Raw genomic sequence first — 113,786 nt, forward strand, 5'->3', positions numbered from 1 at the left:
GGGTTCTCCTCTCTTGGGGATTGGTAGTTTAGTCGGTAGGGCGTTTACTTTATATTCATATGGGCTCAATCCCACGTAACAGTTGTTGCTTATTGAACAGAAAGTTAAAACGTTTCTGTAGCTCAAATGGAAGCTTTTTAACACTCTATAACCGTCTATGTTGTCCCTCCTGGAAAAAATTGACAGGGTAAATTTATTGGAATTAATGACTAACCACATAAAATATAGATCACTACTTTTTGTGGCCAAGACAACAGAATTGAAAGCACTGTTTTTCATTTGGAAAGTACAAATTGTATTTAAAAATTTGCCCAAGCTTGCCATCATACTTATGGATTTTTTAGCCATTTGACACGCATACTAATCTACCATACTGAACACAAAAGTTACGAAAAACAAGAAATTTGATTAAGGTCTATTATGTGGTTTCTTAAAGGGTCATTCAAGAGTAGTTTCATAACTTAACATTACCACATTATTGTAAGCTCATGAAACACAATGGGTTGTAAAGAAAATGATGAAGCCCTAAATATTTTTTATCCTTTTTAAATATTTTTATATGTCCAAACTTAATCTCCCAGAAACAATAATTACATTAACGGTCGCCACCATTGAAGTCCACTTGCTCATTTGTGACTTCACACGTCGTACATAGCTCACTTCTTGAAAAAATTATTGCAAGGTTCGAGTGTTGAAGGATTTAACAACATGCGAGAGTAGGTAAACAAAGTAGAACGTCCAGGTAAAGGCACCGTTTGATAAAATAGTTCAGATTTAGAACATATATCAGTAAAAAGATGTTAGTAGCAACAACAGTACAAAAGTTTTTAACCACAAATGAGCAAGTACCTTTAAGAATGAAGAGGTATATTTTCCCCTGTTAGTTTTGGATTGGTGACTTTTTATTTCCTCGATGCAACAATAAAAGAAGCAACTTGAGCTTTAGGGAATATTTAAAGATCGTATAATAAAAGAAAGAGTTTTGTTAATACTTTATGGATTGAACTTTCTTCTTCTGACTGTAGCTAGAGGTAGCTAGCTAATGATTCCATTGAAGGATGACAACAAAAAATATTTTTCATGGTGGCCACAGGCACCAAAAAGTAATTTAGTTACCTAGCTACATCAAACCAAGGAAAAAACGTAAAAATAACTTTCACATCATCCATACCTTTGCAACTCACTTTTCTTCTGCTGTATGAAAAGGATACCACAAACATGCCAATTCATGCTGATAATTTGGTACTTTAAAATCTTCTTTTTATTGAAGCCATAAATATAACACGTTTTTGCGCATTATAAACGGAAGATGCTTTATCCAAAATGCGATTCCGTGGTTTTAAATTTAAATTATTATTAGAATTACGTCATTCCAATAAGACGTATTGTTGCGGAATTCGCGGAAAAAGCCTGGAGGCACACGCACGTGTTTTTGAGATTTTGTATACCGTTGAAGCTTTCAACTAAAATAAACCTTTCGAACTGTAATCATCGTTCAATAATCGAAATAAATAAAACGAATAATGAAAATCTAGATGGTAAGTTGTCTAAGTTTTTTTTTTATTATTCTTGGATATTATAAAGAAAAAATAAAAGCTAGAAATAAATCAAAATCGAAAATTTTTTTCCACTGGATAGTTTGTAGATTGTAAAGAAAAACAGAAATATATATTCGAATCCATGGAAGATGTCGATGTAGCAGTTAGAAATCTCGAGATAAAATCATTACCATTTCTCTCTGTTTATCAAAAAGATAAATCATTCGGAGTTGCTGGTGAGTTTTAAGATATAACAAGAAGCCCTGGGGGCTCTAAGAATTTCCGCGCGCTACCAAAATATTTGATGAAAACCTGCTAATTCGTTGTGTTATTGTGCCAAACATTCGAAGGGGTTTGGTGCATGAACCTCTGAAGATAAAGCCCATCAGTGACATTATATCTTACAACAAACGCAAACAAAACGAAACGTGTCATATTAAACTCACATTTTAAAAGAAATTGCTAACAAAAAATACAGGGGTGACAAAAAATCAAACTTTTGTACCATCATCATTTTCAGCATACTTTATTTGTTAACCGTGCCAGATTTAGCCGAAAATGAAGTGGTTTTAATTTTTGGACCAATTTTGGTCTAAAATGGCATTTAGGTGACAAAAATCAAAATTTTGATGTCACCATTATGTTCAGCATACTTTTTTTGTTAACTTTGCCAATTTTTGTTGAAAATGAAGTAGTTTTAATTTTTGGACCAATTTTGGCCTAAAATGGCATTTAGGTGACAAAAATCAAAATTTTGATGTCACCATTATGTCAGCATACTTTTTTTGTTAACTTTGCCAATTTTTGTTAAAAATGAAGTAGTTTTAATTTTTGGACCAATTTTGGCCTAAAATGACATTTAAGGTGGCAAAAAACCGAAATTTTGATGTCACCATCATGTTCACCATACTTTTTTTGTTAATTGTGCCAAAATTTGTCAAAAATTAAGTAGTTTTAATTTTTGGACCAATTTTGGCCTAAAATGACATTTAGGTGACAAAAATCAAAATTTTAATGTCACCATTATGTTCAGCGTACTTTTTTTGTTAACTTTGCCAATTTTTGTTAAAAATGAAGTAGTTTTAATTTTTGGACCAATTTTGGCCTAAAATGGCATTTAGGTGACAAAAATCAAAATTTCGATGTCACCATTATGTCAGCATACTTTTTTTGTTAACTTTGCCAATTTTTGTTAAAAATGAAGTAGTTTTAATTTTTGGACCAATTTTGGCCTAAAATGACATTTAAGGTGGCAAAAAACCGAAATTTTGATGTCACCATCATGTTCACCATACTTTTTTTGTTAATTGTGCCAAAATTTGTCAAAAATTAAGTAGTTTTAATTTTTGGACCAATTTTGGCCTAAAATGACATTTAGGTAACAAGAAATCAAAATTTTGATGTCACCATCATGTTCAGCATACTTTATTTGTTAACTGTTCCAAATTTTGTTGAAAATAAAGTAGTTCTAATTTTTGGACTAATTTTGGCCTAAAATGACATTTAGGTGACAAAACTCAAAATTAATATGTCACCATTATGTTCAGCATACTTTTTTTGTTAACTGTGCCAAATTTTGTCGAAAACAAATATCAATTTTGGCCTGAAGCGTCAATACTAGACTTCCCAGTAGTTAAGGAGCTTGGGTACGAAGTTTACATCTGTGACGGTCCAACGTGAAATCCCAGGGTCGATTTTTTCTCAAAAAATGCTCCGAAAGAAAAAAACGACGGTTTTAAAGAATTTCCTACGCCTTCGGGCGCGGAAATTCAATAAAAAAATTGATCTTTTGACCAAGAGAAACAAAAAGCAGTAGTTTTCTTTAAAAAAGAAAATCTTTGTGTGTGTTACAAACTTAATTTTTTGGATATTAATTTGAAAAATCACAAGATTCTCTTCGAAGATATCAAGAACAAGGAGTCACCAAATCCTTTGGTCCGGAACTCCTTTTTTGTGATTGTTGGAAAAAAACCTTTTTGGTACAAAGTTCTGTCCCGACTAATAACTACAAGGCTTGTTTGGGTGACGAAAACAACTATCCGTCATGTACTTGCTTGGATTGGCGTAAAACCTTGTTGCCCTGTAACCACATCCTATCCGTCATTAGTGGCAATGTCGCAGATGTATCCTGGAAATCTTTATCGTCGCGATACACTTTATCTCCTTTTTTTTATTTTGGATCATGAAGTTGTTAGCAACGATTTTATTGACATTAATGATGTCGAAACCGAGTCCGTTTTAATGGACTCGGTGGATGGAGGAAGACAATTTGGTCGTGGAAAGACCAAAAGTTATAGGATCAACATATTTAAGTAAGAAATTCCAACCTCTCCCAAAACCAAAACCAAAAAAATCGGCGTTTTCGGGAAGAGTCGGTTTGGCTGCTGAAAAAAAGTTTTCATCCATAATCAACATTTGTCTCTCAAAAAGAAGAAAATCATGCGACGTCTGTGGTTGAAGAGTTCCCTGAATACGATCCATCTGTCATTACCAATGGAGCAGGAGCAGTTTAATGACGCTGCTGCTCAACTACCAATAAAATCTGGGTAAATGGCGGATCTGGGTAATAAGTGCGTCTAAAGGAAGCCATATTTAATGCCGAAGTATTTTAAATAAGAGTTAATTTTAAAATTTTAAACCACGGAATGGCATTTTGGATAAAGCATTTTCCATTATAAACGTTCAAATTTCTTATAGTGTGCTTTCAAAAAAAAGGTACAACCTTTCCAACTCGAAATATTAAGTGAAAAAGCATACCAACTAAGCCAATTATTATCAGGACTTGGTATGAGCTATGTATTTGTGTTAGGTCTGTAAAATACACGGTAATTCAAATTAGCTGATAGCCGTTTTCTGATTGCTTGAGTGTACTTCCCAGTATTTCGCTTCCGGCAAACGGTAAATCGGTAAATAACGGGGGAGGAGGGGGGGGCGGGGTAGCGGAAAGCACTTTATGGAAGGATCCATATAGTCTGTGAACATGTCGTATACTTGAACCTCCAACACAACCTCACCTTTACCCGACATTGTCGTATTCCTTCCCTCACGACAGCTCAACTGAATCCGACACGCGACGTTAAACAAATTATCAACGTTGTGATGTTGTTAATACATACTACTGCATAACGTAACATCTTTGTAATATACAGTAATACACTGTAGTACTTAGTTATATGCCGCATTGTATACTGTAGTACTTAGTAATGTGCCGTATTACTTTGTAGTATCCAGTAATGCACTGTAATACCTTGTAGTAGTATACAGTAACATACTGTAATAATCTTGTAGTATTCGGTAATATACTGTAATACCTTGTAATATTCGGTAATATACTGTAATACCCTGTAGTATTCGGTAATACACTTTAATACTTTGTAGTATTCAATAATGCACTGTAATACCTTGTAGTATCCAGTAATACACTGTAATACCTTGTAGTATTCGGTAATACACTGTAATACTCTGTAGTATTCAGTAATACACTGTAATACCTTGAAGTATTCGGTAATATACTGTAGTGCCTTGTAGTATTCGGTAATACACTGCAATGCCTTGTAGTATTCAGTAATACACTGTAATACCTTGTAGTATTCGGTAATATACTGTAATACCTTGTAGTATTCGGTAATACGCTGTAGTACTTTGTAGTATTCAGTAATACACTGTAATACCTTGTAGTATTTAGTAATATACTGTAATAAGTAGTATACTGTAATACCTTGTAGTATTCAGTAATACACTGTAATACCTTGTAGTATTCAGTAATACACTGTAATACCTTGTAGTATTCGGTAATACACTGTAGTACTTAGTAACATCTAACTGTAATATTTTGTAGTATTCAGTAATACACTGTAATACCTTGTAGTATTCGGTAATACACTGTAGTACTTAGTAACATCTAACTGTAATATTTTGTAGTATTTGGACACTGTAATACTTAGTAACATACTGTAATACACGTAATAGATCTTTCACGGTTGCGCAAAGCATTCTGGGTATTTTTCTTTCCCGGCGTGGGTTGGATCACATATCACATGAAACGTTGGCTGCAGATACAGATATGGATACAGATACAGATAATCTTTTCTGAGAAGGAAAGTTTACAAAAATTGAACTGAATAAATACAAGGAAGTATTAACAAACTATCACAACCGCCAGGGGACCTCTCAAAATAGCCCGAAGGCCAGTTAAAAGAGGCGAGTAGGACCTTGTAAAATCTCTGAACTAGTTCTGGTTGCATGCAAAAAAAAATGTACAAACTTCAATACTGCAAGAGCTCTGATTGCTCATGAGCAAAAAGCAGAAGTAAAAGCCACTGCTGAATCTACGATTTGCTTCTGCGTAACATGCGAAAAGACATTTGAATCAGACGATGCGCTAATGCAAATGTTTGGAAGGGTAAGTCGGTTTAAAAAAAAATGAAACAAATACCCTTATTTGGTTGGTTCGTTTCTTATGTAATTTTGAACGTTTTTTTCTTCCTTTGAAATTCGAACTGTACATTCTAATTTAAGTAGTTGTGTAGGAAAATTTGTCATTGGTATTCCATCTATCATGTGTAAAATTTGATTATTGCTTTAAGACGAGAATAGAATCCATGTAATAAAATGGATACTGACTGGTTTTGATCCTGCCCTATAAAATACAAAGCCATTTGTCAGGGCACAGACCTTGGAGCATGTGCAGTAACTTTGACCTTCAGGAGGAGAAAATCCCTCTGACAACTACAACAAAAAAGCTTTAAAAACGTTCCTTTAAAACAAAACTTTGGCTACAAGAAAGAGTAAAGCTAAATCTGTAACCTTAAATTTTGATGAAGTTGGATTTAAAAGCAATCCAGTGCAAATCCCTAGAGACAAAATTAGGGGCCTTCCAAAAATTTTGGTCCCCATTAGTGGGATATCTCCGCTAAGATTTGGACCCCCCCTCTTTTAGCGGATTTCCGTCCGTGAAATACATACATTCGGATAAATCTTAGAAGGCTCAGGGGCGTGTTTTGTAGATAAAATTTATCGGAATTGATGACATGAGGAATTATGCTCGCGAACGACGAAGAATTTTCAGGCCGCAAACAAATTTTTGAAATTTCTCAATCGTTCGCGAAATCTTTTTTCAAACTTCAGACCCTCCTTTTAGCGCCGATATCCCACTAACGGGGCCCCAAAAAATTTTCAAAGGCCCCTTAGGGCTCAATTAGGAAACTCTGATTGTATTTCGGCCACAAGAACACAAATATTGCTCTCAACTGTTACTTACACAACTTCAGCTGCCATTTTCCTTTGTTGTCTTGCTATAATGGCAATGTTGATGCTTTGCGCACTTTTTTCTCTTTAATCCGCCTACCCATCCTGTGCCCAAAAGGGACGTGGAAATAATTAAGAAGTGCGAGTATGTTAACTTTGACCTGCTTCTTCTCCTATGTCGAAGTGAGCGCAACGAAGGTAATTAAATACACAACAGTCGAACACCCTACTTTCCACTGGCTATTTTGTGTCCCTCGTACATGAACTAACGATCCTCGTACAGGTGAATTTTAAAAATTACTCTCAAAGTGTTATAAACTTCATTCTACGTAAAAAAAATAATCACAATACAAAAAGTCGATCTTTTGTTATTCATTTCATAAAAATTTCCGATTTGAATTAGCAAGTAAAGTGTTGTTTTGTTGGGGTAACATATGTATTTTAGACGCTCGTTAAAAAAGATGGTCGTCGCATTACCGAGTAAACACTCCACACTCTTCCAAATTCTATGTTCTAGCTATTATCGTTAGTTATTATCATGGTAATCATTAGCATTCCTGATTGAAATTATTGAAAAGATTGAAATGTTGGTTTGTTATTTATTGCATTGAAGAGTAAATTCCAAGGAAACAGAATGAGTCTTGATTTTTTAATCCCAGAACGATATAATTGGATAATATTTCACTAAATATAGTGTATACTGTATTCTCAAAATTCCCGGAAATAAGGCGCGGGATAGTAAATTCTACCGAAATTTTGCAGTTTTTATATTTTAAAGAATGGAGTGTTGTGCATTTACAGCGATCGCTATTCTGATGATTCCGTCAACTATTGTTTTTTCTCATCAACATTTTCTGGTGGTTCTCAACCAAGACTACTCGTTCTGTCATAGTACTGCCGGTTTGCTGCTGGTTCTCTGGTTGTTCTACGGAGACTGGTGATTCGCTGCTTGTTCTGTGGTGGTTCTGCAGAGACTGGTGGTTACCTGTTTTAGTTATTGCGGAAGTGGGAACATTGTCCATATTTTTACAACATTTATATCTGAGGAATAAGAAAAGGGCATGACATGATTCACATAACTTAGGCATAACCAAGGATCATTGGGCCTTGTTTAATGAAATAGGTATTCAGAAGTATAGATTTCATTGCAATTACAGTGGGACCACTCATCACAAGAATTGCTTAAAATTGCATGTCTGTTGTTTTTAACTGGTTTTCCACACACACTACAGGGAAACTGTGTCATTTACACTTTAAACAGAAAAAGTAACAAATAAGAAATCGACAAAAAATCGAAAGTAAAAGCGATCACAGAAAATGAGGAAAAAAGAGAAGATAAAAAACATCTACTTGCAAGAATTACTCCTGGCACCATTTTAAACTGAAGTTATTACGATAGCAGAGAATCGGTGATGGGGCCGTCAAGATTGGGATCTATTAAAGATCAAAACTAAGGAGGCGTCCAGGGCCTCAATCTTGGCAACATATGCATATTGTACCAGGAATTCCATGAAAAAAACAACACGCATGAAGCTATATTTGTGAATTTGCGCATGCATTTTTTTATTTTTTATTATTCACTTATGGAGTGGTTCAAAAGTGTTAAATATATTAACGAAACACATTGCTTTGTCGTTAGAAGTAAGCTATAGTAAATATATGACAAAGAGAGGGCTTTGTTGTACCATGTTGTATTCACTGCGATCATCTACTCTTTTTTTTGCTATGTCAATCCGCCCCTCAACATGGCTGCAGACTATATTTTCACGGCAGGTTATATTTTCTCCATAACGATTCTATTTTTTACTAAAAGACATTTTTTTAAACTCCAGTTCCATTTCGATCTTTTGCTGCATACAATTCTTTTTTTGTACGCAAGATGCGTGTCCATTGATGTTTGAAAAAAGATTATCATTCCAATTTCTTTTAATTTTTTTTATAATTTGTTAGAATTTGTGCATATAATGTTTACAAAATCAAGATTTTTAATTTTAAAAATGTTACCACAAGATTTTTAGTTGTGTAAATTCTCGGTGATCTGCTGTTATAAGACCAAAAAATAACTTTTTGAGGAAAATTATGAATATTGGTAAAATTTTCATATAAAAATTGATTCTTCCAGGATACAATTTCTGGCAACAATAAATTTTTTAACTGTTATACGTCATAATACGTAATAAAGCCATGCTATTAAAAAGTTTAAATTGATATGTTTTTTTTAGTTATCTGTTGAATAATAATTTTATAAAAAAATTAAAAAAATATTTTTTTGAGAAAAACGTTAGTTTTTAAAATCTGATGTGGTGAAAAGTAAGCCAGAGTTGATTTTTTATATAAAGAGAACACTTTTTTAAAATATATTTTCTATCAACATGAAAGGTAGCTAATTCCATACTGAATACATGTTCCAAAAGAGCTAGTGCATTTGCATTTATTGTTGAAAAAAAGAGACAGTGTATGGCATCTTTTCAAACATACCTGAGTTAAGCATATAATTAACTTTTTGTAGCCTTAGCTAGATTGGATTTTGTTAACTAATTATTTTAGTTAATCTTATTTTTTAAAGCAAGAAGATTAGTGTTGTGTGCTCACTTAGTAGTAAGAATGCTTTGTCTTAAAAAGTTATTTTTTACATTTATGATACATTTATCTTTGATGTTAACATGCTTTATTAAATAAAATACCGGTCATGCCACTTGAAATACAATTGCTCGGAAGATATTTTTTGTCTTGTATGAAAGAAATTTGTGAATACTTTAAGGCAAAAAATTCTATTGTTCTTTGCTCACGTGATCATTATTGAGAAATCTTTAATGTTAGATGTGGTCTTGCTGGCTTTATGTTTATTGGTTGATTTTAATTCGGGTTTGCACTGGAAAATAAATATATAAGAAGCTCAATTTTAATATCTCCAAGAAAACTTAGTTAACTAGGCTAGAAATGTCTGAAATCTGGACAATCCTTGTTAAGTTTAGACAGTGTAGAGATACTGTTAACTTGATACCATAATTATTCAAATAAATAGTCAAATTTTTATTTAGTATATTGACTTTCAGGAGGGACATATTATATGTACAGGAAATATTGTCAGTTGAAATACCCTTAAGTTGAAGTGTATATCCCTCTCTTCAGTGAGCTAATTTCCTACCTTTTTTATTGTTGACTTGTGCTGAAAAATTAAACAAGCAACACTAAATTTCGGAAAATTTTATGACCCATTTCAATTTATTACCACTTCTCATATTAAACAAAATCGTGGAGTGGTGGAATTAGTTTTACAGTGTAATGATTTTAAAAACTAGGTAAATTTCTGTTGTTTTAATTTAATGATGATGCACAATGTTTTTTTTGTTCACAACTCTTTTTGGGATTCTTCTGTTCTAATTTATACTTTGCTTTTTATGTTAATCAATTTGGTGGTAATGGCAGTTTGGTTTGATTTTTGCTTCTTTACCTTTTTTTTGTATTTCTAATGCAGGTAATACCCAACATAACTTTGGTGATAATAATTCTTGGAAGAGTGGGATAAGGAATTTTTCATCATCAACATCATCATTCTCGGCTTAACGCCTGTTGGACGGTGTATATTGTATTATTGTTCTGGTAACAAAATTAGTTTTGTATAAATGCTGATATGTGTGACCTTTTGTATTTCTATGTTATGTTATTTAAAAAATATTTCTATAGTTGTAAAACCATGAAAATTATTGGTTCGAATCCAATCCATCTTTAAAAGGTGGTAGTTCAAATGGAAGAACAACATGGTGTGTAATTAGTTTCATACAGCAACAAACAATAATGCAAATCAATTCAAAATTTATTACAAACAAAAGTTTAAAGAAAAGAGGTAAAAAAGAAAGCAAGGAATTTATTTGGGATATACGTTCAGTTATTCAGGTTTTGCTGAGCTATAGTAACTAGTTGTTGCCATGTGAAAATCAAATCTAATAAGTAAAATTTAGTTGAAAAATAATTTTTGAGGAAACTAATTTATCACACCGCCGTTTGTAACATGTAATTGGTAATAATGTAATAATGTAATTGAGCCTTCAAAGATGGATATGTTTTGGATAAAGTAGCAGATTGGATTAATGAATAAAAGATGCTGAGTAAAATTGCTAAAACAGAGTCGCAAGGGGCATATAGTAGCTGGCTACAAGCATAAATTAACGTACTGTATGCGAACATACCACACATTAATTATCGGAAGAAGTACTCGTAGTTATTGAATTCGAATTAATACCAGCACTGACGGGATGTATTAAAGTAAAAAAAAAGAGAGCCAACTGCTGTCACTCCCAATTAAACTTGGTGGTCTTACCAATATTCTAAAACTTGTCACCAATAACTGAATATCTTGGTAAACAAATAAAACAACAGACTCGACAATATGAAGAAGATCCAGAATTAAAACAAAAGAAAACCAATCAAACAAAATAAATTGCTAAGATTAGTGTCATTCTCGATCATTTCATGTTACTCAAATGAGTACGCAGGAAGTCAGAATAAACGACATCAACCAGGAAGCAGTGTATCTAGTCGACTGACTACCTTTAAGGAACGAAGGATACACAATTACCAAGCTATGCTTCTGGGCTCCGATTCAAATTTCAAGTTCACAATTAATTATGCTTTGTCGTGCAAAAAATGTGGCTTCGTTTCGCTTAGACATAATGAAATCCGTAATGTCACGGGGATGTAACTAAAAGAAGTTTGTCAGATGTACGCATTGAACCGTGTCTACAACAGTTACCTGGTGAACCATTCAACGAGTGGACAGCGAATGTTTCTCAGGAATCGAGAGTTATGTATGCACAAGAGGTTTTTGGAACACTGGTCAAATAGCATTTTTAGATATTACCAATAGCATATGATGTAAAAAAAAAAGGAAGAAAAAGAAAAATTACAATCAGTGGATCCTAAAGTTAGCGAAACTACTTCCCGCATTTTTTACAACGTGTAGTTAGGAAAATCATAAATTTTAGTCAAAAAGTTGCCCAAACTCTCTCTTATGCGGGCATTTGGGGCTTATCAGCACCCTCGTAATCATTATGAAAGTTTTTCGTCACCGGCTCCTAAAGTGAAAGTTTATTCAAAGCAAAGGAGGTTATACATGAGGAGAGTATAATTATGATTGGGAACTTGGCTAAAAACATATTTTTTAATAGTGTGCAGTATAAAAAATTGATGTTGGCTGACATTATAAATAAAAAATACCTTTTTTTTCCTAGCGATCTATGTTAAATATAATATATATACATTATTAACAATGCCATTTGCAAAAACCAAACGTAAGGGTGCTAGAATAGTTAGCAGTCGGTTGCATAATGGCAGAGTTAAAAAAGTTTATAAGAGTGCACCACATCAGCCATCTACCAACAATGATATCACAATAAGTCAACCTTCATCATCTAGCAACAATATTTTTGATGCAGAACTTCACAATGCTTGTGAGTTTCTAATAAGTGGCGAAGCTGTTGTTAAAACTGGACTGTACAAAAAGACCAAAGAAAAGGAAATTGAAGAATGGAAATTAAAAACTGAAGATACTATATTGGCATATGGAAATAAGTATCATCTTATGCTTTCATCCAATTGTGTAAAATGTGGTGTAGATTTTTCAAATACAGCTTGTGTATGGTGTCAATCATGTGGTCCAGATGTTACTTATTGCAGCAGTTGTTGCAAAGAATTTCATAGCAGTATTCCATTTCATTGCATGAAATAAATTACTGTGAGTTATTTCTATGATTTATTACACAGTGTTTACTCTCAGCCTTTTACATGCAAAACTAAAACTTTATTTTAGGGCTGATATAATAGGTTTATATTTTTGGTATGGATGCAACTTTGTGGCTTTGTGTGTAACAAAAAATATCTACTGATTCTTTTCATTGGGTTTTAGAATCATTTTGAAGTAAAAGAGTACAAATACTCCCGAACGTTGTGCAGCAAACATGTACAAATGTGTTCGTCAAGATATACTCGTAATATGACAATTATTGGTGAAAGTGGTTAGTATATATATACATATATTTGCAACAATTTGTATATATATATACAAGACTAAGCAACCATATTTGTAGTATATATATATATGTTATTAAAATTAAAACATAAATTTTCTCGTTTAGGGTATTTGCATGAATGTTGTGTGTATTTTTGTTCATGCGATGAAGAACTGAATTCTCTTGTGCAGTACAATGTGTGGCCTGCAACTCCTACAAAACCACTAACAGGTGTATCTATGGAACTACTTTTCACCTTCATAGCTTTGCAATTAGAAGGGAAAATATCACTATTATCTTTTTGTGATGCACTTTCTTGGAAAAGTGGAATTCTTGATCACCAGTTGGTTAGTCGGTTGCAATATTGTGTGTGTGAGTTAAATGTGAGTCAGAGGAACATTTATAATAATTAGAGCTTGTGTAATTTTAATCATTTTTCTAGAGAAAATGTCTTTATCGCTTTTTGAAAACAGATGCAATTGACCAATTTAGACAATTTCGCTATGGCTTACTTAATTTGAAGACAGTAAGTCCGAATTATTCTAAATTTAGGAAATGTGCAGCTTGCCCAAAGGTAGGAATAAGCTTATGTAGCAATTATAAACTTTACTACCAACTTTAGGATCTTGTTAGAATAGTTTATATATATCTAATTGTGAATAAATCTAGAAAAATGGAAGCTTGTTTTATTGTATGGATGCCAATTTTGGGTTGGTCTTGAAAAAATCTTCTTCTAAATCAAAAAAGATGCCAATACGGTCAGAGCAGTTGTTTGTTGCAGATACTGAAGTTGTTAATTTTATGGAGAAATACGACGATTCATCAGGGGAAACAAAGAAAGTGAGTATATAATATATATATTTATAATATTTGTACAAAAACACTTAACTTTAATCAACAAAAATGTTATTTATGTATGTGACATTATGTGCATATATATATGTATATATATATGTGATATATTTTTTAGGATTGCAGTAATTTTCAAGCTGGCAACAACATCCGTTCTAAGCGGAAGACAAATAAGCTCAGTGTTACTAGTGTGTTTGGCATGTCGTGTCGACATGAATATCCAAAATTATTTTCAAATATGTGCCATGGGGAAAGGTGGGTTAAGCATATACTTATTTTTGGTTAAATTGTGTAGATATGTTCATGATTTTTATATGATGGGAAATTTTGTTTTTGACATTTTTCAGGTTGGGTTATGCTGTTATGCTGTTAGATAAGATTTTGCAAGAATCTAATGGAAAAGAATTAGATGTGCATATAGTATACGATATAGCATGTGTTTTAAAGCGACACTTAGAGGTTAGTTACAAAAACTTTCAAATATCAAGTGTATGAGAAAGCGGTTCTTTAACAGAAGAGTGATAAAACAATGTTTTATAATACAATTTTTATACAGAAAAAACAAACCATGACGAAGTACAAACATTTCAATTTTAGTATACCTTTGTTTCATTCGTATGGTTACAACGGTAATTGCCAGGTAGGTAATTATTATCACTTGTTTAAGTGCTTAAGATCATAATATTGTTCCTTCAATGTAATGCATACCTAGATAAAGAACTCCATTCGAAGACTAGAGTCATTTGGTCTCATGGACGGAGAATTAATGGAAAGACTTTGGTTATGCTTGCGCTCGTTTTCCAAAATTACTAAAGAGATGACCCCCGCTCATCGCATGGATTTACTGGGTGACGCTTTAATGCATTTTGGATCAATCAAAATGGGCAATATAGGTATACATAGGTAGAATAAGCAAAAGAGGTAAACATGATTAAGTAATGTAGTATTTATAAAAGGTTTATTAATTTAGGAAATAAATTGGTAAATCTTTATGAAAAAGCCAATAAAACGATGAAGTCGTGCTGTGATGAACTTGATGCAATATGCTCAAAACTTCAAGGTATGTTACTTAGTGAAGATGTTCTATAACCTTAAGACAGGGAATGCTAAGAAAACTATTCTTTTCTCCGAGTTTTTTTTTTTTTACGCATGCGCATATTTTAAATCGTTATCTTTAAGAATACTTCTGCGTCAAACTTGCGAACGCAGAAAGATATTTAAAAACCTTTTTTTGTTAAAACATCGAGGGCAGAGAATTTTTATTAGAAAAAGTACTTTTTAAAGCCTATATATAATTTGTTTGTCAATTATATTCTTAGTAAGTATCACAGAAGGCGTGTTGAATGCGTGGAAAAGCAAGGAGGATGAAGCGGTAACAAAACAGCCTTCAAATGCGAAAGGTAATTTTTAGTAATTTAAACGGGCGCGTGTAGGCGAGAATAAGCGAGAGAATGGACTCAGTGCTACTATCGAAAGCTCAAAGAATTTTGGAAAGAAAAGCGCCTGTCACTGATGAGTGAAAAGCTATCAGATCGAGCTTGTCATATTTCTAAAGCAGCAAGGTTTAAAGTTTGCCCTGTTATATTATATAAGAAGTAATATAACATATATATAAGAAATAAAAAATAACCACATCTGCGATTTTTAGGATTGATATCACTCTCAAAAGTCTTGAAAAGAAGCATAACATTCTTGCACGTTGGACCGTTAGCACTCCTGAATATCGATTCGAACATAAAAACGCCTTGCAATTCTCACAAGATGAAGCCATATGCCAACTATACCACGGCGTATCAGAACGAATGATGTTGTTGGTATTAAAAAGCGCTATGGAGGTACTAATGAACTATTCAATTGTCCTTAGTTCACATTACCATGATTTGATGACTTGTTACTGATTTAACCTTCCATCGTTAATCGTTCAAATTTGATACGTGGTTCTTTTTAAAAAACTTAACCTTCTTAATCTAAGTTTATTACGGCGTAATAGCTCTTACTATAATCAAACTATTTGGGTTTCTCTCTTAAATGGATTTGCAATTGCTAATCGTCTCAGCGCCCAAATAAATAAAGTGTGTAGAGAAATAAAGAATCAGCTGGACGGATTAAATGACATACGGAAGGAGTTAAACGAGAGCTATTCTAACCTCAAATACAGTGAAATATTGGATGTGAACTCAGCTGTCTACCAAAGTATTTCAATCCATGCAAGTGTTTAACTCGTGTGCCGTATTTCGTGACTTTTTAAGTAATTCTTGTTTCCATGTTTTTATAATTTAGTATAATTAGTAAGTTTTACGCAAATGTCACGTGCATATTGCAATACTTGTTATTTTAGAAAACGTCAATAGTTCCAGAAAATGTGAAGAGAAATTGCGTCCAATTATATTTGAGACAGCAACGAGCGTCTGAAGAGATTGGTCTTGTAAAACATGAAATGTCATGCGTTATAGATTATTGGCAAGAGCAATTTCAAATACTAAAAAATACTTGGAAACATGCGACAAGCCTGCCGAAAAGTTTCTCATCAGTGAAGTTATGGGCCGCGTGAGCGATACTTTAGTCGAAATAAAGCTCTGTTCAATAGTTTCGTTCATATTGAAAATCCAGTTGCGAATGATGTGCGAAGTACGAAGACGACGAAACGATAGATTTCGCGTATTACTCTGAGGACAGTGAAATATACTCAGATTCAAGTGAAAGTGCAGATGGTGAATAAAAGTTATATTGTAAATATATTTATGAAGCTGTGGTTCGATTATATAAAAATACAACGGCAGGGAATAAGGAGTATATAACCAAAAGTGTTGCGCATGACTTGTACCTGAAACAACCATCTTCCTTAGACTTTTCTAAACAAAACAAATGTATTTAATACCTAAGATATTTGTTTACATATAGTTATAATTTATTTTTGTTTTAAATTTCATGACTAGATATTAAAATTCGTGTACCTTACTTAACTATATAATATAATTGTTGGCGTAACTTCCTTCCCACTTTGTTTCTTCACGAACCTGTTGCCTGTGTAGCGCAAAACGATAATTGTCACAGTAAGAAAGACGTAGAAATGAATCAGCGTCAAGCCAATGTTTTACTCTGGTTAGCCTATTGCCAATACCGAGTAACTCGGAGGCTCTGATACGGTCATTTCGAATACTGACAGAACGAACTTTATAAACAATGCCTATGGCCTATACCCATATTCAGAACAGATTTTCATTTTTCATAAAGAACATACAATATTGATAAACTTCTATGATTTCACAAAAGCAAAAGAATTTTTGAATAGCCCGCAGAGGAATTTATCTTAAATTAAATTTTACAAAAATGCCCAGACGTTTAGTTGTCCACGTCTATTCAAAACAAAAGCTGTCTATAGGAGAAGCAACGATGGATATAGTGTATCATATACTAGAGTGAAACATTAGTAATCTGTTGTTTGCAATGCCTACCGCTATGTTACGTTCAAGACCTTAGTCATGAATCCGAACGCTGTTTTCACGCCAAAACCTATTCCTATTTTAGTTGAGTATAACAATATGGCCTCCAGCACAGTAACGAAAAGAACACAAAAATCGCAGGAGCAACTTGAAATACTAGAAGCTATGTACGACAAGGGAATGACGTGTTACGGAAGAGACAACATTGGTTCTTTGACTTTACTGAGGGAAGCGGTAGAACAAACAGGGCTAACAGAGATCCAAGTCAAGGTTCAGTTTCCGCTCTATCGCCATTTACCAAAAGACGATGAGTCACGAAAATAATTTTACACTTTATCTTTATTTAGAACTGGATTGATCAAAAAAGAAGAAAAAAGCAGGAAAAAACAGAAAAACTCCGTGCACGACCGATGCGAGGATTTGATATATTTCGATCCGAGTATATTTCCTCTCTGACAGGCAATATGAGCTAGTTTTTGTAAAAAATAATAACATTCATTTCACATGTTAAGATATAAGTTTAATTTTGAATTGATATATTTTAGGTACTAACCATGATAGCGCTTTAGCATTAAAAAACGCCAATCGAGCATGGGGTGGAATGTCAGAAATTGAAAAGTCATCGTACTGTGATAAAGCTACAACTTTCAAACTTCCGGAATTCAAAGACATGAGCGCAGAGCAACAACGGCTAAAAATTCAACAGACTCGCCGAAAGATTGAATCCCTGGTAAACATTATTGACTATCAGGAGAGAAATTTCTCTAAATTTATTTTAGCAAAGGTTCTTTAACAATTATTAACGTAATATAACCCAATGTTGAAAACATTCTTCTTAATTACCTTGTTATTCTAGTGCAAAGAAATGTTGTCATTTGGCATAGAAACATTGGTTATTGATGTTGATTGCGAGAGGAATAGAGGTCACACTTCTGTGTACGGCAGCCAACGAGGTGTAGACTTTGTAGAACAGCATCATGATATCGAGTGGGAGTTTTCATGTTTCGCTGCAGGTTTGAAGTTTCCGACAAAAATATGCTTTCCTCCAAACAACGTGAATAAAATAATAGCTTTAGCAATTATTCCGCTATTTATAATTTTAGGTGTTTCTGAGAACAGTGCCAAAGCTTCAAAAAGTGATAGAGACAAAGTTACTGAAGCGCTTAACAAAAAGATATGTAAGTATTTTTGCACTTTCATGCATCAGAGCTAATAGCGTTTTTTGATATGAGGATTATCCAAATATTTGATATAAGATATCAAAAAAACGCTACAGGCCCTAAATTCGACGCTGGTATACGAGGCTTTCTGCGATATTTATGATGTTCATACAAATATTTAAATAGATTTAGCATCATGTGGGAAATGGACGCGTGTACCGTACCGAAAGATAACTGAAGGCGAAGTAGAAGTTCTCGGAATACCACCGGGTTTCATTTTTAAGAAACCGTCAAACTGTACGAAATTGGAACTATCCATATTATTGGATAACATGGAACATATAAAATTTTTAGGTATAAACATCTTTTCTTATCCATTACAGAAAAACAGTTCTTTTTTTTTACATCATATCATACCTTAAGGGAATTATTTTTGCGGGAAAATGTTTCGAAAATAAAAATGCAAGTCCTTATATTTTTGCGAGAATGAATTCCCTAAAAATTAATTCCCTTATGGTCAGGTCAAGTGCCAAAAATAATTTACCGCAGTCTAAGTCGTTTGTTTATATTTGTTATTTAAAAAGATTTATGAAAATAATATTTCTTCAAGAAAATAAACTTTGCGGTTTCGCGGTTTTTGGCATTTTTACTGGGAAAGTTTAGCAAATTTTTGCCAACATTTTTACAGATTGGCAAAAATTTGCTAAACTTTCCCAGTAAAAATGCCAAAAATCGCGAAACTGCAAAGTTTCTTTCCTTGAAGAAATAAAACCTTATTTTGCCATAGTTATACAGCGAAAAAACCAATCCCACCAGGGTCACCAGGTTAGTCTCCAACCTCCTACCGACGCAGTCGTAGGAAATAGTGAGGTTGTCAATGAAAATATGGAAGCTGCAGTGACTGAAATTTTGACAGATCCTGTTCCCTCAAATGTTAAGAAAAGAAAAAAAGGGAGTCATAAAAAAATGAGTCAGCTTGACGACAATTGTCAAATGCTTGAGCTGACCGATAAAGTCCCGAACTCAAGAGGCCTCGACATAACCCTTCAAGAAGTAATGTCCCAAGCCAGTGTTGATGAAGGCTTTGTCGATTACATCCTGAAGGATAGAGAAAGAGAAAGTGGAGATCAAAATATTACTGAATACCTGATAAAGTGGATTGGTTATGAGGTACCAACGTGGGAGCCGGAGGAGAATGTAAATTCGGCTGATGTAAAAAGATATTTTTTGAACAAAAAGTAAAGCGTGTATTTTTATTTTAAAACAACAAATTTATTTGCGCCTTCGCTAGTTTCTTATATTGCTTTCTGCTCAAGTAGTGAACGATAAAAATAAAACTAATCGGGCCGCAGGATCGTAGTGGCCTAGGAGGCCGGGGGCCACAGCCCTCTTAAAATATTTGTCAATCATGGTTAATATGAAGGAAAACGCAGAGGATGCGTTTTTACCAATTTAAAGGGTAAAATCTTAAGATTTACATCCGTTTCTCCCTGTCAACAACAACATCAAAAAAATTAGTGTCAGTTACGGCCCTGAGTCAATGTAATCGCCTGGGTAATATAATTGTACAGGGGACTTGAGATGGTAAGGGAAATTATAATTTAATGCTAAATTGCACATGCAAAATTACACACATAATTTTTTTCTGTTTTACTTTACAATACTTTTACATAAAATATAACTAATTTGGTTTATCTATTGAAATCGAAACCTTTCGCAAGATGCTGACCGTGCAATGAACTCCCCTGAAAATCCATTCACGTGACTTATTGAAAAAATAGTCAAAACACTGTACTCCAAGGCAATTGAGATGCTATAAACTATTCTTAACTCGAGCAAATTATAATACATGTATGCATGCCTAACAATACAAAACCCTCTCAACCTTTCTAGAAAATTATGTGGGGGGACGCAAACCACAATGATTATCCATACATTTAAAAACGAAACGTTCAATGCGAGCTTCAAGTAGCGCATCTTTGAAATTCAGAGGTTTTAATTCCATAATTGTCGCAATAGTAAACCCAAACGCGTAAATATCGGTCATGTATGACACGCCGCTTCCCCTATACAATTCTGGTGCCACGTGATGATGGTCGGTTAATTTTTTTAAAACGTCTTTAACGTTAGATTTCGCACAAGACGCTCGACATGCGAATGAAAACCCGATAATGACCGGAGTGAAGTCACTACCTTTCACCATGACATTTTCAGGAATTATGTTGTTGTGTAACACTCCTTTATCAAATAAAAAAGAGAGTGCTTTAGCTAGCCCAATAATCATTTGTTTCATTATGTCTTCTGTGGGAAATATTACCTTCCGCTTCAGCAAAATTTTTATGCTGCTATCCCCTTCATAGCTAAGCACAGAATGAAATTTTCCTTTGGCGTGTACAATACCAAAGACCTGTACAATATTGGGATGATTCCCAACAAACTGTAGCAGTCGTGCTTCGTGGCTAACATAAGCTAGGTTGCGCAGAGATGTTTCCTCTTTACCAAGTGCTAAGTAACTTTTTAAAATTACAGAATCTCCTTCGTCAAACACAGCACGGGTCACTTCTGCGAAATGACCAGAAAATATGACATTGGAAGCCAGTCCGGAGATTACCTCACTTGTCAAAATTGTGGGCGTTTGTTCTTGTAACAACGGATCGCCATTATGGAAGAACGATGAAAACAACGATGCATCAACCATTAGTGACGATCGAGAATGTCCAAGCTGTTCAAACATCTTTAGCTTTGTGAAATCCGCACATTGCAGCATCATCGAAGCATTTTTCTCTCTCAGAATGTGTATAGTCTTCTTTTGACTCGCTACGATCTGCTTGTATCTTTCAACAGCTTCTTTTGCTTTCTTCAATTCCATTTTTAACTTTTCGTTCTCTATGGGCACAGGAAAGGTAAAGGTAAGCCGTTGTTATTTTGAGTCACGAGAACAATCCTAAGTAAAATAAGCGAAAAAGAAAATTTAATGTTTATTAAAGAAATTTTTGAGCAAGAAAAAACAACATCTATTCTGCAGACTTTTTCAACTCATTAGTTTGTACTCCAGAGTGTAAATCATTATTTACTTCGGCTATGTCGTTTTCACTTTGTAAATAATTACATTCAGTTGAGGAATCGGCCTCTTGTGAAGGTGCCTATGTATGTTAAAATTGGAAACAAAGTGATGAGCATATTATAATTGCCATAGAAGTGGAAATATGGAAATGAAATATCTCCTACCAGAGTACTTTTCAATGCTGCCATACCAAGTGTTAAATGAAAGTCAACCTGAAGGTAAACAATAGTAACAGCCAAGTTATACACAAAAGAATTTTCTCCTTAAAAAGTTGAACTAATATTCTCTATAGTATTTGCTTTTCAAAACTGTGTAAAACTCGATAAATTTTGTCTTTAAGCCATGTCATTTTTAAATTCAACAAAATCGTTAACACATAATTGTTGCTTTAAAGATTTACCAAGTCAAAGCGTTTGGTCAAATCCTCTTCGATATGACGAAAGAAATCTTCTACCAAGCATGTCTTTAACATACATTTAGCTTTTCGCTGAAAAGAACAAATTATATATTGTAATGCAAAAATAGTTGTTTTAAATGCACAAGAACAGAGCTCTTTTATTGTTGACAAGAACTTTCCCAGAGATGTACAGCAAGCATTCTTTCTAAAAATATATAAACAAATAACTAGTGCTACAATACCTCCAGATTTTGTTTGGAATTGCCTTTAAGTACGGGAGCTACAGCCATTCTGACTTGATTCCACGTGTCTAAAAAAAAGATCCTTGAGCAGGATTAAAACCACCCAAGATAGATAAATGAAGCCTTGTCGACTAACTCTTAATTTGATAATTTAATTTTTATAACACCTATCTTATCAGGTAATGCCAGGTCAATTCAATTATGCTTCTTATTTTACCCTACCTTACCTTAATAATTAATACATGGTTAAATATGGTTAGACTTAATTATTAATTATTTAAATAATATATAATTAATATATATATAATTAAATATTGTTAACTCCATACATGATTGTGCTTATTCGCATCAATATCAAAGAAAAAATTTTAACGACAGAAATATATAGTAAAACACATTATTCAAATTTAACAGAAGGTATTCTAACTAAGGGGTTGTTAATCTCATGTTGGGATTTTCCATCAAGAATAATTCAGCTGCAACAAATTTCTTCCAAAATATGCCCAATCGGGATTTGAACCCGAACCTCCTGTGATCTTACATGTATAAAACGGGCCTTGAAATTAAGGATATTTTATGTGAGAGCACGAATTAAGTTTAAAATTGTGTATTTTTTAGACATGCACCCACACACATAAGATTCAACAGGTGTTCTACCATTACACTATTGGGCAGCATTTCTTAAAGTCTTTTTTCAAACATTTAAATTTGAAAAAATTCTGTATATATGTATGTATAAAGATTTTTTAGTTGGCATCATGTGTGAGAGGAAATCGTGTCCTCTGCACGTTTCGTTTATAGCATTGCAAGCACACAATACTCAATCGTTATCAAAATACAAACAATTATAAGGTCAATTTTTGTATAGGCTGTTAAATATCAGTAATTCTTGATTAGGACACCTAAATATACTTTAAAGTTCTTTAATCAAGAAGCACCAAATTTAAAATTTATTTAGTGAAAAAAAACTGTGTAAATCCGGTGGGAATATGTACAAGTTATAGACATAAAAGAGTAATACAATTGATAAAAACAGTTAAAAGAAAGACGTATAAAACTATTTGTCCAGAGGAACAGATTTAAAATTGTTCAAATAAAACTTGTTACTATGACGACACTTCGATATTAATTCTGTTCTTTTGTTTAGCAATTTCAGTTTGGATGTTATAATATGGTATTAAAACCTTTGTTCCATGACAAAAGACTTAAATCGACTCAATATTTGCTTTGGTTAACAATAAATTTCTTTTTGCACTTACTTGAGATATTATATAAGACAAAGTTTTTTATTCACTTACTCACCAAATTTAAATATATACACTAACATTTATAAGGTGACATACTGGAGAATGCAAATAAAAAGAAAACCTAAAATATTGCAACTTAATGAATTAAATAAGATAAACTTCTTTTGTTACTGGAGCTTTGAACAGATGGATGAAAGATGCTTTTAGTTGTTTTTAACATGATATATATAAATAGTTGGCTTTGTAGGGACGCTAAGCTACAGCCCCGCACCCCCTCCCCCCTTCTCCCCCCTCCCTCTTAAAAAAGGCTCACCCGAAAACAAATTGGCTTCCTACCGCACCGCCTTCATGCTGAAAATGCTGTGATTTATATTTTATTTGATTGGCATCCATAATATAGTTTAGCTAGCTACCTAAAGCTCAGTCGATACAGTGCTTGTTTTGCTTTGCAGAAATTTGTGGCTTTTGATAGCCACTCTACTGCATATACTGGCAGAGCTCCTTTCATTGCCTAGTGTTGCCTAGTGGGAAAAAATTCCAGATTACTGTAGCTAGCTTAAATGGGAGCTTTAAACACATACTCTTTAAGGTCTCTCTTGGAAGCATTTGAGAGAAGGTAGATTGGTAGTTAGGTAGTTAGGTAGCTAGCTAGCCTATCCCTTGAATGCGAAGGGGAGAACCGAAAGAAGCCAGCTAGCTATAGCTAGCTAGCTATATATACATCACACCACCACTACCTAGGCCATTTGCCAACAATTTGATGCTTAGGTCGTAGAATAAGGAACTCGCAAATTAAGTTAATCTTCGATCATAAATATAAAGATCCATATTAACCTGAAAAATTACTTTCCAAGAAGCGTGTTGGATCACTTGCATCTACAGCCGCCATTTTGTTTTTAGCCTAACAGGCTGAGACCGATAGCCAGCGTTATCTACGGTGGCCCATAACTGCCACGCCAAAAGAATTAACTTCACGCCAAAAGAATTAACTTCACGCCAAAAGAATATAACTTCACGCCAAAAGAAGTAACTTCACGCCGAAAGAATTAACCTCGCGCCAAAAGAAAAAAACATTCCTTTTATTGTTGCAGAGAAGTAAAAATAAAAGGAATGTTTTTTTCTTTTCTCCAGTGTACCAGTCATTTTATCTTGCTACCAGGTCATTCAATGGACAATAACGATCAATATGGCTGCTGATTCAGAAGATGATATATTAGGGCAACAAGACGTTGATATGTTCGACGAAGAGGAGTTGCTGAGGTATTACTTTAATAGAGGCTTTGGTTACAATAATATCCTGACTTTTTTGAGAAAATATCATAGCTATACAATCAGTTATCGAACTCTTTTGAGACGACTTAAGAAATATGGACTGAAACGTAGGAATTCCCCATTCCCGATAACGCATGACGCTGTAAGACAGAGAATACAAGGAATGATAAATGGACCAGGTTCTGCAAGCGGATACCGAACAGTTTGGCATTCTTTGGAATTAGAAGGTATCAGAGTTCCTCGATCAGTAGTCCAATCACTTTTGAAGGAATTAGATCCAGAAGGTTCGGAGAATCGAAAACGTCACCGCTTGCGTAGAAGAAGATATGTTAATCCAGGACCCAATTTTGCATGGCACATTGATGGCTATGACAAAATAAAGCCTTGGGGATTCCCAATACATGGTGCCATAGATGGGTATAGCCGTCGTATCCTCTGGTTACAAGTAACACGATCAAATAACGCACCGGACAATATTGCATGCTTATACTTAACTGCCGTTAACACTGCAGAAGGTTGTCCTGTAGAATTGATCACTGATCTTGGTACCGAAAACAGCATTGTGGCAGCTATACAGTCTTATTTTAGAGGTAACTCAGACGCACATCGTTATGTATCGTCACCAAGAAACCAGCGAATCGAATGCTGGTGGTCTCAATTTTGTAAACAGCGGGCGTGCTGGTGGAGGAACTTTTTTAAAGACTTGGATTCAACAGGGGAAATTGACACTGCGTCAAAAATTAAAATGGAAGCACTATGGTACTCATTCTCTGGAGTTCTTCAGAACGATTTAGATCTAGTCAAAGAGCATTGGAACACTCATCGTATAAGAAAGTCCAAATTCCAGACAGTTGCAGGGCGGCCGGACGCGCTATACTTTTTACCAGAACAAACCGACGCTCGTGATTATAAAAACGAAGTAACGATTGAAGCTTTTCAAGACGTTTCAGAACATGTGGTTGTGAGGGACTATTCCAATGAGTATACGAAGTACTTTGATTATCTCACTGAAGAAAATGACATACAAAATCCAGCAGAATGGACGGATGCCTTGGAGTTGTACCGATTTATATTATCTGTTTGTGATTAAACATACATTTATTTGTTTCACGACGAACATAATTTTAGAATAAGCTAAGAACATAAAACTTAAAAAAGTTAAGAGCGTTTGTTGCAATTAAGTGTTCTTATAATAAAGAAAAACATGTAAAGCTAATGATAAACAATTGTTAATAACAGTCATGTGCAATATATAAGTTGTAGAAAATATAATGTCCGAAATTCCAAACAAAAACAAACAAAACGTATCCAACATAAATTTTATGCATACTCAATAAAATATATCACAAAAGTGTTTTTAACTGAGGCCAAAAGCCTGGCCTTTTGAAATAGCCAATAGGAAGTTCTCTTTAAATTCATCATAAGATTTGCAGTGTTGTGTTGGTAGTGTTAACTCCCTGCTGCACGCACTGACAACTGGGAAACAAATTCTATGGTTAGGATATGCCACAAAGCAGTCATGGTTAAACAAAACTGTGATCATGAAATCTTTTTCAAAAAGGGGATGGTGCTTTTGGCCGGTTAACCATCCAAGCAAACCACCAGTAGACAAATCAGCATCAACTTTGTGACCGTATGGTATTGTTTCGTCCATATTTTCGTTGTCATACCAAGCAAGGACTTCACTAGAAATTCCAACGATTTTTGAATCTTCAAGATCGTTTATAAAGTCTTGTAGGTAATCAAGAAATTTTTCTTCCAAAATTTTCCTGCTACTTCCATCAGAAGAAAACACAGGTTGCAGCAGTGAAAGAAGATAGTTTGAATCTACAACTGAATTCTTTTTACAAACAAATAAAGGTTCCATTAAAGCTTTATTTTGCATGATCTTTGCATGCAGACTAAAGAGCTCCAACCCTTTTGAAACTTCTTCCAGGTAAGTTCGTCTTCTTGAGATTATACTGATCATAACAGTTTCCAAAATTTCATCAATGTGTTGCTTGTTGATTAATCCACTGTAACCATGATCTATGATAATGGAGGAAAGTCCTTCTGGGTCCTGCTTAATTTGGTCAAACATAATTTGATCAGCTTGCACAAAGTTTTTATCTACATTCAATTCCTTCATATCTAGTGGATCATTACATAACAAATCATACACACTTTTGTGAAAGAAATTAGGAGGTGGACCACCCTGAACAACACTAACTGCCATGATTTGACCACAAGAGAAAAAATTACTATTCTGAATATCAAGCATACTGTCCTTTGGTGCACCTCCTGGAAACATATTTTCACCAATCTTAATAATAACATCAGTAAGAAATTCTTTACTAAGAGCACCTGAATCAATCCCACTCTCTCCTATGAACCTAACCATAAGCCTTTTTTAGGTGACTGGCTTTTCTGTCTTGCCCACAGAGTAAGGATTCTCTGCACATCTGAATTTCTCCGAATATTCAAGAAGAATTGTCCTTCTTCGATATTTCTTCCCAGATCCTCCAAAATCTTGGGCAAATTCACTATATCAGGTAAATCTGGTATATCTGTAAATTCAGGAACATCAGGTAATTCATAAAAATCAGATTCATACAAAGCTTGAACTTGAGAAGCAAATATTTCATCATCCATTTCCTGTTGTTCTTTACACTCAATTTTAAATTTTTTGGGGGCTGTTTCAAAGTCCTGGTCAAAATCATGATCATTGAATGCGCTGTTTTTAAGTTTATCCAAAACTATCTTGTCATCCTCTGATATCAAATAAAGTGTGATGTTTTTGTACTCCTTCCCTAATTCATTCTTGTATTTTTCCAAAATGAATTCTTGAGTAGTGCCTGGGATAAAATACGCTATTTCACCACTTTCAAATGCCAACAGATAGTTCGTATTTTCTACTATAATATCCCTATGGAAATCTGTCATTCTTTGAAGACCCTGGGAATAAATCCTTTCATAACTTGCATCTGAATTTATACGCAAGCAAACACGCTTCCCACGAATTGGTTTAACAGAACCAGCCCGTTCATTCCATAATAATATACCAATATTAATGGCAACTTCATTTGACTTTTGTTTTTTTCTTTGCACTTTGTTAAACCAACTTTTGGATTTGGTTTTGGTGAATTCCAAAAATGTAAGTGATTTATCTAAATGAAAAAAATAAGAATATTACACTGATTTTATATACTGTATATAAATTTCTACCAGTAATAAACTGCAAAGCTTGTCATGCTTTGTTCTTTTTATGCTGTAATATATTTTTTCAAAGAACTGTTTTACTGCTATCTGAATATATATGTATATATAAGAAGCTTGATTTGTATACGGTTGTGTACTGATTGTCAAATTAAAATAATTGCAACATAGCTATAGCTAGGTATAATTATACAAAATCATCCCTTGACCTCAAATGTGCTTACCTCCTCTTGAAATAGTTTTTGAAATTGTTGATGGTCCTGCAACGTTTGATGATGTTTTTGATGAGGATTCAGGAGATGTGGTGTCTTCAGCAGCAGGAATTTCAGGCATGGCTAAATACAGCAAATAGCACTACACAGTGTTTGTACAAAACAGGCCAGGCTGATACTTCTTTGTATATAATAATGGGGGTGAGGGGAAAATTATCAAGTGTTTCATTACTTTTCTCTTATTCTCTCTCAGGTGTCAGCTTATTATGGATAAAAAATAACAAAAGAGTATATATAGCTAGCTAGCTAGCTATTAGCTAGCTAGTATGAAAAACAGAAGCTAGCTTAGCTAACACATCCATCTTAAAAAATCAAAACATACCTTTACCACAGTTTGTGCAGAAGAGTGCAGTGATTTTTCGTTCCTTACCACAAAATTGACAATACATGTTTCAATAAACATATAAGAAAACGAGTGCCATCACAGTATATAACCCTTTCTTGTTTTCCCAAATATATAATTAAGGCTGTGATAACCCGACACTGAATAAACGAGACAAATGCATTCTGGCGCGAATAGTTTCTTTTTTACTGTTTAGTTAATTCTTTTGGCGTGATCAATTTTCTTTTAATGTGATCAATTTTCTTTTGGCGTGACCAACTTCTCTTGGCGTGGCAGTTAAGGGCCACCGTAGTTATCAGCTATCTCCAGAGATACAGACATACGGCTGTATCCGATAAACAACGCGTCACAGTGCACAACTGTTGCCGATCTATATCGCATACAGTTAACAGAAACGGGTGGTTCTTTTATTCGTGTCAATTTCCTTCCTGTTTCTCCTATGTAATATTTTCCACAATCTCCACACGTTACTTTATATGCAACACCTGATTCATTGTCTTGGTTTCCGTTTTTTAATATTTTGTTGCTTTTTACAACATTTTTTAGCGCTTTGTTTTTCGTATGTGTTAATTTTACATTAAATTTCTTGCATACTCTGGCGATTTGTTTGAGAAAATAGAAATTCTCTATAGGGAAAACAATTTTATTAAAAGAAAATTTAAAGAGGCATTAGCGATTAAACAACACAAATCGGATTTATTGAACAAAAAAGATGAAATAAGACGATTATCTGAAATTTGGGAAAACATATTATAATTTTAACGACTTTTATTGTTAATAAACGATTTTTATACATTTTATTTTTATCAAGAGAATTTTTAACATTTTGTACATGCATGTTGAAAGACGTTTTTAGTTGTGATCTGAAGATGCTCTGACAAAGATCAGGGAGAAAATTTATCAAATTTAATTTGTTATTTATTGCCTTAAACCCAAGAAATATTTACTAATTAAGGAAATATAACACTAAGATTTATTTATTTACGCCATCATCGGTATCTACAAACTTGAGAAGCCGCCACTTACACTAGACAGCAGAGGCTGTAGCCAGGATACCCAGCTCAACCTTCCACAACATTTCATATTATAATTTATGGCTGGCCTAGTTATTTAAGCTTTCTTTGATAGAGAAAGAAAAAATGATTATAAGGGTGGTTTGAATGGACAACGCTGTGTCTCCTGGCCAAATTTATGGCTAGAAAGACTGAAAACCTTTGGAGATGGACAGTCAGTTAGGCGCGTACAAGAGTTATCTCACCTTCTTTTTTGCCTCCAGCGGTAAGTTAAGGGGCCACCAATACATACTGTATATTTTACTGTGGTCACTCACAAACAGAGTTGTTTGCCATGGTATAGTCAACTGCACAAAACTAAATTGCTTAAAAAGGATAGCTATCATAACACAGGAACTCACAGTAGAGTACTAAACACAAAGTATAAGGCTAAGAGTATAAAATATCAATTGTTAATAACAGTCTATGAAGTTTTCTATAACGGAAGATCATTTGAGACTTGAGTAATCAGCATGAGATAGTTTGTTGTGAAAGGTTGCAGAACATTGTTCCATGATTTAAAAAATGAACGTCGAGCGAATGTAGATTGAAGGTGGTTGTATATCTAGGTAGCTTGTGAGTGAAGTGCAGAAAAATTATATTTCGAGCTAAAAATGGTTCCTTCCTGACCAATATAGTAAATTTCAAAAGGAATAATTGAAACAAGAACGTGTTGAAATTTCAATAAACACATTGAAAATGTGTATGTACTTTTCATGAAACAATCACACAATGGTGCCATGGCGAAAATTTATCTCATGAAATTTGATTTCATTTTTCGAAATTCTTCTTCAATTCAATTCAATCTTGCAAAGTTTCTATGATCAAAGTAGGTAAGATATATTCTATCCTCTGGATATATCTTCTCTAGAGTGGATCTCAACGAAGAATTATCCTACTAGCAAAATGGGAAAGTTCCTCCGTGAAAAATTTAAATATAACAACAGCTAGCGAAAAGGACAACGACAGCAGATAATGAAACGAGAATTGAATTACATATTTCTGTGAAGACTCTGATAAAAATTTTAAATGTTGAAAATTATATTGTATGGTAGTAAAGCTTGCGAGCCAATACTGTTTATGTATAAAATTGAAGTAGAGGGTTTAAATTTTACAATTTTTAAAGTTTTTAAACATTACAAGGAATGCTTGATGCTGAAATATTTTGCTCAATGTGTTTTTATTTCTAAATGTATACAGTATTAGGATATGGTTATTAGAATTAGGTAACATACTATATATTATTATCTTAAAATATACGTCAAATCATTTGCAGATTTTCTTGGCTTGATATTCAAAAACATTTTGTTTGTTGTTTTGAATTTTGGATAGTGAAACAAACTCCAATACGTTTTTTGTTGATACATGTTGTGTCATCATGCTTTTTTTTCTACTTTTTCAGATTTGAAGGAACACATCAATTAGCATTGGATTTATTGGCTACAATGCCGCCATCACAAAACAGTTCTCAACTATGGGTAGACTTCATGAAGTGTCATCCCATGGATGGAAAATACCGGAATTGATGGTAAGTAGAATTGTTGTTAAATTTCTTGACACTTCGTATATCACGATTTTACACTTATTGTGAAAACATTCGGATAGAGGTACTGTAGGGCTTAAAAAATAGTGGCAACAACGAAAATGTTGTTACACAAAATTTTCTGCCAATATATACTACATCGTATTTTTTAAAGGATTGTCGATGAAATTTAAAAGAGTTGTTCTGATTGAATTAGAGCATACTCAAAAAGATATGTCTAGCTACTTGCTAGAAATTTCTTTATATTATGGAATAATTGAAAAATGGTCAATAGCTCCAGCTTTTATGCAAATGAGGTATGGTGAATACTAACGACAGAAATATATAGTAAAACACATTATTCAAATTTAACAGAAGGTATTCTAACTAAGTGGTTGTTAATCTCATGTTGGGATTTTCCATCAAGAATAATTCAGCTGCAACAAATTTCTTCCAAAATATGCCCAATCGGGATTTGAACCCGAACCTCCTGTGATCTTACATGTATAAAACGGGCCTTGAAATTAAGGATATTTTATGTGAGAGCACGAATTAAGTTTAAAATTGTGTATTTTTTAGACATGCACCCACACACATAAGATTCAACAGGTGTTCTACCATTACACTATTGGGCAGCATTTCTTAAAGTCTTTTTTCAAACATTTAAATTTGAAAAAATTCTGTATATATGTATATATAAAGATTTTTTAGTTGGCATCATGTGTGAGAGGAAATCGTGTCCTCTGCACGTTTCGTTTATAGCATTGCAAGCACACAATACTCAATCGTTATCAAAATACAAACAATTATAAGGTCAATTTTTGTATAGGCTGTAACATACTATATATTATTATCTTAAAATATACGTCAAATCATTTGCAGATTTTTTTGGCTTGATATTCAAAGCATTTTGTTTGTTGTTTTGAATTTTGGATAGTGAAACAAACTCCAATACGTTTTTTGTTGATACATGTTGTGTCATCATGCTTTTTTTTTCTACTTTTTCAGATTTGAAGGAACACATCAATTAGCATTAGATTTATTGGCTACAATGCCGCCATCACAAAACAGTTCTCAACTATGGGTAGACTTCATGAAGTGTCATCCCATGGATGGAAAATACCGAAATTGATGGTAAGTAGAATTGTTGTTAAATTTCTTGACACTTCGTATATCACGATTTTACACTTATTGTGAAAACATTCGGATAGAGGTACTGTAGGGCTTAAAAAATAGTGGCAACAACGAAAATGTTGTTACACAAAATTTTCTGCCAATATATACTACATCGTATTTTTTAAAGGATTGTCGATGAAATTTAAAAGAGTTGTTCTGATTGAATCAGAGCATACTCAAAAAGATATGTCTAGCTACTTGCTAGAAATTTCTTTATATTATGGAATAATTGAAAAATGGTCAATAGCTCCAACTTTTATGCAAATGAGGTATGGTGAATACTTCTTTTTGTGTTAGTTTATATTTATTATTTTAGTTTTGTCAAATGTACATCCTGTACATTTTTTTTTCTTCTTTATTGTGTGCTTCTGATTGGATATCTTGACAACAGCTGTTGCACTTTTAAAACTTAGGATTAGATATGGTTTCTCAAATGCTTCGCTATGACATTTTTTTTTATATTTCAGTTCTTACCAATGGCGAAAAGGTTAGTCCTGAAGAGAAGCATAGACTTCGCGGAAAGGGAACTGTTGGGAGGGTGTCAGGAATTTATTGCCAGGGTTTTATTTCCATCGATCAAAACATATCTACCATAGACAATGAAGATTATTTGAGCGACAAAAAAGTGACAGTGCAAGCGATTTTTCCTTGCTCGGCTCAGACAGTATTCCGGCATAATGTAGCTTTTATCGTCCGTATTTATTATTTGAACCACCATAACTTTTTTCCGGGATTACATATTTTTAAGATTTCGTATTGTATCCGAAAGTTTGTTTAAACGGGATTTTTCCTCTTTCGTTTTCTCCTTCTCCTTCCCACTCACTCCACGCAACATGTTCTATTGTTTGTAATCAATTTATGTTATTAACTTGCGTCAAGTCATTAAAGTATGTTTCTGAACTACAAAGGGAATAAAGAAATTGAGTTTGTTCCAAAGTCTTTTAGCCCGCATTCATTTCATTCTACTTCAATCAAGAAGAGAAAAACTATTAGCTGTATACTATTTCAACTATTTGTAGAATATATATTTTTTAACAAGTACTTATTTGCTTCTTATAATAATACAAGGCGTATAGTATACGTATAACTAGCTCACCTGATACGTGACACTGTATTATATATATTCATTTGTGGAAATAAATTGAAATCAATCACAATGGGATATCAAACGGAAAGTGAATGTTTCAAAATATAATTCCGGGCATGCTATGTAATATATTAAAAAAGACGGCCACAAGCTTAATCATATTTGTTTTGAAATAATCACATAAAAAACTTTCTATATTAACAAAAAGCAATACATAAAGAAGTAGTAATCTTCTTGTGAAACATTCTGTGATGCCACGGATGCTAATGGTTTTGACTTTAGTAGTGCATGAGCATATTTTTTGAAAAAAATAATTATTTGAGGAAACTACAAAGAAAATTTGAGTTACTGTCAGTACATTCATATACATTATGAGAACCATCATAAAACCATTCCATAAACCTGAAAGTATATTTCATAACTTTCAGTCTGTGAAATACACAAACACCACTAGATTTCATCAAGAAACTACAACTACAAACTACGATCGTTCAATATATATTAACAATTGTTTCACAAAAAACGGATTCTTCTATATTCGAAAGCATAACAGATTAATCCTTAACGAAGACGACGTGATAAATGTTTGCCTAAACTTTATTTCAGTATATGTTAACAAGTTTTAATGTTGTGAAACAAAAAAAGGTTTCGTTCAACCAAGAGATAATCGCTATATACAAAAGTATTCAGGGCTTATTTCATCGAAACAAAACAAGTAGAGTTCGTATATGTGATGATACCTTAGACACAATTCATTTCCGGCCAAAATTAATCGAAACGAGAGAATGCATGTTATGAAAGGCCCAATTCATCAAAACAACTAAACCTGCTATGTATGGATTGCTTCTAGAAACAGGACCATTTTCCTAAACTTTTATCAACGACCTAGCTCACCGAAACAATCAAATCTATTATGTACGGATACCTTTTAGAAGCAGGATCCTTTTCCTGAATGTTTACCAATGGCTCAATTTACCGAAATAACCGAATCTGTGATGTATGAATTGCTTTAGGAACAGAAGCTTTTTCGTGAATGCTTAACAATGGGCCAATCCACCGAATCAACTGAATCTGTGATGTAAAAACATTTATATATGTACAAATAGTAATGAATGGAAACATTTAAGAAGTTTCCTCAAATAATTATTTTTTAATCTTGCAAAAATAAGAAATATAAAAACATTAGTAATGAATGGAAACATTTAAGAAGTTTCCTCAAATAATTATTTTTTAATGCTGGAAATATATAAATAAAAAAACCCATCTATTTATGCATGCAGATAGTAATGAATGGAAACTCGTTGTTCTTAATTGATCAAAATTTTTTATATGCATTTTTGCTGTTTTTTAGGCTGAATTAAAAAGAAAAAAATTTATGTGGAGTATTTGTTCCACTAGTACTAGTGCCTTTATACCATTGGTTATAACTGTGTGCCGTTTTCATAAATACAAATAGGTCCAGAATTTTTAAAAGCCAATTGCTCTTTCCAAGTACAAGTTTCAGAAATTTCATAAAGTTTCTTAATTGACAGTATTTTTTGAGCTTGGTGATTTGTTGATTATATTTTCAGCCTGAACACATATGTATTGGTTTTGACGCACAATTAAACACTTGCAACACTGACACTGGTCCATTGTGTCCAAAAAGTAGCGATGTATGTCACTCACTAACTGCACATGCTTGTTGATTCTTTTTTCCTTATTGGTTTATAAAAATCCAAGCAATGTTTTCAATTCTGTTGACATAGTCACAAAAAGACAAATAGAAATAAACAGACTTCGTAGACTACACATTCATTGACAAAATTGTATTACATCCAGACTATTAGAGAACTCCATTCCAATTAAATTTTAACAAAGTTTTGTGATATATAGTATGATTTTTATTAAGTATATGCGGGAATATTGGAATACCATGCTTGACTCTGTACAGTTAATCAGCTAAAGCTAAGATGGATAACAATATAGAACCACTGAATTATGTTTCACATGAATTAAATTCCATGTGGCCTATTTTTTTGTGGATGTCACATCGTCTGTCATTAGTTTGCAGATATATTTTGAGCTGATTAATTAATGTGAATAACTGTTTTTTGTAGACAGACTTACTTCAAATATCTCAAGTGGACTTAATTTGACAATTTTTTTTTAAACAACAATACCATGAATTTTACCCATGCTTAACATAATTCACGTAATATAAACACTGTGATCAGTAGGAAACGCATGTTTGGCCAATGTAGCTTTGATACACAAAGAAATATTGACATAAATTCTGTATTTTTTTCTTAAAAAAAACAAAAAAATGTTTCCTGATTTTTAAAATGTATGTTGGGTTTATAATTAACGGACTAGTTTTTATGTGTCTTGAGCCATCGTGTTTTTGCAAAATAGAAAATGTTAGGTGGCTAATCCTGCTGGAAAAGGTTTTAATATGGTGTAGTTATTTCGTGCTTTTTTCACCGCTACTTGCGAGATTTTAAAATATATAATCAGGTAGAGGGTACAGTACATTTGAATAAAGCGCTCCGCCATGATGTGTGACATGGTTTAAGTGATCCAACTGGCATTCAATGTCTTATAAATAACTCAATTTTATTTGAATTGCACTTGAAGAAAACTTCTTTCTATAACAACTCAACAGAGTTTAGCATAACGTATATCTGCACTAATCACTGCACTTCAACATAGACATTGAGGTCAACATACCCATACTCATCGAAAAGGATTGGAATGAGTACTAGTACAGGAAGCTGTTACAATTCAGGCATGAGCCATCTAACGAGGTGGACGGAAATGCAATAGCAATAATAAGAACTGATTCTTTACAAAACGAAAGCATTGTGGGACACATGCCACAAAACAAATAAAAAATATGTTTCATGTTCTTGAAAGTCCGGAACAGTTCGATTACAGCTTAAGTTTGTGGAAAGAGAGTTAATCGTGGAGGTGGATATGGTCTGGAAATACCAGTTGTGTGTAAGTTTTATGGACAGCAAAAATTGATTGACTGGTTTGCGAAGAAAATTGAGACTGTAAAAGCAGACTTTTCCTGCAAAGTTTCAAAGTGTTTAAAATAGATATTTAAAATTAAATGCTGATCCCTAATTTTTTGGATTGTATGCTAATTGGAGAAAAAAAAAGCCTATAGTTGCCATTTCGTGCAGGGGTAGGGGTAGGGGTAGTTTCGAGTAATGGTTAATATCAAAGCTTCTGAAAGGAATGGGACCTACAAATTTAGCGTGCAGGTCTCTAATAGATAAATGTTGAAACTCAGCAAGTATCATAGCCATATAAGAAAGAAATCAGGAGTTATTAAAAAAACCGTCAGGGGGGGGCGGATTCCGCCCCCCCCCCCCCCCCCCCCCCGGACCGAATAGGGTTAAGCTCTACTCAATAAAGGCGACGGGGAAACAAATTCCAAAAAAAATTTTTTTTGTGTATTCACTAAGTATATTTTTCTACGGGTCTTATCGGCTAGTGTAGGTGCTTAACCCTAACTGAGTTAACTATTTTTACTCGATAAACAATAAAATTACAAGACAAAATTTAAGCAACAAATTACACATGTAAGATGACATAAAATATAATAAGAAATAAACACTTACTAGAAATATAGTGGCGTAAGCCAAGCCAACTACATGTGAGAGAAAACAAATAAAACAGATGCTGAGATACAGGACATCTCCTGTGATGTATGAAAGAAAAATTTCACTCAACAGCGAATTTATTACAAAAAATGTTTGTTCGACTCTGTCATTACATGTTGAAGACTGAATGCACAGAAACAAGATGTGCAAGATGTGCAGAAAATTTACTAAAAATAGTACCAAATTTACAATTATTCTCTTTACATAATTAATACTGGACATTACATCACAACACAAAACTAACAAAATGCATCTTGTTCTCCACCGCAGAGCGTCTCTACAGCAGAGCACATACGCGACGCCACAAGGACAATACAAATGACGTATCAAAATAAATGTCAATACGGCCGGAAATTCATGTAGACTGTTGTTTTGCGAGCTACTTTACGTACCGGCACCCTAAGCAACGTTCATTTACACATATGCGCGAAGAAAGACTGAACTTTCATTAGAAAAAAAACTACTTTCTTCAGGGATATTAACGTAACGAACTTTAAAAACATAAAGATATAATTATTACATTGATATGTTATCTTATAATAACTCTAGTTATCTTACACTTAGGACATTAATGTGAATATCCACGCATTCCATAATTACATTGATAGAGTTATCTTAAGATAGCACTTGTTATCTTAAAATAACTGTATTATGGTGACTTTTGAATGCCGTAGAGCTAAGCCGAAACCATCGCGCTATCGCAATTAAAAAAGTATTAAAATTAGAAACTTAAATTTAGAGTTAAAAACGCTAATTTAGTATTTTTAGAAAAAATAACTTTTCTTTTTTATTCCCAGATCTCCTTCCTGGTTATTCTGGAAGTTGGATATGTCAGGTTAACAATAACAAATTTTGAAGAGGTTTTTCTGATTGTGTAAAATTTTTCTGACGCTAACGTTAATTATTTACTAAGGGTAATCCACCATACCTTAGTTTAAAGGGGCGATTGTGGAAGTCCCATGAAATGCCACATAGTGATGGTGTCACTTTAAAAAACACCCAGTCCGGTCTGTGAACGGTTGGCGCTAGGAAGGGCATCCAGCTGTAAAACAATGCCAAAACTCTTTATTAATGGCCGTAAGAATAGTTAATCAGACAAACTGCGTAAACGGGGCTGGAACTCTAAGGAGTGAAGGTGTCGCGCACGGTAGGACAGATGTCAGATGTGAGCATCGTCAGACCGTTACCCAGCTATCACATCACAAGGTAGATAACACTAGGTTGAGGATGGCTAGTGTAAATGTTGGTACTCTGAGAGGTAGAGCAGGTGAAGTAGTTGAAATGTTAGAACGTAGATCTGTTGATATGTGTTGTGTTCAGGACGTTAGGTGGAGAGGAGCTTCAGTGAGATTTGTGGAAGGTAGGAGGGCAAGGTATAAGCTTTTTTGGATTGGTAATAGTGATGGATATGGAGGAGTTGGCATATTCGTTGCAGAGAAGTGGGTAGAAAAAGTAATAGATGTTATGCGTGTTAATAGTCGTATTATAGTGATAAAGTTTTTGATAGGTAATAGGATTGTCACTTTTCTGTCAGTTTATGCTCCACAGTGTGGACTCAGTGAGGAAGATAAAGATAAGTTTTATAATGAGTTAATAGCAGTCACATCAAAGTTTGGAGACACTGAACTTGTTATGGTGGGCGGCGACTTTAATGGTCATGTTGGGAAGTCATCTGAAGGTTATAGAGGTGTGCATGGAGGCTATGGATTTGGGAGCAGAAATAAGGAAGGGGAGAGATTGCTTGAGTTTGGAATGGCAACGGACATGGTGGTTTGCAACACATCATTCAGTAAGAGACAGAGTAGGCTGATAACATATGAGTCAGGTGGTTGTAAGACACAGATAGATTACTTTTTGGTTAGAAAGTCAGACAAGAAAGTGGTGAAGGACGTGAAAGTTATATCGGGGGAAGAGTGTGTTTCCCAGCATAGGTTGCTGGTTTGTGATATTATCTTGAAGAGTGTCAGGGAAGCCAAGAGAAAGTACAGGCCCCGTCGAAAAGTCTGGAAGCTGAAGGAAGAGATTGTAGCAAGACAATTTAGTGCAAAAGTTCAGCAGTTAGCCTACAATAGTCAATGTGATAGTGACAATGTTGAAAGTACTTGGACTACCTTGAAGAATTGTCTTCTAGAAGCTTCTGATGATACCTGTGGGTGGACGAAAGGACCAGCTAGACATAGACAGACCTGGTGGTGGAATAATGAGGTTGACCAGTGTATAAAGGAAAAGAGGAAACTTTGGAAAGAGTGGAAGTCAGATGGTAGTAAAAATATTTACTTAGAAGCTAATCGTCGGGCTCGTACAGCAGTGTATAAGGCAAAATAAGAAGCAGAGAGAAACAGATTTGCAGATGTGTTAAGAAGGGAAGACCAGCGCAATGAGGTATTCAAGATAGCAAAGCAAATGAAGAAGACTAATCAAGATATTGTAGGTGAGAAGTGTATACGTAATGATGAAGGTGTTTTGGCTAGCACAGAGGAGGAGAAAAGGGTAGCTTGGAAGAATCACAGAGGTTGCTTAACACTGAGTTTGATTGGGACGAGGATAATTTGTCTGATGATGATGTCGTAGAAGGGCCAGCCATGCAGATCAAGAGAGAATGGGTAGTGGAGGCTATTAGGAAAATGAAGATTGGCAAGGCTGCAGGAGTATCAGGTATTGTTGCAGAGATGGTAAAAGCATCTGGATATATTGGAGTTGAGCTTATTACAAGTCTTGCTAACCAGATTATAAAGGATGGTGCTATTCCGAGTGAGTGGCAGTCGAGTGTAATAGTGAATTGTTTCAAGGGCAAGGGTGATGCATTAGAAAGGGGTAACTATAGAGGTTTGAAGTTGGTTGATCAAGTAATGAAAGTTATTGAAAGAGTGATTGATAAGTTACTTAGAGAAAGAATTGATATAGATAAGAGGCAATTTGGTTTTGTTCCAGGGCGTGGCACTACAGATGCAATATTCTTACTCAGACAGCTTCAGGAAAAGTATTTAGGAAAGAGAAAGAATCTCTATTATGCCTTTGTAGATTTAGAGAAAGCTTTTGATAGAGTGCCACGTAAAGTTATTTGGTGGGCTATGAGAAAATTAGGTGTGGATGAGTGGCTAGTTACGATGGTTCCGTCTATGTACAGCAATGCTAGAAGTCGTGTCAGGATTAACGATTCACTTAGTGATGAATTTAGTGTAAATGTTGGTGTACATCAGGGTTCTGTACTTAGTCCTTTGTTGTTTATTCTAGTCTTAGAAGCGCTGTCGATGGAGTTCAGAACAGGTTGTCCATGGGAGTTATTGTATGCAGATGATTTGGTTCTCATAGCAGAGTTGATGGAAGAATTAGTTGAAAAGTTTGAGAAGTGGAAGAAAGGACTAGAAGAGAAAGGGCTGAAGGTAAACACAGCAAAGTCTAAAGTCATGGTAAGTAGCATTGCAGCCAAGTGTGACCTTGTAGTTGGAAAGTGGCCTTGTGGAGTTTGCAGGAAAGGGGTTGGTAGTAACTCAATTTTTTGTCAGACTTGCAAGCATTGGGTACATAAGAAGTGCAGTAGTATTAGTGGAAGGTTAAGAGCTGGCATACAGTTTGTATGCAAGCGTTGCAAAGGTGAGATTATAGAGAATGAAGTATTTCCAGCTTTAATGATGTACAACAGTGGCTCGTTAGAGATAGTCAAGAACTTCTGTTACTTAGGTGATATGTTGGGCAGTGAAGGGGGTGTTGGAAGAAGTGTTACTTGCAGGATAGGTTCTGCTTGAAAAAAGTTTAGAGAGTTACTTCCTTTATTGACTAGCAGAGTCCTGTCAATTGAGGTAAAAGGTAGGTTGTATGAGGCCTGTGTAAGAAGTGTTATGTTGTACGGTAGTGAGACATGGGCAGTGAAGCAGGAAGATCTTGACCGTTTAGAAAGGAATGATATGGGAATGGTTAGGTGGATGTGTAATGCCAGTCTGAGAGACAGAAAGAGTTCAGATGAGCTAAGAAGCAGGCTAAGTCTCCGTAGAATTAAAAATGTTATCCAGATAAGAAGATTAAATTGGCTGGGGCACTTGGAAAGAATGGAGGAGGATAATTGGGTAAGAAAGTGTAGAGACTTGATAGTTCCTGGGGCAAAGCCCAGAGGCAGACCGAGAAAGACTTGGTAGGAGGTTATAAGGACAGACTTGATAGAGAGGAAGTTGAGTTTAGATCTAACACAGTCTAGATCAGATTGGAAGAGGGTCATTAATATACCCCGTCCAACCCATGCTAGCATGGAAAACGGACGTTAAGCCGAGAATGATGATGATGATGATGATGAATCAATTTCATTGTAGCGCGCTCTCAAAATGAGCCCTAAAAGAAAGTCAGCCTTTAGCAAAATAATGGCTATAAATATTTCATAAGTTATTAAATGTTTCAATCTAAATATTTAATCATTACGGTTCATGACATTTCTTTACATTTCGGGGATCGTGTGCGCGGGGTTGATGATGGATTACAGGGCTACGTTACGGTAATCCCCTAAAAATGAGTTACTAAAATGGGAGAACAAAAGCGCGAATGGTCTTAAAAAGATCCTGAATCTAAACGTAGATCTTGATAAACGTAGGTCTCTTTTGATGTGTTTCTTTGTGAACTAAAGAATCTCAGTATAGTAGTCTCACAGGCTCTTTATAGGAGAACAGAGGTTTCTATTTTCACATGTATGTTATCAATTTATTATGTATAAATATGCCTCAGGGTAACATATCAAAGTTTCCAATAATCTGTTAGGTTTACTGAATTTTGTTTAATCTGACCTACATACTAACTATGAGTATAGCCTAACGCAACTATGACATCATAACCATTGAAATTTTAAATTGCTTCTAGTCAACATTAGAGTAAAAATAAATAATAATAACATGTCTGTCATGTCACATCATACTTCATTTTAAGTGAAGAAAATAAAAAAAAAAAGTTTGACCTTTGTTTCTCATTACTGCGAACATTTATGTCTGTTTTATAAAATAATGTTTTATTTGAGTAAAAAATTTTGGAATGAATTTCTCTACAAATTGTCATTTTGCTCGTTATTCAGCAAATTATAAAGTGTAACCTTTTTGGAGTATGGCATTGAAAAATAGGTGCAAATTACACTCGTTTTTCCGTAGTATATTTCGTGCATATTAGCCAATCACAGAAAAACTTAACCACGTAAGAATATAAAAACCATTTCCGTTAAGGTGGATTTCCACTTAAAAGCAAACAAATCGAAAAGGAGCAATAAAAATACTGAAATTTGATTAGATATCTGCTAATTATTTTGTTTCAAAATTTTTTGTTCCTGAAAGTTGACTGGCTTTAAACCTTTCTGCTTTCTTAGCATTGAAATAAGCCACTCGGCCGCTATTCCTTTGCAGGCTTAATTTTGTTTTAAAAAGATTTAATCTTTGACGTCAGTTAACTAGAGAATTGATATTAAAACTGGCTGAACTGACTTGAACAACGCTCAATCAATAGTCATGTCTATGCCAAACCTACAATCTTGGGCGGCGTTTCTGGTTATAAAACATGGTGGAGGTAGGACCAGCTCATACATGTTGTCAACATTTCTGAAAGTACGGAGAGAAAAAGATATTTTTATATTCCCATTTTTTGCTAAAATTGACCCAGTTCCAAGTCATTCAAATACAAAACGCCTCAGATTATTCTGGAGCCTGTTAACAATCCTGTTGATAACTCCAGCATTCATTATATCAAATCACTTTCTCCAGTCTCTTGAACTTTCGTTAATACTTCATAGAGAAAGACATAAACAGAAAAATAACTGATACAAATATAATCTGATTTCTAACATATATACATTGTGCTTTTAAGCAATGTTAGCAGAGCTACATATCAGTCCAGAACCTTTAGGACTATGAAATATTTCTGCCAAGTAATTGTAAAAAATGTTTAGTAGAATAAAAAAGTAATAAACCTATGTAAATAAGCAAAATAGAAAGAAAACAAAGCACTCAACACTACCAAAACAAAAGTAAGTACAAATAATAAAGATATCGTTCTAAATTTTAAACACTTTCTGGACAAAGTAGTGATTTTATATATGTTTTTTTTACTTTTCGACCAATAACAGCCTTGAAAAATTGTGCACTTAATAAAGTTCAGCATAATTAACGTAATATATATACACAAAAAGTTATTAAACAAAACAAAGATGCACGACATTTCATATTTTGTTACCACTTGCTATTTTAATATTACGCAGTAAAAGAAAGGAGGTAATTCAGCACGTCTTTTAACTCATTTTCTTTTCCGCTTCCCTTCCACCCTCTCATTAGCGCTCAGGCTGTCAAATAGTATAACGCTTTCTAAACGTAAGTGTAATACAGCTAGTTATTTATATACTAGTTTATACTTCATGCATCTTTAGCACAAAGTGTAGATTATGAACGATTAGTTAGTGCAACACCCCAGTTCTATAAAACATCGCCTAAAAATTTTCTAACTATTTCGTCGGAATTTTTTTTATACGCCGGTTTTTACAACGTGAAATGTAATTGTTTTGTTATAAATTGGTGTATTGGTATTTTTTTGTTTCATTTAAAATGTTTTATCTGCAACATTTTTTAAAAAATTAGGGTGATAAGAATGCACGAAAAAAACGTCGATATTTCGACTAACAAGAACACTGTCAAGGAATATTAGAGCCAGTATTAAACACTGCAGGACCTCTGAGGCAAGTTATATATATCCTAACATGGGGAGCAATGATTGGTGCATATTATAGTATCAGGATACGAAATTGAAGGAATCCCGCAACCCCCCTTGCCTCTGCATTCCACCACGCCACACGCAGATCGATGTTAAAAATTCCCAATTAGAAATACTGTCGTCCCAAAGTTTACAAAATTAAAGATAATCTTAAAAGCTCAAAAATAAACAACTTAGCTTTGGTCTAATTTAGGTAACACAGTAGTGTTCATCTTATTGGCGTATAGATATTTGAAAATATAAAAAATCAAACAAAAACAATAGGGATAATACTAATAATTTGTCAAATTACAGAGTACCACTGTTTATTCAACATGCTGTCGTCGAGTGTTTAAAGTAGCCTCTTTGCAACGGTTGTTGGTTTTCGACTAGTGACTTACACGAAAGTCAAGCTAATGGCGGGGGAAAGTGTATGATCACTGAGGACAAAAAAAACAAACACACTGGACATCCAAATATAACTACTAATGACAGGAAAGTTCCATATATAGCTTTATTGCCCAGGTAAAAGGGCGGCATGTCATTGGTTACAACTTACGTCATAGCGGGCAATAGCAACCGTGTTTAAAGTTTTAATAATCCATATAACAACGTCATTAACCCTATAATAACTGTTTATGAGGGCAATACCGGAGAATATCGACCGACGAAGTATTGCCCAAGCTTGCTAAGGCAGTACGCGACAATAGCAACCATTCAATATTCGAAGGTATTGCCCGAAATAAACAGTTATTATATGGATTATTATCCGGCTACTGCATTTTGCGACAAAAATATAACATTATAAGCAAGATGTAGAAATCATGTCTTTATAGAAACTATTCCCATATGGAACGTACATTCGAAGTAAAAATATATTTTTTTTAAATCGAATATCGTGTAAACATTACAGGTTTCATTGTGTAGCTACAACATAGAATTCTTTAAAAGATAAAAGTAAGTTTTACTTCTGTTTCGCTTTTTTGTTTACCGTTTTTCGTGTTTATTTACATTTAATGCTACCATATTTAAATTTTAAACATGGTTGCTATGGTAGCGGGCAATACCATGGAATATTGTCCGCTATGACGTAAGTTCTAACCAATGACATTGGGCGATTTTTGGAAATATTGATGCCGCCCTTTTACCGGGTAATAATTTCAAATATCCCAGTTAACACGGACTATTATTACAACTTCATGGTTTTCTCTACGACTGCGAGATATACTAGGGACCTTACACAACTGAAGTATTTTAGTCAATATATATTTTCTTTCAAAATTATCACATTCTCATAATTTTTTAAGAAAAAGGAATTTCAGCAGAGGTAAATTACTCACTTCTTTTTCCGCTATCGCCGCCTAAAACAAAATTAACTTTAGTAGCTAGTAGCATACTAAAAAAAAAGACGGATGTGGCCTCCTTTTACAACCATATATACGCCAATTCTGGAGGCATTTTAGAGGATTACTTAAAGTTTTAATTTGCTAGTAAATATACACATTACACACTCAGAAAGAAATAATAAATCGTGAATTTAAACCCTAGAAAAACAAAACAAAACAAGGAAGAGCCAACAAGGCACTCGCTAACTACCTATCAATTTTCTTTAATTTTGGAACCTTAATTAGCAGAAAAAAGTATTTATGTTAAAGTATTCATGTAAAGTATAGGTTAGAGTACGTTTGTTAAGAACTGCACGCAAAAAGATTTTTTAATAGAGAACCTAATGGGTTCTTGTTGACGAGGTAATTGGGAAACCGAGTAAAGGGTGTTTGAAGAAGGTTTGTATAAATCTGTTGCTTGGAGCCAGCTGAATCACAACTATTGGATGTATGTTAGCTAGGTTAATTCAAAATCAAACAAATATCCCTTTTGGTTCCTATAGCTAGGTAGCCGAAATATTATTATTATTACAGTTGAAATTTGTATATTAGCGAAAAAGCATTCTCTTCCCCAGAGCTCTTTGAGATAAACCTCAAAAGTAGACTTGCGTGATGGATTCTGATTGGCCTATTATAGGAGTTTTATGTATTTTCGTGAAAGATTGTATTTAGCATTTAAAAATGTAAACAAAAATGGCGGTGGGAGGGACGAAAGATTGAAATATGCTCCCTTTGATTATGTCTTGACTGAATTTAGAGCAGATATCAAGGGCTAGCTATAATAATACGGAGACTGTGTGTGTGTGTGTGTGTCCTTACAAACCATATACAACGAGGACATGTGTTTGACAAGACCCGGTGTTGTGAGGTCAATTCTCATTGTGAGGACCTAAATACACGTCCTCATTTTTACATGAGGTTTTTTGAGCTGATTTGCATATTTTGAGGTTAGATCATGCATATGGCAAAAAAATGTTTTTTATAGATTCGTCCTCATTTTCACTTTTTCATCACACAGAGTGTGAAGCATCTATTTCTCAATCTTTTGTTTTTTCGGGAGCAGAACAGTTGCAAATACTAAAGCGATTCATGATTTTAAGTGTTGGTCGAAAATTTTCGAGTTATCAACTCACACTTTTTTCTGCACGCCATAAACGTATAAACGAGCCTGTCCTCGCATATTCGCGATTCATAACATACATATCAAAACAGATCGAAGATATTTAAATATGTCACATTAAAGTTGCATTTTGACGTTAGGGGCTGTTCATATGAGGCGAGCTGTCCCGTTAGGTGGAGTGAAGATGGTCAAGAAAGTTTGTTCATATATTTTGTATCGCGCTCTAAGGTAAATTTAAATTGCAAAGATTCTTCAAAATATGTAATCCATGAAAAAGCTACAAATAATGCTTAATTTGTCAAAACAACGATAAATAATTGATGATAATGTTTTTTTTTAAATTTATTTCCTTATTTAAAGTCAGTTTATAAAACAAACCAAAAACCAAAAAAAAAAAACTAATTTAAATCGATTAAAAAACAACAACAAAAAAAATCGCATAATCATGCTCAACAAAATCTTAGCACTGGGTTACCTATTTTACATGAGCAATCAGTACCCTTCCAAGACCGTATGGAACGACGAAAACTGCAAAGCGAAGGAGAGTTTTTGACGGAAGATGGGACAGATAACCATAAAATTCCTGTGCGATTAGCTAGACTATTTAAACTATACGATAGTGTGCGGTATGTCGAGTGCTTTACCAAATTAAAATTACGCAAGTTATAATTATTTTCCATAATGCAAAAAATTTCAGATTTATAACTAGGCGACATTCTGTTTAAAAATTTATATAATTCTTTCATAAGACTTCTTAAGTTAATAACGTGGATGGAACTACTATTTGATAAACTAAGAAGACCCTCAAAACTAGATATGTTATCATTATTAAATATGCGTAGACAACGTTCGTGTCTACGATTGATACAATTATAGGCTCCACAAAACATCCATACCAAAGGACAATAGGAGAACTGAGAAAGAATAAAGGCATTAAAAAGAAGTTATTCTCTGAAGAACATTACGCTTCCTACTAGCTTTAAAATAAATGTTTCTAATGTGTGCGGCAAATTTTAGTTTTGTATCAATCGTAATACCGACACCGAGCAATTTAATTGTCGAACTCCACTTAATAGTCTGAACTTCAAAAGAAATAAAATTGTCGATACTTCCCATCGTAATATACTGATATTTATTTAAATTTACGACAAGAAAGTTCTCATTAAACCAATTATTATGTAATATAGATAAATCTGTGAGTAAAATTGTTTTAACTAAGGTATTGCCGCAAGCATATAATCGTCAGCAAAATTACAAATTTGTGAAAGTGAGACGAACCAAAATAAATCATTGATAGAGATATTAAAAATTGGAGGACTTTGAATAGATCCTTGAGGAACTCCAACAAGAAGAGGACGCCAAGTACTATCAACAGAATTTATCCTGGTTCGGTAAAAAGGGTTGCTAAGATAAAAATAAATGAAATGCAAAGCACTTTTAGCAAAACCATAGGCATGAAGCTTCGCAATAATTAGGCTATGATTAATCGTATCAAACGCCTTTGAAATGTCCATTAGAACTTCCCCAACAACACCCTTATTGTCTACTGTACACTTCCATTTCTCAATGATTCTTACAAGTGCATACTGGGTGTCGTAACCTTTTCTGAATCCTGATAGACATGAACTCAGTTTATTAGCCATAAAGTTATTTACTTGTTTGAGAACAAGCCTTTCAAAAACCTTTGACAGAATATAGAGTAAGCTTACAGGTCGATAGCTTTGCTTGTCATTGCGATAATGTTATTGATAATGCGATAATGTTATTCAGCGTTTTTATATATTTATTGTTCCCATGAAAGGTAAAAACATTGTAGCGTAATGATTTATTCGGGAAATTTTAATGACGAACAACGCTATTTTATTGAATATTATATTTCGAGTTTTTGTAACTCCAAATCATGCAACATCGCACTCACAATGGATGACGTTATCATACTTGTTTCATCAAGCAGATCGTCTCATCATTTAATGGTGTTGGAAGAGTTATATATTCGCCAAATTAAACCTACTTTGAGCACAAAGGACAAATATAAAAGTCATACATTAGTTATTAAAATATAATAATGAACGAAGTCTTCAGGGATGTTGGCAATAGTTCATTATAACTATTGTTTAATCTGATTTAGATGTGTTATAACATTCGTTAGCATATGTTTTTAAGCTGTGCATAATTTTTTTTTTATTAAAACTGTTTTTAAACTGTTATTTATTTGTTTTATAGAGAATGAATCTGATGATGAGTTACAAAAACTCGAAATATATTATACGATAAAATTGCGTTGTTGGTAATTAAAATTTTACGAATAATAGTTGTATAAACTGCGAAAAAGGTAACCTTCAATATTTTTGGCAATTCCGAAGTAAAATACATTCTCTTTACAAATAAAATAATCTTGATCATGCTCAAAAAAGAAATGATTCAGCCCGCCTGACGGGCTGGCCTGTTCATATGGAAAATTCCCGCCTAGCCGAGATCTCTGGTGGCTCGGTTGTCATATGATAGTAGCGAGATCCCGCCCAGCCGAGCCAGCCTGCTTCCATATAAACAGTCCCAAAATAATCATATGCCAGAGGTTTGCTGGGGTCGTACCCGTATTAAAAAAAAGTGAGGACCGGCGTTAGAAATCTTGCACCATAGTGAGGACGTCAATTTGAAGCACACATGTGAAAAAGAGAAAAGCACATTTTCCAAGTTATCAAGGTACCCCTTGATTATTGTATTACAATTTAACCAATCAACAACATTCCCACCAGAAAACTGGCGAATAGAAGCAAAGCGCGGGAAACGAAGTCCTCATTTTTACTCAATTTTGAACGGACGTAAGTCCCCAAAATGCATAGCAGGGCCAGAAATGTACCCGGACGTTGCATTTGGGTTCAAAGCGAGCTCCTGGGAGCGCAACGAAGATGGCTGAAAGAAGAACGACAAGGCTTCGCCAGGTAAGTTGTAGTTACTATTTAATTTAATGTAAGTTCGTGTGTTGCTTTTATTATAATGCGGTTGGAAAAGTTTTGAAAAGTTTTTTAGAGCTCAGCTCTACGAGAACGAAAGATATGGCTGTATTTGTTTACCACAAGGACTGCTCTTGAGATTAATTACGCACTAACCATGCATGCCAATTAATTCAATCAAAACAATTTAGCTGTAAGTGCATGTGGTAGTTGCGTAAAGGTCGTAGTAGTCGAGTCAGCACTGTGGTTATCAATTAACTTTTGTTGGTGTATATAACACAGTCAGGTATCATATAGTAACCCATTACCCAGTAACCCACCCTAAACTCATTCCGTACAACAATCTATTCTTTATTTTAGAAACTTCCAAAGCCACAGCCTTGGGATGTTGCGAAGGCTTTTATTTATAAAAATGTGGACCCACCTTATCTGGAAAAAAAATTTTTTGGTGATAAAAAAGGTATGTTTAAACATGTTTAGGGTTGCTAAAACAGACTTGATGTAATAGCTACCTATTTTTAAGTGGATAACATTTACAACCTGGATATTTAACCCGTACCGCCGTAGATTAGTGGTTATAGCTCTCGTACTCTGTGCGGGAGACCGGGGTTCGATTCCTCTTGACGGCGATTCAACATGGGCGAGTGAATGTTTACCATAGCCCCGGGTTAACCCAAGCCATGTGAGGGAAATTGGGGAGATGGCACACTGTGTGTGCCGGTGGATGTTGCCGGGAGTTGTCTAGTAGAGCGCGGGCCCTAATTGGGTCTGCGTAGCTCACAATGAGCATTAAATACTCTAGGCCTCTCCATCTAAGCCATGGCCCCTCCTGGAAATAATAGACAGGGTATATCCCTCGATATTTGTGAGGCTAGCCATGTAAAATATGCACATCTATCTATCTATCTAATAAGCGGGCGTCATTATTCAGCCGGTATAAATTTTTGGAGCCAAAAATATGTTGGTCCTTTCGTGATACTAATCATTTCTGACTAATCGTTTCTGTTGATCATTCCGATCTGACCTTCATACTGTTCAGACGTCTTTTTGCCGCGCAAAAAAAGGGCGTCGCCTGTGTCAAAAAACTCATTTTAACTTTAAAGAACTAAAGACTTGAATATGTCCACCAACACAAGCCCCATCAGTATCAACCTAAGGAGTAATGTAAGAGCCAAGACCACCAACACAACCAACAACAACACGAAAAGTGAAATGCTCCCGGAAAAATCCTCATCCAACTTGGCAATCACACAAGACTTCCTTATTGAGCAGATCTCTAACCTCAAAGAATATTTCAAAAACGGACTATTGCAACAAAAAAATGATATCGTTGAACAACTAAGAACTGAAAATAAAGTTTTAAGAGATGAAATTGATGCAATGAAAGAGAAAAATCAAGAAAAAGATAAATTCATGCTGGAATTGGAAAAAGACGTGATTAATCTCCAACAGTACGTCCGACGGAACAATGTTGAGGTTTGTGGCATACCTAATTCTATTGACCAAGATGAGCTTCAAGATAAAGTCATTGAGATTGCTAAGGCTATAGGTGTTGAATTTTCTGAAAGCGATGTTGAAGCATGCCACCGCCTTTACGCTAGAGAAAACGAAACTAAGAAGACGATTGTACGCTTCGTTAACAAAAAAAACTGCGACCTTTTACATGCAAATAAATTCAAGTTAAAAGATTCGAACTCGAAAACTAAAAAGAAATTGCGAGAAATTGGTCTGAAAGGAAATATTTTTATTAATTTTAACCTATCCCCGTACATGAAGTTCCTGTGGGGCAAATGTAAGAGACTTCATTCAAAGAAGATGATCAATCGTTTTTGGGTTTTTAATGGAAATCTCTTCATCGTTGTTGAAGAAAATGATCAGAAAATTAAGATAGATCACTTTGATAAACTTTCTGGCCTATTTCCAACTTTCAACTTTAACGCTGATGCCGAATAAAATTTTTCGATTCTCCACGCTTACTAATATTTTTAGTATAATTACCAACTAGGAAAATTTTATGTTAGTACGATCTATAATTGATTTCTAATATGGCGGCGAAGATGTGCTAAAATTAGTCTGATGCTCATGCAGTAATTTATGTGAGTTCTTTGGCTTCCCTCTCAAACGCGCAAACTAAGAATTAGTAAGTTTTTTTGTGGTATATGCAGTGAATTGATTAGGGCAAATTCTAACTGTATTTTTTGTGATTTTTGTAAACTTTGGGTTCACCCAAGTTGTAACTTGCTTAATTCTAATGACTTCAAAAAACTCACCAAGGATAACTCAGATGAGGCATGGTCGTGTTTAAAGTGTAATTCTGAAATTTTTCCATTCCAGAGTGACAATACACCTCTGTTTGAGGCACAAAAAAGTCAGATTTTTTCTGACGTTAACTCTCATATTGAAACCTCTTTTTCAAATAATGTTGATGATGAAGATGAACGGTTTACTAATTGTAAATATTATGAATATAACAGCTTTAACTCTACTCTTGAACAACTTTCTTCTTCAGACCTTACACCTAATTTTTCTTATTTTCATCTTAATACTTGTTCTCTTCCCAAGAATATTGATAATATCAACATTCTTCTGAACTCTCTCAATATTGACTTTGATGTGTTAGGCTTCAGTGAAACTAGACTTAGTAAGTACTCAATAACACCAATTTTAAAAGGTTATAGAGGATTTCATAACCTTTCAAGCAGCAATGCAGGAGGTACTTCCTTGTATATTTCTAATTCGCTAACAGTAGTGGTACGCTCAGACCTTTCAAATTTGCTCTTTCTTGAAAGTAAATTAGAATCAACTTTTGTAGAAATCTTAGATAACAATCGTAAAAATACCATTGTTGGGTGCATTTATAAACACCCTAATATGCCAATTCCTGAATTTATTAACTTGTATCTTAAACCCTTCTTTGAAGTAGCTATTAAGCAAAAACAAAAACTTATTTTAATGGGAGATTTTAATATTGATCTTCTAAAATGTGAAAGTAACCATCTAGTTGATGATTTCCTGGATGAACTTTATTCTAATTTTTTAAAACCATCTATAACAATTCCAACCAGAATATCTAATACATCTAAAACTTTAATTGATAATATATTTACATCTAATCCATTTACAAAATATTTCTCAGGTAACATCATCACCTCAATTTCAGACCACCTTCCTCAATTTTTAATTTATTTTGACAATAGACTTAAAGTCAAGGATAATTTAGACACCTATTACAAGGATTGGAAAAATTTAAACATTAATGCCGTAATAAATGACATAGAATCTATAGATTGGGATTCTACTTTGCTTTTAAATGAAAATAATGTAAATAACTCTTTTAACCTTTTTTTTAATCAATTAGACCAAATTGTAAGTAGACATACCCCTAATAAAAAACTATCAAAAAACAATTAAGTAATAGAAATAAACCTTGGGTCACTAGAGCTATTCTAAAATCCATTAACATCCGCAATAATTACTATAAAAAGTTAATCAAAGCTAAAAACCAAGAAAAAAAATTATATTATCAAAACCAATATAAATTTTATAGAAATCGTATAGTTAATCTTATCAGGAACTCAAAATCAAACTATTATAAAGAATTTTTCTTAATCAACAAAAATAACAGTAGAAAAATTTGAAAAGGTATAAAGGATATTTTAAATAATAAAGATAACAACAGTAGATCTAGCACTTCTTCCTTAAAAATAAATGATAAAATAATCTCTGAAAAATTAACTGTAGCTAATGCTTTTAATGAACATTTTACTTCTGTTGCAGATAAAATTAGAAACCAAATTCCACATAACAATACACACTTTTCATCTTACCTAAAAAATAATAATAGTAACTCATTATTCTTTAACCCTGTAACAATAGAAGAAGTTTTAAAGATCATAAATAACCTTGATTTAACCAAAGCATCGGGCCCAAATAGTGTCCCTAATCTTATCTTAAAACAAGCCAACATAGCAATTTCTGCAATATTAACCAAACTTTTTAATCTTTCCCTACAACAAGGTGTATTCCCAAACATATTAAAGATGGTTAGTGTCATACCAATCTACAAGAATAAAGGGTCTCCTCTTGATCCAAATAATTATAGACCCATATCATTATTAAGCAATTTGGATAAGATCTTTGAAAAAATAATTAAAAACCGATTAATTTCTTTTCTAGATTCTAATAAAATTATAACCAGTAAACAATTTGGATTTAGGACCAAACATTCAACCACCCATGCACTAATTAGTCTCACTGAAACTATTCGACAAAATTTAGATAATTGTAAGTTTGCATGTGGAATCTTCATAGACCTTCAAAAGGCCTTTGATACTGTATCACACGAAATTCTCCTTTCAAAGCTTGAACATTATGGAATTAGAGGTGTAACAAACTCCTGGTTTCGCTCCTATCTCAGCAATAGGGTACAATATGTCTCCCTAACTAACACCAAATCTAAAAAACTTTTTATTAAACATGGAGTTCCCCAAGGTTCCGTTCTTGGTCCTATTTTATTTTTACTTTATATTAATGATTTAATCAACTCAATAATTTTTTCAGAAATTTTTCATTTCGCAGATGACACTTGCATGTTATATGCTAACCATAATCTGAAAAAAATGCAGAAGCATTTAAATATATAGATTTAAAATGTATATATAAATGGCTAACTGCAAATAAAATAGCATTAAATGTAGGAAAAACTGAAGTCATCCTATTTAGGCAAAGAAATAAAGCAGTCAACTATGATATAAGGCTGAAATTAAATGGAAAAAAACTTGAATTCTCATCTCATGTAAGATATCTAGGTATATTAATAGATGAATTTCTAGATTGGGATTTCCACATATCTTATATTGGCAATAAATTAAGAAAAACAAATGGAGCTCTTTGCAAACTAAGATATTATGTGCCTAAGGATATCCTACTTTCAATTTACCATGCATTATTTTCTTCTCATATTTCTTATAGTCCGCAAGTGTGGGGTCTCACTTCAAAGTCATGTAGAATTTTTCGCTTACAAAAAGCTGCTCTCCGAGTCATTACTTTTTCTAAATTTAACTCACCATCAAATCCTATTTTTCTTAATCTTAATATTCTTACTCTTTCAGATCTTATAAAATTTCTCAACATTATTTTAACTTTTAATATTATAAATCTGCATTCTCCAGGTAATATTTGTGATATTTTTAAATTGGTCTGCCATTCATCTAATCATTCAACAAGAAGTAAATCCATTAAACTTCTAGCTAGACCTTCTGTTAGGACTACCTCATTTGGTCTCAAATCTATACGTTACCAATCTATTATTAATTGGAACAATATCCAACAACACTTTCACCAATACGACCTAGCCTCTCTCACTCTAAAACAACTAAAAAAAATCTGCAAAACTTATCTTCTGGATTGCTCCACTGCATAAAAAAGATTTTACTAAAAAATTTTTTTTTGTAAGTGTCATTCTGCTTATTGCAATCGTTTGATCTTATATAGGTGGCCATCACCTACATTAGTATTTATACTATCTGATGGTCTCCCCGTAGGTATTTATTTAATGTAAAATATACAGTTATCTCACACGAAATAAATACTACTACTACTACTACATTCATAAGAAATAAATTGCTTTATAACTTGCTTGTTGAAATAGGTTGTATAGACCTTTCTGAATGTTTACATTTTTCATGGTAAGCCCTTTTGGCTTTAACAATGCGAGGCTGGCAAAAAGATGCAGGCGCTAGGTAAAGTAAGGTTCTTTTTAGTCTGTTTCTTTGCAAGAAGGTATCATTACGACTTTATATAAATATATAAATATGTCAATCAGAAGTTATCAATCTACACTTGATAATACTTTGAATAAGGTTCTATGAAATCTTCACGCATCCTACTCAAAATTCCAACTTTTCATTGATGTTTGTTAAGAAATAGGTTCCTCCATTATTGAGTGTTACAAATAGTGTGAGATAACAAACCTAGCACTGTTTTCCACCTGTTAGTAGCAAGCAGCATTTATATAATAAGTAGACCCTCTCCTTTATGTAGATTGTTTTTGCTACAGTACAGTCCAGATGTAATTGTATGCGTACACTCAAGTTTCACACCTTTTTCTCGGAGGCGGTAGTTGTTTGTCTTTTATTCTTATTAATTATCTTGCGAGTCTTGTAAGTCATAACTTGCGCGTAATAAATAAAAGATTCTTGAAGAAAAAATGTCTTATTATAACTGCGCGTAACTATTGTTAAATAGTGTGAACATAATTATTCCCGATAGCATAATTGTAAATGTTATCAACTCTAACCAATGTGACGCGGCGAGCCACTGTTTGATAGTTTTATTAAATAAAAGTTTTGCGTGGAAACTAAATAGACAGCGAGAAGCATTGTTGGTTGCAAGCATTGCTTAAAGCTTTCAAGAGATAAAAATAATTATGTTATATATATATAAAATTTAATAATATTTTGTTGTAAAAACTAAAGTCTTATTTTAAGAAAGTTATATATCTTGCAAGATTGTTCAGTTTCGTTTTTTTCAAAGAAAAAAATTTCTACAACGTCAAGAGTTTTCTAAAAATTTATTTTTTTAATGGAAATAAATAACTTGAAATGTTTCTGTAAAAATAAATCTACTTTGTTGGTATAGGTTTTGCACGCTAGAAAAAACAAGACAATGTTTTAACAAATATCTTTTTTGTTATATACAAAAGGCTAGCGCACCCTTTGTAAATCTCATAAGAGAATTTTGTTATTTTTCATGTAATTTCATCACGCTTTATTCGTTGTGCGTGAATCTATTGTTTAAAGTTATGCAATTTAGTATTTATATAAAAAAAACTACAAGAATAAACAGGCTATGAAAAGTATTTTCAAAATAAAACCATTCAAAAAACTATAAAATACATAAAGATTTAAAAATGATTTAATGTTCAGACGCTGTACGACGATTGGTAAAACTTTAAATACATGATTAATATATTTATTACATTTTGCAATGCATGCAGTATTGACTTAGTATCTTTTTATTCTTACCAGAACAAAATTTCCCCACAACGAGCGTTTCCACATTTTAATCGCGTCAAAAGTTATCAAGACCGTCAAAAGTTAGATTTTTCTTTCTTTAGTATTGAAATTTAAATTGTTTTCGAAATCTTATCGTGAAGGGAAAGGTCCCGAACGTAGGATTTTCTTGTTTGCGTTGTTAAACTTTGCTTTTTATCAGAAGAACTTTTAAAAGTTTTGCATGTTAAAAAATAAGCTTTGATGATAAAGAAATATTACTAAAAGTTTTAAAAAATGGCAGCATTAGTTTTTTTTTAAATATTTAGACTATTGGATTTGGTTTTTAAAAGAGATTGTGTTTTTAAAATATATTGAGATTAAAATCGTTTTACTTATGAGGTAATCGTTACGCATTTATATTCATTACGCATTTTTAAGTTTGTTAATTTCGCAACTAAAACAAGGTTTAAAATAAAATTAAAGAATGAAAAAACTAACTGAAATGATTCCTCCGCTATATTAACCAATTAAATTATTCCATACAACGACTCTTCCAGAGAAATCTTGATGTTTCCAACACCACTCCAAAAAAGTCCAATATCAACTTTCCGAATCACTTCACTAACTTTCCTCTACTATTTTTGTTAGCACGGTCCACTGGTAAAAAACTGTGTTAAATTACAGACCCGAACCTCGTCCATTGATTCTCGGAGGCCTTTTTATGTAAAAATCACGCCCGGGGCAAAAAAACGATGCGCAATGATTAAATCAAGAAATCATTGGGCATAATATTATCATTACGCACAAAGCAAAGTTAGAGAGACTACTAGAAATCTTGTTTAACGTCTTTAGTTAAGAACTTTATGCCTTGTTATAATTGCCAGGAAGGGGTAAACATTCCTTATATGGTATTTTGTGAAGGTCTTTGGCGCCAATTGGTCAATAATTCCTTAACAAGACAAGATTCTAGTAACAAACTCTTTTGCAGATCAATTCGTACGGGGAGAAGGTAGAATTTTGTTTTGCTATGTTTGTTTTAATTTCTAAACACTTGTTTTACCATATTCTTGGATGAGAGACCACAGTGAGTATTTTTGGGAATGTATACTGTGTTTTATCGTGTTTATAGTTTGTCTAGACGGCTTAACAATGAAAACAAAAAAACGTGTATCAAAGAGTGGTCGAAGAAAAAATCAGGGTAGCAGAAAAGTTGCGAAGAAAGTTGTGGACGCGTGGACAGAAGAGCACCTCCAGGAAGCGCTTTAAGAGTTCGATTCTATGCCGAATGCATCAGTCAGAGGCATAGCAAAACGTCATGGTATTAACGAATCTACGCTGCGATTTCGTTTAAAAAAACGCAAGGAAGGAGCCAAATTAGGAAAGTCTGGTCGGAAATGTGTTTTCGATGCAGAAACGGAGGCCCGGCTAGCTAAGTGCATTGGTGTTGTATGTAACCTTGGTTTTAGTCCTACGTTGGATGAAATTTTGGTAAGCTAATAGCTGTTTTTGTAAGGGTTTAAAACTGAATGTTGGAAATTCTGTCACTATTTATATTTGTATCATCATTTAATTTATTATTTAGGATCTTGTTGCCGAATACATCAAAGTCACAGGGACGATTTCACTCCAGTTTAAAAATGGAAGGCCTGGTTTGGCGTGGATAAAGAGCTTTATGAAAAGAAACGGACTGAGTCACAAGAAGGCTGAGATGATTAGTACTGCCCGTAAAGCAAACACATCCAATCCATTTATAATTTTTGATTTCTACGATCAATTGGAACAGGTAATATATGCGTCATTGACGGTACGCTTTTATAGGAAACAGCGTTTATAATTTGACCGTGCATGATGTATAGTAAAATGATATTTTTAGATGTTCGAGAAATACCCTAATCTGGATGCACAACGGATCTGAAACTGTGACGAAAGTTCTTAACCAACTGATCCATCAAAAGGGAAAGTTGTCTCCGTGAAGGGACGGCGTGCCCTTAAATTACGGTATGGCGCTGGGAGAGAAAACATCACTGTACTCGGTGTTTGTAATGCAGCTGGAGTGGCACTTGACCCTCTTATTATAATCACTGGAAAAAATATGCAAAGTACGTGGTACGGGGACAAGGCTCTACCCAACACGTTTTACGCCAAGTCTGAAAACGGTTGGATGGACACGGAAGTTTTTTCCACGTGGTTCGCCAAATTCACTGAGGACGTAACAGAAAGACCATTGTTACTGGTGTTTGATGGGCACCTTACCCATATCAGCATATCTGTCATTAAAAAAGCATTGGAAGACGATATAATTATAATGAAATTCCCTCCACATGTTACGGATGTCATGCAACCCCTAGATGTTGCATGTTTTGGACCCTTAAAACGTGCTTGAGAGAAGCGCCTCCATTTACGCGTGACAACACATGGTGCTAAAAGCCAATTGACAAAGTCTGAGTTTGTCAATGAACTCTGTTCTATTTGGAAAGATGGCATGAAAAAAGAAAGCGTTATCAATGGATTTAGGAGTACTGGAATATGGCCAATTGACAAAACCATGTATCCAAAGGAACGCTTGGACCCAAGATTGTTAGCGAAATATTATACGTGGAAACAAAGTGGTAAAGCTCTTGACTGGTCTAAATTGTCAGACGGGTACGTTATTTTCTTTTGTGACTGATAAAAATGGCTAAACCTGTTGAATAAACATCTTAACTGAACATTTTTGTACTTTCGGACAAATCGATGCAGCTGCGGGTCTTGCGCAAAATCAAGTCTCGACATCATTACCACTGCCCGAATTGCAAAACCAAGCAGAATCTCCTTTATCAATATCTAATACCACACCTACAACCACCCCTAATGTAAATATAACTTCATCATCTCTGCCAGGCGGAAGTCGTGATGAAACTAATGAGATGAATATCTTGTTAAAGCGGCTTGGACCATATCCATATACAGCACCTACAGGCTTCTGCTGGATTCCAAATGGTTGGAAGTTGTCACCAATTAACCAGTCCACCCCAAAATCGACTGAGGTATTTGAAGAGCTGTTCCTCGATAAAGTAAAAGGTTCAGTAGATCAGCCTAAGAAAAGAAGACAAAAGTTAGATCTTCGCGGAAAGGTAAAATATTATTTAAGAATAAGTACATTAATGATTTTGCATTTCACATTAAAAATAACTAATTGATTGTCCATGTTGTAGGTTATTACGCAGAAAGAGCTGCTAGAAGAGCTTGAACGAAAAGCCCGAGAGAGAGAAGAAAGGGAAGGAAAGGCGTTGCTAAGAAAAGAAGAAAGAGAAAGGAAGAAACAACAAATTGCAATTGCGAGCAAAAAGGGAAAGCAGAAAATTACAATAAACAAGGAAGACGACAGCGATACCGATGAGATTACCTCGAGCGAAGAAGAAGATGAAGAAGAGGAAGAAGAGGAAGGAGAAAGAGAGGAAAGCGAAGAGGACGTTGTCCAGGATGAATCAACAGATACACTGTTGTCAATGGAAAAAACGTGGAAGTTTTTAAATTCGCCAACAAAAGAATGCGATGTGGTTGGTAAATGGTACGCATGCATTTACGACACCAAGAGAGGTCCTAGTTTGTACATAGGAAAAGCCCTCACGCGATTTTTGTATGATGAAAACGGTGTTGCTGCAGGATTACAGATAGAATGTCTGCAAAAAAAGTTGGGGACAGCTGACAACATCCTTCGGGAAATAAAAAAAACAAGCGAGTTCGGAACAGCTGTAGGGGAAGATATCGACACCTTCGCTGTCCAAAATGTTATCTGTGGGCCGTTAACTGCAACTTTTTTTGGGTGGTGACAAATGGGAGTTCCCACAGTATCCTCAAGTTCGAGAATTATTCGAAAGGATAAAAAAAAAGAACAGAGACGCAATGCATGTTTCGGAAAGATGCAAATGGGAGAGTAATTTAAATGAAATGTAGTTGTTGTATAACTGCCGGTATTTTCCCTGTTTAAAATAAAAGCCGAAGTTTCAAGGTCATTTTCGCCACACTACACGTTGTATTGTTTCAATTCCCTGTTATATTTTATTAGTTATTTCCATTGCACCTCTTTGAAATTATTGACGGTTGTAGTTCTAATATTCAAAAAGATAAAAAAGGCACAAATAGACTAATCCAGACTACACCGCTACGTAAATAGCGTGCGTAACCATTAGATCTTAGGTGCGTAACAAACTATTTTATTAATTGCGCAGGGTGTTATAATCATTACGCACCTGCGTAAAAAATATAAAAAAATGCGTAATGATTTGAGTTTTTTCGATCTAATCATTACGCATTGTTTTATGTGAAAAAGTGCATGATAGCGCTTCCATATGGTCCTCATATTTGGTGAATATGTTACAAGAAACTAATTTTGCATGAATAAAACAAAAGAACTGCGTAACGATTAGAACAGCGACCGTAGTTCATGATTATTTAAAAAGTGCGTAACGATTACCTCATCTGACTAGTTTTGTTGTGAAAAAAAAATAAAATTTAATGGCCTTCGCGTTTAATTTTTTCCCATGCAGAGTATTGGTTATAAACAATGTTTCTTGCTATGCTTTTGTTTTTAACACGAAGCAATTATTTGTGCGTGATTTAAAAGGAACTCGCTATCCTATTGTGTTTTTGAATGAAAGCAATTATTTTTGCAAGTTGAGCGTACGCGTACGCGTACATCTGGACTGTACTGTTTATGTCTTGTACATAGTCTTTGTATTAACCCTATTCGGTCCGGGGGGGGGCGGATTTCGCCCCCCTGACGGTTTTTTTTAATAACTCCTGATTGCTTTGTTATATGGCTATGATACTTACTGAGTTTCAACATTTATCTATTAGACACCTGCATGCTAATTTTTTAGGTCCCATACCTTTCAGAGGCTTTGATATTGGCCATTACTCGAAACTACCCCTAAAAATCTCTATGAAATCCTTATAATGGCGAAAATATAATAACTCCTGTTAGGATTATCCTTAGAACTTGAAACTTGCAACACAACTTTGTTTCATCAAGAAGAATCATTTTAAATAATTTGAACACGTGACTAATCCGATTTCCCGATTTTGTCAGATTTTACCCGAAAATCGGAAAAAAACGGATTTTCAGGCAATTTTTGGCAATTTTTCATCCGATCCATGTAAAAACCGGAAGATATGTTAAATAACTTTTATTTAACTTTCAGAAACTTCAAACAGAATGTAAAAATTCGCTCTAGAACAAAAGTAATTATATTTTAAGCAGATAGTGGCATTTTTAACAATTTTCAAGCTTTTGATGACGTCACAGAAAATGTGCTGACGCAAGCAAATTTTTTTTGGCGCCATTTTGTTCCTTTTATGACGTACTATAAGTGTGCCAAGTTTGATTCAATTTGAACAACCCTATGAAAAGTTATTGAGGGGGGGGGCGGAATCCGCCCCCTCCCCCGGTCATAGTATGTTCGAAAAACCCCGGACCGAATAGGGTTAACAATGTTTTTTAGAGCGTTAGAGACTTTTTTTTTAAAAAAAATATCGAACTGCTTTGTTGCAAACCATTGATTATATATTTTAGGTTATGGTGTTGTTGCAAAAGAGAAGATTCTTCAAGGACAGTTCATACTTGAATATCGGGGTGTATTGAAAAAAAAAGATGTTAAAGAGGACAATTCCAATTCCTGCTATGTGTACCATTTCAAGCATAATATTCAATATTTCCTATTGGTAAGATATATTTTGAGCTCCAGCATTGATTCTGATTATGCGTGCAAGTACAAAACCATAGCTGTGGTTTAGTGGGTTAGGGGAAACCCTGCATTACTGTGAAACTTTCAATTCACTTATAAATTTAGAAGAGTCAAATGAAACTTAGAAAGGTTTTTTTTACGGTGCCTGTGGGGACGTCCTTTAGGGAGTCATTAAGAGTACATTAAAGGAGTCAAAATGGGTGCTTAAATAATTTCTTTTAAGTTGTTTTGCGCAACGATTTGAGTATGTTTGGCCATCACAAATGAAAAAAATATTTGCCTAATGAATAGGAAATCTTGTGGTTTGGTTTGTATATGTTGAGGAGGACCGTGTTTTCACTTTTCATTGGTTCATTGAAATGTCCTCACTTTAAGGGGTATTATTTTCGTTACCCGTCAAATTTTATTCTTGGTCGTACTTCCCATTCCTCATGCAATGACCTCGTCATTATGGAATTATTGATTAAGCCGTCCTGGGTTGATTGTGTTATCTTAAATTGAGATAATAGCATATTATAGTGTCTTTTGACCTTGGACCTCTCGTGGTTTGAAGTTTGCAGAGGACCGTGTTTTCACTTTTCATTGGTTCATTGAAATGTCCTCACTTTAAGGGGTATTATTTTCGTTACCCGTCAAATTTTATTCTTGGTCGTACTTCCCATTCCTCATGCAATGACCTCGTCATTATGGAATTATTGATTAAGCCGTCCTGGGTTGATTGTGTTATCTTAAATTGAGATAATAGCATATTATAGTGTCTTTTGACCTTGGACCTCTCGTGGTTTGAAGTTTGCAGAGGACCTTGTTTTCACTTTTCATTGGTTTATTGAAATGTCCTCACTTTTAGGGGAATTATTGTGCACTTGTCCTCGCTTTAGGCAAGTTTTATTCTTAGTGTTTCACTCCCCATTCCTTATGCAATGTCCTCGCTATTATGAGATTATTGATGATCTTGTTAATAATAATGCTACACTAGCTGTTTCCCGTGGAAAAATCCGCTGTATTTCTCATTTAATCGATGTAATAGATACACGTCCATCAAAAGTCAAACAATACAGCAGTGCGAATCTTACAATCTGCATTATCATATAAATGACCAAAAAAATTGAAAATATGTCCAACAACTGCAGTATATATGTGACATTTAAAATCTAGATCTACTAAAATTACTTGCAGAATTCCCGTGGAAGAATCCACTGAATCTTTCATTAAACCGATGTAAGGCATACCAAACAAAAACATACAGCACAGTAATTTAAATTTTCAAAACTAACTCGTACATTTCAGCCTCGACCCGGCTGTTCGTCTCTTTTATAACGGGATGGCAAAAAGAGAAAGCTCTGGGAGCGAGGTTGCTCACAATCTGAATTATTCTATGTTGATAAATGTGGAACAAAAAAAAAATGGAAAATGTACGTAAAATGCTCAAGACAACAAGAAACTTAATATTTAAGGGAAAATTTAGTTCTGAAAGAAACGGCTAAAAATCGTTATACACCTAAATTCATTTCTTTACTAAATAATCTAAACAACACACCTGCTTTTCTTTCGCTTCTCAGTAGGTAGCTAGTTTGCTAGCGTTCTCTCAATAAAACTGCAATCAGTTTTTTACTTCGAATACTAAACTTTGCTTCATCCCAAAGAGAACGAATAGAAAATGTATAATTGACTGATACATTTCCAATCAGTTCTCTTTGTGATGTTAAATCATCCTACGTTAGAAATATATCTAACTATCAACACTTCGTTCGACAACAACAGTTTTTTTTTTCATTTCAGATTCGAATTACATTCATAGTCGAATTCGATATATTTTCTATAAAAGGAAGCAACCTCGGTCTCCCACACAAAAATGATGTTTAAGCTAACCTTAAGACGAGTAAGCATTGGCATGCCTTGTTTGAAATAACTTTTTTCAGGATTACTTCAAAAAAGAGACAACCTTCTTCGTTTCGGTTTCTTTTTTCAGTTGATAAACAACTTGTTTCCGTGGGGTACGGCACATTGTAAACCGGAGGTAAGATTAAATAGTAACCCCCTGACTTGCGTTTTTTTAACTTGTAAATTTTAGCGTAACGCCACGCTTTCGGGACACAATGCATGAGCCATAAGAAAGTGACCCGTAATTTTTTGTCCTTGGCCTCACTGTGCGCACACACACAAGGCGTATTAATATATAGATACACCTCAATGCTTTCTTTTTTTTAAATTGAAAGATTACATAGAAGCGCCTAACTGTTTGCCGCATGAAGATATTAAATCATCTTTGACAGCATTCGAAATAAAGTTATGCCAGAGTTTGAAACGTGTGGAGTTGAGAGGAAAACGTGGACGAAAGGTCCCTATGATATTGACAAAATCGAATGAAAAGGCAATTGCACTGCTTAACAAAACAAGAGGTGAAGTGGGTATTTCTGAAGAAAATCCTTATGTATTTAGTGTACCGACCAGGGGTTCTTTGCAATTCTTGCGAGGCAATGATGCTTTAAGAAAAAATGTTTCACCTTTAACACTGAAGTGTCCAGATGCAATTACATCAACAAAATTGCGAAAACACATCGCAACATTGAGTCAACTGCTTAACTTGGAAGAACGGGAACTGGAAATGCTGGCTTCTTACATGGGGCATGACATTAAAGTTCATCGAGAATATTATAGATTGCCAGAAGATACCTTGCAGTTGGCGAAATGCGGAAAATCAGTTAATTTCCTTGGTCCATAAGGACTTATGGACCAAGGAAAATTAACTGATTTTGCTGGCAAGAGTTTAAAAGACGTTGAGATCGATTTGGGTAAGTTTTCGATCCTTTATCTCTTCCAGGATTGTAGGGTAACAATTTATGATAGCCAACTACATAGACCGACCTGTATTAATAATACGTTCACTTCCCTCCATAACTTTCTAACATTAAAAAAAAGCACAAAAAGCATTCTGCATTCTTTATTGTACATATGAAAGTATTCTCTTCATACCACAATTTTTTAGAAATCGATGACAATGAATTAGTGCAAGACGACGAGGATAGTAAAGAAGAAGTGAACGGAGAAGAAGAAGAAGAAGAAGAAGAGGAACAAGACGAAGCTGCAATCACCACTAAAAATGGTATGTCATTAGAATGAAAAAAAAAAATCAATTTACTGTAGATGTCTGGACATCACGTTTGCTCCTGAAGGCACTTTATGCAGTTTCTAATTCGCGTGTGGGTAGTGATCAATTTAGGTGGCGTATTGGACATTAACTGATATTTTCTCAACGCGCATAGTTATAGTGCGGGATGAACTACTGCTGTGTCTTAGTACCATTTTATGAAATGGATTTGAGGGAATCCGTGATAGTGCATCAGTGGATTTTTTTTGTCATATTGATCGCTTTGAAGTCTTGCTTTCAAACTACCAAGGTGAAGTATTTGTCCAAAGATATAATTTTAAGAATCAGGGTAAAATTTAGAAAAAATGAATTCTTATCTTGTGGTTGTTTAAATGTAAACCTGTTCCTGAGCACTAACATTGTAGTGAATTTGTTTTATAGTATTCGATAGTATTCGAACCAAGGGCACAGAAAAAAAGACGGGTCGAAGAAAATTTAATAAAGAACAACAAGAACAAATACAAAAACACATGAAAACGTTTTTGAATCTTGGAAAAACTCCTGGGAAACAAGCATGTGAAGATTGCATGTTGAAGAGTGGCTCGATTTTTAAAAACAGTACATGGAAAGATATCAATTTTTTTTGTATATAATAAGAACATCTCTAACTCTCGGATAAAGAAAATATAGTTTCTCCAGATATTGATTGAGAGTCAGGGTTAAATTCAAAAAAACAAATTACTTCGATCTTATGCTGATATTTAGTGATGCATTTCGACGCTGGTCAATCCAAAAGTCCACACAAATTTTGAATAAAATAGAACTGCCACATCGCAAATTATTTTTGAGAATCCGAGTAAGTCTCTCGTCCCAATTATTTCATCCTTAAGGTAGGAGAAAGTAGTATTTGAAAAGTCGATATGCTGAGGCCTTGACATGGTAAGATTGCTTTATTATAATCTTAGGTTTTGTTTTAAATTTTTTTCTAAAGTTTTTATTGTCTTCAGAAACTCGCGAGCTCACTGTGTTTCCAAAAATTTATCCATATCGCGTTATTTGTCAAGTCTTATTTTTCTCCATTCTGTTGAAGTTTTGTTTTATCATAATAGGTTAATTTATTTATTTTTTCGATTTATTATCGATCCAATGGGGGTTTAGCAGTGTGCCCAGCACTTCTAAAGTAATAAATACCTTAAAAGAAGTAGTGAGACGGGAATTAATTTTCGCAAAACGGTGTTTTGAAAAAGTTTTTTCGGAGATTTTATAATGCCGGAAGACATATTTTGCATACAAATGTGGGTTCTGTATATATTTCGTCATCAGTTTGAGAGAATTTAGTCAGATTTCTTTTGCGACAATTAATTTTCGTGATCAAATATTTCGCGAGAATTTATTTTCGCAAATTCAACGAAAATTCGCGAAAATTTCTTTCAGCGAAAATTACCGCTTTTAAAATAACTTAAAAGATGTGATTTTGGACATTTGTATAATCGTTCAATTTTGTTCCTCTAAACACACAGCCGATAATAAGCTATAGGAACTTGATGAAAAAAACGACTACTCATGTAAAGAACATTCTTAATGATTTAATGATTTAATCTTAATCACCTTAGGTTTAAGCCATGGATCCATTAGAATTATTGGAAACATGGTTGTGTCTGCAGATACCCATATATAACAAAATTATATTTCCTAAAAAATCACACCATGTTTTCCTTATGGACAAAAAGACTATGACTGTTTTATTTCATACGATAGAAATCATTTGGTGTTACCATTTATTGTGAGATAAGTTGCCTACTTAGTTCCCGGAAAATAACCATGAATTTTTAGTACATTTTCCCCGATATCTCTTGAAATTTGTTTTGAAATACTCTAATTGCAAAATCATTCGACAAACTGTCTAGGTATTGATTAAAAACATATTTTCGTCCAGAACGTAGGTTCCTTCATATTTATAGTGTTTCACCTTCACGACTGCATTTTGACACGTCCTCTAGCTTTTGTTAGCAATTTTGTTAATTTAATAGACCTTTATAATATACAAAATAATATTTTAACTTTTTATTGTATAGGTCTTTTTTGTTAAAATACGAAAAAATTTGTTCACACACATTGCATTTTTCCTAGTGCTCCTCACAATGCAACTCTCAGCAAGCCATTAGTGTTACACTCGGTACTCACGTAATTTTCAAGTTTGTATTAAATGAGTGTGATATGCTTTTAGCGAATCGCTATCATTATTTCTCCAATAATCTGAAAAATTGGATTGAGAATGCAACTAGTTCTGAAATTATTAAAATTTCATATATGTCCTCGTTTAGTTGTTCTCAGGAAGTGTCCTCACTTAATTCGGTTTGTACGTTATAGTGTGTGTGTGTGTGTGTGTGTGTCAGTCTGTAACAGGCAAAGTGGATGTGTTCATTTTCCTTTGATGTCGTCGAAAAAGTTGTCTGAGAACCTTAATTTTCTGACGTTACGGCGCGACGTCAATAATACTACTTTAATATGAATCTCTTATAATAATAAAAAGTGTATGTGACGGTCATAGTGGATATCCTCATTTTCCTTTAATATCGCCGAAATTTTCTTTGAAGTCACCGAAAAAATTATGTCTTAAATGTTAAACTTTATGACGTTACGGCGCGACGTCAATAACACTAGTTTAACGTCAATACCCTATATTAAATTAATGAAGCCATTACATGGCACTTAAAATTTGAGGCCAAATAACTTGGAAACAAGGTCGTGACGTCAATGATTTTTCACTGCGTGGGTAACTAGCGACCACCTAAGACCAATTTGGGTAATTTTCCCCAACATAGGTCCCCAAATCCGTTTCGGAATAGGCGGGTGGATGACGTCATCAAAAAACCCTATTATCCCTGCAACCATTTGTCAAAGACGCATGGTCCTATACATTTTCTTGATCAGCGTTTCAAGATCTATACGATGAAGGCAACAGGTATACAAATTCCTAAAAAAATTTTTAAGGTTTTGACGGGTTTTTGCTGATGTCAGCAAAATTTTTAATCCCTGATAACTCTCTTTTTATTGACCTTTTGCCTAAGTGGATTTCTCCACGGGCTTTTATAGACTAGTATCCTATATAAAATTAATGAAGCCATTACAGTGCACTTAAAACTTTAGTTGGCAGTAAAGCTTTTTTTTAAGTAGTTTCCATTTTCTGTTGGTAGTGAAGCTTTCAAACGTAAATATGTGGAAGAGAGAGTGAAAAACCGGATTTTAGAAGTGGAAACGTTGTCTAAAATTGGAGAAGCTTATCCGCATGCTGCTTACGCTGTCTTCGTACATGGATATTGAATGGATATGTTTGCAACGACTGGGAGAGATTATTACCCTCTCTTCCAGGTAAATATGGATGATTAGCAATATTTGATCCGTCCAAACGTTGCGTCACTGAGTACAGCAATTCTAGCCTCCTGACAAGTAAAATGGTTGAAAAAGTGAAATGTCAAGACGATATTAATGACGAATTAATAGAGGACGTATTGAAGAAGCGAAAAAATGAAATTAAAACATAAAGAGGAAGACTTGTGAAATGACGTTAACATCAATAAAAAAGTCGTTGACTAACTAAACTAAACTAAAAGTAAGAGCGCTCGAGGCTTCTTTGGGAACTGGTGCTTCGAGTTGGTTGAATACCTTGGCAATTAGAGAACATGGATTTGTTTTGGATAAACAATCATTTTGGGACAGTTTATTCATATGATACTGCATCCTGCTAAGGCGATTACCATCCAGATGTGTTTGTGGTGTTTCTTTTACAAATAAACACGCGCTATTCTGTCCAAAAGGTTGTCTCATAACATTACGACACAACAAAATCCGAGACTTCACTGCCGAACTACTTCAGGAATGTTTTAAGGACGTGAGAATAGAGCCCGTATTACAGGAAATCGCTGGTGAACAGTTTTCTTCATCAACCATAACTACTGACGAGACACGAGTAGACGTAGCTGCTAGAGGATTTTAGATCAGAGAGCAAATGGCTTTTTTTGATGTAAAAGTTTTTAACCCAACGGCTAAAATGCACCTGAACCGTGATCTGAAAGCATGCTACAAAACCAATGAGTCAACTAAAATAAGATCGTATAATGCAAGACTCAATACTGTTGATCAAGGATCATTCACTCCCCTAATCTTCACGTATTTTGGAAGGGTGTCTCGAGAATGTGCTACGTTTTACAGCAAACTGTCTTGTTCGATTGCTGAAAAGCGAAATGAATCAGTGAGTATCACGAAAAATTGGCTGAGAACTGGATAAAGTTTCAATGTGCTAAGATGAAAGCTATTTTGTATTCGTAGATCGAGAGGAGTAAAGTCTGAAGCATCGCTAGTTCGCGACACAGACGTAAACATTGTGCCGTTTGAAAGCAGATTGGTTTGTGAATAAGTTGAACTGTTAAATCATTACCAAGTTGCGTGCAATGTTTACTTTTATATGTTTCTTTGTTATCTTTCCACATATAACGTCTATGTACTTTTGTGTTTTTTGTTGTAGACAGGTTGATGAAAAAGAAAATTATACATGATTAAAACAAAAAAACAAAACAAAAAAAACTTAAAACTTTGAGCTCAAATAACTTGGAAACGAGGTGGTAACGTCAATGATTTTCATCGTTTGGGTAACTAGGGACCACTTAGGACCAATTTGGGTAAGTTTCCCAAACCTGGGTCCCCAAATCCGTTTTGGAATGAATGGGTTGATGACGTCATCAAAACCCTTTAAACCCTAATATCTCTGCAAGCGTTTGTCAAAAGTATATGATCCTATACATTTTCAGGATCAGCGTTTCAAGATCTATACGATGAAGGCAACAGGTATACATATTTCTAAAAAATATTTTTTTCGGTTTTGACGGCCCATTGCTGACTTCAGCAAAATATTTAAACCCCAAAATCTGATTAAGCGCTCACCAAAACCACATGATCATATACATATTTTTTGATCAGCAGTTTAAGCTCTACAAAATGGAGGCAACGTGAAACCAACTTTTTCTGTGTGTGTGGATGGGTTGCTAAGGTGATCAAAATTCAAACAACGCTTCGGCCTTCCGTTTTGCCAACATTCACTGTTAGTATTTGACTATTCTTTAGATAGCTAACTTTTAGTGCCGCACACATGTGGCCCAATAACTAGCCAGGAGGCTGAAGGGAAATGGTCTTTAGCTAGCAAACGTTACTTTTCTACTAGTGAGCTAGCTAAAAGTTACTGCATGCTATGCAAATATTTATTTATGCTGTAGGGAATTGTTTTTTAGTAAGCCAGGTGGAATTCACAGCTTCGTCTGGAAAGTATATATATAGCTATAGCTAACTAAATACTGTCACACTGCTAAACACTTATTTTCCCATAAAAATATAAATTGGTGTTTCCTACTAACGCTCAACGATAGGCTATTCTACTTTATATCTCGTGGAATAAGACGCGGTGAAAAAACGTGTATTTATAAATGTTGTTAATTAACTATATTTCATCCAACTTTAGGAGCATAAGCTTTTGCAAGTTTCAAGTACTTCGAGTCCTACTTATGTTGGAAATTGTGAAGCAATCTCGCAAAAGTTTATTCCTGAGAATAAATTTATAATCATTTCATTTGCATTAAAAGTTCTTTATGTAAGAACTAAAAATTGCGGCAGCAAAAAATTTGTTTGAAAATAAAAGTAGTAGAAAATGTTAAAATTTTCATCGAGGTAATCCAATCAAGGAAAACACCCCACATATGGTGGGGTATTTGTTACCACGTGCCAAGACAGGTTCAGAGCTAGCTTCGAGAGCTCTGGGGACAAGAATGGTGAAAAAGGTGATCCGATTAATCTTTAAATATTTATCAGAATCTTTTCAAAAGGACAGGTTAATACTGTGACTAACTTAGTATTACAGTATATTACTGAATACTACAAAGTATTAAAGTGTATTACCGAATACTACAAAGTATTACAGTGTATTACCGAATAATACAAGGTATTACAGTGTATTACTGAATACTACAAGGTATTACAGTATAATACTGAATACTACAAAGTATTATCGTGTATTAATGAATACTACAAGGTGTTACAGTGTATTACTGAATACTACAACGTATTACAGCATATTGCCGAATACTACAAGGTATTACAGTGAACTACAAGGTATTACAGTGTATTCCCGAATACTATAAAGCATTACAGTGTCTTACTGAATACTACATAGTATTACAGTGTATTACTGAATACTACAACATATTACAGTGTATTACTGAATACTACAAAGTATTACAGCATATTACCGAATACTACAAGGTATTACAGTGTATTACTGAATACTACAAGGTACTACAGTGTATTACCAAATACCACAAGGTATTACAGTGTACTACAAAGTAATACAGTGTATTACAGTGTACTACAAAGTATTACAGTGTATTACTGAACACTACATAGTATTACAGTGTATTACTTAAAGGGGAAGTCCGGTCATTTTTCAAAATTTGTGTGTTGAATAAACACCATCGTGTTATTAATTTCTGCAAAATCTTTTTTAAAAATTCGTATTACAAATGATATAAATGTCTATCAAAGTTTAGGATTGTTACTGTTTTTTTTCAAACGACGCCATCTTTTTGTTGTTATCATCGAGGTCTGGGCTCTAATGTTTATCGTGACGTATTTTATGACAACAGCTTTCTGCACGCCGGAATACTTCAGTTGTCGATTACACCACTTCAAACAAGTCATAAATGTACCATTGATTTTACTGTTATCATGGTTACTTGTGGTGCTTTAAATTGTGGTAACTCTTCCACCAAAAAATCGGTAGCTGATGTAAAAGGGTGGCATAACGTTCCCACCGAAAAAGAAAATAAACAACGTCGTAAGAAATGGCTAGCAGCTATGAAGCGAGATCCACCATATCCAGCAGACACGAATTTCGTTCTTTGTGGTATGCATTTCACGTCCGAATGTTTTCAACGCGATCTCAAGGTATTTCTTGCACTTCTTAAATTTTTCTTGACTTCTTTTCACATTATTTCTTTTGTAAATAAGCTTGTTGCGAAACTGTATTCACCTTCAATAATTTTCTGAACACCTGTCTTTTGATCTTTTTGTCCATAAATAACCAGGGGGTAAAAATACATTTTTAAATTTTATTATTTAGGCGGAGCTCTGTGGCTCTGTGAGAAAGTTTATATTATTACCAAACGCTATTCCATCGGTATTTTCATTCTCGAAACCGCTACCTGCAAAGCGTTCTGCATCCATTGCAAGAAACGAAAGAAAAACAAAACGCCAGGTAACCCAGCAGGCCAATCGTGGTTAAACATATTTTTACACGTTTTTTATAAGAACATTTAAATTTTACCTCAGTCTGGTTGTTCTTTTTTTTTACACTTTTTCAGCCTCGAATGTCTTTTTTATGTGCTCTTCCAAAAAAATGATCAGATTTAAAAATCTTGGAGTTGGAAAAAATATTTGTTCTTTTAAGGAATAAAAAATTTCTTAATGTGTTCATAACTTTAGATTGTGGATGAAGCTTGTACGGCGGAAGAAAACTCAGGTGGCCCGGAAGCACCTTCCCTAGAACTTGAGCCCCTTTTTAAGGATGCTATTACGCAAACTGTTGATGTCGTCATGATCAACAAAGAAGTTAGCTGTGCTACACCAATGCGAACAAAGAGCACTATGGTTCCTGCTGTGTTATGCAAATCAATGTCTACTCAGATGAGTCCAACTTTGTCTTCGACGAACACGCAAACTGTTATATTAACTCAATATGCTAGCGTTTCCACAGTCAACCTTATTGCGAAAGAGGGAGATGAAATTGGAGATTGCTCTTCATTTTGCGCAAGTGAAGTAGAAGATCGCGCTGATCCGGATGCATCTTTCAATGTCAGTAGCGATGTTGATACGGTCGATAGTAGTGCCGATACGGCTGATAGTGATGTTAATGAGCAAGATGTCGATGTTAGGGAAGGTACGCAGTCGATTGCACCTTCAACAATGTTTCTAGTGTACTTTGAAATGCTTAAGTCGCTCTTCAAATTCTGCTTTGAATGCGGTGAGAAAGCTACTATCAAAAAACATATAACTAAGGGTAGTATGCTTATTGTGAAATTGGTTTGCGCCGGTAACCACGAAGTGACTTGGAGATCACAACCTTACTTAAATCGAATTGCGGAAGGAACGGTAAGGCTGTCTGCTGGAATATTGTTCAACGGATTAACATTTCAAGGTGTGAAAGAAGCATTTGAAACTGCCAATGTTAACTTTATAAGTAGGTCGCAGTTCCATGAACTTCAGCGAAGATTTTTATTCCCAGCCATAAATAGCATTTTTACGCATTATCAGGAAGCCACACTTGTTAGACTCGTTGCGCTTGAGGGTGTCGATTTAATTGGAGATGGTCGCTGTGACTCACCTGGATTTAGTGCTAAATATGGTACATACAGCCTCATGGACGCCATGACAAATGAGGTGGTGAACTTTTTTATTTCACACGTTCGTTTAGCAGGAAACTCGGCACGCATGGAAAAACATGGACTTGCTGAGTGCTTGGAATTTATCGACGAAGCTGGCGTAATAGTGGACACACTAGTTACCGACAGACATAGCCAGATACGAAAGTTTATGCGCACCGAACATGAACATATATCGCACCAGTTTGATGTGTGGCACATGACAAAAAATATCAAAAAAAAGATTTTGAAAGTTGCAAAAAAAAAGAGCTGTCGTGACTTGAATGACTGGATGAAGTCTATCATAAACCACTTCTGGTGGGCTTGTTCGACTTGCGAAGGAGATCCAATATTATTGAAGGAAAAGTGGCAGAGTTTACTCTGTCATATCCGTGGGGTACATTATTGGGTAAATAATACGCTATATCATAAATGTGCTCATGAAGAACTTACCCTGCTACAACAAGCTCAGAAGAAGTGGTTAACTGAAGAAAGCCCTGCTTACATCGCCCTGGAGAAAATTGTTAATGAAAAACAGCTACTAAACGATTTAAAACACGTAGCTGATTTCAAGCACACTGGACAGCTCGAGGTTTACCATTCCCTGTTGAATAAGTACTGTCCCAAACGCTTAGCATTCTCGTACGCTGGGATGGTTGCTAGGACGCAACTAGCTGTGCTTGACCACAACTCGGGTGTAGAACGACAACAAGCCACTACATCCGATGGGAGGTTGAAGTTCAAAGTTTCTTTCACCAAAATTACGAAGGAGTGGGTGGCAAAAAAAGTAATGGATCCGAAAGAAAAGAAATACCAAGAGGACTTGATGAAGGAAGTGTTTGATTTGGTTCAAAAAATCAAAGCTCCTATATTTTTTAAGTTGCCTGAAACACCCAGAAATATTGCATTAAAAATAAACCCTGGGAAGGAAGTTGTTGTCTCGAATATGCGTTCAAGATTTACCTAAAAGTAACCCCCAGGTTTATAAATGATATTTAGCATTACATCAAGAAACGCTTATTTTACAATTCCGGGGGACATTTGTTATATTTTAAAAACATATATTGTAAAAATTTCATTCATCATCTTTACAATTATACATGTTCTTATACATTTTATGTGTCCAAATCCATTCCTGATTCTGTGTATGGCACGTATACCCCATCGGGCTGCGGGTATTCATTACGGATTACCCACACAACACATGATGGTATAGGCTTTCGATAACCTATGCCCAGTCTTCCATACACCCACCATATATATTGTTTATAAGCAGCAAACCGATATGATCTGTTGCAAAGTTTATGACGAATCCCTCTCATGTTGTGAATAGCACCTAGTGCTGTCCGTAACACGGGTTCCGGCAAACAAACCATTTTGAATTCATCCGAATTTGTAACACACGTATGACCTAAGCGAAAAAAGAAAAAAGATCTTTAAAAAGGCGTACCCCCGTGTGTAAATAAACAACGTTTAGCTTTCTAAAACTTTGTTGTGACAGAACAGAAAGTGATTGATGTAGCAAACAAGGAAGTAAAATACACGATAAGAAGATATTTTAATCAACAGAAACCTTGAAAATGACCGTCCGGAATATCATTATTATCACGACAACATAAACTTTCCGTTTCAGTGACCATAATTTTACACTTTTTGCACTGGCACCACTCAACATTTCCAACACGATTTCCAGCTTCAACATTGCAGTTTTTAGCGCCAACGTTGTTTCCTAAAGCTTCTAAAGCTGCAGCCACTTCACTTTGACTCCGTTCCGGTTCGAACATGAAAGGAGATAAACCAAACTCTTCATCTTCATTAAATTCAACATCGCTTACATCAGAAGAGGAAGATGACATAACTACTTCAAGATAAGTTTACTACTGCAAGAAAGTAACGCGCCGAATGTTGTTGTCACGAATGACGTCAGAAGAATATTAGTGTCCAGACTACTCGTTGCGGAAATATATCATGAAGTGAAAGTAGAAATGATATGAGGCAAAATTGCTTTTTTCATGACTTTTAGAACTTTTTAGCTGAAAAATTTTTTTTGGCTGTTATACAGACATGTAATATTGTGATTTTAAAAATTTTGAAAATTTACCGGACTTCCCCTTTAATACTACAAGGTATTACAGTGTATTACTGAAAGCTACAAAGTATTACAGTATAATACTGAATACTACAAAGTATTACAGTGTATTACTGAATACTACAAGGTATTACAGTGTATTACCGAATACTACAAGGTATTACAGTGTATTACTGAATACTACAACATATTACAGTGTATTAATGAATACTACAAGGTATTACAGTGTATTACTGAATACTACAACGTATTACAGCATATTACCGAATACTACAAGGTATTACAGTGAACTACAAGGTATTACAGTGTATTCCCGAATACTATAAAGCATTACAGTGTCTTACTAAATACTACATAGTATTACAGTGTATTACTGAATACTACAACATATTACAGTGTATTACTGAATACTACAAAGTATTACAGCATATTACCGAATACTACAAGGTATTACAGTGTATTACTGAATACTACAAGGTACTACAGTGTATTACCAAATACCACAAGGTATTACAGTGTACTACAAAGTAATACAGTGTATTACAGTGTACTACAAAGTATTACAGTGTATTACTGAACACTACATAGTATTACAGTGTATTACTTAAAACTACAAGGTATTACAGTGTATTACTGAAAGCTACAAAGTATTACAGTATAATACTGAATACTACAAAGTATTACAGTGTATTACTGAATACTACAAGGTATTACAGTGTATTACCGAATACTACAAGGTATTACAGTGTATTACTGAATACTACAAGGTATTACAGTGTATTACTAAATGCTACAAGGTATTGCAGTATAGTACTAAATACTACAAGGTATTACAGTGTATTACTGAATACTACAAGATATTACAGTGTATTACTGAATACTACAAGGTATTACAGTGTATTACTGAATACTACAAAGTATTACAGCATATTACCGATTACTACAAGGTATTACAGTGTACTACAAGGTATTACAGTGTATTACCGAATACTACAAGTTATTACAGTGTATTACTGAATACTACAAGGTATTACAGTGTATTACTGAATACTACAAAGTATTACAGCATATTACCGAATACTACAAAGTATTACAGTGTACTACAAGGTATTACAGTGTATTACTGAATACTACAAAGTATTACAGCATATTACCGAATACTACAAAGTATTACAGTGTACTACAAGGTATTACAGTGTAATACCGAATACTACAAAGTATTACAGTGTATTACCGAATACTTCAAGGTATTACAGTGTATTACAGTGTACTACAAGGTATTACAGTGTTTTACTAAATATTACAAGGTACTACAGTGTATTACGGAATACTAAAAGGTATTACAGTGTATTACAGTGTACTACCAGGTATTACAGTGTATTACTGAATACTACAAGGTATTATAGTGTATTTCTGAATATACTACAAAGTAATACAGTGTAAAATACGGGATATTATTACGTACTACACCGTATTACTGTATATTGCAAAGATATTATGCTAGACAGTAGTATGTATACCAGGCAGTATTATGTATTAACAACATTACGATGTTGATAAATTGCTTAACGTCGTGTGTCGGATGCCGTTGTCGTCTTGGGAAGAATGCGACAATGTCGGATAGGACATATTCACAGACTAAATTGATCCTTTCATGAAGTGCTTCCCGGGGTAGCAAACGTGCTCCACAATTTCGCTTTGCTCTCAAAGCTCAATTGCTTCGCAAAAACACGCCGGAAAAAAACGTTGTGCGCATCGGGATAAACTAAAAGCACTATCTTCAATACGCACCATAACATTTACGAAAATAATACTTCTACATCCTAGGAGGTTTGTTAGATCATTATTAACCTTAGAAATCGGTGCGACCACTAACCAAAAGGCTGTAATAAGAAAAGTTACTGCCGATAGCCTAGTTATACGATGGCCCCTATGGCTCACTTCTCTTCTCAATAAAAACACTTCTTTTCTTAGTCAAAACACTTCTCTTCTGTATAACAACACTTCTCTTCTGTACAAGAACACTTCTCTTCTGTATAAAAAACTTCTCTACTTTGATACCCAAAGTTCACTTCCGTTCGAAACACTTCTCTTCCAAGTGCGAAAAAATTCTCTTCCATAAGCTTGAAAATTTCCCAGACTGAATCTGGTCCCTAATATATGAATTTATCCAGATCTTGTTTATGAATAAATGGCACACCCCGGGCCCTGCGCGTTTAAAATAAGATTTTTCGCAGGAAAAACTTTGCGAAATTTCAAGCTATATTCTTATACGGTCCCAGAAGCCTAATACGAGATTGTTTTTTTTTATCTACTTTCCACTAACTTTGAACTTTTATAATTGCGATTCGGCGAAACTAGAACGTTTTGCGGCTTACAATTGACCTCACTTTGTCCGGGAATAAGTATTGATTGTGATTTACAAAAACCAAGATATTTTTTTTGTAGCAATAAACATTGTGATGTTTGCTGGGAAAAGAACTCGTGGTTTTCAAAAAACAAGATATATATATTTCTAAAATCCAAGCATTTTACATTGTTACAGGTGTTGTATTACATATATCTTTCTACTGCACAAATCAAGGCGATATAATAATCAACAACTTCATGAGCTAAACTCTTCTAGCTCATTAAGATCTAAAGTTTTTTTAAAAAACTCTCAACCGTATATTTCTGGAACAAAGTACAATGAATCAGTCCTTCCGCGGGGAGCAGTAGCACCTTTGCTTGGTGCTAACAGATGTTGATGTTCTATCACTACTGCTAGCATGACTTGTGTTAGTTACACAAGACAACGAAGACCTTGTGGCTGATGGTTTTATCGTAGTTGCTGTCAGGGACGAGCAGGACATTAGATTTTCAAGCTCCTCTTTAACAATTTCACGTACTACAGACTTCATGTTCATGCTTGCTTGACGACGGTTGAAAAAAATATGTCACATGGCGAGGGGACTGGTCCCATGTAATAAACCTCACAAAAGGTTAAAACTACGGACCAATGATGTAAAATTGCGGACCAGATTTTAGAATTCAAGTTGTAAAGAGCCACATGCAGAGAAGTGTAAGTGCAGAAGGGAAGTGTCAAAGTACCGAAGAGAAGTGTCAAAATACAGAAGAGAAATGTTTCGTTATATAGAAGAGAAGTGTTTTTGATTTGGAAGAGAAGTGAGCCATAGGAACCATCGTATAGTTAGGAGATAAATTTTGCCTAATTTGGCTTTCATAGCCTATTTAGGCTATTCAGTTGTCACGTGACGTACATATAAACATCGTTTAAAAATTCTGTGAAGTTTGCCGGTCTTCCGAACCAGTGTTGTTTCTATTAACTATGGTGTAATCAATAATATATACAGCGAGACTTAGTTATTATAGTTTATTTTTTTGTTTTATTTTTTCATTTTAACATTATGTTTTTGCAGAAAACTTTGTAGCTAAGTATCGCCTATAGATAATAGAAACAACATTATTATTTAGATCTACTGGAAACGGCAATTGTTTATATAATTCTAGAGCCTTTGCTATCTACTTCGAGCTGTCGATTCGATTGAGCTGCGTTTACATTCAAACTTTTATGCTTCACATAATGTTGATAAAAAAATTATGGAGAACTTTCCTTGTATTGAAAGAGGACTTTTTGAATCAATATTTCCTCATGATGTTGCTGATGAATTTACAGGAAATAAAAACTTAGATAGAATATCATGTGTTATCAAGGAAGCCATTTTTAATCCTAAGAATACAAGATTTGCATTTCATGACTTCTTTGCTTTTTTGACGATGGATCATCTGATTGATATCAGAATTAGCAGTTGATGACGATTGAGTTGAGTCAGGCTTGTTGTGAGAATAGACTTAGTTTGCAACTTTGATACCGCACTAGCTCTGCAGTTGGATAGTACTTTTTCAAATGTGATGTCGTTTTCGCAGAGTAGGCGTTCTTTAAATTTTTTGTCTCTTAAACCGATATCGAACGTGTATTCCATAGACTTTAAAGGGAAAGACTCCTGTTAGGTAGAAGACCTTATATTTAGTAAGAAGTTGGGAATTATGAAACTTTTTCGTACAAAAAATTACATTTTATAATTGAGACTTGAAAAAGAAACTTTTCGTTTTTCGGAAAGTCGGCTGTACGAGGTTTGTACCCTGGGTCCTTTGAACGTTGATGGCTGGTCCGTTAAATTTTTGAATTATAAAAGATTGAAATCGATTGCCACACATTGGACACGCATGCGTCTTTGTGGTTTTGGGTGGTTCTGGGTGATTCTGGTAGCTTTTATTGTACTTTCTGTTTTTTCACATTTTAGGGAACCAGCCCCAAATTGTTCTATGATACAAAACATGTTGGCACGATTTCATTAAACTAATTTTGACCCAACAATTCACAATTTCAAGCGTCATTCAAACGTGATTTGCATGTGAAGATTTGTTGACAAAAGCGGTCAAAAAAAAGATGGAACAATGATGAAACTGAAGAGCTTGCTGATTTGCTTGATTACCACTTTTTGTTGGATGTGTTTGAAATAAGAATATATTCGTTAAATACAGATTATAAATTGAAATAAAAAATACTTGTAATAGCCTAATTTGTAAAGTATTTTTATATAATTCAAATTGACTTTCGTGGTAAAAAATCTCACGATTAGGAATTGGTCTAGGCTGAAATGTCTAAAAATGTGTAAATTGTTATCTTTTTCGTTTAACCCTATTCGGTCCGGGGTTTTTCGAACATACTATGACCGGGGGAGGCGGATTCCGCCCCCCCCCCCCCAATAACTTTTCATAGGATTGTTCAAATTGAATCAAACTTGGCACACTTATAGTACGTCATAAAAGGAACAAAATGGCGGCAATAAATTTTTGCTTGCGTCAGCACATTTTCTGTGACGTCATCAGAACCTTGAAAATTGTTAAAAATGCCACTATCTGCTTAAAATATAATTACTTTTGTTCTAGAGCGAATTTTTACATTCTGTTTGAAGTTTCTAAAAGCTAAATAAAATGTTTTTAACATATCTTCCGGTTTTTACATGGATCAAATAAAAAATTGCCAAAAATTGACCGAAAATCCGTTTTTTCCCGATTTTCGGGTAAAATCCGACAAAATCGGGAAATCGGATTAGTCACGTGTCAAAATTATTCAAAATGATTCTTCTTGACGAAACAAAGTTGTGTTGCAAGTTTCAAGTTCTAAGGATAATCCTAACAGGAGTTATTATATTTTCCCCATTATAAGGATTTCATAGAGATTTTTGGGGGTAGTTTCGAGTAATGGCCAATATCAAAGCCTCTATATGGTATGGGACCTAAAAATTTAGCATGCAGGTGTCTAATAGATAAATGTTGAAACTCAGTATGTATCATAGCCATATAAGAAAGCAATCAGGAGTTATTAAAAAAAAAGCGTCAGGGGGGGCGGAATCCGCCCCCCCCCCCCGGACCGGATAGGGTTAACATATATATAACTGTACAATTTTTTTTCATTTGCAATCAGTTGCTAGTCTAACAACAACAACAACAATAATGATAAATATTTAAAGTGTTTCTAGCCCAGAAAATAACAAAAACCTATTGTTAGTGGATTATTTCCATTGGGGTCCACTGAGTCTGAGTGAAGCTAGCTTTCTCACATTTACGTTTAGTTTTAGCAGGCTTCTAAAAACTAATCAAGACCAACGTTAGAGGTAGCTAAGGTTACAGATCAGATGAATTATTATTTTCCTTTTAAAATTTAATTTTGAAGTATAATATCGTTGTTCTTTGTTTATTTGCGTCTATTTTACATTTCTAATAGTTGTCGACCATTTTTTTTGTGAAAACGAAAGTGAAATGTATGGTGTAGAAAAGCTCAAAATTTTAGTAGTAAAAAAAAATGGCAGCTACTAACTTATACGATAGAACGCTTTAGGCAAAACTTTGCGTCAGAATGTTCCTGTACTGGTAAATTGTGAGGTAGCCATCCGGGGTTTTGTGCACCTTGCCGTCTGTTTAGGCTGCCCGGGTAGAAACCAAAGGCGAAATAGTAGTCTATGGTCATCCTTCTTTAGGAAGTGAGGTCAATATCGATGACGTCATAATGTTATGCCGCAGGCGCTTTTTTTAAAAAAAAATTTTGGCACATGCTCACACTTTTTTTCCTTAAAATCGCGGTTTGAATGACCGTATTAGGAGCAACAAAAGCAAGCACGAGGAACCTGCGTACCCACTTCTGTATCTCCAACAGACGGACCTAGGAAAAACGGAAACCTCACAAGAGCTTATGAGTGTGGCGGAAATTGATAAAGCGGGTCGACTTCCTATATCTTTTGATATCCGCCAGCGAAGGCGGAATCTTTAAAATCGGCTGAGGAGATAGAGAGATAGATAGAGACAGCGCGGCTAGGCTGGACGTTTAGCGAGGCTAAAATGACTTTTAAGCCAATAAGAATCCTAACAGTGCAACAACTTGTTTTATTATCCAATGAACAATACTTTATTTTAAATTTTATATGCTATCGAAAGATAACGCTTGTGCAGTGCAGCATAATGAAGTTCGTCTTATAATGCGCCATCTTGGATGTCATTAACGTTTCCCTTTATAATTACGTCATTTCCTTCTGTACAATTTTGCAAGCACGTGGACTAAAGCTATATTCAGCAGAACTGATTAATTATTCACGATTTTTAATTTAAAGAGGAATTGTTGAGACTGAATATTTTTGGTGAAAAATAATGTATTATAGCTATAAAATCGTGACAAGTGTGTTGCAAAAGAAAAAAGAATATGTAGTCTGATGAAAATAGCCTTTCGTAACTGATTATGTAAAAAAAAAATTCCTGCCACCTTTAAAGATATTTTCCAAGTTGTTTTTCAGAGAAAAAGAGAAAATACATAAATTATCAGCCTTGCCGTTGTTCTTATTTTGTTTTTATTGTTCATCAATTTTCAGGTTTATTATTTTTTTTTAAATTGTTTTTATAAAGAAATGAAGTTTATGTAAGTTAAGTTAGCCATGATTTACAGTTACAATAATAATCAAAAATTTAAATTTAAAATTTTAGAATATTCAATGATTTTGTTTCCCTATTCTTCTCAGTCCTCTTTAAAGTTCCGTACTTTTTCAGATTATTGCTAATGGCGGAAATCTTTACGCCGTAGGGCTTCTTGTTGTAAACTTTATTCGCGAGGTTGTTTGCATATATCATACGTCTTGTTACAAGCTCGTGAGCTTGTATTAAAACGCAAATGTGTCCTGCAAGAATAGAAATTTTTGCCTCTCTGAGCACCGACACGGGAGTAGTCGTGTGTTCGAATCTCATCTTGGTAACTATTTTTACTTTTTTTTCTTTTTACTATCTCGCCTGCGAGGATGTGTTTCCAACTCGTAACTAACTAACCAAATGGTCAATTGCAACGTCACAAATTTAAACTTCATACCTAAACTCTCTAAGTACTTAAAAGTCATCGGCCAAATTTGGTATTTGTTTTCGACAAAATTTGGCACAGTTAACAAAAAAATTATGCTGAACATAATAGTGACATCATAATTTTGATTTTTGTCACCTAATTGTTATTTTAGGCCAAAATTGGACCAAAAATTAAAATTACTTTATTTTCGACAAAATTTGGCAAAGTTAACAAAAAAGTATGCTGAACATGATAGTGACATCAAAATGTTAATTTTTTGTTAACTAAATGCCGTTTAAGACCATAAACGTTCCATCGCGCGACTTTCAACCATGAATGATAGGCTGCATTTTTTCTTTTTTCTAGTAATATGGTTTTTTAACTAAAGCTATTTCCTTTTTCGAACAATTAAGATCGTATATTATTTTTCTTTATTTTGCTTTTTCTCACTAAGTGACTTTCTTATACCCCGTTGTTTTTTTGTTGTTGTTGTTGTTGTTTTGTTTTTGTTTTTGTTTTTTTTGGGGGGTTACTGAATTTCAAAAATTTTAGGTGGAGCTTGTGGTCTTTCTTCTTCTTGTTTTGTCTGGTCTCCAAAAACAATGACGAATAGAATAGAAGAAAATTAAATCTGAGTGGAGAAAGTGATACTTATGTTTTTACGCGCGGCCACTTTTTTAAACAGAATTAAAATTTCTTTCTACTTTTTGCAAAGACAAAACAAGCCAAAAAGAACAGCATGGTGACTCGGAGCCTACCATATTGTGATTTTATCGAACTCCATCTCAGAGCTCATTTAAAGTTAAGGCCGTTTGGTTACCTACGGTTTCACACGAATATTTTGTGACGGCCCGCTTATTAGACAAGAATAAGAGATCAACAAGATCGTTAAATATGGCGGCTGGAAAAAACAACAATAAAACTAAGATATTGAAGTACCATTATTTCGATTTCTAATACCTTTTACATCCTCAAATTTTCAGGAAAGCCATAACTCCGTCTGAACTTTGAAATAAATAAATAAAATGTATATGTTAATTTTTTTTCGATAAGGGTGATTACGCGCCTTTAAGAGGTAGCTAAGAAGTAATTTATTGCTTGTGTTTTTAAAAGAGAAAGTTCTAAACATTGGAAGTAAACATTCAGCTTTATTTCTTAGAAATAATTAATAATGCATTAGCTGCACATATTTTTATGTTTTACCCAAATATCTTCAAGATTTTACATATTCTTGCTGAAGTGCCAGTAATGACATGTTCTTGTGAAAGATCTATATCAACGCTACGACGAGTAAAGACATATTTAAGAAGCTCGATGACCCAGGTATGTTTCTACAATATAACATTGCGTAGTAAGGAGAATGCGACATTTTTAATCTTGTCGCGTATCTTAATTTATTGAGTTATCTGTTTTAATTGTGAAACACCACATTAAGTACATTTAATTATAATTTTAAAACTTTTGTTCAGAATCGATTTATCGGCTATGTGTTGCTAAATATCCAAAACGGGATGAAAATAAATTTAAATGACGTAATCGATATGCTGGCAATAAAATATCCAAAAAGACTTAAAATGTTAGATATCATGAACAACGATTAAAAGTGTAGCAGTCTTGATAAAAATATAAATCTTGTATATTATTATCTGTTGTTTAAATGTCGCCGTATATAAATTCCCTAAAAGTAATAACGTATGACATCACATTTTTTAAAAAAAAAGAATTAAATTACTCAAGTTGTACAAAAAACATTCCAAAATATAATCCTTGTCAGCTAAAAAACCCACCTTACACCTACTTAGCAAAGATGAGTCTGAGAGATGATTTTAAGCTATTTCAGCCGTTTAAGGGCGTTAAAGGCCGTTGGCTTCCAGGGCGCCGCACTGAATTCGTTTGGGGCTCACAACGCCCCCAAACCCCCAGTTGTCAGGCAGTGAAGCCTATTCGAAGTTTTTTTTACAACAGTCAAAAAAAGCCCTGCACGCTAGTCATGTCGCAAATAATGCACTAAGAATTTTCTAGTCAACGGCAGTCTACTATCACCCCACCAGGGGACATATTATGAAAAAAGAAGTCCATATTCGACGGCACTACCAGCGTTCAACAAAACTTATTGTGCCATGTTGATACTGCATTTCTAAATGATGTCATTAAAATTTAACATTATTGTTATACATTGGAAGGTATTGTGAATTTGATTCTTTTGAGGTTGAGATTGTGATTTTTGTTTGACCCTTTATATTTTCAAAATGCAGACCTTTGTTTGTTATGAACTTATTATAGACAATTTAATTTGCTTTTATATCTTATATTTTAGTAATTAAATAGTTTTGTAAAAAAAGAACTTATGAAATAATACTATCCGAATATGTTTTTGAACCATTACGGTGTCTTTAAGTCAATTTTCCTATTAAAACTCTAAAGTTCTTCGACCTAAGCTAGATTGCTTTTTTCTTAAAAAATAATTTCTTGTAGCTCAACCTTGGCCTGGTGATTATACAATTATATTAAGTATGTGAAAGGATGGAGAGTGACATTAATGACGGAGATCTTACTTGAGCTGTTTCGTACCCTTTTAATCGGTCCCTATTTTTGGCAAGATTTAAAACCTAATGTTCCTACATAATTGGTTCTCACATATAAGATAATGTGTCTTGTACAACTACTGTTTTTTTGTGACAACCCGAAAATTATAGCTAAACAGCTTTGCCTTGATTAACACACCGTTATGTTTTGCATCCCAATGAAAAAAAATATAGTTGCTATCAGTTGTTGGATTTTTCGCAAATCTTATTAACAGTTTGTAGAAAAGAGGAAATGCAGTTAAAGTTAAGGTTACGTCGGCACTTTTGCAATGACGTCATTAGAAAATTATTAATCGACCAGAATAATCATGTCTACATTTTAGGTATCGCTTTTTTTCTTAAATTAATTTCGGGTCTGGTTAGTTCATTTATATTTGGTTCTAAGACAAGTTCTTAAGATTTTGTTCACGCAAAAAGGTATTTAAAGTTTATATCTTCGAAATTTTTGAATAAAGTAACTGGAAAGAAGTTTACTCAAGTTTTGAAAGTAAATCGAAACACCGAAATCATAACATTTGCAAAACATATATTATTAAGAGACAAACAAAAAGATCTCTGTCTCTCCTATATATCTTAATGCACCAGTCAGGGTTAAACAAGACAAAAAAGTGTTACACAAGACAAAACAGGATTAAACAAGAGAGAACAGGATTAAACAAGACAAAAGTTGAAGAGGCTTTTGAAACTTTTACTTTCAGATTCTTAGGTTATTATTGCAGGGAATTTTACAAAATAAACACCCTATCATGTATTTTTAAACAATCCGACAGATGTATTTAGAAGTTTAAGTGTTCATATTGAATGACAACTAAATGCGTCACTGTTTCTAATAACAACTTGATTTTAATGAGACTTCCAATTAAAGCTAAGGGACGGTGACTTGAAGGCAGCATATTTTTCCATACTAATTTCAGTGTGATTCTGGCTAATAAAGCTTTTCAAAGTGTTTAACTTTGTACAACTTAAAAAACAGATCTTTTATGCGCTGGTTTCCTAGATTTATTGAGATTAGACACATTTTAAATGTTTGTCTAAATTTGACAGCTAAGACCATTTCAAAATACATGGAATGTAAACATATATGTTGTGTTTACAATTGTGACGTTTGTTTCGGTCTTGTTGCGTTAAATTATATGAATACAAATATGAATGACGATTCAGGTTTTTAAAAACAGAACTGAATTTTGAAAATGAATTTCCAATGATTTAAAAAGTCTTTTTCCTCTATAAGAAGTTGAAAGAAGAGGACAATGAAGTCTGTCTATAAATCCGTCAATATTAATAATTAATTTTTCTTTTTCTTTCATTTAAACATATTTTTTGCTTCCATTTCCCTCTGCTCAGCTACACTCACTGGTCACGTTAGTTAGCACAGAGACTGATACTAATCTGTTTTTTATGGTTTTTTTATTGCTGTCATGGTTTCACATGTAGATACTGAATTGAAAAAGGGGCAAAAAAATTGGGCAGAAAATAAGAAATGCCAAATAAGAAACGGCAAAAACATTGGTTGCCTAGCAAACATGTAGTCACTTTTTAACCACCCTTATTTATCGATAAGGTAAGTTAACAAAAGATATGATAACGGATAATGTACCATGGTAATCTTAATCATAGCAGAGCTAAAAAATGCTGTAATCATGTGATCTCTGTTTACAATAATATACGGATACCGTAAATATGAAAATGGATTTGATTGGTTATCACATTCACAATAGGTATTGTGTTACGTTACAAAGGGAATGTTTTTATAACATTGTGAACAAAGAGATGGCTCTTTATGAAACCAATCATAGAACTCGTGACAATCAATAAAATTAGACGGGCTTGGTCAATTGTTAGAAAAAAACTTCACCTTTCAGTGAGGAAAGCCATAGAGATTTTTGAAATAAAAGACAAGTCATAAGGCAAGTTTACCAATTTATTATTTTTATTTTTATTTCTTTTTCTCTTCGTTTATTTGTTTTTTTGTCTTTAGTAAAAACTTAAGAACATCTGAGGTCTTAAATAATTTTTTGAGCTATGGATATTCAACAAGAAAGTTTAATCGATTTTCCTGTGTTTTAAAACTCCCAAAGCAATAGAGAAAGTGAATTATTTTCATCTTTCGATTTATAGCATTGTTTTGCAGGGATGTCCAGTTTGTGTATTCTCAGGTTTTTGTAAAAGTATACAAGAATACGGTTAATAAAGCTAATTAAGCAGCGACAATGATTTTAAAATTGTTTCAAGAGTTTTGTAGACTATCACTATCTGGAACTTGTTAAGAAACAAAACATTGTTTGGCATAGGTAAAACGTTTAAATAGTAAAAAAGTATATTATATTTCTTACGTATTTAAAGCTAGCAAAAAAAGTATTTTATAACAAAGAGAGCATCTCATCGTACTACACCGGTGAAACAAACTTTCCATTTTACTAAAATTGGATCATAGCTGGTTTTACTGCGAAACAAAAGTTCATTATTTTGATATGATTCAACATTTTGACGGAGAACTTACTCTAACCGTCTCTTATCATATAATTTAAGCTTTTCTCGCAACTTAATTGGCTAATCTGCACGAAATATATGCTGTATTTTGTTTTTCAACCGAGAAAAGAGTGCAGTTTTTACTTATATAGAGTGCAAAAAGCTTATATTCTTCCTTTCATTGGCTGATTTAGCGTGCAAAAAGCTTATATTTTTTCCTTGATTGGTTGAAAATTCGTAGGAAAAGCCTATTATGTTCTTAAAAACGAAAACGGTCAGTGAATCGGTGAATTTATTTTCACAAATATTCATTTTATGATTCGCAAATTTTGTTTTGTTTCAATAGTCATTAAATAGTCATTAATCATAGATCACGCGCTCCCCACCGGCTATGAGAAAAAACAGTCAACTTAAAAGAATAATATTATAGCACGACGATGGAGTTCTGTGTTATTTGGCTTAACAATAATAATTTATTCTTTTAAAAATTAATAGTTTTTATTTCCATTCAGCGTGACATGAACAAATAAATTCATGAATACAAATTAAATAAATTATCTTGCAGTGATTTTAGTGGCCCCCATAACAATGCTTGTTAATATCGCGAACATAATTAAGCAGTGTGCAACCGACTATGTGAAATTAACATCATATAAGACCGAGTACATGATAAACAAGTTATCGCACATGCCCTCAAAAAGTATCAGCTGATATTTTTTTTCATTTTTTAGTTCTCGTATATTTCACTCGCCTAAAGGCTCATGAAATATGTAACAAGAACATAAAAACACTCAAAAAATATTGCCGATACTTTTCTCGGCACTGTGCGATAACTAGTACATATACCTTTTTGAACTGAACAATGAAATATTAAAGCATGTCCATTATGCAGAATTGTAAAATAACGTTATGAAAAATATTCGCCCATACAAATTTCAAACTTAGTTCGTGAGAAGAGTACTAGGTACAAAGTACAATAACTGCGTTGTCATTATCTCGTGACAAATGTTACGTAAGAAAGCAAATCAACACTTATATATGTTTACATTCCAGACAACTTCTTTTATTTGTATTGAATTTTGTTCTATTTTGTTTATGCTTAGTCTGTTTGGTCTAAGTTGACGTTGAAAATAAAACAAAAGTACAAACTTATTGTCATTGTTGTTGTCATGACGGGTTATAGAAACTGTAATTATAGGATATTGGAAAATGAAATGGCAAGTTTCAATAAAATAGCGAAAGTTCGGTCAAGTATAGATTTTGATAAGAGAAATCGATACAGAAAGTACAAAAACTGACTCATGCCATCTTATGATAAGCTGTGTGCAATTAAACAAATAAACACTTGAATAGATATAAATTTCAAACAAAAAGTCGCCCTATTTATTGCTTAGCAAAAACAGAGTACCAAAAATCCTTTTTAACCCTCTCAGAGTGGTATGTATTGACTATTACTCAAAAATACCCCTTATATTTAAAAGAAATTCTTATCTTAAAAACATTAAACTCTTAACACAACTATATTTCGTCAAGGGGATTAATTTTGTTTTGTATTTATTAACCCGACTTCCCGATTTTTTCGGATTTTCTTCGAAAATTAAAAAAGAAAAAATATTTTAAATAACGAGTTTGCCTATCATTAAAAATTAAAGGAATTAAATTTAAAGCAGGTACCAGTGCATCCATTTTGTATCAAGTTTAGTCGCACTTGGAAAAGAATATTAAAAGTTATGGAGGGGAGCAGAGTTAAAAACTGGTACTGTATTTTCACATACGTTCCAAAAAAAATTAGTTGATGACAAAAACGTTGTGTAAGATAGTGTGAAAAATTAAAAAATGATGACTCATTGTCATCTTATGACAATGGTTATGACAAGATGTGTAACTAAATAAATAAACACTTGAACATATTTGCATTACAAACTTCTCCTTTCTTAGCATATACGAAGAAAGAGCACGTACTTCTATTGAAAATTGAAAATTTGTATTATATCATTAACGTATATTATTTAATATTATTTTTTATCCCATGTATAAGAAAATTAAAAAAGCTTGAAACCGTAAATGTTTAAATGGCTGGTGTCATTGTGATCAAATAAACATTTGATCACAATGCGTATAATGAATATACGTCATTATATGGTCAAGTAGACGAAAGTGATAGCGATAAGTTGTCAGGGTAACCGAAAAAAAGTAATAGTGATAGATTGTTTTTTTTAATTACAGAGATTGGGGACTTGGATTCAATCGTAAAAAGCCTAAATAATAGAAGCGAGCGTTCAATGAAAACAATAAGGTAAGTTTTCTGACAGATAAATGCAAAATAGGTGTGTACTAAAAAAGATAAAAATTATTTTTGAATTATACGAAGGAGTGTGTTTACGCTAGATGATTTTACGCATAGACAATATCGTGGTCTAATACACGAAACTAAAAACAAAACATATTCAATTACAGCCATTATTGGCTTTTACGTAAGTAAAGCGATATGAACTTTAAACATATCATGTGGTCAGGTAGACGAAAGTAAAAAGAGTTAAAAATATTATATAAAACAAATAATTAAGCTAACGACCCATCCCAAGCACACTCGTCGGTATGATAATTGTTTATAGGAACATTCGTCTAAAAAGTTAATTTCACAGCACCTAACCTCTCCCATGTTCTGGTTTTATTTAGCTTGCATGGGTGCGCACTCTTCTCGTAGTATTCTCTGTGACGATGAAGGTCGGACTGACTTGTGGCATGGTTCCAAATGGTCTGCCGTCTTTCGTTTGTAGTTTTCTTCCACCGTGAACACAAGAATAATTTAATTTGTAGTACTAAATCTCCAGTTTCATAATTTTCGTTAATTCTTTTTGTGGAGTCGTAATAACAGCTTGACTATCTCTAACCATAGTCACTCTAACATAGACATCAACAAAATTATTTATTTGTATGTATCTAATTTTGTTTTCAATATCAACATAGCAACCACTTTTGTTCCTTTTCTTGTAAATACAATCCACAAAGTTTGTTGCTTTAGCAATCAATTGAATTAGCAATCAGTTTTGAAACAACAATTGGAAAAAGGTATAAACATAACGGAATTGATGAATTATTGTTTAGCTGGAGTTTAAAACTCTAAATTTGGAAAATTAATAAACAAACGGAAAAGAATAGTAACACGACTATCTCCGTTTTTTCTCGTCAAGAAAATGAAAAAGCAGTTCCATCGTACATTTTCTTTTGCGAATATTTTACTAACCTCGCAAAAAAGAAATTAAGCCCTTGTTTAGTCAATAGAACGGTATTCAAGTGCACCTTTGAGGTAAAAACCGGCGTCACCTACCCGCAGTCTATATATTCCTGAAAAGAATCTTGGTATTGCTTTTACTCTAACCTACCGCTTTGACACATCTATGTTTACTGCCATGCTCAGTGATTAATGTCTACTATATAATGACAACATATGCTACAATCAATTACTTTTAGTCATGTTTTCACTTGTACACATAGACGAGTATAGTCCCATGACACCCATCCGAAATACTTGACTGCCAAATGTGTGCGTAACATTACTACATCGTTTTCTTTTGCTATTTGCAAACGACATACGAGATCGTTCTCTACTAATACTAGCGAGATTTTATACAAATAAGCAAATGCTACCTTATTTATTAACTTACCAGAACTGTTCATTGCAGCACTTCTTTTATTTACAACTGGGTCAAAATGAGCTACTCCCATGGATTATTAGCAGAACAAGGGCAGTAAGCATCAGTGACTGCTACCTGCTGGTATATTTTCCTGTTTACGAGCATACAAACACCTTTCGCCGTGTTTCTCGCCCCGAGACATTCACGTAAACAGACGCGTCGCTCAGATCATAGTTCAGTCCTGTAGGACGCAGTTAAAGTCTGTTGTGTTCTAGTTAAAGAATAGCATGAGAAAGATTTTCTTGTGAAAGTTCTAAGCAACTTAGTAGTCATGTGATTAGATTCACGTCGTTTAGAGAAAAAAAACGCTTACGTAAACACGAAAAGAAATATGATTGGTTATTATAATTACAATACCTTTTATATTACACCATGACTATATAAATAATTTGTTTTATGTTGAACAAAAGAATAATTATATATGTAATCAATGTTGCATGACGATTACCAATAAGACAACATAATATATTTTAGGGTTGGTTTGTCATAAACTTTTAGATTTCAGCGAAGAAAGTTCAACAGCTTTTAACGTCAGCACGTTTTTTAACAAAAGATAAATATATATTTATATACAAATATTTATATAAAAAATCTGTTTCACGGGTGAGTTTAGTCAGTTGTTCTCCATCTATTTTGATAAAATCTTATTGACTGATAATTTCGATGTTAAGTCTCCTTGTTTCTTCAAAGTTTCTTTTTTGTTTTTTTCAGCCGAACAGCATTTAACGTTGAAAGAATATCAGGACAGGACATATAATTACATATATATATAAAAGAAATCTGTTACACTGGTGAGTTTAGTCACTTCTTCATCTTTTTTAGTAATTTTTTTTTGAAATATTATTGAAGTGATATTTTCGATTTTTTACTGCTGTTGTCTGTTTTTCATGTTGTGTTTTTTTGGTTTCCTTATTTCCTTGTCTTTTTATTTTGCTTTCTTGCATTAAGTTTGTTCACTTGCATTTTTGTCATCCATAAAACAGATAGAATGTTGATGTAAGAATTGTCAGTCTGACTCAGGTTTTTCTTAACCTTTTATTTTAAAATTAATCACAGCGATCTAGTAGCAAATGTTCTTAATTTTTTTAATACAGAGACTCATATGTGAGTTTCCTATAAACATGTTTCATATAAAAAAAATGCTAATTGAGTAAAATCAACCTCATCCGACAATATTTCTTCTTCTCATAGTCAGGGACAGCAATTAGAGGCCCTTGAACGAGGTTGACGGTGATGGCTACTAAAAATATAGCTTGCAAAAAAAATTAGAAATGTAACCTTAAATGAGCAATAAAAGTGGAGTTGATGACAAAAACTTTGGTGAAGTATAGAACTTGGCAAGAGAGTGTAAAAAAGTAAATAATGATGACTCATGTTCTTCTCATGACAAGTTGTGTGTAATTAAATAAATAAATACTTGAAAATATTTGCATTCCAAAATACACTTTTGTAACAAAAACTCTCCTTCGTTGACGTTTTTAGTACTAATACTTTTAGTACTAATATAAAGGAATTTAATACATATACTACAATGCTTTAAAAACGCTCGGCTGTGTATCTTTAGGGGCGTCCAATTTAGAACTGGAGATGAAGGTTTAAGAAAGAAACTTTTGATAAAATTTTACAATTTTAATTTATCTCTATCATTATATTATATTAAAAGTTAGTGCAGCATTTATCATATCTTATTTCTTCCTTATGTTTAAAGTGGGCTTCATGAATATCATTATTAAACAGCCCCAAACTCGTCCCCAGCGCTTTTTGTGTCTTTTTTTTAACGAACAGACAAAAGTTGCTGGGACGAGTTTGAAACTATTTAAAGAAAAAGGTGGTGGTCTTATTAGATGAGCGTTTATTAAAAGAAAATACTGAAAGGACAAAACAATAAATTGAGAAAGAATTTAAATAAACGTAGCGAGCGTTTATCGAAAGCATTCAAAAAATTAAAAATAGGGGTGTACTAAAACGATAATTTTTTTAATAATATGGAGGAGTGTGTTTGTGCTAAAAAATATTACATATAAACAATTTCGTGGTCAGATGGACGAAAGTAAAAAGAAGATAATTTTAACTAAAACCATGGATTTTGTTGTTTACGAAAGTAGAGCGATATGAACTTTGGACATATCATCTGAGGTAGACGAAAGTGATAGCGATAGGAGAATGAGAGTAATTAAATAAAAATGGACGTGTATTGATTTATTGACGTCAAATGTTAAAATGGAAATAAATAAAAGACATTAAAATACAATCGTGCATTTCGGCCTTTATGTAAGTTAAGCCAGTTCGACTTCCTAACCTCCTGACTAGGAGCAACCTCGTCCCCAGGGCATCTTGTATCTTCCTGACATCACTTTTTATTGTTTACTGAAACCTTCTTCGGTGAAAAGACTATTTAAAGCTAGTCCACGGATTTGTTTGCCCTTTTTACACCATTGCGTGTGTCTTGCTACTTGCCGTACTATTTTGCGTAACAGACAGACGTAGACGGGTATTAATAATATAGATTAGTCGTGGATAAAGCTATATATTCCATAGATTTAAGTTTGTAATTATGTCTATGCAGAACGACCTTATTTGTAATTAGATATAATCATTAATAATATATAATTGCATGTTATTTTTGTATGTAAGAATATTTCTTCTACAAAAGCGACTATAAAAAACATCCCCCCAAAAACTTCCATTTACATTCTTGATTGGTTAGAACAAATCACGTTACAAAATTAAAGTCATTTCACTTGCTAGGAATTTCATTGTCTGCCAATTTAATCTTACTGGCGGGTTGTGTAACTACAATGAATGTAAATACTTTGTCACAAATTTATGTTGGGACATATTCACGTTGCCTATTTTGTTTAAATCTTTTTCATTGAATTAACAAACGTTTTATGATAAGAAACAACAAATTAAAAAAAATTTCTGCACGTGGTTTCTTCCACGGGTTTAAAAATTAGTACATTACTACGCTAGTTCTAGTCTGTCTGTAACAAGCAAAGTAGATGTGTTGTTTTTGATTAAAAAAATAGCCGTAGCAACATTTCACATTTGCCAATTTATATTGTTTAAATAACACTTGGGGCATGAAGAAAAAAATCCGGTAAATTCGGACTTGCTATGGATTCCAATTGTTTTGTCAAATGAAGAAATTATCTACAATTAAATCCATGATAAAATGTCTGTTCCGCCTGTAAGTGCAGTTTTGCAGACTTGATTCATCCGTGCTTCGTCGGCGTTCACCTCCGCATTAGTTAAGAACCGCATGGCTGGATTTCTTGTGTAAGACCTGGTTACCAACGACGAAGGGGTCAGGCAAAAGAGATTCATGTCTACGTAGTTCTTTTAACTAAGTCAGGAGTCGGTGAATTAGCTAGGATGGTCAGGTTGGCTATGAATAGGCTTGCTAATGGATAAAAAGTGTTTGACCAAGACGGAAATCTATCGACGTTTTGTCCGATGAACGTTCTAAACGAGCTAAGGACATCTCCGAACAAACTGGAAATGTGGCAAGCATTTTGTCTGACGAGTCTCCAAAAATTATTTCGAAGGTTGCCATCGCACGTGTTTTATGCGTGTGCCAAGGCATGCGCGTACGATCGCACGCCTCTTCTGAAAAAGCCTGTTATTTTTAATTTACAATCAAATATTCTCGTCGTCAACTTAATTTGTGTGAGAAAAATCAATTTCAGGTATTTATTCACTTTCTTTGAAGCCAGTATACATCCCCATTCGGACCTGGATATTCTCTACGTATCCTAGACACGACACAAGATTGTATCACCCGACGAACACCTTTTCCCAAGTGGTTATGAACAAACCAATAAAATTGGCGGTATGCCGCATATCGATAAGATCTAAAAATATCATCTTCAAAAAAGATTGGAAGCAAGAGTGCTAGCGACCTATTTGTTAGAAACTTCGTCCTTTTTTTAAGTCTACGGCTTTCCTGATTGTGAATAGCGACTATCGCTGTCCACAAAGTGTTGTTTAAAATCACAACAGCGTTGAAATCTTCGTGCTCTGTTATACATTTCTTATCAAAAACACAACAGAAACCTTATACCCAGGCGCTCATTTATAATACAACCAAAAGAAAAATGTGAGGTCAAATTTTACAGGTAGCGTAGCTGGAAGTAATTTATAGTGTCCACCTCGTTACAGCATAAACAGTCAACAGCTATAGGCATCCTTTCGCACTTTTGCACATAGGCACCACTCACTGATCTGGTGTGTCTGCTTCATTGTCATTATAAGAGGGAATTTTTTGTTTGTTATTGAGTCGTTCTGGCTCAAGCTGAAATTCAATTATGTTTACATTTCTGTTTGTGAACATGATTGATAATTGTAAAAAAATTCTATTGGAAATATCATTAACATTTTTTCGTTATTTCTCTAACTGCATGCGCCAATCTCTACACGGGGTAAATCAATGAATACGTCATTGCATAAATTGCGCATATTAATGTTTTTACCCAGTCCTTTTCCGCTTTCGAAGTTCAGTAAAGATGAGAATTGAGAATGGCATGGTCAAGTAAACAAATTCAGTTTAAACTTAAGCTGGATTTCCATCAGTGCGAGTTCTCTTATCGCTCTGGCTTTTTTGACCCATTGATTTTTTTTCGCACTGGTGGAAATTCCAGAGCGACAATTTTTTTGCTCTTATCGCCCAATTTCAGTGCGATAGTTAGAGCGACAATTATCACAAAGTTTTAATATTTATCGCTCTGAGTTTTCGCCCGAAAGTGCAACTTCAACGAAATATCGAATGTCCTTTTAAAGAAATTAAATAGATTCTATTGAAGTGTAACTTCAGCACATGCTTACACGTGTTGAGCACAAGAAATAGTTTGTGTTATGAAGCGAGCAGTGTTGTAAAACAAGTTTTTATTAAATGGGAAAAACAAATAGGTGCAACTTAAAGGGAAGATGAGTACTTAGCAGAGGCTGTTTGAAATTTTATTATGTCTATACGACAAAAGTTGCAAAAGAGTATCGAGAAAAAAGATCGAGTGGCAAATGCTTGGAGGAAAGTTGAGGATGAATTAGGATGCGAAGAGGGTAAAGTTTATCCTTTTTCGTCAGTTCAATGCGCTATATTTTTGCGCTGTTAAACCTTGAGCGTATTCAGCTTCTTCTATTACTTAATTAGAAAAAATGTTTTTTAAATTCAACTGTTTTAAGGTTAAGCTTTTCAAAGATGGGACAACTTAAAAAAGATACAGCAAGGAAAGGAATAACCTAAGAAGGAAATTTGCATTGGGATCAGGTTTGGCTGACGTTGAATCGTGTGTCAAATTTTAAAGGAATACTCTTTTTTGTCTTGGCTTGATAAGTATTCAAATTAGAGACACAAAATCAAATATAACGGCTCCGGAGGATGAGGAGGATATTGATTCTTATTCGGAGGCGGCGGTTGAAATTATTTAAATAACAAGAATGACCCTACAACAAAATCACCAAGTTTGGCCAAGATGACAACTATTGCCCTCATTGCGCAATTTCACTTCTTAAAGCAGTTGATTATGCACTCCTTTCAATTCTCTTTCTCTATAAATTTGACGAACATGAGAAAATGGCGATTTTCTTCGTCTCTTTTTTTTACTATTAAGGCCACAGCTTCTTCTTTTTTCTGAACTGTCTGCCATCTTGAAATGCGTGTGTTCACATAAGAAAATTTCGCACAAATAATAATATGAATAATAATTTGAAACTCATTTAGAGCGTAGAACTCCTGTCGCACTAAAATTTTGTGTAATTTTAGAGCTATAGGAAGATTCGCTCTAATGGAAACCCACCTTTATGAAAGACAATTTTGGTTGTATTTAAATACTTTTTTCTTTACTTTTCCATGTAACTAATATCAAGTTTTGATTTTTTAGCGGGCAGTACCTTTATAACGCGTAAAAACCTTTTTGAAAAATTTTGCGCAACTTCGGTTTAACCCTATTCGGTCCGGTGGGGGGGGCGGATTCCGCCCCCCCTGACGGTTTTTTTAATAACTCCTGATTGCTTTCTTATATGGCTATGATACTTACTGAGTTTCACCATTTATCTATTAGACACCTGCATGCTAAATTGTTAGGTCCCATACCTTTCAGAGGCTTTGATATTGGCCATTACTCGAAACTACCCCTAAAATCTCTATGAAATCCTTATAATGGGGAAAATATAATAACTCCTGTTAGGATAATCCTTAGAACTTGAAACTTGCAAGCTTTGTTTCATCAAGAAGAATCATTTTGAATAATTTTAACACGTGACTATTCCGATTTCCCGATTTTGTCGGATTTTACCCGAAAATCCGGAAAAAACGGATTGTCGGGCAATTTTTGGCAATTTTTTATTAGATCCATGTAAAAACCGGAAGATATGTTAAAAGAATTTTATTTAGCTTTCAGAAACTTCAAACAGAATGTAAAAATTCGCTCTAGAACGAAAGTAATTATTTTTTAAGCAGATAGTGGCATTTTTAACAATTTTCAAGCCTCTGATGACGTCACAGAAAATGTGCTGACGCAAGCAAACATTTTTTGCCACCATTTTGTTCCTTTTATGACGTACTATAAGTGTGCCAAGTTTGATTCAATTTGAACAATCTTATGAAAAGTTATTGAGGTCATAGTATGTTCGAAAAACCCCGGACCGAATAGGGTTAAATAAGTCTAGTTTTGAATTTATTTTGCTTTATGATCATTTTTATCATTTACCAGTCAGCTATTTCAGGTTAACTGTCTATAAGTTTTTTTTATCACAAATATTTATGTGGTTTACTTGCGAAGGTTTATTTTAATCACATGCGTCATCTGTAAAGAGTACTCACCAGACCACAGACATTTATGTCAACATTCTTTGATCTCTTTAATAAAAGCCGTATTCTATTTGTCTGCTTGCACGCGAGAAAAAAAGTCGTGTTGCGGAAACACGAAATGCAAACAGTATAATAACTATTAAATAGTATTATTGTAGTTTTATTTATTTTTCGAATTTTTATTAGACACCTTTTGAATTTTCATTAAATTTTGTGTTGGACGTGATAAAAAAGGGAAAGTGAACAGAGATGTCTGCTTTTTGTCGATAACAGCGCTGGTTAATTAATCAAGTTTTAAATGTAGGTAATCCCCAGTTACCTAGGGTGGAGCAGCTGATGCCAGTTGCGTCTAAAAGATTTCCCTTTTTTAGCCTCACACTCAAAAGTGCAATGCAATGGCTTCGCTAATTTTATACAGATTGACGGCAGTCTAAAAGGCTTTAACGTCTTGACGTAACGTCGATAAAGTTAACAAATTAGACATAACGGTTTTAGCGGCTTCAAAAGAAAATGAAAACAACCCATTCTTCTTATACACTGTCACCATATTATGATAAAGGATTAAATAAGTAAATTAGTTCTCTCGAAGTGTGCTTATTACTACAAACTAGTCGTTATCCCGTGAAAAAATTCACAAGAATTCATCTGCCAGGAATATCCACGAAAATATTCCCGTCACCATTTGCAGCTACCATTTGACACAGTGAGTATCCTAATATAGACTAGTCGTTAACCCATAAAAAACACACGAGGTGTCCCGTCTTTAAGTTACACGTTACTTTGTGTGCCCGTAACACGATATGTTTTTTGCGACATGCACGCAGAATATGGCTGTTGTTAATTACACTTGTTGGCATTCCGTGGAAAAATCCAAGAACCACCGGCGATTCAATATAACACCAAATATATTAACCATGTATTTAAAGATGTTATCTAGATAAGAAGATTAAATTGGCTGGGGCACTTGGAAAGAATGGAGGAGGATAATTGGGTAAGAAAGTGTAGAGACTTGATAGTTCCTGGGGCAAAGCCCAGAGGCAGACCGAGAAAGACTTGGCAGGAGGTTATAAGGACAGACTTGATAGAGAGGAAGTTGAGTTTAGATCTAACACAGTCTAGATCAGATTGGAAGAGGGTCATTAATATACCCCGTCCAACCCATGCTAGCATGGAAAACAGACGTTAAGCCGAGAATGATGATGATAATGATTATGATGCCATAATAATAGAATTTTATGACAAACTGTATCGAATGCTGTGCTGAGATCAATAAGGTTTGAAATATTTCTTGACTTAACTGAATGATTGCATGATCAGTTGACTGGCCTGCTTGATAGCCAAATGTCTTATTATACTCGCACTATGTCGAAATTTAAGTTTATGTATATTTTTAAAAGCCTTGGGCTGTTTTCCTTACTGATAGCGTTGCGTAAATAGACTGTGGTAACACATGGGTGTTAAAGCACAAGCTGGAGTGTTTCCATTCAGACTGAAGAAGTAAAGAGGGGTAGAGTGGAGCAAAATTCGAAAACGTACTTCAAATTCCAATCTTATCTTTTGTTTTTTCAAACCAATCAAAAATCAGTTATACAAAACTTTAACCCGCAAAATTATATCTTAAAAACAAATTAGGACCTGTGAAGTCTTAAATTGTAAAGAATTCGTTAAATAGTCTCCCTTTCTCTAATATTATTGTAAGAGAAAGTAAAAAAATGTGATCTCACATTTCAGATCTCACAAACAAATAAAGCAATACGGTAAAATTAAAAATAGCCATTTTGCAAATTGTTTATCGGTGTATTACAACCTATATACTGAATAACTAAGTGAGTAGTATTAAAACTATGATTTTTTTCGTAGAAACAACGAACAAACGCACTAATAAACATTATATGTAGAAACAGAAGAAACGTTCTGTTAAGAGCATTTTTGAAGAAAGAACGTCAACGCGGGTGTGTTGTTGTTCTTTTAATTAATTGATCTAATGTTGCTACAGGACACAAAATAACAAATGCAATGTATCTCTATCGACTTTGTTGCGATAGGCGAATTTCCATGAACTTCTAGTAATTTTGTTGATAAACAGTATGAAAAACTTTTATTGATATTTCTTGAATTGAAATTGAAATTATCTTATAGATATTATAGTCATGGCAACGGCAGTACCTCCAACAGGATCTTCTCACCATGCATTGATTGCAAACAATGAATATCAAATTAAATTGGTCACGCTTCTCAATGAATGTTGTGACCACTTACGTGAAATTTTACATGATCCTGCCCGTGGCAACATGCCAAGGGATAAGAAACAATTATATCTGTCATTAAAACAATATAAGAAACATTTAAACCATTTGAAAAGAGATCAGCTGGAAATCGTTTTTCCACAAGATAAGGAAACAGATTCGGGATTGTTTGACATCACTATTTTATGTGACGTTCTAATTAATTGTTGTCACGGTATACAAGCACCAATTGGTGGATGGAGGACCAGAACACCGCAACCAAATGATTTCAGTGTCGGTGCTGACATCATTCGAATCAGAAATGAGCGAAATATTGTTATGCATGGAAGAGCAATGACTTCAGCACAATATAATCGGTTGTGGAACGCCATAGAAGGTATATTAAGAAGACTCGGATATGACATAACGAAAATTAGAGATTTGAAGTCTGGTTGTTTAAAAGACTTGGACTTATTTAAGATTGAAATTATGAAAGCAGTTACTGAAATTTTAAATTTCAATGTTAACAAAAACCAAGACAATATAAAACAAAATCAAGATGACATCAAAGCAAATAAAGACAGTATTCATCAAAACGAAGATGGTATTAAACAAAATCAAGATGACATCGAAGCAAATAAAGACAGTATTCAGCGAAACGAAGATGGTATTAAACAAAATCAAGATGACATCAAAGCAAATAAAGACAATATTCAGCAAAACGAAGATGGTATTAAACAAAATCAAGATGACATCAAAGCAAATAAAGACAGTATTCATCAAAACGAAGATGGTATTAAACAAAATCAAGATGACATCAAAGCAAATAAAGACAGTATTCAGCAAAACGAAGATGGTATTACACAAAATCAAGATGACATCAAAGCAAATAAAGACAATATTCATCAAAACGAAGATGGTATTAAACAAAATCAAGATGACATCAAAGCAAATAAAGACAATATTCATCAAAACGAAGATGGTATTAAACAAAATCAAGATGACATCAAAGCAAATAAAGACAATATTCAGCAAAACAAAGATGGTATTAAAGAGAATAAAGAGAATTATAAGCGATTAGCAGCCGAAGTGGAAATAGTAAAGCAAACTAATTCTTCATCATCATGTGATCAGAAGAGTTCTCAGTTGGAAGAAACTATAAAAGAACAACCCAGGTGTGTAATTCTTTTTCTATATTGTTCTATTATTAAATTGATTCTGTCAACTTAACATAAAAGACAAATATGGTAAAGTAAAATTTTCATTCAATTAAATTCCACTTTATCTTGGTGTAACTAAATCACTTTTCTGTAATGATTTCAATGCATAGGAGAGTCATCAGCAATAAGAGTACATCAGATTGAAATTATGACAGCACTGATTGAAATACAAAAATGTAAAGTAAATAAAAACAAAGACAACATTAAGTAAAATCTAAATAACTTAAAGAATGAACTATTTATATTCAAGTTGATGTAAAAAAAAACCAAAACGGAGTTAGGAACATTCAAAACGATTATGATTGAAAGACGGAATGGGAACAGTAAAGTCCTTTGTTGTCATCGTGTCGTTCAAAAACTTGTCACTTAAAACGGCCTAGAAAGAAGATACCTTTCTTTCAAAAAATAAGATTTTATCGTTTTTTAGGACAATATTTCATACAGTTACTTATTATTCTGATTTATATTTAAATGTTTATTTTAGTTATATACTATTAAAAAATTTCCGAGGAGATTTTCTAATACAATTTGAGGATGGCTGCTCCCACTGGTCTATGAAAAGTGTACAAGTCATCATTACTGAAAATTTTGCGATACAATCAAAAGAACTTCATGTCGACAACGATTACATTGTGGAAGAAGAAGAAGGGAAACTAATCCTGATTATTTACAATCACATTGCCGAATCTATTAATGGGTTATCAGTTACGTTAGTTGACAGTGAAAGTAAAACTCATTTGATTCCAATTAAAAGTGAGTAAATTTAGATAATGTATTCTATCTAGTACGGAAAAAATGAATAAGGAGTTGGAACAATAAAAACAAAACAGAACAAAAAAATACATTACTTACTAATGTAGCTGTGCATGGGGGCAGAGCACAATTAAACAAGTTGGGAAAGCTATATTTACAAGTAGAACAAATTTAATCTTAAGGGTTTATTTAAAATATTATTCGAACCATAAAAAAAACATTGTCAAGATTTTGTTAGAATAGCAATCATTTCAACGATGCAAGCCATTTACCTCGACAAAAGTTTTACTTTGGCTATGAGAACGCAAAAATATATAAAAATTATTGCAAAGATTCTTGAATAATAACGTTTAGTATTCTACACAAAAAATTTAACGTCTCTAGCGCGTTGTTTTGTACAGCACTTTAGATTAAAATTGGTTGAGTAGAAATGTTGCAAAGTAAAATAATTTTTTTAATTAGATATTGCACTGGTCCGAGCACATATGTGTACAACCAGCTATTTTGATGTTAGAACCCACAACAGTGGAAGAATATCTGAACATATAAAATGCATTGTAAAAGCAGAAATAGAAGAAGAAGATATTGAATTTATATGTGGAGGTAGTCTACAAACAATGGAGCCTAAGGAGTACGAAGCACTTGGAAAGGAATACATCCAACGTTATTTCACCGTGAATGAAGAATGCATGGAAGAACCACTCCAAATTCCACCCCCAATGCCAAAAGTCACACATTCCTTATTTGCACAAAAGATAAAGTATGTTATAATCGAATTACAACCTCGTTTGTTTACAATATTTACTCATTATAACACAAAGGAACATATTCGATTTCTAAAACTGGATAAAGAATTTTCTTTGAGTTTGGAAAGCACAATTACTGATAACAAAAGAATTCTACTTGTGTTGCCAAATTATATCGTCAACATTAGATACACAGAAACAACCGACGCAGTAAGAATACAAGATGAAGTCAAAGCGGGCGAAGAAGACTTGAAGGAGCTATCTATCATCACTAAAAAATATCTTAAAAATGGTCACCTGACAATGGTTAATGTTGTAGCTGCACCACATTTCAAAGATATCGAAAATATCCACCTTTGTGTAGACTGCAACTTACTCTCCAAAAAAACTTTGGCTGAGGATAGAAGTATGACGAAGTTCTTTTCAAATATTTTGCAAAGCTCACAAGTACAAAATAATGTTCAGGACAACAAGGAACGGTATATCAACATGGTTGGTAAAGTCATGTGTTTTATGGCTACAAGAAAAGCACTCTATTCTGTTCCTTCACTCAGTAAAAACGTCCACGAACAAATAAGCTCGTTAATACTTTCTCCACAGCAACTCCGTCATTTATACAACAACTCTTTAAAAAAAATTATAATCGGTCCTCTAGGCAGTGGAAAGACAGTGCTAGCTTTAGCACATTTGGAAATAGCTTACGAGCGCTCTGAGAATAGATCAGTCATATACTACGTTATTTGGGACGGCAACACATTGCTTAAACGGGATATTGTCAATCATACTAAAAGATTTAATTTCAAAGCCGCTGTCGAAGTTGTTGTAAAGGATAATGTCGAGTTAGCTAAGGATTTGAAAATGAATGAAGTGCCAACACCATACCAGTTATTAGAGTCATTGGTTAAGAAACATGTTGACCAAAACCTGCATCTAATAATTGATGAATTAAATGGAGAGTTATTTAACAAGGAAGAATCATCTTTGCTTAAACACTATCTGGAAACTGAAGACAAATTAAATAACTCTTTCATCATCTTTTTCCCACAATCCATTGAGAAACATAGAACATTAATTTCACACCAAAGAGTCACAATACATGACAAGTACAAGTATGAAGAAACAGGAATGAAAGTTTTAAAACTGAACAGAGCAATGAGAACAACACGGATAATCTTTCAGTTTTTAAAGGCTTTTGAAAATGAAGTAGAACAAAACAAGGTAACAATGAAGCTTCCCGATCAGCAATCAAAAGAAGGATTGTCCACCAAACAACCACAACAGCAGCAAGAGCCACAACGGCGACAACAACAACAACAGCAGCAGCGACAGCAGCAACCACCACCACCACCGCAACAACAAGGACAAACTACCAGTAGCAATGTCACGCCGATAATAAAAGGAGAAGAAGAAAGTTTTGAAACACCGGTTGATATTGATGTCGTTGCAGCTTCAATACAAGATGGGGATCTTTCGGGTAATGTTAGAATTGACACTTCATTAAAATTTAATACAGCGTATTCAATCGGTCATAATATCGAAGGAACAAAACCGTTATTGATACATCCGGCAAATACTCCAACAACAGACAAAGAGTTTATACCGATGTTAGCGCTTGTTTTACAAGATGTATGTTTACATCATGCCACTAAACGTTTGTTCATATATAACACATTCCCTCAAAAGGATATTTTTTACAGATTACTAAAACTGTTAAAAATTGATTTTCTTCACTATGACAAGTACACTGACTGGAAAGTTTTAAATGGTGATGATATCATAGTTAAAAATCCCTTGCAGAGCCAAAATTATAACCTGCTCACTACTATTGAGGGAAGTCGTGGAGTTGAAGCAGCCGAATGCATCTGTATAATTGAAAGCAATGATTGCAAGTTAAAACATTTGACATTAGAAGCAATGTCCAGAGCGACACAAAATCTAGTCCTTGTTTCAACGTCCAACGTTTACCAATCAGGTACAGTAAAATCATCAACTGGTCATATCATCAGTAAACTGTTAACTGAACATCTGGTTGAATACAATCTAGAAGTCTCAAACGATGAAGATACGGAAATACCGTTCAAAAAGTCTATGAAAAGTAACAATAAAATAGTTTTTAACATTAAACCACAATATTGGAAATTCAAAGAAATGATAAAAGATTTGGAACATGTTGGTTTTCAGGCAACGGATGAACTCCTAAATGCGCATGAGTTCGTTATGAAAAAGTAAGTAAAATTTTTAAACAATAGAGAACAAATTCTCTTTTGAATAGTTCTTTAAAAAATTTAAATTCAGTGATTCATATTAAAGAATTGGATGGTAAGGGTTGTGTTATATTAAAATAAAAAACCCCCACGAGATGACCAAAGTGTGATCATTCGCAATCCTCTCTCCTTTCTTTTGTGAAATTTGTTCTAGAGAGGCAAAAAAATCACGACATATGTATCAGGACCTATTCTGTACTTAATAAAAACATTGTAAGAGTTTTCTGATGTTAAAAATGTTAACCTGCTGCTAAGCATGAAAAAAAAAAAATATTATTAGACAAAATTTTGATCATCTTTTAATTTATTTTATTAAGTAAAAGTCATTAGTTTTGTTAAAAAATATGATATAAATGCAATATTAATAATTTTAGCCTTTTTCCTCCTGGAAAAGTGAGCAATATAATTTGCTCATATTTGTCAAGTACATCATGTATATTGAGATGGCAACAGCACGCTAATAAATACACCGTTAGTAGACAAGAAAGTAAAAGTTTAACCTGGAATAACTTAGCAACTAACATTTCTTGCAATCAATACATCGTTGATGACATGGAAATTGGTGAATCGTGCAAGTTTTGTGTTGTTGCTAAAAATCATCTTGGTGTATCTGATGACAGCACTGTGTCTTATCGTCACGAGTAAGATTTTATTCAACTTCTATTAAAAACATTTTATAGCCATGTGTTAAAAAGTATGTCAGGCTTCAGGAATATTAACATGTGCTCAATTTTTTTAGACTTCCAAACGTCATGGGTGTCCAATTTAAAGGTAAGAGAAATAGTTATCGTTTTATCAGCATAATTTTAAGCTAGAAAATCACCACAACACTCTTTGTCACAAAATAGGCATAAAAAAATTAGCTTGAAAAAATAGACAGAAATAAGTGTTGACTAATTGTGTGATTTAAAAAAATTAACATTTATTAAAAAATTTTCTTGTTCATGTTGTTATTTACCTGTTACAAAAAGAATGCGGAATAGTTAAATATTTGCTTTCTTCGTTACCCATATTACAACAAACAAATTATTCTAATTATTTGTTAAACATTTAATTTATTACTGTACTTATACCATGGGACACGCAAAGTCAATTTAATGACACTATTGTCTGAAACGAATTTAGTCCTAGAACCTTTTAAGAATTTTTTTTCATCTAGTGTTGCTTTTAAAACAGATCTTTACTAAAAACGTAAGAGGTTATTAGACGTTTTTGTTTTCCTTTTGTAAAATTTCGACAATGTTTTCTTTCTCGGTCATATGACATTAATTAAGAGAAACTAAGTGTTATCAAGTAAAAATAAATCTACTCTGCACATTGGTAATATATATCCTAAAAGGAGGCTTTGGAGTGACAAAACATCAAAGGCAAAAGTACTTCCGCTAAAATGTAGTGTGCTGATGTTGCTGTTGTGTCAATAAAAGTGATACAAAACTTCTCACTTGGTATTAATAAAGTTTTCAAACTTTGTCAATAGAAAAAATTTTGTTCAAATATTGCCATTAATTTTATTACTATCTCGTGGTTGCTCGATTTATTCAAATCATTTGTTTAGTATAGATTATTAATAATTTAAAAGTAATACATATTTTTTGCATAATTTCTGGTGTAGTTTAGCCTAGTTAGCTAAGTTTTTTCTCGGATATCTAATTCAGTTTTTCTCAAACGAAAGTTTAGACGCAAACAAATGTAGAGCAATTCCCTTAAATTTAAATTCAAACCACGCATTATTTATGGCTATATCGTACTTTGCTGGGCATAGTTAAAGAAGCAAAGATAAACTGCTCAACAAGTGTATGCAAAGTGAGAACGTCCTTTTGAGACCTACATTTACCTGCAAAAGGGATATTTTTACGAAGCGAATTGGGAATAGCGAATTCGGCGGCTAATTACCAGCGAAATATCTATTTGATTTTCACGGGAAACAAAAAAAACATGTGACCAATTTAACATTCTGAGTGTAAGCACTTTTTCTGGTATTAAAAACCGGATAGTTATTTTGAATTCTAAATAAACAGTTTTCTTATTGGTTAAAAGATATTTTATAAAATATTTCTACTTTTCGGGGAAGAGAATTTTTCAAAGCAAAATCAAAACAAACAAAACTTTGCATGCTCAGATATATTTAGTTGGCGAACTCGTTTAGCAATACAAACAATGAGGCTGAGGAAAAGAAAACAAAATAAGAACATCGGCAAGACTAAAACACCAATTTTCTCTCTACTCCCGAGAGAAATACATTTGGCAAAAAGAAATTTTAGCAGAATCAATCGCAAATGTTTTTGTGAATCTTTGAAATGAATAACAAAATAAAAACTACTTTTACCGGTACATGTTATAATAAGGAACATTTCAGGCTGTAACGAATATAAGCGTATATATTGTAAATGTACCTTCAAGCTTCAAGTTTACTCCAATACAACACTAAAGCTTGCTGACTTACCAAATTTCACACCAAGTTTAAAAAAACTATTCCCTTTTGCCTTTTCTTTTTGAACCCGTAGCTAGCTCTCGGTCATACTTAAATTTCGCATAATAATTTGAAAGTTGATCACTTTGTGCAAAGTTGGACAATGTTGTATGATGCGAATCCTCCCTGTAAGTCGCTTGGCGCACTATTTACAGTAAAACTCTTATAACGACTACAGCCTCGTCTCTATGTTATATGGACTTTGCAGAGGGAAAAGTCTGTTATTCAAGTTAGTAATGAAAAGCCTTGTTTTCAAGTTACCCACATTTGAAAAATATTGCTAATAGTAACCACCCGGTGAGAAAAAACAAACAATCATAAGCAAATCAAATCATTTCGTCGTAAAATTTAGACTGATTTTTTCTTTCCTTGTTCTGACTAGAACGAACAAACTCCCCAAATTTATAGTGTAGCGTGTGAGTCTGAGTTAGTGTTAGGCAGTTGATTTTGATATTTAAAGCGCATATTTTGTAAATATACATCATAGATTCAATTTTACTCCAACACATACTCTAAAGCTGGCTTAATATACCGAATTTTGCACCAAGTTCGGAAACACTATTTACATTTACCTTTCGTTTTTGAACACATGGCTCTCGGCCATACTTAAATTTTGCTGAATACTTTTCAAGCAAGATGCCTCGTACCACTTTACTGTTCCATACAAAGTGGCTTTCCTGAAGTTGATCACTTTGTACAAAGTTGGTCAATGTTATATGATGCGATTTCTCACTGTAACTCGCATGGCTTACTATTAACAGCAAAACTCTTATAACGACTACAGCCTCGTTTCTATGTGATTTGATTTTGTAAAAATTACATTAGAAATTTGCAGAGGGAAAGCCTGTTTTTCAATTTAGTTACAATATAGTAATGAATAACCTCGTTTTCAAGTTTTCCACATTTTTTAAAAATTATTGCTAATACTAACCATCCGGCGGGAAAAAAACAATCATAAGCAAATCAAAAGTCATTTCATCGTAAAATTTAGACTCGGTTGGTTTTTTGTTTTAACAATATCTTTTTCCTAAAGCTGTTGAGTTTGAATTTTTGCAATATCTAAGGCTCGTGCTCTTTTTTGTTCTTATAAAGAAACCCGCACAGTTTTTAATCGATCGCGTGTCAGAGAAACATCTTTGAAATGTTCGTGCAGACGAAATCGAATATATTGAGTACAGTCGTTCTATTTTTATCATTATATCATACTCAACCAAAACGAATATGTTTCATTCAGCAAATAATGTTGATAGAAACTGGTCGTTTGAGGTGAGAGAAAATTTAATTTTGATAAAAGCGGTAGCTAGTTTTTATTATACATTATTTTTATTCATGAGAAACCCGTTTACAATTATTGGAGTATTTACTAAGAGCTGTGTACCTAAGTCTCGTGTTCTTTAGAATTTGTTCTTATAAAAAACCAATCGCGTGTCAGAGAAACAATCTTTAAAATATTCGTGCAGACGAAATCGAATATATTGAGTACAATTTGTTCTATTTTTATCACTATATCATACTCAACCAAAACGAATATGTTTCATTCAACAAATAATGTTGATAGGTCGTGTGAGGTGAGAGAAAATTTAATTTTGATAAAAGCAGTAGCTAGTTTTTATTATACATTATTTTTATTCATGAGAAATCTGTTCACAATTAACGGAGTATTTACTAAGAGCTGTGTAATTTTAATTTTTTTTTAGAATTTAAACTGAAAAAACTAACAAACTCTTTTTGCGTGCTTGAGATTATGCTCTGTCTTGCAATTTTCTCCATACAATCTGAAAAAGCGTTATTTGTTCAATATTAATATTTAGTGAAGTTTTTTCTTTGTTCGTAAGAAACTAAATAAAGTCATGGAATAAGCATACTAGCCAGCCTCGGTTTTAGGGATTCATCGCCGTCTTCCCACATGCCATATAGATAAAAAAATCCCTAGGGACAAGAGTGCTAGATTAGACAATACTAATATTTGGTAAAATTTTTCCTTTGTTTTAAAAAGCTAATTGAAGATTCATGAAATAAGCAGACTATCCAGCCTCGTTTCCAGATCTAGCCCAGATTTATCTTTTTGTTATTTTCCGGCATAAGAAATAGATAAAAAATCCCTGGGAACGAAAGCGCTAGACTAGGTTGGTTTATAAAAACGCATTATGTTATCGTAGTAATTGTAGGAATAGCTATATTTACTTCCGAGATTTTTATTAAAAATGTTATGTGAAATTATTTTAACAAGCGAAAAATTTTAGGGTCTCGACATTAACTGAAACACTTCCGTGGTTCATACAAGTAGAATATTTTCTCCTGATGCAAATTATCCTATACATGATGACGTCAACATATTAATATTAACTTAAATAAAAATAAATTATTACTATACTTTTTGTTTCTGTGTTTTCACAATTACTTTTTTTTGTTTAATACATTATAAAATGTTTTACAATAAAAAAAGTATTTAATAATGTCATAAGTTTTTCGTTATCATGTTTCATTAATTTATAAATTTATAATTTTTATTCATTTACTATTTTATATTTAGATATCGAGGAAATTATTATAACTAACGATATCGAGAAACTGCAAAAATTACTATCCATTCATCCAAACATCGTTCACATGAGAGATGAAGGTAAATTCACACCATTGATGTGGACAGTATATTACACCGACAATACATCAATGGTGGAAATACTCATCTCATATGGGAGTGATGTTTGGGCGGAAGATGGATTGAAACGAAACAGTTATCATTGGGCTGCATATCAAGATCGTCACACAATATTAGATATGTTATGTCGACATGATGTAACAAACATCAACCGTGGAGATGTTGACAACTTCACACCATTATATTATGCTGCAGCGCTTGGTCACATCTCATGTGTTGATGTTTTGTTGCGTCATGAAAATATTGATGTGACAATCAAAGATATACATGGATATACAGCTTATGATGTTGCTGGAGGATGGATGAATGAACACAACCGGAAAATAATAAGACGAAAAATAAAAGAATACGAAGTAAGTTATTAAGTTGATTTAATAAATTAGAAAGAAGAATAAATTTGTATTTTATTTTAATTTGAAAATAATAAGGATTAAATAAATGTTTAAATAAATATTTAGGTATGGAATGTTTTTATTTTTTTAAATTTTGGTGCGAAGAAATTAAAAGTTAATAAATTAGAAAGAAGAATGAATTTTTTATTTCTTTTAATTTGATAATAATGATGATAAATGAAAGTTAAAAAACGAATGAAATGATTCGCAATAATAAAAGGATGGATGATTTTTATTTGAGTGAAATAAACTAATTAACAAATTGAAGGATATAATGAATCTAAATTTAAGAAACTTAAGAATAAAATGTTGAATGTCAAAAATATTTTTTTATAACAAATTGGATAAAATGAATAAAATACTTAAGAATAAAATGTTGAGGTTGTCAAGTAGATTATTGTGACAGTCCAAAGTAGAAAGTATCTTTAATAAAAAATAGTGAATAATTATAGCTGTTAACAATTCTGACAGCATTAATTTTTATGTATGTAATAATAATGAGAAGAGATAAGTATATATTATAACGAAATTAAAAATAATAAATTTTATAAGAGAAAAAGAAGAAGTAAAAATACAATTTCGTACCCAGACTGTTTTTTATTTTACATCTTCTGAAATTGATTGTTATTATTGTTAGCATGAATTGAATATTATAGATCTGAAAATATTTAAAATAAAAGATATTTAAAACATTCAAAAATAAGAATGCCACGATGTTAAACTTTTTTTTCGTAATCCGAAATTATTTTATTTTTTGCATAGCGATTGTACAAATTTCGCGTTATAAAAGGATTTTATGAACACATTGACAGATTGTCTCTCATTTAGAAGACATGGCCATGACGATGGCTGTTCTAATACTTAAGTAGCTATACTTTAAAATAACACATCTATTTATCTTTTAGGACAGGACGAAGTAAATATTTCAAATGATTTTGTTTCGAAAAACAACAATCAGTTTGTGAGGTGAGACGATACTTTATACAATTGGATATATTTATCTTTTGTTATTTCTATTTTTAACTTTCTTTCATGAAATTTATTTATTTTTTAGATGAGGAACGAGTCCATTTTTTAGTTTTATTTTATATTGTAATAAATTTATTTGTAGTAAAACGTACTGAAACATTTTTCTGTTCGATTTTTATCAAGCCTTCGTTTATATTTCATTCAGGAAGCGACACATGTCAAAGGTCACGTGTTTTTTTAAACTGTCTCAAACTTGCCGCATGGTGCAATGTAGAGTGAATCTTATTTATTACAAACGTCAACTGATACACTTTCTCAACCTAGTCCCCACCGTCTTGTTAGGCCTTTATATTTTGAAGGCCCTGGCTGGTCACGTGACGACAGAATACCCACGTATAGTGGGTATTTTGAAAATAATTATTTGTCTCGCTCTTCCAAAATATACACAAGCAGTCGAGAAGAAAATAAAAGAACTGACACAATTATTTAGAATGGTTAAAATAATATTAATAAGAAAAAAATTATATATATTTTTATATAAATATTTTTATATTGTAAAAATTATTTTTATTTATTTATAATAATATTTTTTAATGTATAAAAGAACTGTTAATAAATATTGTATAATATATTAAACATTCACACTTGCTTACCTGTTTTTAATTTCCAGTACTTCTCCCCTTTTCTTAAACTTCTTCCCATTTTAAAAAAGTTCCTCTTATCCTGATTATACTGAAGCACAGCAATTTAACATTTATTAAGTAAAATTCGAAATAATAAAGCAAATATAAAGACATATTTTTTTGTGTTTACATGATACTTGTCAAAAGCCGCCATTATGTGGTAATTTTTTTTGTAGGATGAAACCCAGTTTGACGTCATCTCCTAGATGGTAAAAGAAAGCCCATGAATATGTTGCCGCAAAACTCATAAAACATTTTGGGAATAATAATAAAATTAATGTCTAAGACAAATAGAAGTAATGCCAAAAAGCATTCTTTCTTTTCAGTCTCCCAACAGGTCAGAATCAACGAGCTGCGTGAACCGTCCCCAGAATTTGTTACCTGATAAGTCAAAGCCGCTAGCGCTCGGGCTACATCTCAAAAAGTCAAGAACCCCTGGAGACGAGGTTGTTGACAGAGTAGATACTTTTTCAAAACGAGTATAATAAAAGATGAACACTTTTCATCGGATGTTTTGATCAACGCTGTCAAAAAGCCTGTGGTAAATTTTAATCATAGTAAATGGAGTCCTGCGCAAATTTCAGCACAGATTCTGCGCAAATTTTAATACGCACTCGTCTTTTACGTTGCACCTAGGGCTTCCCTTATTATAATACAGGAATTTACGGACTTCTATTATGATCTGCGCATTAATTTTGCTTGCTGGAACCTTAGCCCGTTTGCGTGAATTCCATCCTCAATCACAGGACATGTCGTGATGATCAACGCTTTCTGAATCAAAAACGCTTGCTGAGTTAAACTGTGTAAACAACAAAAACTCTGTCCATGTGGGCATTACTATAGATTTTCTACACTTTTGCGGACTTTTCCGAGAGGGAAGTAGCAAAATAAGTTATTTCTCATCTCCAGTACCTGTTACAATCTCATCTTCAAACAAAACAAAACAACCGTATGATATATATAAAACCGCTTATCCATGTGGGTATGGTGACATGATCCATCGATTTGGGAGATCCGTTCTAGAACTAAGTATGATTTCAAACTTCGTGTAAATTTGATTTATCAGCATTTTCAGTACAAATTGCGCGACTTGACTCAAAATTGGTTAGCTTTAATAAAGCTCAGAGAGTATGCTGATGCTGGTCATGAGTAAAATTCTGCTGGGGA

The 113,786-nt window shown here is 33.7% G+C and overlaps 9 protein-coding genes and 2 long non-coding RNA genes across 16 annotated transcripts; 7 read left to right on the plus strand and 4 right to left on the minus strand.

The window, feature by feature from the left end:
* Window positions 1-20,145: 20,145 nt before the first annotated feature.
* On the minus strand, window positions 20,146-21,117 carry LOC130629742 (dual specificity testis-specific protein kinase 1-like). Its single transcript, XM_057443081.1, has one exon. It carries the CDS (start codon window positions 21,115-21,117, stop codon window positions 20,146-20,148), a length of 972 nt encoding a protein of 323 aa, XP_057299064.1.
* Window positions 21,118-26,688: 5,571 nt separating this feature from the next.
* On the minus strand, window positions 26,689-28,326 carry LOC130629743 (uncharacterized). The gene is made up of 3 exons (XM_057443082.1): window positions 28,260-28,326; window positions 27,890-28,000; window positions 26,689-27,616 (listed from the first exon to the last, which is right to left on the minus strand). The coding sequence occupies exons 1-3, from the start codon at window positions 28,324-28,326 to the stop codon at window positions 26,835-26,837; spliced, it is 960 nt and encodes a 319-aa protein (XP_057299065.1). The 3' UTR covers window positions 26,689-26,834.
* Window positions 28,327-57,010: 28,684 nt separating this feature from the next.
* On the plus strand, window positions 57,011-58,716 carry LOC130629205 (uncharacterized). The gene is made up of 2 exons (XM_057442344.1): window positions 57,011-57,414; window positions 57,509-58,716. Exons 1-2 carry the CDS (start codon window positions 57,205-57,207, stop codon window positions 57,758-57,760), a joined length of 462 nt encoding a protein of 153 aa, XP_057298327.1. The 5' UTR covers window positions 57,011-57,204; the 3' UTR covers window positions 57,761-58,716.
* Window positions 57,775-58,309, plus strand: LOC130629744 (uncharacterized). The gene is made up of 2 exons (XM_057443083.1): window positions 57,775-57,781; window positions 57,882-58,309. The coding sequence occupies exons 1-2, from the start codon at window positions 57,775-57,777 to the stop codon at window positions 58,307-58,309; spliced, it is 435 nt and encodes a 144-aa protein (XP_057299066.1).
* LOC130629745 (PH domain-containing protein DDB_G0287875-like) lies at window positions 58,409-60,183 on the plus strand. The gene is made up of 3 exons (XM_057443084.1): window positions 58,409-58,535; window positions 58,666-59,039; window positions 59,121-60,183. The coding sequence occupies exons 1-3, from the start codon at window positions 58,409-58,411 to the stop codon at window positions 59,736-59,738; spliced, it is 1,119 nt and encodes a 372-aa protein (XP_057299067.1). The 3' UTR covers window positions 59,739-60,183.
* A 3,444-nt stretch (window positions 60,184-63,627) lies between these two features.
* On the plus strand, window positions 63,628-64,689 carry LOC130629215 (uncharacterized). Its single transcript, XM_057442355.1, has 2 exons — window positions 63,628-64,444; window positions 64,639-64,689. Exon 1 carries the CDS (start codon window positions 63,997-63,999, stop codon window positions 64,372-64,374), a length of 378 nt encoding a protein of 125 aa, XP_057298338.1. The 5' UTR covers window positions 63,628-63,996; the 3' UTR covers window positions 64,375-64,444; window positions 64,639-64,689.
* Window positions 64,690-71,211: 6,522 nt separating this feature from the next.
* On the plus strand, window positions 71,212-74,315 carry LOC130629159 (uncharacterized). The gene is made up of 2 exons (XM_057442282.1): window positions 71,212-71,730; window positions 71,906-74,315. Exon 2 carries the CDS (start codon window positions 72,379-72,381, stop codon window positions 74,167-74,169), a length of 1,791 nt encoding a protein of 596 aa, XP_057298265.1. The 5' UTR covers window positions 71,212-71,730; window positions 71,906-72,378; the 3' UTR covers window positions 74,170-74,315.
* On the minus strand, window positions 74,265-75,314 carry LOC130629198 (P2X purinoceptor 7-like). The gene is made up of 2 exons (XM_057442333.1): window positions 74,776-75,314; window positions 74,265-74,613 (listed from the first exon to the last, which is right to left on the minus strand). The coding sequence occupies exons 1-2, from the start codon at window positions 75,056-75,058 to the stop codon at window positions 74,318-74,320; spliced, it is 579 nt and encodes a 192-aa protein (XP_057298316.1). The 5' UTR covers window positions 75,059-75,314; the 3' UTR covers window positions 74,265-74,317.
* A 3,726-nt stretch (window positions 75,315-79,040) lies between these two features.
* Window positions 79,041-81,027, plus strand: LOC130629231 (uncharacterized). Its single transcript, XR_008981925.1, has 2 exons — window positions 79,041-79,985; window positions 80,737-81,027. It is a non-coding gene; the product is annotated as an uncharacterized LOC130629231 (long non-coding RNA).
* Window positions 81,028-86,989: 5,962 nt separating this feature from the next.
* On the plus strand, window positions 86,990-112,584 carry LOC130629122 (uncharacterized). Of its 6 annotated transcripts, none has more exons than XM_057442254.1 (11): window positions 86,990-90,025; window positions 92,139-92,218; window positions 92,619-100,187; window positions 100,375-101,635; window positions 102,165-102,433; window positions 102,896-105,404; window positions 105,818-106,084; window positions 106,183-106,214; window positions 110,447-110,928; window positions 111,873-111,933; window positions 112,022-112,584. In XM_057442254.1, the coding sequence occupies exons 4-10, from the start codon at window positions 100,386-100,388 to the stop codon at window positions 111,885-111,887; spliced, it is 4,824 nt and encodes a 1,607-aa protein (XP_057298237.1). In that variant the 5' UTR covers window positions 86,990-90,025; window positions 92,139-92,218; window positions 92,619-100,187; window positions 100,375-100,385; the 3' UTR covers window positions 111,888-111,933; window positions 112,022-112,584. The 6 variants fall into 6 exon arrangements, with proteins under 6 accessions (XP_057298237.1, XP_057298253.1, XP_057298244.1 ...); XM_057442270.1 differs by having other exon boundaries at window positions 100,096-100,187; XM_057442238.1 differs by lacking the exon at window positions 86,990-90,025 and adding an exon at window positions 91,632-92,030.
* LOC130629224 (uncharacterized) lies at window positions 89,490-91,941 on the minus strand. Its single transcript, XR_008981924.1, has 2 exons — window positions 91,785-91,941; window positions 89,490-91,638 (listed from the first exon to the last, which is right to left on the minus strand). It is a non-coding gene; the product is annotated as an uncharacterized LOC130629224 (long non-coding RNA).
* Window positions 112,585-113,786: the final 1,202 nt, after the last annotated feature.

Source organism: Hydractinia symbiolongicarpus, chromosome 2 (assembly GCF_029227915.1).
Source record: "Hydractinia symbiolongicarpus strain clone_291-10 chromosome 2, HSymV2.1, whole genome shotgun sequence".
Taxonomy (NCBI): domain Eukaryota; kingdom Metazoa; phylum Cnidaria; class Hydrozoa; order Anthoathecata; family Hydractiniidae; genus Hydractinia; species Hydractinia symbiolongicarpus.

Coding starts and splice junctions, on each gene's coding strand:
- LOC130629742 (XM_057443081.1), bottom strand. CDS start 21,117: ATGGAATTGAAGAAAGCAAAAGAAGCTGTTGAAAGATACAAGCAGATC.
- LOC130629743 (XM_057443082.1), bottom strand. CDS start 28,326: ATGTATTGTCAATTTTGTGGTAAGGAACGAAAAATCACTGCACTCTTC. Junction 28,001..28,259: donor CTGCACAAACTGTGGTAAAG/GTATGTTTTGAT, acceptor TGCTGTATTTAG/CCATGCCTGAAATTCCTGCT. Junction 27,617..27,889: donor AAAAACTATTTCAAGAGGAG/GTAAGCACATTT, acceptor TTTTTCATTTAG/ATAAATCACTTACATTTTTG.
- LOC130629205 (XM_057442344.1), top strand. CDS start 57,205: ATGCCGAATGCATCAGTCAGAGGCATAGCAAAACGTCATGGTATTAAC. Junction 57,415..57,508: donor CTACGTTGGATGAAATTTTG/GTAAGCTAATAG, acceptor TTTATTATTTAG/GATCTTGTTGCCGAATACAT.
- LOC130629745 (XM_057443084.1), top strand. CDS start 58,409: ATGAAAAAAGAAAGCGTTATCAATGGATTTAGGAGTACTGGAATATGG. Junction 58,536..58,665: donor TTATACGTGGAAACAAAGTG/GTAAAGCTCTTG, acceptor AAATCGATGCAG/CTGCGGGTCTTGCGCAAAAT. Junction 59,040..59,120: donor AGTTAGATCTTCGCGGAAAG/GTAAAATATTAT, acceptor TCCATGTTGTAG/GTTATTACGCAGAAAGAGCT.
- LOC130629215 (XM_057442355.1), top strand. CDS start 63,997: ATGATATTGACAAAATCGAATGAAAAGGCAATTGCACTGCTTAACAAA.
- LOC130629159 (XM_057442282.1), top strand. CDS start 72,379: ATGATCAACAAAGAAGTTAGCTGTGCTACACCAATGCGAACAAAGAGC.
- LOC130629198 (XM_057442333.1), bottom strand. CDS start 75,058: ATGTCATCTTCCTCTTCTGATGTAAGCGATGTTGAATTTAATGAAGAT. Junction 74,614..74,775: donor TCCGGACGGTCATTTTCAAG/GTTTCTGTTGAT, acceptor TTTTTCGCTTAG/GTCATACGTGTGTTACAAAT.
- LOC130629122 (XM_057442254.1), top strand. CDS start 100,386: ATGGCAACGGCAGTACCTCCAACAGGATCTTCTCACCATGCATTGATT. Junction 101,636..102,164: donor ACTATAAAAGAACAACCCAG/GTGTGTAATTCT, acceptor TGTTTATTTTAG/TTATATACTATTAAAAAATT. Junction 105,405..105,817: donor CATGAGTTCGTTATGAAAAA/GTAAGTAAAATT, acceptor TAATAATTTTAG/CCTTTTTCCTCCTGGAAAAG.